The following is a 141,083-nucleotide window of genomic DNA, read 5'->3' as shown; positions in this document are numbered from 1 at the left end:
CACCTGAAGGTAACAGCAGCCATTGTGTGCTTTTCCTATGGTGCATCATGTGCCAGAGTGACTCTAAAGTATGAGGGGGCCATTAGCACTGCTCCAGCGACCAAATGTTTTTCCTTCCTCCTCTCCAAGCTGATTTGTCAGATTACTTTTGGATACTAGATGCAGGTCTAGTTAAGGTTGGGTAGTCCTCCGTGATATTCCATTGTCATCAGGGATGCTTGTTAGAGACATGGCTCATGCTACCTGACACCTGAATTATTCAAAGCTAGAGCTTGAGGTGTGGCCTGTGGTCTTTTAAGGTCAACATCATCACTAGTTCCCAGAGAAGAGCCAAGGAGAGGAAGATGGAAAGAGGCTGGCTCCGTGGGGAAGGATTCCTTCTCTGCCTCATTTTCTACCTGCTGCTTCAAGGTAAGATGGGACAAGAGCAAGAGCAAAGCAAATATATAACCTCTGGGAAACAGCGAAACCAGGCTAATTTTTATCAGTGACTGGGTGTTCATTAACTCATAACTGACAGTTTTGTAGCTCTTTCTAGGATCCTAACAGTTGGTTGACTCTTCTCTCAAGCTACTTCTCCACCCTCTTCCACCACGCTTCTTTTTCCCTATGTTTTTCTGTTTCCAAGCATAAAATCTATCCCCATGGCTTCTGAGCATCAATTGATGTTGAGAAGAAGAAAATTCTTTCTCAGTTCTCTTAAGCAAAAAAATGCAACAAGAAAAGATGCTAAGTGGAAGGAGGCAGATGAGAAGATCTGCCATGAAAGAGGGAAACTTTTTCAGTCCAGTTTCCAAGTTGAGAGTATTTTTTTGTTCATTATTGAGAATAAGCAATGAGGGATATGACAATATCAGAGGCAGATTAAAACAGACTCTACCAGAAGACGTTACCACATACATTTTCAGTTTCTGCTCCACAAAGTATGGTAAGAAAAGGGTTAGGAATGAGATGGGCATCGAGGAACTCTTTTTAAGATGGTCTCAGTGGTGATGACTCCTGAGTTTTAGAAAAGAACAATCATAGCACATAGCAGAGACATGGTATATACTCATTCAATTGAAAAATCGAGTTCCTTAAGGTCCCACATATTTCTCACTACCTACCTGATTATTTCTCTCATCATTAATTCATGACCATCTATGCCCTGTTCATATAGTGAGAAGGAGAACTGTGATTACAAAATTTGTCACTGACATTCAACCCAGTGGCTCAAGGACAGAGACAAACAATGGAAGGACACGAAATGAAGGGGGAGACATTTGTGATGAGATTGTTGAGAACGTAGCAGGACACTAAAAAATGGTGGTCAGGGCTGATTTTGCATACCCATTTGGACAAGTTTTGCATGGAGAGAGAGAAACAACAGAATTGAGGATGGAGCCCTGGCTCAGCTCACCTCATCAACTTCCACCATTTGCCTGCCAGCCCAGCCCATGCTCCCTGGCCCAGGAAGAAGGAATCCACACGGTTCTCCCATGCCCCCTGTTGTCTCTCTGTGCAGAAACACTCCCCAGGCCCTAGCCCCAGCACTCTTCTCACAGTCTCTGCTCTCTACAGGAACAGGAGACACTTTCACCATCAACTGCTCAGGCTTTGACCAGCACGGGGTGGATCCTGCCACCTTCCAAGCAGTGTTTGACAGAAAGGCCTTCCCTCCAGTCACCAACTTCAGCCTCCCCACTCATGTCAACATCTCCTTCACCCTGTATGCCATCTTGGAAGTAGTAAGTCCTGACCCAACTCTGTAACAGTCTAGTGGTGAGCAGCGGGTCCCCTGGCTGGATTTTGTAAAATTAAGAGCTCAGTCTGTGGGATAGGGAGGCATGACAGGAAATGCTATGATGGCATTGCTGCAGGTAAAATCTGTCCCTTTTTTTCGAATACTCCACAAGAAACATAATCCTGATGGACCCTCATACTGATGCTTTCACTTACACTTCCCATGTACCCTGGATTATATGACTTACATTTTTCAGTGCCTATGATTAAAAATCATAACTGCCACACAGAACTGCTTTGGAAATGAGTAAGAGGTGGGTGGTGGCATTGGAACTGACTTCATAAAGTTAATGATCCTGGATGAAAATTGTTTTTCCAGGATGCACAGCTTCAACTGATGACATCATTCCTGTGGCTGAATATGGTATGAGAGTCCCAGTCTCCCCTTTGCTATGATACTTCTCTTTTTCCACTCCAGGGTCCAATTTGGCAGATTCAAATGGATAAATCTGAGAATACCACAAATTAAACAAGTTCCAACAGAGCCAGACCAATAATGAAAATGCAAAACTTCCTGTTATTCTGCCATTTTAGGAGAGCAGAGATGGGGCATAGGTAGCTGGTGGCATAAACCAAGGTCATGGAAGCCAATATTTAAGTGGCTCCATCCCAGGGAATCCAAAGCCAAACTCCATGTCTCCCTTGAGAGCACTGAGGGAGAAGTGGAAGCAAGTAAAACTTCGTTAGTGACCTTGTGACAGTTGTCACCAGAGAAGGGATGGGAGAGTAAAGAAATGAGTGAAAAAAGGAATATAAAGTGCAGGAGACAGAGGAAGACTAAAACCAGTCCCCTGCCTGCTTTGTCCCACCCCATGGATTCCTCCAGATCTGGTACAACCCATTCATCAGGTGGAACCCAAAGGAATGCGGGGGCATCAGGAAACTCAGCATGGCAGCTGAGAACTTGTGGCTTCCAGATATCTTCATCGAGGAGTTGTGAGTATTGGGGCTGAAAAGAGCAAGGATACCATATGTCCAGGGAAGAGCAATGATGTAACCAGGAGGAGGGGCCACACAAAGACTCCACTAGAAAGGAGCAGCATCTGAAACCCCCAGAACATGGCGATAGGTGGAAGGGGGAGGTCAGACGAGTGGGGCTGGAGCACAGGAATGGGGCGACCTGAGAAAGAAGGTCAGGTCTGATGGGGAACCCACAGTATCCACCTCCCCATCCTTCTCACATACAGCATGGATGTGGATAAGACACCTACAGGTCTCATGGCTTATGTCAACAGTGATGGTCGCATCAAATACAACAAGCCAATGCGGGTGGTCAGCATCTGCAACCTGGACATCTTCTACTTCCCCTTTGATGAACAGAACTGCACGTTCACCTTCAGCTCTTTCATCTACACAGGTGAGGGAAGCTCAAATATAGTGGCCTTCTGAGAGGTAGAGAAAGGGATTTGAGAGAAGAAGACATAAAGCTGGGAACAGAGAGGGAATCCCACTGAAAGGGCTGTGGAAGCTAAGTGGCAAGGACTCCAACAGGCTGGGCAAAGGGGTTGGGAGTATTGGGTGAAGCTGAGTTGTCTGGGTCTCCTTTGCAGTGGAGAATATGGTCCTGGGCATGGATAAGGATGTGCAGGAGATTTTGAAAACATCACAGAACATCATTTGGAGCAAGGGGGAGTGGGTACTTCAGGGTATCCATCAAAGAATGAAGAAGACGGCTATGGGCACCAATGAGTATGACCAAATCATCTTCCATGTGAGCTCAGGGGCCCTGGGTGGGATCTCCTCCTAAGACACCTAGCTATGTCCTCCACTAGAAAGTAAGGGCTCCCACTAGAAAGTAAGCCCTGCAGGGGTAGGGATTGTTTTCCCTTTTTTCACTGATAAACTCCAGCACCTAGAACGGTACCTGGCACTCAGTAAATATTGATGAAATGAATCCTCCCTGAGGAAGAAACAAAGCTCCCATGGCAGTGATTTTTATGAGCACGAGCCTCCCACCACCCAGGGCTGCCAGAAATTTTTGGAGGGCAGCAAGTTTTATGTTTTTTTTTTAAAGAAATGGTGGAAAAGTTATGAAGCATTGACTTAGAGATATTATGATTCCAAATCCTGGTGACCCCAAAACATTTGCTCTATCTTGCTTTCCCTCCCGCTGGTATTAAATGTCCAACAACAAAGTCACTAGTGATTAGACCTTGATGAGGAAAGCAAGCAGAAATACAATGCACACGGTATCTAAGAATCTGGTCCCCCAGTCCTGCTAAGAGCACATTGGTAGGAATAAAAATTTCAGCAGAGAAAGTTGCCACTTTGGGCCAATTAAGAATGAGATACATTTCAGTGGTAAGCTGCATGGTGGACTCAAACCCTGGAAGGGCAGTGTGCTGATTAAGATGACTTTGCTGGAGAAGCAGGACAGTGAACGGGACTTGAGGTAACATTTCCTGACTAGAAAGCTTGGTCTGGGACAGCTCTCAACTCTCGTTCTTAACTGGCTTGGCAGCCTCCCAGCCTACTCCTCACTTGTCCCCCCGCCACCAGGTGGCCATCAGGCGCAGGCCCAGACTCTACGTCATCAACCTTCTGGTGCCCAGCAGTTTTCTGATGGCCATCGATGCCCTCAGCTTCTTCCTGCCGGCAGAAAGCGGGAACCGTGCCCCATTCAAGATGACCCTTCTGCTGGGCTACAACGTCTTCCTGCTCATGATGAATGACTTACTCCCGGCCAGTGGCACCCCACTCATCAGTATGTCACCTCCCTCCATCAGGAAAATAAAAGCAAGGTGGGGGTGTGATGGGGGAGGGACAAGTGAAACCAGGTCAAATTGAAAAGGGCCCTCTGGGGAAAGAGGAAACAAAAAGTCTTGGGAGGTGTCTCTGGCCCTCATACAGGCCTGCCTTCCCTCCAGGTGTCTACTTTGCCCTGTGTCTGTCGCTGATGGTGGTCAGCCTGCTGGAGACCATCTTCATCACCTACCTGCTGCACCTGGCCACCACCCAGCCCCCACCCATGCCTCACTGGCTCCATTCCCTGCTTCTGCGCTGCACCAGCCCAAGGAAGTGCTGCCCTGCTGGGCCCCAGAAGGGAAACACCGGCCTGGGCCTCAGCCCCGCCCACCTGCCTGGTGAGGGGACTCAGCATTGCCCATGCCTCCTCTTCCAGCATCTCCACTTCCCTGCTCCGGCCTCCTGTCCTGGCCCCCACAACTTCCCAGCTGACCTTGACAGCCTACAGTCAAGTCTCTGTCTCTCTGCAGGTGTGAAGGAGCCCGTGGAGTTGGTGGGGAAGGTGCCAGGTCCAAAAGAGGCAGAGTTAAATAGGTGCCCTGAGTCAACGAGGGCCCAGCAGGAAGACGAGGCTCAGAAGCAGCACTTGGTCAGCCTGTGGGTACAATTCAGCCGCGTGATGGACACCCTGCTCTTCCGCCTCTACCTGCTCTTCATGGCCACCTCCATCATCACTGTCATCGTCCTCTGGAACACCTAGGCAGATGTCCATTTGTGAGATCCAGGCAAGAGCTCCTCTTGCCTCCACAAACCTCCAGAGAGCCAGGCTCTCATGCCTCTCCAAATCCCACCTTACAACCTTAGCAATCACCTTGTTTTCAATCCAGTCCTTTTGTGCAGTTTCAAACCAAATCTGGATGGTTTCCTATGCCCGCCTGAATCAGATCCTTGAGCCTGCATGCCATCAGCTCCCCTCAGCCCTCCTGTGAGTCCTGCCTGCCTGGCTCCTCAGGATTCAGGTTCCTGGAATGCTTCCTTGATTGAATCTCCTCCAATAAACCCCTTTGCAAAAAGCACTCACTCCTCCCTGCATTATATGATAGTACTAAAAATCTTGGGGTTGAGAGTCTTCTTGCAGAAACTTCTCATTATCAAAGTAAGAAGGATTTTCTTGTTTTTTAAAAGTCTATCAGACAACATGTGAAAGTGCAAAGAGAAGAGAGATGGGGCCAAAATCTATTACCAGGAATTAAAATAGGGATTAACCTCCTAAATCCAGTTATCCTGGATTTAAGCTTCAGAAATTAATAATGTGCCAGAACCAGGCATCTCTTGTTTAAGAGTGAAGCCTTCTTGTCACAGCCTGACATATGACTCACTCATGATTAAGCACTTAGAGTGTTAACATAATCCCAAATTACTGCTAGCTGTCTGTGTTGCAGTTAGAGTTGATCTGCCCTTAATCATGCAAAGAAAAGAACATCAGGCCAAGGGAAGCACATTTGAAAATTGCATCTGCTTTACTTGGGACTGACACAAATGCCCCCATATAAACTGGAAAATCCCCCTTCCTTGCACTTGCCTTATCATTTTGAAAGTCTTTGTCTCTTGGCCCATTATTCCCATTAGCTATTTGGGGGAAGTGGAGGTCCCACTTCCACAAGAGCTGTGGCATGATTTGTTGGACACCCCAGGTTCAGAAAACCATAGATTTGAGAGCAACTTAATCACAAATTGAACACAATCCTTTATTTTTAGCAACCATTTCTTTTCCTTTCTTCAGTGTATTCTACTACTTTCTATCTGAAGCCTAAATTTCCCAGGTCGTAACAGGCTAGGAATAAAAAGAGAGTCACAATATTGTTTACTAAACTATATTTCCCTGGTTCCTTCCCTCTGCTGCTCTTCCTCAAATTCCTTTGACTTCCTCTTGTCATTGTAGACGCCCAAAGGGTGGCAAGGCTGCCAATGTCCACTAGAAGGGCTGTGGCTGGTGGTGGGGGCCTGAAGTCCTACCTGGCTATTTGCTGCAGGAGCTTCTGTGTCCTCAGAGCCCAGGCCACTGCATCTGTATCCTGCAGCACAGATGTTCTCAGCTGTATGCTGAGTCACCAGGCCCAGCTGTTACTTGCTCTTTCCTTGCAGTCTCCTTCTGCTGGACTTGGGCAGGAGTGCACGGGAATCTGGGAGTATTGAGGCGGAAATACCCTGCTAACTCGGCACTACTCCTTTCACCCAGGCTCCTGGTCCTCCAGCTAAACTTGTGTCCCTTAATTCTCCTTTTTTCCCCCTCTGCTTCCCTCCCCCCAGGAAAGTCTTTGGCTCTTCAGTTTCTAAACTCTTGTCAAGCACTCCCCTCACCATCACCAGTCCTCCAGACATGTCTGAGGTCTAGCATCTACACAGTCTAGGCTTAAATCAGGAGCCATGACCTTCACCTAAGTAAATTAGCCTATCTATTATATTATTATTTTGGACATATGTTATTGTTTTGGCAGTTCCTCAACTCACAGCTCTCTACAAAGTGGGCTTTGAGAAAGGACACAGTATAGTAGTAATGAAAGTAACCAAACATTTATTAAGTTATTAATGCGTGTCAGGCACTCCTCTAAGCGCTTTATATGAATAAGCATATTCAACCCTTACAGTAACCCTATGAAGTAAGAACTACAGATCCACAAATCCTTGGAGCCAAATGTGTTTGGGAATTTGGAATTTTTCCAATTTTAAAAAGGTAACAATCATACATGTACTGTATATGACTATCACCCCAAGTAGGGTACACAGTAGCACCCTCTAACACAATACACACGTCTGCAGTGGAATCTGTGAATATTCACACTCGGCAGCAAAAACGAAATTATTGAGTAGTCTCGCATCCGTTCAGGTCAGGTTGTGCCACCAAATAATTTGTGAAAAATCATTTGGCTTTCAAAGCTCTTTAGGTTTTAGAACTGTGGTTTTGTATTACTTTCCACATTTATATATTCAAATAAATGAGATGAAATAAATTAAGCACAGAGAGGTGCAGTGACAGCCACTGAGCTGTTTCCCAAGTTTCCAGAGCTAGTCAGCTGACTAAGCTGCAGTTTGAACCAAGGCAGCTGGCTCTGGACATGGGACTCAGCCTCTGCTGCACGGCCCTCCGGACTGAGGAGGAGAACCAGACAAGTTCTCCAAGAGTGCCATGTAGAAACACCAATTCCAGTTCAAGTCTTCATCCACTAACATTGCAGGAATTACAACAGGAAGAACAAGTCCCTGACCAGGGTCCCTAAGACAAACTTTCTTTTCCATTTTCCTTTACTGCCTCCCTCAGTCTTTTCTATTCCTCACCCCTTCCCTCCCACCTTCATCATATCATAACACCCAAGTTCACCCGCTGCACTTCCTCCACTGCTTTCTGGGGTATGTACTTCCCCAAATCTGATCTGGGCAATCACTCTTTCCTCTGTATTCTCTGTGGATTTAGCTTTTTTGCTGCTGATATCTGTTGCCAGATACTTTGGATGTTCTTCTCCTGTGCCCTATCCTGAAGAAGTCACCTCACCTGGAATCTCACCCTTGACTTTGCAGAGTAGCTCATTTACCCAGATTTTGATAAGTTCCAAAATTGTATAAGATCCGTTTGCATCATTTTGTTGCTTCTGCCCATCTTCATGGTACATATTTCTCATTTATTTTCTTCACATTTTTTCAATAGAGGTACCAGGGATTGAACCCAGGATCTCGTGCATGCTAAGCATGCGCTCTACCACTGAGCTAAATCTGCCCCCTCAAATTTTTTTCATTACATAGTTTTATGTTTTATTTGAATAGAATACATGCACTTTATCTTTTTTGACCTATGGATTAAGATGCTCTATCTCCTTTTAGTAAGAGAAGGCATGATATAATTATGGTGATTTTATTTTTTCCAAAAGCAAAATCTGAACCCGTGATCTTAACACACAATAGAGAATCATAGAGAACCTCTGAAATCAGAGAGCTCCCAGAAAATTAACAAATGTGATTGTTGTCTTTCTGTTCCATCTATAACAGAATCATATGACAAGCACACTTTGTGCTAATGACTTTCCCCTTGTTACGTGGCAAGCCCCTGAAAGGCTTTGGCTTTGCAAGGTAATTTATGACCTCGTTAGGAAAATCTGCTGACAGGCAACTGGTCCTGCCTGGGCCATCTTGCATTTGATGGTCTGTTTCTGCCAACAGCTCCTCACTTTGTCCATTCATCTGCAGTGCTACCCTGTGGTTCTTGCACACATTTTTGTTCACTTTCTTTTTCTCTAAACCATTATAAGCAGCATTTCTCCATGTTTTCTACATGATTTTGGGGGGGGTCCATATTAACCCAACATTAAAATGTATTATCTCATTACCATCTGTGCCTCTCTCTCCTCTTCCTGCAGACCCATACTAGGATGTGAAGCCACAGACTTCATTTCAAGCCTATCATTTTCCTCCTCTACAATTTATGATTCTCCCTTCAATAAACTGTATTTGGTCATTCACCAGCACTGGTTCTTCTATATAGCAGGGAAAAAATAGTATAATATAGAGACTTTGGGATCTGACAGCAGTGGGTTCTAATTTGACTCCATTACTTGCTAGCTGGGCAAACTTGTACAAGTGGCTTAACCTTACAAGTTTACATTTCTTCATTTGTGAAATGGAGCCAATAACACAGATTAAATACTTTTTAATATGCATTAAAAAACATTTATAGGTTTACAGAAACTAGAAAGTCCAATGTGACACACTAGACAGCATCTTTTTGTCATGCAGACTGACCCCCAGAGTGCAAAATCGATTTCTAGTGGGGAGGCACTAGACATGAAGAATTATAGACTTTCTAGCACAACCTCCATTTTTCAGATGAGAAAAATGAAGTGGAGAAAAGTGAAGTGGTAAGTATGGTGTCACACTTCCAGAGAGTCCAGGCCTGTGAAAGCGGCAGCCAGAGGTGAGTGGTTGTCCTAGGCTCTTTTCCCAGGTACCTCTGGGGAGTCCCAGGACCCTCCCTCTCTTCTGCTCCAGGCACCCTAGCCAGTGACCCACCCTGCAGTCTGGACGTTTTGGCTGCCTCCAGGCTCCTAGATTCTTAGCTCTGGCCAGTAGCCTCTGTATGTGATTGCCAATCATCAGGGCTGCAAAACAATGGCCCTCACTTACCCTCCCTCTTCCACCAGCTAATTCTGCCCTTGCCAGATTATAGCTATATTCCCAAATCTGATCCCTCAGGGTCCCAGATGAATGGGGCCACCAGAGGGCCATGCAGTGAGATCCCCCTTGGAATAAGCAACAGTGAAAAGTGTTGGCATCTGACTTGCAAAACTACAGCTCCTATTCCCCTGTTTGCCTTCAGATCCAAACATGGTCTAGGTCCAAGGGTTTCACTTGTGGAAACCTAGGAGCCTAATAATCTAGTTCACAAGACTTCCCAGCTATGGAGTAATGAAAAGAGCAAGAAAGAACAATGGAACCAGACTGGCCTGGGTTTGAATCTGGATTCTACAAATTTCCACCTGGGTGGACACTGACCAAGATTTTTTTACCTCTCTGCACCTCAGTTTTCTAATCTGTAAAATGGGAGTAATAGTGCTGCCCTTTCAAAGCAGTTGTAAGGATATGAATACTGTAAGTAAAGTACATAACAGAGCATAGAGCATGCGGCACGAACTTCATAAATGGTAGCTCTGGTTAGGCCATTCTAAGCCTAGCCTTCTTGCAAACTTAGAGGCAGCAATCAGAAATAAAAGGCTGGGCCCTGGCTCCAGCCCTCTGGATTCCACCTGCTGCAGACTGTTTTGTTTCTGCCAACCCCCAGCTCTACCAAACTGTACCCAAGGTGGAGGCCCACACCTCAGCAACACCAGGGGAACAACAGGTAACTTCTCTGATCTGGCCTCAGGACTCCCATGAGGATCTCAGTCACCTTTCTTACCTCTGCCAAAGGTGCCTGCGTCTCTCACCCCATCATAATGAACTGACAGGCCAGGTATTTCATTAACATTTTCTGAGCATCTTTTCATGCCTATTGGCCATCTGTATATCTTCTTTGGAAAAATGTCTATTTAGGATTTCTGCTCATTTTTAATCAGGTTGTTTGGTTTTTTTGATATTGAGTTGTATGAGCTGTTTATATATTTTGCACATTAAACTCTTATTGCTGATCATCAGAGAAATGCAAATCAAAACCACTATGAAACATCACCTTACATCTGTCTGAATGGCTGTCATCAAAAAGTCTACAAATAACAAGTATTGGTGAGGATGTGGAAAAAAGGGAACCCTAGTACACCAGTTGGTAAGAATGTAAATTGGTGCAGCCACTATGGAAGACAGTATGGAGATTTCTCAAAATATTAAGAATAGAACTACAATATGATCCAGCAATTCAACGCAAGAGTATATATCTGAAGAAAATGAAAACACAAATTTGAAATGATATATGCACCCCAATGTTCATAGCAGCATTATTTACAATAACCAAGATATGAAAAGCAACCTAAGTGTCCATCAACAAATGAATAAAGATGTGAGATATATCTATGTATGTATAGGAATACTATTATAATACTATATATAATATATATAGTGGAATAATACTCAGACACAAAAAAGAATGAAATTCTGCCATTTGCAACAACATGGATAGACCTAGAGGGTATGATATTTAGTGAAATAAGTCAGACAGAGAAAGACAAATACTGTATGTTATCATTTACATGTGGAATCTAGAAAATAAAACAAATGAATGAATATAACAAAACAGAAACAGACTCACAGATACAGAGAACAAACTAATGGTTACCAGTGGGTACAGGGAAGGAGGGAGGGGCAACACAAGGATAGGGGATTAAGAGGTACAAACTACTATGTGTAAAATAAATAAGCTATGAGGACATATATTATACAGCACAGGGAATACAGCCAATATTTTATATTTTAAATGGAGTATAATCTATCGAAACACTGAATTACTATGTTGTATACCTGAAGCTAATATTGTAAATCAACTACCTTTCAATTTTAAAAGCATTTATTGACTACTTATTCCTATATGCCACACACTGGAGAGGGCCAAAAAAAAAAAAAAAGATATGCTTCCTGCTCTCCATGAAGTTACAGAGCAGGAGGGGAGATACACATGTAAAGAGATGTTTCCAGTTTAAGGGTCACAACAGTATTCAGGCGTATGTGTGTGTGCGTGAGAGAGAGAGGAGAGGGAGAGATTGAGGAGGAAGGCTTCACTGAATGCTTAAGTTGCACTGAGTCCTTAAGAATTTATTAGTGGGACAAGAGAACAATAGCAGAAGGAAGGTGTATTTTAGGTCACAAGAATGTGGAGGCGTAAAATCACACATTGAGTGGGTGCTATTTAATAGGCAGTGTTTCTGTGTAGCCCAAGATCCACCTGCATGAGAATCAGCTGTGGATCCAGTTTAAAACATAAATTCCTGAGTACTATGCCTGCAATTCTGATCTGGGGTTGAGATTCTGATTTAGGGCCACAGTGGTGAGAGTAAGGCAATTAGGTAATTCTGATACATATTAAAGATAAGAACAACTCTTTTATAACATAAAATCCAAGACAAAAATGATGGAGAGCTAGATGGCCCTTCAGCCAGGGAGTCCTTTACATCATGCTAAGGAGAGAGATTTCATCCTACAGGCCAGTAGTTCTCTCAGTGTGATCCCAGGATGAGTAGCTAAAGCAGCACCTGAGAAACTTGTTGGAAATTCTGTCTCAGCAACCTTAACAAAGCTGCTATAGACAATAGGAGTGATTGAAATATTTTATATATAAGAAGGATATGGTCAGATCTGCATTTCAAATTACACCGGCTGCACAGTGGAGGATGATTTAGAAACGCAGACTAGGAGTGAGACCACTAAGGAGGTGACCAGGTGTGAAGCCTGAGGGCTTTGATGGTACCGCAGTTTCCAGAGATTCTTCACCTCGGCTCTCTACCCTCCCAGGAAGGCTTGCTCATGGTGCACGGGGCCATCCTCCAAAACAAGAGGCAGCTAGAGGATGATGAAAATGCTTTTCCAGGTTAGGATGCCCATGGCTTCACTGCAACTAACATTTAGGAAACCCCAGGGGAATGCAAAGGTGTCTAGAAACGCCCACACCCAAGCAGTGGTATCCTCCAATAGATCCAAGACTGCCCCCCAAACATGAAGGGCTCGGAAACCCAGCCGTGTCCTCAGCACTATCACCTCTGTCTCATGGCAGCTAAATGTACTGCTGAGTCCAATCAGGACTTAGGTCCCATTTTTCAGCCAACTTTGATAAAAACAAGATATACATCAACCACTTTCAGCAGGGCTTAAAGTTAACTCTCCTTTCCTCGATCTAAGGCCTGGGAGCCTGGTCTACCACTGGAACTCAAGCATCCCTTGAAAGTCCTTCACTCTTAGCCAGTCCAGGAGTCCAGTGCCCCGTGGGTGTGTCCATGTGGAGACAGACACAGCAGTACTTTGGCCCTGCATGACATGATGGCCCAATCCTTTGGCCAAGTTTCCAAAGAAGAGAACTGACTTACAGAGCTGGTGAGGCTGAAGGACTGCAGATATTTCAAACTTCAGACAGATGATATTGCAACCCTCTGTCCTGGAATTTCCCTCTCTGCGCCCCTAAGTCATCCCTGCCTTCCCTAGCAGTTTCTACTTTGGGCTGTCACGATCTTCCATCCTGAACAAAGTTTCTTTTGTATTCTAGGTCTGACTCTTCACCCTTTATGCAAGAAAAAAAATTTCCAAGTCTTTCTGGAAATGTAACTAAGATACTTAATATAACAATGCTCCAATTCATTCATTTGGTCCAATTGCGTTTTTTATAGAGATGTGACATAAGACATAATATTGACTCAGGCTACTAATACTGATGTTAGCTGAGATTTCTAGTTTGTGATAATGTATGACACTATTGACCACACAAAGGTTTTAAAAACAGATCTGCTATATTAATTTAATGGCTTCTATTATCATGTAATCAATGCATAGAGTAAAAAAATGTATGGAGAACATTAGTTTGGGGAAGAATGAATCAGGGAGGCAGAAAGATTGGACAGAGGAAATCCAGCTAGGGGCTACTGGAAAAAATATAAACAATAGATGATGAAGCTATGAATCAAGATTTATAATTTGATATTTGCAATTTGTACATAACCAAATCACTAAATATTGTCACTTTTCCAAATTTGCAGATTCCCTGGCCTTAGAGAAATAATAATTCTTATTTCCCCAGCCCACATGCTCTCATTAAGGCAAGTTATTTTGTTAGTGATCTAAGCACAGAGCTGCCAAACAGGATGCTTCTCCCTTAGTCTTGGCCTGACTTCCTCCCCTCCTGGAGCCCAGAAAGCACACCTGGACAGGGTCAGAGCAGGACACTACTGTGATCTCTCTGGCCACAGCCTCTCACCAGAGTGTGGTCACCTGTCATGAGCAGTATTCAAAACCAGGAACCAAGGTGTGGTCTGAGCTCCTTTAAGCTCCAGGATTTGGGGGTGAGTTGCAAGAGGAGTCCAGAAGAAGAGGATGGAAGGGGGGTGGCCCTCTAGGGGGGGATTTCTCCTCTGCCTCACTGTCAGCCTTCTGCTTCAAGGTAAGATGGGGAGAGAACGGGGAAGACCAGAGTGTGGTTCTGAAGGATGTCTAGGAACTTCCTTCTAGCACTTGAAGGACATTCAGAATTAACATGTTAAAGATTTCCTTCATAATGTCAGCGGCTTGGTTTCCTTTTGGTAACAGGTAGAAAGACATTACACTGCTCAGGACACACAGTGCTCCTCCATCCCAGCCTGCATATGGATCTACCAAGCTGTCCCATTTTACTGCCTAATTCTACCTTTTACTGACCTCCAATGCCCTTTTCACCATACCCTCATCCCACCCTCCCAGTCTCTTTTTCCTTTGATATGGTGTTATGAAAAGAGTAGCCACTCATCTTCTGATTAGATACATGACTTGAAATACACCCTGAAGGAAGAAGTAAAATATTAAGGAAGGTGGGAATCAATCTGAGGTAGGAGAGAGTGGATACTTTGCCTCCCTGAGGGAATATTTGTCCCCAGTCTGGGTACATACCTTAAACATTAAGAGAAGACATGGAGACACAGAGGAATAGGCAGAGGAAAAGATAACACAAAAATGGAAACAGGGCAAAGATTCCGCCCACATACTACCCAGATGGCTCCCTCACCGTGGCCGGGAAAAACAGCCACATAGGGCTTACTGTGTGATTGGCATATGGTACATGCTCAGTGATAGCGCCTAATGATCCCAGTGCTGAAATAAACCCTGAGATACCTGAGGTCACTACATCTGTGAAGGGCAAAATAAACACATAGCATCCATTGAGAATAGCTACTACGTTTCCTATGTTTACCTAGTAAGTGCAGTTGCAGTATCTCTATCTTCTTGATAAATCAGCTCTTGCCTTGGATAAACAGAAGTCCCAGAAAATGAGGAGGAGAAATCATTAAAGCAGATTTCTCAGTGACCTTGATCACAAGTTCCAGGACAGTGCTAAGCAGTGCTACTAGGTGGGTGGACCCAAGAAACTTTGATGGGTACACCATAGGCCTCTTTGAAGGGGCTGGCACTGCACCAAGGACAAGTTTGCATACAGATTTCAGCAGGTTTTGCATGAGGATGAACAATGTGAATGAGAATAGGGTACTGACTCAGCTCACCACATCAGCTTCCACCATTTGCCTCCCAGACCAGCCCATCCTCTCTGGCCCTGGCAGGAAGGGCTTTGGCCTTGGGGTGTCTTGGCCCAGGAAGGAGGGCTCACCTACCCTCACCCAGTGTGTCCTCTGTTTTTTCTCTCTGCAGAGAGGCTCCAGCCCTGGCAATAGGCCCTCTCTTATGAGGTCTCTGCTCTCTACAGGAACAGGAGACACTTTCACCATCAACTGCTCAGGCTTTGACCAGCATGGGGTGGATCCTGCCACCTTCCAAGCAGTGTTTGACAGAAAGGCTTTCCGTCCAGTCACCAACCTCAGCCTCCCGACTCAAGTCAACATCTCCTTCACCCTGTCTGCCATCCTGGAAGTGGTGAGACCTGGTTCCCACTTTCTATCCCTTCTAAAGGGGAATAAAGATCCTCTGCCCTGTTGACCCAACATTGTGCTGGTCCAGTGGTGAACAATAGGTATTCTGAATAGCGTTTGTATCAATTAGAGGGTTTCTTATGGGATGAGGAGACAGAAGAATGCTGCAGTGACATTTTTTAGGAAGGATTTATCCTTGAGTCCTGACCTTTCTGGAATGCTCCAGAAAGAAGTGGTCTATATGTCAATTAAAACCTGAATTGTCCCTAGATACAAGAGGAGACAAGGAAAGAAAAGACAGTCCAGCAACTAGAACTATGCATGGTTCAATAATAATAATATGTGGGGGGAGGGTATAGCTCAAGTGGTAGAGGGCATGCTTAGCATGCATGAGGTCCTGGGTTCAATCCCCATTACCTCCTCTAAGAATAAATAAATAAACCTAATTACTTCCCCCACCAAAAAAAAAAATGTGGTGGGCATGGGTCAAGTCTTTGCAATAATAATTCTGGACAGGAATTTCTTTACCAGGACATACACCGCCAGCTTCTGACATCATTCCTGTGGATTACTATGGTAAGGCAGACTCAACTCTCCCTTTCCCACTTCCAATTATAAGTTTAAATTTGAGGTGTGACTTGAAGGTTTTCCAGACCTCTACCCAATGTATAAATCTTTCTGGGACCAAATAACTCCATCTAAAACACAAATCTCCCTGGGCAGTTTAGGAAGGCAGAAATGGTGACCCAAAAAAATGGCCAAGTGGTTGTGGGCCAATGTAGTGGTATGTTCCTGATACAAGTGGCTTTTGGCTCTAGTTAAAGTCTGCCTAGAAAAAAGGAATTAAGGCATGCTTTGCCAATGACACCTGACTAATAAAGTAGGGGAGATAGACTGTGGTCATGAGGGACACCAAAAGGAGTAAGAGGATCAAAGTTTAAAGAAGAAAGTGAAAGGCAGGAGGGGCTCACTGGACAAGTTCCATCATCACTCACCTCTGCTTCCCACCACCCTGGCTGCAGACATGGGACAATCCTTTCATCAGCTGGAACCCAGAAGAGTGTGTTGGCAGCCATAAGGTCACCGTGTTAGCTGAGAACCTGTGGCTCCCAGACATCCTCATCATGGAATCGTGCGTACCTGGGCCAGGGAAAGCCAGCACCAAGCCCATCTCCTAGAACAGCTGAGGGTCAGTGCAGGGCACCAGGACACCAACAGATTCGGACAGGAATGCAGTCTCAATTAGTTGACTCCCACAAAACACTATGAGCAGAAGAGAAAAGATAGAGTGACATTAGAGAAAGAGCCCAAAAGGTGAGCACAGCAGGGGAAGACCTGGGAAGGGAGTCAAAAGCTGATCAAGGCACTCACTGCACCCACCTCTCCCTCCCTCTTATAAGCAGCATGGATGTGGATGGGGCACCTGCAGGTCTCATCGCATATGTCAGCAGCGGAGGTCAAATACAGTACGACAGGCCCGTGAAGGTGACAAGCATCTGTAACCTGGACATCTTCTACTTCCCTTTTGACCAACAGAACTGCACGCTCACCTTCAGGTCCTTCCTCTACACAGGTGAGCAAGACACCATGGTTTTGGTAGCCATTTAAGGTTCAGGGGAAGATATTTAAGTGATGTAGGAAGGTTTTAGATCAGTGTTTCTCGACTCTGGCTGTCCACTAAAGCATTTTAAAAAAATACCAGCAAGTATACATTATCCCAGAGATTCCAACTTAATTGTTCCAGATGGGGCTCAGGTACTATGAAGTTTCACTGTCTCCCCAGGTGATGTTAATGTGCAGACAGGGTTAAGAACTACTGCTTTAATTCTCCTTGATAAAGTTTTAAAAAATAAACAAAACCCACTGCTTTAGATCTTAGAGGGCCTTTGTACCAAATGAGGCCCACCTAACCCTGAGCTGCAGCAGCTCTGTTAACTTTTACCTCAAACCTTTTAACATTAATAGCTAACACACTTACACCAGGAATTAATGTAACTGAATGTCACCAGGTGTCCTGTGTTAGATTTGGATAAATTAATCATTATAATGGGCATGTATGTAATTATAAAAATATAGGGTTGTTCAAGATTCATTCCACTAAAACAACATCATAGAATTGGGGAACTGAGAAGAAACACAGGAATGACTCCAAAGGTTCTTGACCCATGTTTGAGTCATATCTAATTTTCCCATAACAAGTTTGACACCCCTTGTTTCCAACAACAAAACCACCCCAAGGCTGCAGCCCATACGTATATGAATTGCTGGTCCTGTGACTCACTCCTGAGAAAACCTGGATGCCCTGCCTTAAAAGAACAGAGAGGAGAATTGATGGAAGGAGCTCAGTGGGAGAGGAATCAAATCTTGTGGGCAGGAGACTGGAGGGCACTTCTGCACTGAGCTGCCCGGCCTCCCTTGCAGTGGACAGCATGCTCCTGGGCATGGCCCAGGAACTGTGGATGATAACAGACATGTCTCGTAACGTCATTCAGACCCAGGGGGAGTGGGAGCTCCTGGACATCAAAAAGGCTACCCCCAAGATGTTGATGGGCAGAAGTCTATATGACCAGATCACGTTCTATGTAAGTCCAGGGGCCCTGTTTGACTTCTGAGCCCAGTTTCTCTGTGATTCTCCTCTTGGTCTAAGGCACTTTGGGATATAAAAATAGTTCCAGGGGGTTAAGCACCTGCTCTTCACTCTACCCTCTACCCCAACTGCCCTGAAGAAGGATCCCCAGGGCCTCTGCCCAGCAGAGAGGAGGAACAGCTGGGCTGTCGTAAGAATGGAGCAGCCAGTTGCCCAATGATCCAAAGGGCCTTATTTGCCCCTAAAAGGCTACAATCATGTTCCCAGCAGGTAGGACACAAGGGAAATTTTGACAACAAAATTGGGGCACGTCTGTAGAGGGCACAGTTAAATGCATCTGTTACCCAAAGAGATCTTCCCATGGCCAACCTAACTGCACACCAGCAAGGGTTGGATCATCAAATACACAGCTGAGCCCTCTGGCACATTCTTGAGCCTATTTGCCACATTCTCCACACCTCTCCTCCCCACCAGGTGGCCATCAGGCGCAGGCCCAGACTCTACGTCATCAACCTTCTGTTGCCCAGTAGTTTTCTGATGGCCATTGACTCCCTCAGCTTCTTCCTGCCGGCAGAAAGCGAGAACCGTGCCCCATTCAAGATAACCCTTCTGCTGGGCTACAACGTCTTCCTGCTCATGATGAATGACTTACTCCCGGCCAGTGGCACCCCACTCATCAGTATGGCCCCTCCCACTTTCCAGGGAAGCAAAGGCAGAAGGAGACATGGTGGGAGGAGAGTAGCAGGAGAACCACTGCCTCTCCACTGAGGGAATGGGTCCTGAAGAAAGTTTGCATTTGGGGAAAGAAGCTTCAAAAAAAGTGTCCAGAGGAATCTGCCCTGGGTTATTTAAATTTGCTTTGCCCTCAGGTGTCTACTTTGCCCTGTGTCTGTCGCTGATGGTGGTCAGCCTGCTGGAGACCATCTTCATCACCTACCTGCTGCACCTGGCCACCACCCAGCCCCCACCCATGCCTCACTGGCTCCATTCCCTACTTCTGCGCTGCACCAGCCCAAGGAAGTGCTGCCCTGCTGGGCCCCAGAAGGGAAACACCGGCCTGGGCCTCAGCCCCGCCCACCTGCCTGGTGAGGGGACTCAGCATTGCCCATGCCTCCTCTTCCAGCATCTCCACTTCCCTGCTCCGGCCTCCTGCCCTGGCCCCCACAACTTCCCAGCTGAACTTGACAGCCCACAGCTGAGTCTGTCTCTCTGCAGGTGTGAAGGAGCCCGTGGAGTTGGTGGGGAAGGTGCCAGGTCCGAAAGAGGCAGAGTTAAATGGGTGCCCTGGGTCAACGAGGGCCCAGCAGGAAGACGAGGCTCAGAAGCAGCACTTGGTCAGCCTGTGGGTGCAGTTCAGCCGTGTGATGGACACCCTGCTCTTCCACCTCTACCTGCTCTTCATGGCCACCTCCATGACTACCGTCATCATCCTCTGGAACACCTAGACAGACATCCACATCCACCTCCTCCTATAAACCATAACTTGAAGTTTCTTGTGGTCTTAGAGCCAGCCAGACCCAGGCCCCTTTCCTAATCTTAGCCACTTATCCCCAGTGACTACCATGTCCCCTTCTATATTCCCAAACCACCAACAGCCCTACCGAGTAGGTTTAGAACAGCCTTAGACAACCCCCTGACTTCTCATATGCCACAGTCTCCAATCCCACACACTTTCAGTGTTCCTGTGCCACACCTAACTTCTGACCCCCTTACCAATGAAGGTCAGGGTCAGTGGAGTCTCTCCCTGATTTACTGACCCAATAAACAACTTTCCAGGAAGCACAGTCTCCTCAGTACATTTCTTATAGCTCCGCAAACACTGTGTGAGGAGTCCTCTTGCAGAAGCTTTGATACTTCACTCTAAATATGTGTAATCTGATCTGACTTTAAGACTCTCAGATACTTTCACAGTTTTAAAAGAATGAAAAGGTGAAGTCTCATTTGCAAGAAATGAGAGTACTATAAAATACTTACAGTTGAAAAATGTTCCTTTCATCAACCATTTCCATTTCACTTGGTGTCATTTTTCATTCAGTTTCTTCTGATTTCACAAAATCAGAGAGGACCTTCTGAATATACATACTTGGGGGAGGGCCAGGAAGAGGAGTTAAGGGCCTCAATTAAAGGATTCCAGTTAAATAGACATATAGCCACACAATGGAATGCTTTGTAGTCATTTAAAGAGAGAATGTAGTCTATGTCAAAACCATGGAAAGAGGTCCATAATATTTAAAGTGGAGAAAACAAGTTATAAAACTGTATATATACATAATTTCTGTTTGAAAAAGTAGAGTGCTAGCTGGTGGGGATGTAGTTTGGTGCAGCCATTATGGAAAACAGTATGGAGATTCCTCAAAAAACTAAAAATAGACTTACCATATGATCCAGCAATCCCACTTCTGGGTACGCATTCAAAGAGAACTCTAATTCAAAAAGATACATGCACCCCAATGTTCATAGTAGCACTATATAAAATAGCCAAGACATGGAAGCAACCTAAATGTCCATCTACAGATGACTGGATAAAGAAGCTGTGGTACATATATACAATGGAAGAGTACTCAGCCATAAAAAAGAATAAAATAATGCCCTTCACAGCAATATGGATGGACCGGGAGATTGTCATTCTAAGTGAACTAAGCCAGAAAAAGAAAGAAAAATACTGTAGGATATCACTTACATGCGGAATCTAAAAAAATGACTCAAATGAACTTAATTACAAAACAGAAACAGACTCATAGACATAGAGAACAAACTTACGGTTACAAAGGGGTAAAGGAGGTGAGAAGGGATAAATTGGGAGTTCGAGATTTGCAGATACCAACTACTATATATAAACTAGATAAATGAGAAATTTATATTGTATAGCACAGAGAGCTATTTTCAATATCTTGTGTAACTTATAATGAAAAAGAATATGAAAATGAATATATATGTGAATGTATGACTGAAACATTATACTGTACACCAGAAATTGTACAACACTGTAAAATGACTATACTTCAGTAAAAAAGAATGCAAGTTTAAAAAATGGAAAAAAAAGAGAGACAGAGAAATTGAAACGGGATGTGAAAGAATACCAAAGACAAATATCTGAACTATGTTTCAACTAGATGAACAGATTTCAGGGACTTATTTACATTTCTGTCTTCCCTAAGAGAACGTGCTTTTGTAAAGGTTAGGTACAATGTCTCATCCATTTTTACAACTCTGTATACGGTACTATGCCTAAACAGACTTGTTGAATGATTAAATATATGAATGAGTGTCAGCCAACCAAGAATCAGTATTTACTAGCTCTAGCTATAATCCGTTTATCCCATTCTGGTATATTTTATTTCATTTTTCCTTAACTTATGTGGGAAATTAGCAGCCTATTTTTACATGTCAACTTTCTTTGAGTTCTTAGAGACATTCCTCACACGCTGGTGAAGGCATTTCTGCTTGTGGATTCTCTTATGATTCCTTCTTTGCATTACTTGGAACATATTTCTCACTCAGAAACTTGACCTTGACTTTTGTCAATAATTTTAAATGAAGAGTGTGTACCACATCTTTCAGGAATTTCAAATTCCTTAAGATCACCTTTGTATCATTTCTTTTTCCTTTCCCCCCTCCACGTTTGTATTTCTCTGATGTCATCTTGCAATTTTTTTCTACCTCTTACGTATGTGACTTTAGGGTTTCTGTGCCAAGACCATTATAACTGACAAATATCCTTTGCAAAAGAACATCCTGTCCATATGTTAGGCTTGAGGTGAGCCCTGTGGTTTAAAACATGACCTGACAATGAAGCAGAGCATTTTAAGCTAGTTCCAGCCCACACATGTCAGTAGGAATGTTAGGGGTATTTTACCATGTCCTTCTCCCATTAAAAATTCTTTGTATTTATATCCCTATGATAACTTTATTTCATTTTCCTCCATTTTCTATTGCAAACCTCTTTAAGAATGTACAATGGAAACTGATGAACTCTTTGGCCTGGGATATACTCTCTTCAAATGCTGACTGTTTCTCACTTCCCAGGTCTCCACTTCTAACTTCCCACTCTCTCCCTCCGTATCTAGGAGTATCCTCACAACCTTCTCACAGCCCAGTGTTTCTTTTCTTAGTCTTAAACAATTCTGAGAAAAATTTCCTCCTACTTACTTATTTTTGGCAACCCATTTATCTGACCATTCTTGTTGCACATTTTTGTCTCCTCACTGTCTTTGATTCCTTCCACCTTCTGGAAACCAAGAATTCTACAGACAGAACCATATTTCATACTTACCTCCTCTACTCTTTCATCTCTCTGCTTCTCCCTCTGAAAACCAAGCTCACCATTTGCTCTTTCAACACCATTTTCTCTCACCTTCCTCTGTTATTACTCTTACACCTTTCTTTTACCAACATCTTGCACTGTTAGCTCTCCTTTATCTTCTTACTAGTTCTTCTGAAAGCCTCCCACCCATGTCTGATATTTATTACAATTAATTTCTTTCTTTTTAAAACATTTTTATTGAGTTATAGTCAGTTTACAATGTTGTGTCAATTTCCAGTGTACAATTAATTTCTATCATCATCCTTGATAAATTCAGAGGTGACACCCCTGACATTGATTATTCCACATACATAGCTGAATTGTAGGAATCTACACAAAGTAAGTAGCATTTTATAATTACACCCTGAGGATGGTCTATAACATGTGTGGCTACCTGTCTCAAGGAACCACCGAAAAGGTTTGGAGCTTCTTACTTAGCAAGCAGAAGGATTTATAAAGGCACAACTTAGCAGACAGAAGATAAACGCTACTAGGAAATTAACCATTCTTCAAGGTTCTTTCCTTTAAGGTAAATTCAATAATTCTGCCAAGTTACCCAAAGCCAAATTTTCCATGTCAAGTTCCCTCTTACTCTCTTACTGCCTGCTCCACAGTATTCTGACACTATCTTCACTAGACGCCAAAGGAGCAGTGGTTCTGTTTGCCTAGTTCCTACTTCTGACAGAAGTTACCCACCACATTTCTTGCCTATTTCCTTTTACTTTCTGAGGAAAGATCTGCTTAGATTCCTATTCTCAGGGATCTTGAGTTCAAGAACTACTTTCTTTACAATCTCCTCAGCCTTACACTTGGATTCCATCTTTAATGTATTATTTAAGCCAGTCTGAGACCTTTAGTCACCCAAAGTACTTTCTTATTTCCATATTCAATAATTCTTAAGCAATATCTTGAATCATTAACTCAACATTTTAACATATTAAGTGCAACACACAGCTGGCATGCCAAAACCTTATGCAATAAAAAAAGGTATTTCTTCCTTCATTCAATTTTTTAAATTAAACTTTGTATTGCAATATAATATACATACAAAAAAGAAGACAAATCTCATGTGTACCACTCAATAATTTTTTAAAATTGATCACACCTGTATAACCACCATCCAGGTGAAGAAATAGAACAACTCCTGGGAAAACACACTTCGGGGCCCCTCCCAATCATTCTCCCATTCATTCTATCCAAAGGTAATCACTAATCTGTTTCCTTTTTGATTTTCTGTCTGGATGATCTATCCATTGTTGAAAGTGGGGTATTAAAGGTCCTTACTATTGTTGTACTGCTGTCTCTTTCCTCAGATCTGTTAATATTTGCTTTATATATTAAGGTGCTCCAATGTTGGATACACAAATATTTACAACTGTTATATCATTTTGATGAATTGACTCCATTACTATTATATAATGACCTTCTTAGTCGCTTGTTACAGTGTTTGGCTTAAAGACTACTTTGTTTGATACAGCTACCTCTGTTTTCTTTTGGCTTCCATTTGCATCGAGTACCTTTTTCCATCCTTCACTTGCAGTCTATGTGTGTTCTTAAAGGTTACATAAGTCTGATAGGCAGCATATAGTTGGGTCTTGTTTTTCATTCATTCAACCAATCTATGTCTTTTGACTCTAGGATTTATCCCACTTACATTTAAAGTAATTATAGACAGGTATGAAATCACCATTGCCATTTTGTTAATTATTTCTGGTTGTTTTGTAGTTCCTCTCTTCATCTCTTGCCCTTTTTTTTGTGATTTGATGATTTTATGTAGTGGTATGTTTTTATTCCTTTCTATTTATCTTTTGTGTATCTGCTATAGGTTTTGCTTTGTGGTTACTGTGAGGTTTACATAAAACATCTTAGAGTTATAAGATGTTATACATACACACACACACACACACAATGGAATACTACTTAGCCATAAAAAGAATGAAATTTTGCCATTTGCAGCAACATGGATGAACTTAAGAGGGTATTATGCTAAGTGAAATAAGTCAGACAGGGAAAGACAAATACTGTGTGATATCACTTATATGTGGAATTTAAAAAATAAAACAAACTAGTGAATATAACAAAAAAAAAAAAAAAAAAAAACAGGCTTACAGATACAGAGAACAAACTAGTGGTTACCAGAGGGGAGAGAGGAGGGGGAAGGGGCAACATAGAGGTAGGGGATTAAGAGGTACAAACTATTACATATAAAATAAACTACAAGAATATATTGTACACAATGAATATAACTATAAATGGAGTATAACTTTAAAACCTGTGAATAACTATGTTGTATACCTATAACTTATATAATATTATACACCAACCAGACTTCAATTTTTAAAAATAGGGTTTAAAAAAGCTCTACACTTTGATACTCTCTCCCTCCACATTTTATGTTTTTCATGTCACATTTATATCTTTTTCATATTGTGTAGTCACTAACAAATTATTGTACGTATTTGTAATACTTATGCCTTTTAATCTTTATAATAATCAGTGATTTATCCATGACTATTATAATATTAGAGTATTCTAAATTTAACTGTATATTTACTTTTCCCAGTAAATTTTACACTTTCATATGTTTTCATGTTACTAATTAGCATCTTTTCATTCCACCCTATAGGAAAAGATATGTAAGGCAAATACTAATTAAACATAAGCTGGAATGCTTCTATCAATATCAGACTAAATTGTCATTAAGACAATAACAATTATTTAGAATAAAGAGAATCTCTACATAATGATAAAATATTTAATCACTTAGACGATATAAACATGATAAACTTGAATGCATCTCATAAAATGGCCTCAAAAATCTATAAAGTGAAGATGAAAATAATTACAAAGAGAAAGTGACAGTTCTATTATTGTAGTGGGAGATTCAACACATCTCAATGTGATAACACATTAGTGAAAAAATAATAGACTTTAACCATACAATTAAATTAGATTTAACAAGAATATATAGAACTCTACACTTGGAATATTTACAAAAATTAACTATGTATAGACTATAAAGTAAGTCTCAAAATTTGGTAGCAATCAGACTGTGTTCTCTGAAATTATTATTATTAACAAACACTTGCATGGTGCTGATTATGTACCAGCATTGTTCTAAGCATTTTCTAATTATCACTTCATTTAACCCTCATAACAACATGATAAGGTAAGAGTTATTACTATCATCCATCTTCTAGATCAAGAAACTGAGGCAAACAGGTTAAGTAACTTAAGTAACATACCCAAGATCATACAGCTTATAAATGGCGGACCTGGGATTTGCACTGAGGGAGTCCAGCTTTAAAGTTCATACGCTTAATCACTTTCTTGTGCTGCCTCTTAAGTCACAATTAAACTAGAAACAAATATCAAAAAATAATCCTCCTCCTCTTCTATTAGACTAAAAAGTATGCTTCTAAATAACTTATAGGTCAAAAATCAATAAATAATTGAGTTTTTAAAATTTATTAGAATTGAAACTAGTGCGTAACAAAACTTGAGGGAGATAAACATTCCAAAGGAAATGTACTGCTTTAAATAGATACTTAAGGAAAGAAGAAAGGATGCAATAATTCTAGGAAGTATAAAAGTAACATATAGCAACACATCAGTGGTTTCCTGGGGTCAGATGGGATGGGGAAGGGCAGGGGGGAGGGGTTACAAAGGGAAACAAAGAAAATTTGGAGGATGATGGATATGTTCATTATCCTGAACTTGTCAAAGTGGAGTCTTTCTTAAAATTTTTTTTGGAGGAGAGGTAATTAGGTTTTTACTTATTTATTTGTTCTAATGGAGGTACTGGGGATTGAACCCAGGAGCTCATGCATGCTAAGCATACATTCTACCACTGAGCTATACCTTCCCCCCAAAGTGGAGTCTTTAAACTGTTTATTTTATGCCAATTATACCTCAATAAAACAACTTTATAAATGTGTGCATAGGGGAAAAAACATAAATGTTACATATGAGTGTAAAGTGAAAAGTAAAAGTCCCCTCCTACCACCACTAATGTCTTTGAAGTCTTCCATAAGGGACTTCCCAAGCATATCCAAACTCCCATTCCTCCAAGGAGGTAATAACTGTTCTAAATTTTATATTTATTATTCTCTTACTTTTTGTTTTCACTTTACTGCCTATTACATATTTTAAACAATCTGTTGTTTAAATATATATATCCTAGAATATATATACAGGCTATATCATATCATACTGGATATATTTTGCACCTTGTTTTTATTATTCAATATTATGCTTTTGAGATTTAACCGTGTTGATAGGTAAGGTAAAGTTAATTCAACACTTTGCTGCATAATAGCATTCCATTATATAACTATGTGCACTAATACTGTAGCCACCAGCCACGTGTGGCTATTGAGCACTTTAGTTCATCTGAATTTTGATAGCCACATGTGACTAGTAGCTATGTATTTAACAGTGCTCTGCTAGAGTATATACCCAGGAGTAGAACTGCTGGTTCTTACAATGTGCACATATTCTATTTTAGGAAATCATAGCAAATTGCTTTCCAAAGTGTTTTTACTCCCACTCACAGTGTGTAGGAGTTTCTGTGGGTCTACAACTTCACCAACACTTCTAGTATCAAGCTTTTAAATTTTTGCCATCTATTGAGTCTTGTATCTATTGAAATTGTATCTTCTTGTGGTTTTAAGTTCATTTACTTTCCACAATTGTAAATGAGGTTGAGTATCTTCTTATTGTTTATTGATTGTGTTTCCTCTTCTATAAAATGCCAGTCCATGTCTTCAGCCTATTTTCCTAATGGATTGGAGTTTTTGTTATTGTTTTATTCATAGGTATGTTTTATATTCTTTCTATTATCATTTTATCAGTTATATGTGTTGCAAACATATTTTCCCAGTTTGTTACTTGACTTACCATATTTAGTGTCCTTTAATGAACAAAAGTTTAAAATTTTCAACATTGCTGAATTTATGCTTATGAGTTTAGGGTGTTAAGAAATCCTTGCTTGAAATTTGAAACTTCTAAAAATACAGAAAAACTGGATCATTCACACCTTGCTAGTGATAATGTAGAATGGTACTGCCACTCTGGAAAAGAGTATTGCAGTTTCCTTAAAAAAAAAACTGTACATGCAAATACCATATAACCCAGCAATTGCACTTCTGGGTGTTTATTTCAGAAGACTTGTGTTCACACAAAAACTGGAACGCAAATGTTTCTAGCAGCTCTATGCATAATAGACAAAAACTGAAAACAACTCTGTGAAGAAAAATATATTTGGTCTCTGCTCCCAGTTCCTGACACAGAGTTCCTAAAACCCTGGTAATTTCCTGAGTGACAGGGGTGTTAGGAACATCTTCTGTTCTAGTATTTAGTCTTTGATCCTGGTTCCTGACATAGACCTCCTAAACCCCTTGGGGTTCCCCGGATGATAGGAGCACTTTTTGTTCTCATGAGGTGACTCTCGGTGGACTCATGGACAGCTGCAGGATGGGTGCTGGTCACCAGAAAGACCAAGCCATGATTAGAAACTTGAGACTTCCAGCTCCAATCCCCAGCCTCTGCAGAGTGGAGAGGGGCTGGAGATTGAGTTGGTAAGTGATCATGCCTATGTAATGAAGCCTCCATAGGAAATCCCCGCACTATGGAGTTTGGAGAGCTTCTGGATTGGCAAACACAGCTACATGCTGGGGCTAGGAGGGTGGTGCATCCCAACTCCACAGAAGCTCTGGCACTCAGGACCTTTCCAGACCTCGCCCTGTATATCTTTTCATCTGGCTGTTTATCTGTATCCTTTATTATGCACTTTATAATAAACCAGTAAACAAAAGTATTTTCATGAGTTCTGTGAGCCACTAAAGCAAATTGTCAAACCTGAGGACGGGGTTGTGGGAACCGCCAATTCATAGTCAGTTGTTCAGAATTATGGGAAGCTTGGGTTTGTGACGTGTCTGAAGTAGGGAGCAGTCTTGTGGGGATGAGACTTTTACCTGTGGGGTCTGCACTAACCCTGGGTAGTTAATGTCAGAATTGCTTGATGTGAGGGGGGAAACCCCACATATTTGGTGTTTGAAGTCCTGTGGGTAAAATAGAGGAAATAAGTGTTTTCCCTTAAAACTTAGAAGTCCTTTACCAGTTAAACAGATAAACAAATGGTGGTACATCGACACCATGGAATACTACTCAGCAATGAAAAGGGGGTGGGTACTGATATGTGTAACAATCTGGATGGAGCTGCAGAGAATTTTGTTGAGTGAAAAAAGCCAATCCCAAAAGGTTATATCTGTATGACTTGATTTGTATAACATCCTTGAAATGACAAAAGTATAGAAATGGAGAACAAATGAATGGTTGCCAAGTGGTGGAGTGAATGGGGAAGGAGGTGGTTGTAGCTATAAAAGGGTGACATGAAAGATCCTGGTGTTAATGTTCTGTACCTTAAGTGTATCAATATCAAGTGATTGTGGTATCTCAATATAGCCCAGCTCAAAGGTTTTCAACAAAGTGAGTGTGAATCAGAACCATCTGGGGAGCTTTTAAATAAACACACAGCCCTCCACTGGAGTGGGATGGTGTGAGTGCAGGTATTTTAAAAAAGCTTATCAAATGATTTTGCTACTCACACACATTACTTGATGGTGCCAGGGTGCAGGTCCTTAGAGACATTAGATAAAGAAGGATAAGCAGGAGAGTCCTGTTTTAGGGGAAATGGCAAAATAAAGGATTAGATTGGGGGAAACTGGATAGAGGAAACCTTGTGAAGAAGCTATTCCCATAGTACAGATGAGGGATGATGCAGATCTGGATGGTGGTGCTAGCTGCAGGGACAGGATTCTGTTAGGTTTATGTCACAAAAAAGGAGCTTAACTTCTCAAGCAAGCATCTTAACCAGTACTGACAGTAATCCCTAATGTCCATAGCTGGGTAAAGGATATATTTTTAGGTCTGCAATAAAATAATTACATGGTCTTGCCTTGCAAAATTAGCAAGTGTCCCCACCACAAGAGAGAATACCCATCCCCTTCCCAGGGGTCCACTCCCTTTCTCTGAGGCACATTTAGTTCCAGAAGGACCTGATGAGACCCTTTATCAATGACCTCACCTGCCCCATCTCCCAAGTCCCGCATTTTCTCTGAAAGGTCCTTGTAACTCAGATTCAAAACCACTTATCTAGACAAGGCTGCTAAACAGATACTTCTCTCCTAGACTTGGCCCAACTTCCTCTCCTCCTGGAGACCAGAAAGCACACCTGGACAGAGTCAGAGCAGGACACTCTGCTGTGACCTCTCTGGCCACAGCCTCTCACCAAGGAGTGGTCACCTGTCATGAGCAGTATTCAAAACCAGGAACCAAGGTGTGGTCCAGACTCCTTTAAGCTCCAGGGTTTGGGGGCTCCAGGTGAGTCCCCAGAGAAGAGTCCAGAAGAAGAGGATGGAAGGGGGGTGGTCTGCCATCGGAGGGTGGGGGCAGATTCCTCGTCTGCCTCATTGTCAGCCCTATGCTTCAAGGTAAGATGGGGAGAGAACAGGGAAAGATAGGAATGCTTTTCTGGGAAAAATCTGAAAACCCTCTCATCCCCAGAACTAGAAAGCATCTAAAATAGCTGGGTTAAACACTTCCTTTCTATGTAGTATCTACGTTTTGTCTTCCTTTGGGGACAGATGAAAAACCCCTCTCACTGATCGATACACGCAGCCCCTTCTTATTTGCCTGCATAAGTATCAACCAACTTGTCTATTCTCCCATTTTACCACCTCTCTGATCCCATCCCTTTATGATGTTCAACTTTCCCTTTCTACCAAGATTAGTAACTATGAACAGGGTAGCTTGGGTCCTGTTGACAGTAACATAATTCCTTCCCCACCTTACTTGGGGAGATCTTGTAGAGGAGGGGATGTGGAGGGGAAAGGATGACATTTTCTTCCCCTGAGATATGTTTCTCCTTAGTTTGGAGGTGTGCCTTGTGCAGTAAGTGGTATGGGGGAACAGTAAAAGAGACACGGGAACGGGAGAGAACTTGCTGGGCTATGACTACAGGAATAGCCACAGAGGCATCTGGGCTTGGGGTGCAGGCGAGGTGGCCAGAAGGGCTTTTACGTTTCATCATCCAGCTCCATCAACCACATAGTGGATGATCAGTGAGGTCTTGTCAAGCTGAAGATGCTGGAAATGCCTCCCACAGATCTTGGAGGAAGTCATTGGATTGAAGAAGGTCACAGAGCACAGAACACTGTAAGTAGTCAAGAAACTCACACTGAATATTACATTCCTTAAGTCTCCACCCATATTACACCACACTCATGTTTACTTCTCTCCAAACTTTTCCTTTAGGAAATGAGAAAACATGAAAGTGGGAAGGGAATATTGAGAAACAAAATTTTAGGGGAATTTTGTTGGTGTCTGTGAGGTAGAATCATAAGCTAGAGAGAAAAAAGCATGGTCAGACAAAACCAAAACTTTAGAGTTAAGACTATGAAAGGCACAGGCCTCCCTAGAGAGGCTGTTTGCATACAGATATGGGTAGGCCTATATGGGAGCAAAAGCACAGGAAGAACGGTCTGAGCCCTGACTCAGCTCACCACATCGACTTCCACCATTTGCCTACCAGCCCAGCCCATCCTCCCCAGCCTTGGCAGGAAGAAAGTAGCCTTTGTTAGTCTTGGCACAGGAAGGAGGGGCTCACATGCTCACCCCATGCCTACATTTTGTTTCTCTGAAGAGAGATTCTCAGGCCCCAGCCCTGGCATTCCTCTCACTTAGAAAACACAAAAACCCTATTCCATCTCACAGGGTCTCTGCTCTCTGCAGGAAAGGCAAACACTTTCACCATCAATTGCTCAGCTTTGACCAGCATGGGGTAGACCCTGCTGTCTTCCAGGCTATATTTAACCAGAAAGACTTCTGTCCAGTCATCAACTATAGCATCTCCACTCACGTCAACATCTCCCTCACCCTGTCTGCCACCCTGGAAGTGGCGAGTTTGGACTCCTACATTCTTCCCATAGGCTGCTAACAGGAAGCAAGAACCCTGTCAGCCCAACATTGCACCTGTCCGGTGGTGAGCAGTGAGTTCCCTGAATGGATTCTATACAAGCTAGATGTTCACCTTTGGGGTGGAGGGACATGAAGGGGAATGCTGCAGTGACATTTCTGTAGGGACCATTTGTCCTTGAGTCTTGCTCTTATGGGAATAACCTATTAAAAAACAGATTCCCAGTGGGCTCCCCTGCTGTTTTTTCCCTCCATTCTCTATACAACCTGCATTTTTCTGACCTTTCTTTTGGGACTTGCAATTGAAAAGCTGAACTGTCACAGGGGACCACTTAGGAAACAAAGGTAAGGGGTAGACTAGGACCTAATTTCATGACAGTAATGATCCTGGATGGGTATTCTTTTTTGTCAGTATGCACAACTTCAGCTGCGGACGTCATTTCTGTGGTTAAAGTTGGTATGTAAGCTCAGCTTTCTTCTTCCCTCTTTCTCCTTGTCTGATTTTCTGGCTCTGTTTGCAAAAATCACATTTTGTTGAAATTGACAGGGCCCAAGAGAATACCAAATCCAACCAGAATGGGGCTAGTGCTGGTGACAAATTGCTTTCTGGAATGCCAATCAACTTTGAAAGACAGATGGATAAAACAGGAAGGAGGGCAATACAGTTGGAAGCCCCTAAATCAGCTTCAAGTCCCAAATGTATCTAGCACTTAGCTTAAGAGTTCCTTTGAGCAGGAAGTGAAAGGCCAATAAGATTTTGTTAGCCAGAGAAGAGGGACATTATCACCAGAAAGGGAAGAGGAATCAGAGTTTAAAAGGAAATGTGGTTTAATAAACAAACAAACAAACAAACAAACAAAGCACAATGCATAACAATGTGCACAGTATGATTCTATCTGTATAAATAAAAATGAATACTGGAATATCTGTTTTTTTCCTAGAATGATATACAAGAAACTGTTAGTATTGGGACTGAGTTGGGGGTATGAATTGAGTTGGAGTGAACTGAGGAGGCAGAAAATTACTTTTTATATTATACCTTTCTGGAATGGTTGAAGTTTTATCATACACCCATAGTACATACATTTAGAAAAAAAGTACATACATATGTATGTATTTTTAAGGGACTGGAAGGGCAGGAGATATTGACATAAACTAGCTCCAGGTTTCAGATATAACCATCCCTTTGGGCCCTGTGCTCTAGATCTGGAGTCACCCATCTATCAGCTGGGACCCAGAAGAATGTGGTGATATCAACAAACTCACTGTGACAGCTGAGAACCTGTGGCTCCCAGACATCTTCATTGTGGAATCATGGGTTTCAGGGCGGGGGAGAGCTGGGGGAAGACCCTTCTGCAAGGAGCAGGCCAGAGCAATGCAGGGCAAACCCAGGCACCTGGGCCACTGAAAACTTATTTCAGGGAGGAGCACAATTGCAGCTCATCAACTTATCCCCTAGAAATGAGAAAGCAGTAGGCAGAAGAGATGGTGGAGTGGCAACATGGGAAAGTACTGCCTTAACGGCAAAATTTAAACTGATGTGAAACCCAGAGCATCTGCCTCCCTTCCTTTCTGTTACTTACCATGGATGTGGATCAGACCCCGGATGGCCTCTCTACATATGTGACGATTGACGGTTGCATTGCATATAACAAACCAATGCGGGTGACAAGCATCTGCAGCCTGGACATCTTCTACTTTCCTTTTGACCAACAGAACTAAATGCTCACCTTCAGCTCTTTCCTCTACACAGGTGAGTTGCAGTGGGGGTTCTCACATGGGGTAAAAAATGAGGTCAACCAGTGGGACAACAAAAAAGCACACAGAAGTCTTTTTTTTAATGCATAAAAAAGGGACAGAGGAGTATTTGCTAAATGAGGGTGTGTGGATGGTGGGGTGGGAAGGAGTTGAACATAGGAGGGGACAAGACTTCCTGAGAAAGCCCAGAATTGAAAGGAGGCAATTGGGCAGCAAGGAAGTCATGTTAGTGGGCAATCTCTCTCAGAGTGGGTGCTGAACAGATGTGTGCCAAGTGAGTGTTTGTCTCCCCTGCAGTGGAAAACATGTTGCTGGGCATGGACAAGGAAGTGTGGGAGATAACGGACACCTCGCGTGACACTGGCCACACACAAGGGGAGTGGGAGCTCCTGTGCATCTACAAGGCCACCCCGAAGATGTCTGTGGGCTCCAGTTTTTTTGACCAGATCATGTTCTGTGTAAGGCCAGAGATTCTGGCATGGCTGTCCACCACCATACCTCTCTCATTAGACCCCTCTAAGTCCCAGAGCCTCCCACTTCTCGCCCTAAGACCAGAAAGCCCCTAGGCACCATTACCCTCACAGCCTTCCTCTCTCTCGAGTCCCCCAAAGCAGCCCTCCTCTCTGAATCTACCAGCTCTGGCCTAAGTTTTCTTTGCTGAGTATGGGGAGTCCTGTTAGCCATATGAAAGCTGCTCCTCATCCAGCCCCAGAAAGAGCCCTGTTTGGGTGAGGACATCAAGGAAGGAAGGGGTGGAATCATCCCCTTGGTCTCCCTTTATTCCTAGCCTCCCCTGGCTCAGTGCTCTCTCCTCCCCACAAGGTGGCCATAAGGCACAGGCCCACCCTCTACGCTATCAACTTTCTGGTGCCCAATAGTTTTCTGATGGCCATCGACACCCTCAGCTTCTTCCTGCCAGCAGAAACTGGGAACTGTGCCCCATTCAAGATGACACTTCTGCTGGGCTACAAAGTCTTCCTGTCCACGATGAGCAACTTACTCCCTGCCAGTGGCACCTCCCTCCTCAGTATGGTCCCCATCCCACTGTTGGAAAAAGGAAAAAAAGGAGGCAGGGTAGGCAGGTGAACTGGCTAGATTGGCAGAGGCAGCTGAGGCAAAGCGAGAAAGTGGTCACCTTAGAAAAGGCTCTCTGTGTAAGACAGAGGAAAGAGGGGCTTGGTGGTTCCTCTGGACCTAACTCACTCAGTGTACGCCTTCCTGCCACCCAAGTGTCTACTTTGCCCTGTGTCTGTCGCTAATGGTGGTCAGCCTGCTGGAGACCATCTTCATCACCTACCTGCTGCACCTGGCCACCACCCAGCCCCCACCCATGCCTCGCTGGCTCCATTCCCTGCTTCTGCGCTGCACCAGCCCAAGGAAGTGCTGCCCCATTGCTCTCTGGAAGGAAAATGTGAGCCCAGGCCTCACACCCACCCACCTGCCTGGTAAGGGAAGTCTGCACTGGCCACACTCCCTGCACTAGGCCCAACTTCCCAGTCCCTCACTTCTCTAATCCTGCCTCCTTCACACTTCATGGCTGAGTCTGTCTTCTTCACAGGACAGAAGGCGCCGGGGGAGCTAGGAGGGAAGGAGCTGGGATCCAGAGAGGCAGAGCCGAATGGGGGCTCAGTACTGACAAGGGCCCAACTAGCTGACTGGTGGATGCAGTTCAGCCGCGTGATGGACACCCTGCTCTTCCGCCTCTACCTGCTCTTCCCGGCCACCTTCATCACCACGGTCATCGTCCTCCAGAACACCTAGCAGCAGAGTTCTAACAGTGCAAGAACACTCGGTGTTCAGGTTTCCTCGGCTTCAGCTGATCATCCCAGACCCTGTTCCTCTGCTCCAGTCTGCGTACAATGGTCCCAAATGTGTCCACAATCCTTTCTCCAGCCCTCCTTGGGCTTAAACAGAACCACTGCTGCAGACTCTCAGAAATGACATTATATTTCCAGAAAACAATGAATTCAGAGTATTTATGTGATTACATTAGAAATATAATTTTTACTGGAAAAGGAAGGCTTTATAATAAAGACTACAGGGGGAAGGTATAGCTCAGTGGTGGAGTCTGTGCTTAGCATGATGAGGTCCTGGGTCCAATCCCCAGTACCTCCATTAAAATAAAATAAAAAAACTACCACCCCCAAAAAACTTAAAAATTAAGGCTATAAATATTCACTAAAAAAGTAACTCATGTTACTGGAGTAGGGATGAAATCTCTGTTTAAAAATAGGCTAAAATATTTATTATTTTAACAAATATTATTGAGCATTTGCTAGGCACTATTCTGAATTCTGAGGGTACAGCAGTGAACCAAACTGGCAAAAATCTCTATCCACAAGAGCTTACACTGAGGGTGGGTGGAGACAGTAAAGAAGATGGCAAGTGAAACAGAGAGTATGTGCTAAGCACCAAGGAGAAAAAGCAAATCAGGGAAGGCAGAACGGGAATATAGGGAGGGGGCTGCAAGTTTAGGAGGGTGGCTGGGCTGGCTCCTGTGCATTATGCCACAATAATGCCAGCTGGAGGCTGTTGTAACCCAGTCTTTCATGGGAGGCTCCGAGGTTATGTAACTTGTCCAAGGTCATGCAGTTCTTGCTATTTTTAGTTGTTTTTTTTGGCGGGGGATAGGCTTCAGGTATGCTTTTAATGAACGTTTATTGAGCCCAGGTGAGGTTATAAACAAATGTCCTTGGGTAACCCTACTAGAGACTTGCAGAATCGAGCACAAGGCCTGTCCTCAAAGAGCTTGCGGCACAGCTGAAGAAATAAAATACATATGGTAAATGATTTCAATTAAATGTAGAACATGTTTTTAAAATTTTGTTGTGTGCCATGAAAGAGAAACTGCTATAGAGGTGAGGAGAAAGGATTCTTCTAGCTGGAGCAATCCTGGCTGCATGTCAGAATTATCTGAGATTTTAAAAAAAATCCTAATGCCCAGGCTTCACCGCAGACCAATTAAATCAGAACTTTGGCATGTGCCCTGGCTTTGGTATGTCTGACTGCTCCCCATGTGATCATGTGCAGCCAGAGCCGGAACTACTGAACTAGGGGTTAGGAGAGCTTCATGTGGAGGAGGCAGTGAGCAGAATGTGTGAACAGATGGAGGGATGTGACTGGTCACAATATACCTCCGGGGTGACATTTAGGCAAAATCACAGCAAATGGGCCTCATGGGATCCAGGGGTTTGTGTGGCAGTGAATAGTGGGATCCAAGCAGAATCCCAACACGCTCATTCTCGTAGTACTCAGGCGGCTCAAGTGTCCAGAACAAACTCATAAAACCATCTGCCAGAAATAGCCCCCAGTAGAATGCAAAATGGTGCAGACACTTTGGCGCACAGTCTGGCAGCTCCTCAAAGTATTGAATACAGAATTACTATAGGACTTAGCCATTCCATTCCTAGATATACACCCAGGAGAAATGAAAACATATGTTCACACAAAAATGTGTACTCAAATGTTCATAGTGATGCTATTTATAACAGCCAAAAAGTGGAAGCAACCCAAGTGTCTATCAACTGATGAATGGATAAAAAATGTTATATATCCATACAGTGGAACATTACTTGGCCACAATACTTGGCCATAAAAAGAAATGAAGCACATGATACAGGCTACAACATAAATGAACCTTGAAAAAATGCTAAGTAAAAGAAAAACCAATCACAAGAGACCACATATTATATAATCCCATTTACATGAAATGTCCAGAATATGCTAATCTACAGAGGCAGAAGATAGATTAGTGGTTGCCTAGGACTTGGTGGGGTAAAGGGGCAGGTGAGTGAGGAATAAATGCTAATGGGTACAGGATTTCTTTGGGGATAATAAAAAATGTTCTAAAATTAGACTGTGGTGATGATTGCATATACAAAAAATCACGGATTTGTGTGCTTCAAATGGGTGAATTTTATGGCATATAAATTATATCTCAATAAAGGTGTTAAATGACAACAAAAAATAAATAACCTCACCACAAAATTCTCTCTGCCCACCACTTCCTGCTTATTCTCTCATTCCGCTGCTCCCTACTGCCATCTCCCCGTCTCTCTGACTCCTGGATCCCTATATTTAGCTTTCATGTGTGTCTGCCCCTGGCCCTCCTCCACCTTTGGATGACTCACTGGGGGCTCATGGACCTCAGCTCCCTGCTCACCTGTCAGCTCTACATGCTTCCTTGATGTTGACATCACTCACAACTTCAGTTCACACACAGCTTCCACCAATTCTAATCATGTAAAACCCTCACAGCCAGACCAGCTCAGGCTCCTTGATAAGAGACAGGGATTCAGACATTACACCTAAGACGAGTTCCCAGAGCTTTGGACTATTTCCCAAGGGGATGGAGGAGGTTGGGGGATGCAATGAAGAATAGCAGCCCTGCTTCATTTTCTGCAACTGAAGAACTAAATACAAGGCTGGGGTAGCTGATAATCCCCACTGGTCAGCTGGCAGTGCAACATGCCATTAGGCTTAAATGAGGGCTTCTGCTTCAATGGACCATCCAATCACCGGTCCCCAGAACAACAACATGGAATGAATGACTGAGAAAAGCACTTATCCATTATTTAGCCAATCATTACTAAGAGCTTACTTACATACTAAACATTCTTTCAAGTGCTGAGGATATGGCAATGAATAAGACAAGAGGAGACTGATTTTCTAAAGTAACAGACTAAGTAAAATGATTTCATATACTAGTAATTGTTCTAAAACAAAACAAAACAAAAAACCAAAACAAAAAAAAAAAAAAACAACCCAGGGTAATAGGACAGAGAATGACACAAAAATTAACAGGATGTTCCAGGAAGGCCTCTCTGAGAAAGTGACATTTGTGCCAGCTGAGAAATGAATGAGGAGATAATGATGAGATGTGTCCTGGGATATCATACTGATATATCATCAGGAGACATTAGGATGAAGCATGAGAGACAGCTCCGCATTTATGGAGGTAGATCAGGGTAGCCAGGACCTTTGGATGAGCAAAGTGAGAAATTGGAAGAAGAGTCCCATGTTGGTTATTTTGCTGCTAATGTGTAATGTTTAAGGATTGTGAAGCTAAGCATTTATAATCCACTAAAAGAATTTAGAACAGTATCTTGCAAAGAGTTTTGATCATAGAATTCGTCTTACTCACCCATGCATAATGCCTCACTCGAATAAGAACTGCTGATAATACAGAATTGAAAAGGAAGAAAATTAAAATTACAGCAAACATTGCTATAATTACATATGGATTGGCTTAGTATATACTACATAAGAAAATATGAGCTTACATGTGTCTTTTAAATTAGAAAACAATGCCCTATAAACTCTAAAATAGGCAATATTTTTATTACACTTGTCTTGATATTATACTAAAGTTATGTACCTAGCTTACACTCTCTGAAAGTTCATCACCAATATAATATCACTACACAAGCAGATTTGGGGGGAATTTGTATACATCCATTTTATAAGTGGATTTACAATAAGGTATACATTCCTGAACTACAAGGCAAAACTACTTTTTTTAAGCAAAGGTACTTTTGATGAAAATATGCATTGCAACACCCTGAAGGGGGAAATCAAACAATCCACAGGACACTGAATAGATAATGATGAAACAAAACTAGCACTTCATTATTAAAAAGCAATAATAACAACTCAACCACCTCAGGTCAACGCTGCTAACACATTGATGATGAAAAGCCCTGAGAACTGAGAGAATTCCAACAGTCCCCATGTCTGTCTGCAGGCAGGAGCTTTTTATCTTTCCCAGAGAATATAGGATCTTAGTAGAATGCCAAATTTGAATCCTGAGGACACTTGAGCAATACGTGAATTTTAGCTTACAAATGCCTCATTTTAGCAATCCTAAATTAGCAGGTCCTTAGTGATTTGTAAGGCAAGACCTGAAGGGAAGACCTGAAGAAAGGAATTGGATTCGAGTCCCTCACCACCCACTAGTGGGAATCCTACCAGACCCCTCTGAGTGACCCTAGGGTACATCAAAACAGCATAGTATGCACAGATACCTACATTGCCCATAACTTCCTGACTAGAATTTGGACACATTGTTAGATTTTTTTTTTCTGATTTGTAAAATTATTTATATGAAGAGCCTTATAAAATTTATAAATAAAAGTACATTCATAGATGCAGTGAATTGCCTTTATTAAAAGACATAGTTAAGAATAAGAAAACTATTATATTTATGTATGTGTATGACTGAACTATTATGCTGCATATCAGAAACTGACACAACATTGTAAACTGACTATACTTCAATTAAATTAATTAATTAGTTTTTAAAAAGACATAGTTACATAAAAAAAAATAAAAGTTGCAAAGAAAACAAAGAACAAGTATCAACTAACATGCACCTGTGATTTTCATCATTGACCTGGTGTTGAAGTTGATGAGTTTATGAACTATTATTCCATTGGTCCTTGTTGAGGACAAGAATTCTGCATGTTTGAGTATTGATGGGTCTAAAGTAAAACAGAGACATAGTGGCTTCTGCTGTTTTCAATAAAAGGTTGTTAGTTTAGGCCTTTCCTTGATTTGGACATAGAAAAATTATTTTCATAATAATAGCCATCATTCACTGAGTACAGCTGACCCTTGAACAACATGAGTTTGAACTGAGCAGGTCCAGTTATACAGATTTTGTTCAATAGTAAATTCTGCAGTACTACACAAACCAAGGTTGGTTGAATCTGGGGTTGGCTGAATCTGCCAATTCGGAACTGCAGACACAGAGGAACCATGGATATGGAGAGCCGATCTTAAGTTACAAGCAGATTTTCAACTGCACAGAGGGCGGCTGCCATTAGTTCCTGAGTTGTTCAAAGGTCAACTGTACTTTCTATATGTCAAGTCTATTACAGTCATATGTTATTTGATCCTCACAACAATTCTATGAGGTAGATACTAGCCTTATTCCCAGTTTACAGATAAGGATACCCAGGTAGAAAGAGAATAAGATCCTTCCCCAGGATCACATAGCAAGTAAGTAGTAGAACCACTCTGAACCCAATTTTGTCTAACTCTTAATCTTGTTTTAGCACATCCAAGTCATGGCCAAGGAATGCAGAAATTGTAATTCTTGACCATGAAAAACAAAGCATTAGACTCTGAATCCAGAAAGATGCCCACCAAAGGTCTTATCCTACTTCACTCTATTTGATAACTCTTAACGTCAGGGTGTCAGTCTTCACTGTGGCCACCATCAGCCAAAAGATTTTCCAAAGCTCTCATGATTTCCTTGTCTCTCACTGGAACCCTCAGAAACTGGCTTATTCACACACACACACACACAAATCGATATGTGTTTAACTGGTGAAATCCGAATAAGCTCTAGGGGTTGTTTAAAGACAATATCCAGAAAAAAGGCAAAATCATGACTCTCATACAAATATAAAAAGGAATACATATTAAAGAATTGATTGGGTAACGTCAGCAACATGGTGGAGTCAAAAACTCCCTTCATCTCTCCCCTTCAATCTACAGAGAGTACAATATCCACAATTCAACAAAGGTGCCTCTGCCTGACACACCGGGACACTGGAGAACTCCAAACATCTGCACATCTAAAGGTAGGTGGGCTGGAACACACAGAGGAGGCAGAACTGAGGGAACAGCAGGGTCAGTGCCTGCAGTTCTGGCCCTCCCACCATGGCAGTTGAGTTCGCAGCTCCAGAGAGCCTGGTAGAAGCAGGAGAAGTGACACAGGACTTTGGCAGCCCCAGCAACCACAGGTAAATGGGCAACAACAGTAGTGGGGCCTGAGACCCCAACCCTCCAGCCACTAAGGTGCCCATGACCCCTGCCCCTGCCCCTCCGTTTACAGTGGCAGAGCCCATGAACCTTAAAGCACCAGCAAGGCAGAGGCACCTACGTGATCCAGCCCCCCCCACCCAGCCACCTCCCTCCCTCCTCTCCCCTCTTACTGCAGTGGATATGGTGACTCAGGGGATCCCAGTGGCAAGGGAAGAGCCCACCATCTCAGTGCACCAGGAGGCAATGACAGTGGAATGGCAGAAGCAAGGCAACAATGACCCCAGAGGCACATGAAACTAAAACAAAGGCAAAGGGCCACATCTCTTACAGAGATGGAGGGTGGAAAGTGGTGACAAGTAAAACCAGAGGCAGCCCAGGTTGAGAAACCAAAACCGTGTGCTATAGCGCCACCTACTGGAAAATAAAAGAAGGGCCTCTAACCTGTCACTACTTCAAATGTGCAGGCAGAGGAATAGTTTATCCAGCATTATGAAGAATCATAGCCAACACCATACCACAAAAAGACAATGACAATTCTCCAGAAATCAAACTTAAAATCACAGTATACTTATCTAACTTACAGAGGATTCAAAATAACTGTCATGAGGAAACTCACCAAGGTATAAGTAAACTCAGAAAGATAGTTTAATAAGCTCAGAAATATAAGTAATGATCAGAAGGAATACTTTAACAAAGAGACTGAAACTCAAAAAAGAACCAAACAGAAATTCTGGGGCTAAAGAACTTAATAAACAAGATAAAGAATGCATAAGAAAGCTTTGACAATAGAGCAACCATATGGAAGAGAGAATTATTGAGATCAAAGATAGAAATCTAGAAATGAAACAAATGGAAGAGGAAAGAGAAATAAGATACTTTAAAAATGAGAACATTCTATAAGAGCTACCTGTCTCTTTTAGGAAGGGCAAATTAGGGAAATGAGTATTCCAGAAAGAGAAGACAGGGAAGAGGGAACAGAGTTTATTTAAAGAAATAATAACTGAAAACTTCCCAAACTTAGGGAAGGAACTGGATACACAAGTTCATGAAACTAAGAGAACACCTCCTTACCTCAATGCAAAAAGACCTTCTCCAAGACACATTATATTAAAATCAATGTCAAAAGTCAATGACAAAGGAAGGCAGCCAGGGAAAAAAAGAATGGTGACCTACAAAGGAACCCTCAGTAGTCTATCAGCATATTTCTCAGAAAAAAACTCTACAGGCCAGGAGGGAGTAGAATGACATTCCATTTTGTCGAGGGGAGAGGGGAGGAATTAGGTTTATTTAATTTTTTAAACGGAGGTACTAGAGATTGAACCCAGGACCTCATGCATTCTAAGAACACACTCTACCACTTGAGCTGTACCCTCCCCCTTAGAATGACATTCTCAAAATGCTGAAAGATTAAACTCACCTAAGAATACTCTATCCAGCAAAGTTGTCATTGAGATATGAAGAAGAAACTAAGTCTTTTCCAGACAAACAAAAGCTGAGGGAATTCATCAACACTAGACCTTCCTTACAAAAAAAAAGATGTTGAAAGGAGCTCTTCTACCATAAATAAAAAAAGCAAAAGAATATAGAAGTTTGAGCAAGGTGATAAATAGACAGAATTAGAAAACTGTAACTCTTTATCCAGAATAGGTTTTTAAACACTTTGTTACAGCATAAAGGTTAAAAGGGGGATAAAAGCATAAAAATAACTACAGCTATTTCAATTTGATAACAAACTAATAACATGAAAAGGGATAATTTGAGAGAACAAAAAAATAGAAGGGGAAGAGTAAAAAGATGGAAGCTGTATAGGCAAATGAAGATAAGATGCTATCAGCAGAAAATAACTATCTTATCTATGATACACTTTATACAAACCTCAAAGTAACCACAAAACATAAAAATGGAGTTAAGACACATTTTTTAAAAAGAGGAAATTGAGAGAAATATCGTAGAAAACCACCAAACCAAAATGGCAGAGATAAATACAAGGGAAAAGAAACAATGGAGATATAGAGCAACCAGAAAACAAAAGATTAAATGGCAGTAGTAAGTATTCACTTATCAATAATCACCCTAGATGTAAATGGATTGAATTCACCAATCATAAGACACATAGTGGCTGGATGGATTGAAAAACAAGATCCAACTATATACTGCCTCCAGGAGACTCATCTCGGCTCTAAAGACAAACATAGGCTAAAAGTGAAGGGATGGAAGATGATACTCCAAGCAAATAGCAGCCAAAAGAAAATGAGTGTAGCTGTACTCACATCAGACAAAATAGACTTCAAGCCAAAAAAGGTAACAAGAGACAATTATGGACAATATAAAATGATAAAGGGGATAATTCATCAAGAAGGCATAACAGCGATTAATATATATGCACATAACATAGGAACATCAAAATATATAAAACAATTATTAACACATAAAGGAAGAAATTGACAGCAACACAATAACAGTAAAGAACTTTTACCACCCCTCTTACATCAATGGATAAGTCATCCAGACAGAAAGTCAACAAGGAAATAATGGCCTTAAATGAAACATTAGAATATGTGGAGATTGAACAACATGCTGCTGAACAACTACTGAGTCAACAAAGAAATCAAAGGAGGAATCAAAAATTACCAGAAGACAAATGAAAATGAAAATTCAACACACCAAAAATCTATGAAATACAGCAAAAGCAGTACTAAGACGGATGTTTATTGCAATAAAAGTCTACCTCAAGAAGCAAGAAAACTCTCAAATATACAATTTAACCTTACACTTACAGGAACATGAAAAATAATAACAAATGAATCCCAAAGTTAGTAGCATGAAGAAAATAATAAAGATCAGAGCAGAAATAAATGAAATAGAGTTATAAAAGACAATAGAAAATATCAATGAAAGAGCTGATTCTTTGAAAAGATGAACAAAATTGACAAACCTTTTGCTAGACTCATTAAGAAAAAAAGAGAGAAGGCTCTGATAAATAAAATCAGAAACGAAAGAAAGGAAATAACAACAGGTACCACAGAAATACACAGGATTATAAGAATATTATGAACTTCTATATGCCAACAAATTGGACAACCTAGAAGAGATGGACAAATTCTTAGAATCATAAAAACTTCCAAGAGTGAATCATGAAGAAATAAAAAATATGAATAGACTGATTACAGGTACAGAGATTGAAACAGTAATCAAAAAGCTCTCAAAAAGCAAAAGACCAGGACCAGACAGCTCCACAGGTGAATTCTACCAAACATTAAAAAATTTAATACTTAGCCTTCCCAAACTCTTCCCCCCAAAAAAATTTTAAGAGGAAGGAATGCTTCCTAACTCCTTTTACAAGGTCAACATCACTGACACCAAAACCAGACAAAGAAAACACACAAAAAAAGAAAATTATAGGCCAATGCTGATGAATGTAGACACAAAAATCCTCAACAAAATATTAGTAAACCAAATAAAATATATTAAAAGGATCACACACCATGATCAAGTAGTATTTATTCCAGGGATGCAAGGATGGTTCAACATCTGCAAATTAATCAACGTGATACACTACATTAACAAAATGAAAGTAAAAACCATATTATCATCTCAATAAACACAGAAAAAGCATGTGACAAGATTAAACACCCATTTATGATAAAAACTCTCAATAAAGTGGGTATAGAAGGAATATACCCCAACATAATAAAGGCCAAATATGACAAATCCACAGCTGATATTATATTTAATGGTGAAAAATTGAAAGCTATCCTTCTAATATCAGGAACAAGAGTTGCCCACTCTTGCCACTCTTATTGAACACAGTATTGAAAGTCTTAGCCAGAGCAATTAGGCAAGAAAAAGAAATTAAAGGTATCAGAATTGGAAAGGAAAAAGTAAAACTGTCACTATTTGCAGATGAAATGATTATATATATATTAGAAAACCCTGAAGACTCCATCAAAAATTATTAGAAATTAAAAACAAATACAGCAAACTTGTAGGATACAAAACTAATATACAAAAACTTGCTGTATTTCTATACACTAATAATGAGCTAGTAGAAAGAAAAATGAAGAAAACAATTCCATTTACAGCTGCAACAAAAAGAATAAAATAACCTATGAATCATTTTAACCAAAGAGGTGAAAGACCTGTACACTGAAAACTGTAAGACATTGCTGAAAGAAATTAAAGAACACACAAAGAAATGGAGAGATATTCCATGCTCATGGATTGGAAGGATTAACATTGTCAAAATGTTCATATTACCTAAAGCAATCTAAAATCAGAAGGACATTTTTCACAGAAGTAGGACAAATAATTCTAAAATTTATATGGAACCACAAGAGACCCCAAATAGCCAAAGCAACTGTGAGAAAAAAGAACAAAGCTAGAGGTCTCACATTTCCTGATTTCAAACTATACTGCAAAGCCGTAGTAATCAAAACATCATGGAACTTACAGAAGAACAGATACATAGATCAATGGAACAGAATTGAGAGCCCAGAAATAGACCCCCAAAAATGTGAACAATTAATTTGCAACCAAGGAGCAAAAAATATACAATGGAGAAAGGCTAATCTCTTTAATAACTAGTGATGGGAAAACTGGACAGTCACATGCAAAAAAGTGAAACTAGACCACTATCTCACACTACACACAAAAATTAACCCAAAATAGATTAAAGACTTGAATATAAGACCTTAAACCATAAAACTCCTAGAAGAAAACTTAGGTAATAAGCTCTTTGACATCAGTCTTAGCAATGTCTTTCTAGATGTCTCCTCAGGCAAGGGAAACAAAAGCAAAAATAAACAAATTGAACTACACCAAACTAGAAAGATTCTGCACGGCAAAGAAAGCCATCAATAAAACAAAAAGACACCCTATTGAATGAGAAAAGATATTTGGATATCATATATCCAGTAAGGGGTTAATATCCAAAATATATAAAGAACTCATACAACTCAACACACAAAAACAAACAGCCCAGTTTAAAACTGGGCAGAGGAACTAAAAAGATTTTTTTCGAAGAGGACATACAGATGGCTAATAGGCACATGGAAAGATGTTTAGCATCACTAATTATTAGGGAAATACAAATCAAAACCACAATGAGATATCACCTCATGCCTACAAAATTGGCTATTATCAAAAAGACAAGAAATTAAAGTGTTGGAGAGGATGCGGAGAAGAGGAAAATCTTATACACTCTTGGTGGGAATGTAAATTGGTGCAGTCACTATGGAAGAGAGTATGGATAGTCCTCAAAAAATTAAGACTAGAACTACAATATGATCCAACTATCCCACTTTGGGGTATTTATTCAAGGACTATGAAAATACTAATTCGAAAAGATATATGCACATCTGTATTTATCATGGCACTATTTATAATAGCCAACATATGGAAGCAAACTAAGTGTCTATCAATAAATGAATGGCTAAAGAAAATGTGGTATTTATATATGATGGAATACTACTCAGCCATAAAAAGATGAAATCTTGCCATTTGTGACTATATGGAGAGACTTTGAGGGTATTATGCTTAGTGAAATAACTCAGACAAAAAAAAAGACAAATACTGGATGATTTCACTCATATCTGGAATATTAAAAACTAATAAACAAAAACTCAAAATAAATGAAGAAACCAAACCAAACAAAAACAAGCATGTAGACACAGAGAGTAGAGTAGTAGTTACCAGAAGGGAAAGAGTTGAGGGAGAGGGCAAAATGGGTAAAACAGATCAACTCTACAGTGACAGATGGAAACTAAACTTTTGGTGGTGAGCACACTGTAGAGTATATAGAAGTACAAATATCATGTACACATGAAACTTACACAATGTAATACATCAATCCCAATAAGAATTTAGAAAATAAATCTTTTAAAAAATTGATTGAACTCACACAATATGAGAGAACCAGGCAGATGTTATAACTGGTTCAAATTTACATGAAGAAAAGATACTGAATTGCAAATAAAGGCAATTTTTCCACAGGACAGAGAGAAGTCCACCAGAGCTCTATAGGATGAGACAGAGTTTGAATTTTGACAGTGTTGAACTTTACCTGGGCCCTGTGTTCCCAGAAAACAACAATGGTTAAGAAGCTTTCCCCCCCCCTGCAAATCTTTTGCTTTCAGAAACCCTCCACCACCACCTTTTTGTGTTCCAGGAAATGGCTGACTGCAATGAACCAGCCTTCCCCATGTGACTTAGCGAAGACTCACTATCCACTCTTTCTCACAACTCCTTTGTTTACCTGTGACAAGGCCAAACACAAACTTTTCCCCTTTTGCCTGAGCCCAGTCGACAAGGCCAGGCACAGAGCCTCCAACCACCAGCTCTTTGTCACATGAATGATTAACTGAGATTAGCACTGTTTATCCCCTGAAACTAGCTAGACACGGAAGTAAACGTTTCCTATTCAACTGACTAAGACGTCCCTTGATTAAAAAACAATCCCGGCTATAAATCATTCCACCTATTATTTGTCTACTTCTCCCTATAAAAAGTCTAAGGCGAAACCACCTTGCCGAGGTACTCTGATCCACAGATCTGGATGATCTTCCTATTACAGTAGCTGGAATAAAATCAATCTTCTTAATTGTTTGATTTTTGTCTTTGATAATATTCCTCAGTTACCTGTAATTTAAAAAGAGCTTCAGAATTATTTAAAGGCAATGAACAGGGCTAGAATCAGATAACTGGGAATAGTTACTCCAAACAATGCATAGTTTCTCACTGAAGCAGTTTTTTTTATAATCTCCTCCCTTTTGATCAAAAATAATCTCAAAGGAAAATTATTCTTGATCACAAAATAAGACTGGTCTCATAACATTTGCTTCACTATTTATTTACATTGGTGCAAAAAGAGTGGTAATTTGCCATTCAGGCCTTCTTAAGTGTGCTTTATGGTATGTTTTCAAAAAACTCAAACTTGACTCTTAAAAGCCACTTGAGGCTAGGTAGTTGCACCAAGAACTCACCACAGATTTCACCTGTGGTACCCATTGGGTGAATTCCTTTCTTCCCGAAGACCACAAGATACGCTAAGATTCCTGGGTCTGGCAGAAAATGGCCTTACCTACCTAGAAGCTGGGAATCCATCGTAGCAATCACTGCCACTGCAGACCCCTCTGGGCCTCACCCAGGGCCTCCATCTGGCCTTTGTCTATTTCTGGCTCCATGTGAGCTCTTCTCCCACCTTCCATGCAGGGCACAGAGAAATTTCTGGTGCCCTCCTAGGGACAGAGGGAGGTGCAAGAGCAGAAACCCAGGTGCTCTCTCTGCCTAACCATTCTGTATTCCAACAGCTTTCATGTGTCATTTTGGGGCCACAAGGAATGGCAGTCCCTTTCCAGGATCCCAGATGAGTCAAGCAGCCCCCTCTGCTTTTGTCTTCTCTCTCAGCCTATCAAGCCCCCTCCCAATACACACACACACACACACACACACACACACACACACACACACATTGAGATTTCAGCACAGAGAACCAAAGTGTGTGTGTGTCTGTGTATTGGGAGGGGGCTTCTCTCCCTTTTTCTCTTCTCTCCTTTATTCCATCAGGCCAGACGGAGCAGGGTTTAGTCCCTGTTCTACCGCAGCAGAGATTTTCCACAAGTCATGTTCTTCTGGGAGTAGTATTTGCCCTCCCCTAGGTCTATAATAGCGGAAGGAGTTACAGAGGGAATGACGTTTGGGACCACAGGAAGATACATACATTTGTATTGGGAAGGAACAGTGAGGACTGAAAATTTCATAAGTTTAATGTTTTCAGACATTTCTCCATTACACATAATTGTCTCGAAATAGTTGAAAGGCACAATGCAGAAAATAGAATTAACTAATTCTTTATTCTCTACTAGGCAAAAATTATACCAGTGGTATAAGTTACAAGAATGCAAATTTGGATTTAAGAAAACCTTCAAATAACCAGAGATTTTGTTCAAAGATAAAATAGGATAATCTAAGAAGTAATGAGCAGTGTCACTGGAAGTATTAATATTAAACAACACAAGGTTGGATGACCATTTGATCAAAGATATATAGGAAAAAACTACATTGGCTGAAAGATTATAATTGATAACCTCAAAGTTACCAAAAGACACAGATTCTCATTTTTTTTTTCCTAAAAAGAGATTTTTTTTCATACATCTGCAGACATCATTAGCAACCAGACTACGGACTGATATGTGTCTGAGCTGGCCATCTGTGATGAGAAAATAGTCATTTTGAGTTGCTGCCTAAGCATCTTACAGTATGACAACCCTCCTCACATCCACTCTGGACATTTAGATAAAGACCCAAGCTTAGGATTCTCACCTTGCTTTTACTCAGGCACCTCTTAAAATGACCACTCAGAGTTGAGCCTATGAAAAATTAGTGACTTCTGCTCCAACCATCTTATAAGTAATAGATGCTTGCTACCCTGCTCTTATCTCCTGCTCTGGTGACCTGGGAAAGAGGACTGCCCTTCCCCCAGCTCATCGAAACTCCTGTTCTGGGATTTGTAAGTAGTAAACCTTGTCACCTTACTTTCTTTGTGTGAGTGTATTGAAACCAGTACTTCAATCAAAATGGCCCCAGGGGCTTTCATTTCTCTAAAGTGGGAGCTTGGATGCAAAGGAAATGTGAGTGGTTTGGGCCTCCTTATTCAGCAGGTCATAATCTACATATTCTTAACACACCAGCTCTGGGTTTTCCAACATGCCATCCACTACTCCCCCAAACTGAGAATCTAAAATGCAGCCAAAGACTTGGGGCCAGAGGTGGGGAGAAAAAGTCATATGAAAGGAATTGAAACATCAAACTTGTTTCACATATTGGTGTGGAGTCTGAATTTACATTAATCATATGATGCAGGATTATTAAAAATTCACACACACACACACACACACACACACACACAGACACAAATGGCCTAGACCTGGCAAAACCCCAAAGGCCATGACAGAGGCAAATGAAAATTTTCTCTGTAGGGAAACTTCACAACCCAAGGCACATGAAACTCCCACTGAAATAATCTCGTAATGAAGATAAGTTTACAATCAAGCATTACAAATCACATGAGGAAACATACCACAATGAGACAAAGTTAGCAAAACAGTTAGCATATCAAGAACCAGATGTAATAAAACAACCTGAAATTGTAAAATAAATGTGTTCCATTAAAAGAAAATTAGAGATCTTTACTTGACGTGACTATTTTATTGGGCAAGAAACAAACTTTTTGTGAATAAGGAGACTTCCAAGCAAAAGTGGTTAGGAAGCTAAGCCCTCAGCAGTTACAACTAGGTTTACAAAGCATGAATAGGTAATGGTATTATTTTCCATTGTGATTGGTTGCTAGAAACTTACATTCTTTTTCACTGAATAAGCTTGCAGTGTTCATAGCTGATTAGCTAGGAAGCTGTAATGTCACACTGACATGAAGAAAGATTAACTTTTGTTTAAGATCAAAGTCACATTTCAGAGAAGTTAGGACAGTTTTGAATTTTGGTTACATGACTATGAGTGTTTGGTCTACAGGTATATTCAAACTGTGGCCTCTGTTTTGGTTTTTTTTTTAACAGTTCTAAATAAGGAAAGATTAAAGAAAGATTGAAAACCAAGATGAAAGAACAGAGCAGTAGAAAGAAAGACTCAAATGAAAGAAAGCTATCATCACTGAAATTAAAAATTCAGTAAACAAATTAGATGGTAGTTTAAACACCATTGACAAGAAAATTTGCTACCTAGAAGCTAGATCTGAGGAAATCACCAGAGACATAGGTAAAGCAGTAGGAAATAGGAGAGGTATGGTAGGCAAAATAATGGTCCCCCAAAGAGATCCACATCCTAATCTCTAGAACCTATGAATACGTTAGTCTAAATGGAAAAGGGGGAATTAAGACTGCAGATAGAACTAAAGTTGCTATCAACTGACCTTGAGATGAGGCGATTAGCCTGGATCATCTAGGTAGACCAGTGTAATCACAAGGGTTCTTATAAGTGAAAGAGGGGAGAGAAGAGCATTAAAATGAGATGGTCCAATGCTGCTGGTTCGAAAGACAGAGAAATGGAACCATGCACTGAGAATACCAGCAGCCTCAAAAACCTGGAAAAGACAAGGAAATGGATTTGCTTCTCGAGCCTCCAGAAGGAATGCAGACCTGTCAAAATATTGACTTTAGCCCATCTCAGACTTCTGGCCTATAGAACCATAAAATAATAAATTTGGGGAGGTTTAAGCCAGTAAGTCTGTGACTTATTACAACAGTAATAGGAAACTAATACAGGATGTTAAGAGGCATGTTACCATAGAAGGTAATGATCCCACGTATGTCTAGTAAGAGAAAGAACAGAGGAAATACAGTATTTTGTAATGACTGAGAATGGTCCAGAATTAAAGAGATGAATCTTCAGATTGAGAAATCACACCAAGATCCAAATATAATAAACATCAACTAATCCACAACCATAACACATTGCAGTGAAACATCTGAGAAAGTCTTACAAGCAAACCGCACCTCGAGCGTGGGCAAGAACAAGACAACCAGAACTCTCCTTTCAGGAAGGTCACAAATGTCAGTGGTCAGCCAATGCTGTCAGTATTCAAAGTCAGATTCTAGGTGTGGCCTGTGCTATTTTAATCTGGGGATTCTTGAGTCCTAGTTCATGCTCAGAGGAGAATTTAGACAAAGACGATGGAAGGAAGCTGGTTCCACAGGGAGAGATTCCCCTTTTTCCTTGTTCTCAGTCTTCTGCTTCCAGGTAAGAAAGGGCAACAACATGGAAAGAAGCCAGGACCCTCTCTTGCAGAACACCTAGGAACTGCTTTCAAATTTCCAACTCCTAGAGCTTATCTAAGATGGGCATAGTTATTTCATAACTATGTTGCTATAATGCCCAAATCGACTCTCCTTCTCTGAAAGATAGAAAATCCCCTCCCAGTGACGTGCCACATGAGAACACTTTTACTTTTTCTTTCATGAACCATCTACAACTGTCTTCTCTTCCATTTAGGCTCCATGTCCATTCATCTTTCTACACACAGGTATAACTTTATCTCTACAGCTATGAAACCCACCCCATTGCAGCGAAGTGCCCACTTTTAGCTATCACTTTCCCACTCACCTACTAGCTCCAAGGGCTCTAGGTTAGATAAGATGCCAGAGAACAGCAGGTGAGAGTAAAACTGGAATGTGCTTCTCTTCCAGGGAGTTAACATGGAATAGTGGGGGGGGGGGGATGGGATTTAAAGACAGAAAGATTTGGGTTTGAATCTTGGTTCCTCACTTTGCTAGTTGTGTAACCTTGGGCAACTTACTTGACTTCTCAGAGCTCATTTCCTCACCTGTAAAATAGGACCTGCCTGGGAGGGTTGTGAGGATTCACTGACAGAGACAACACAGTACGTGGCATTTGACAGGTGTCAATAAATGTCACCTCATCGCCTTAGGCTATCACGTGACTTCTGGATATGGCGAGGAGGTGAGGGGGTGGGATTTAAAATATAGTTTCTAACTCAGAGGGGCTTGGGAGGATTAAATGCAGAGAGGACTGAACCAGAGGTGGCTTTAGAGGCCAGCACCACTGGTCTAGGCTATACAAAACACTATAAATGCTCCTCTGTTCACTCACAGAGAGTGACTGACAAGTGAACATTCATTGCTGACAGAATGATTCAAGGATTTGCCTGAGAGTACTATGACTTTGTGCATGAAAAAGCCTTGATGTCCTTGGCACAGAGGTCATCAGCCATCTCTCTCCTTCCAGGCTGTTACTCCTCTAATGAATTTCCACCAGTAGAAAATTGGAATCTTTATTAGTCAGAAGAAAGGGGAAGGCAACACCTCAAAAGCTCAAACTAGAAAGCTGATATGGGGTTGAATGGTAAAATAGGGAGAGGGAAGGTTGAAGCAGCTAAAGTAAAGTAGTTGTGTTCTCTTTGGGACCTCAGGAATGTAATCCTATCTGATGGCTATCACTGCCCCAGGGCTCAGTTTGCATATAGATTTGGGCATGCTTTGCATGGAGAAAGAAACTTGAGAAAGGCAGCTGGAGCCCTAACTCAGCTTACCACATTAGCTTCTATCATTTGCTTTCTGGCCCAACCCACCCTCACTGGTCTTGGTGGGAAGCACCCAGCATGTGGATCTCAGTAATCCTCCTTCCCTATTCTCCACCTCATCACTGGTGGTGTGTGGGACAGCAGCATCAGACAAACATGGGCTCAGATTAAGTCCAGTTTCTGCCTTTTATTATCTACTCGATCTTGGGAATTTACTTTCTCTTATTGCACCTCAGTTAACTCATTTATTAGATGAGGATAAAAATTGTTTCCACCTGATAGGAGCTTGGGAGGCATAAATGAGATAATCCATTAAAAGGGCTTAGACTACACCTGGCACATTGTCAGTGTTCAATAAATGTTAGTTATCCTTCCTATCATGGGCTACCCCCAGGCTCCTGCCCTGGGACCCCTCTCATTTAGGGAACACAGGAGTTCTCTCCCAATTCTCATACATCCTGTGTCCTCTACAGGAAGAGGCAGTGCTTTCACCATCAACTGCTCAAGATTTGGCCAGCAAGGGGTGTACACCACTGTTCTGGATTCAGTGTTTGACAGGAAGGCCTTCCGTCCAGCCACCAACTTCAGCATCCCCACCCTAGTCAACATCTCCTTCACTATGTCTGCCGTCCTAGATGTGGTGAGTACTGACCCCTATAGCCCTCCTCAGTGTCCTTAATTTTTACCTGGACCCTAGTAAGGCAACCCCCAAAGCCCTTACCATACTACAGCTTCCTCCATCATTGCTATATGGCATTTGCCCCATGGGTATCTCAAAGAAGCTCTGTCCAGTTCAGCGGGATGAGGTATAATAGCGTAAGGAAGAGAATTTCTTTTCTTCTCACCCAGTGACTCTCTACCCTGGCTGTATACCAGTGTCCAGGCTCCACTTCTAGAGGTTCTAACTGACTGGAATCCATGCATCAGTATTTTTAAGTTCCTCAAGTGATTCTAAGATAAAGCCAGGGTTGAGAAGCACTACTCTAATTCAGTCCTGCATAAACTCTCCTGACCATGGCCTAACACATCCGTTCTGATCAAGATTTTGTCCTTGACCTATAATGTTGGTCTTGATCACCGCACCACTTCTATAAACCTCGAGGGCTGACAAACAAAACTGGGGAGTGGGCAGGATGGACAGACGTCTTACCAGCAACATGCTGGAAACAGGAAATTCTTTTGGCAGGATGAACAGTTACAGCTCTTGTCATCATTCCTGTGGCTGGAAATGGTAAGGCCAACACTATTTATTCTCTCCTTTCATTTACAGTCGAACGAATTTTAAACAAAGATATAACAATTATGACCCTTTATGTACTTAACTACATAGCTTTGAAACACATGAGGGAAAAATTTTAAAATCCACAATCATGGTGAAAGGCATCAATAAACCACTTTCAAAAATCAAGTAGAAGAAGAAGAAACATATAGTGATTTTTTAAAAACTTGATTTAATAAACATATCAAACTTTGTACCAGTGAACATGTGTAATCGTTTCTGAAACAAATGGAATATTCCCCCAAACTGACCATACTTTTGGCCACAAAGAAGAGCTCAACAAAGTCAAGAAAGCAAAAAGTACCTAGACCACAATCTCTGACTACAGTGCAAGAAAATAGAAACTAAATAAAGAAGATAGTCCCCACCCACCCCCAAATCCACATTCCTTAGAAATTTTAAATTAAACTTCTAAATATGTTGGACAAAAGAGAAAATAAAACAATTAAGTTGAAATTAGAATGATGAGCACTACATATAAAAATCTATGGAATGTAGCCAAAGAAAGATAATTTCTATCTTAAGTTTGTTAATTAGAAAATGAGAAGGGGAATAAAAGCAAATGAATTAAGCTTCCAACTTGAAAAGCCTGGTTGAAGGAAGGAAGAGGAGGGGAAGCACAGTAATGACCATTTAACCTTGCTCTCAAAGTGTGATTCCCAGATGGACAGCTGATTGCACCCCCTGGAAGCTTAGAAAAGCACTCTATCTTGGACCCCACCTAGCATGACCAACCATCCCAGCATGCCCAAGACTGAGGAATTCTCAGGCCATGGAACTTTGCTAAATCCAAGAAAGTTTCAGGCAAACCAGGATGGGTTAGCCACCCTACATCAGAATCTGCATTTCAATACAATCCCCGGGTGTTTTGAATGCAAAGTGAGGTTTGAGAAGTGCTGATCTAGTACAAATTTTTATTTAATGTGCCTCTGTTCTGCCTGTGGTTCTGTAAACTGCAGCTGCTGACACTGTAAGTGCCCAGAGGCTGGACAGGTCCTCTCCACCTCCCACCCTGACCCCGACACCACAGACTTGGAAAATCCTTGAAAGTAGTTTCCAGAAAACGTTACCAGCCTTGGAATGGAGAGCTTGGAAAGGACAGTGTGTGGCACCTGCCAAGGAGAGGAAGACCACTAAGTCTCTTGGCTTCAAAAAAACCAAGGGCTTGTTCAAGACGTCCTTGCAGTAGAGAGTGGTAAATGGAGTCTGGAAGACAGCTGAACCATGATAGAGACTAACACATAACCTACTTTTGTGGACAGCATTACAGTCCACAAAATCTTTTTACATGCCTTATTTCATTTGATACTCACTACTATCCTCCTTATTTCACACTAAAGAAATTCTAGCTCAGCCTCTCTGAATCTGATTCCTCCTAAAGAAAGGAGAGTATTTCCCTGATAACCAGTAATTTCCCACAAAAGTGGGAAAGCAGAGGGATCAAAGTTTATGAAGAAATGGACACAAGGAGCTTCAATTCTCTGTGTAATTCCTACTTCTTGAAAAAAACCAAAGTATATTTATCAGAATACTAACTCTACGAAGTTGGGTAGTAGACAGATGTTATATTATTTTATATACTTTTCTATGTACTTGAAATATTTTATAACCTCTCTTTTTTAAGAAAAATAAAAAGGCAGAGAAAAATAACCTCCATTCACATCAGACTCTCACCTCTCCTCCACGTGGGCTCTAGGTCTGGGACAACCCATTTATCAGATGGAACCCAGAGGAATGTGAGGGTATCACAAAGATCAGTGTGGCAACCAAGAACCTGTGGCTCCCAGACATTTTCATCACTGAGTTGTACGTATTAAGGACTGGGGGAGCTGGGGGTGGGGGCCATCTCCTGGCAACAGCAGAGTTCAAAATCTACCATTGGGGCCACTTTATAAGTGGTTTTATGTGGCTGAGAAACGAACAGACAGATAAGATGAAAAAACATTGCTCCTGCCTCCCACTTCATCTCTCTTACAGCATGGATGTGGATAAGACCCCAAAAGGCCTCAAGGCATACATAAATAATGAAGGTCGCATCAGGTACAAGAAACCCATGAAGGTGACCAGCATCTGTGAACTGGACATCTTCTACTTCCCCTTTGACCAGCAGAACTGCACCCTAACCTTCAGCTCATTTCTCTATACAGGTGAGTTGCAGTAGAGTCTCAGGGATGGGGGTGAATGAGAGCAACCAATAAAACAACAGAAAATAAAATGTAAAGAAACTATGAGTAAATGGTGGCCAAGGGCAGCAAAGACTAAGGCTCTATGGATGCTTAAATATTTTCCATAAAGGCAGAACCCAAGTCTATCTTGTGCATTTCTATCCCCAGCTCCTAGCAAAGCTCTCAGCATACAGTAGGCACCCAAAAATATTTGTTGAATGAAAGGATGGAAAAGGAGAGTGTAGTTGAGTCAACAAGAGACTGTATCCTTGGAAAATGACTGGTATTTCCCTTTCAGTGGAGAGCATGTTGCTGGGCATGGAGAAGGAAGTGTGGGAAATAGCAGACACGTCCCGGAACATCATTCAGACCCATGGAGAATGGGAGCTCCTGAGTATCAGCAAGGCCACTGCAAAGCTGTCCATGGGCACCAATCTGTATGATCAGATCATCTTCTATGTGAGCTCAGAGGCCCTTGCTTTCACCTTTCTTCCTTGCTTCTAGACTTGCCTACAATCGCCACCAAATGGTATCTCCCAAATTTCAGGGTTTCTCAGTCTTATCATGTCTGCCAAAGGCCAGAACCCTCTCTCCTTGCTGCCCAGCCACACACTCCTTCCTAAAACTCATGGCTTTGATCTAACTCTCCTTTGGCAGGTTCTACACCAAATTATGAAGCTGATTCTGCACAGCTCCAGATTCAGAGTGTATCAGACCAGTGAGGAAAGCAGAAACAGAAACAAAAACTACTATCCCAGGCAGCCTCCAAATCCCGAATTCACTTCCCTCTCTTTTCTCCCCACCAGGTGGCCATCAGGCGCAGTCCCAGACTCTATGTCATCAACCTTCTGGTACCCAGTGGCTTTCTGGTTGCCATTGATGCCCTCAGCTTCTTCCTGCCGGCAGAAAGCGAGAACCGTGCCCCATTCAAGATTACCCTTCTGCTGGGCTACAATGTCTTCCTGCTCATGATGAATGACTTACTCCCCATCAGTGGCACCCCCCTTATCAGTATGGCCCCTCCAGCCTTTAAGAAGAGGAGAGTGGGAAGGACTGACTGAACTAGTTCAGGGAAGGAAGATATACTGAGGAAAAGAGGCTTTGTGCATCCCAGGGTGGAATTGGAGGGAGGAAAGAAGTCCTGGGAGGTGTCTCTGGCCCTCATACAGGCCTGCCTTCCCTCCAGGTGTCTACTTTGCCCTGTGTCTGTCGCTGATGGTGGTCAGCCTGCTGGAGACCATCTTCATCACCTACCTGCTGCATCTGGCCACCACCCAGCCCCCACCCATGCCTCACTGGCTCCATTCCCTGCTTCTGTGCTGCACCAGCCCAAAGAAGTGCTGCCCTGCTGCGCCCCAGAAGGGAAACACCGGCCTGGGCCTGAGCCCCGCCCACCTGCCTGGTGAGGGGACTCAGCACTGCCCATACCTCTCTTCCAGCATCTCCACCTCTCTGCTCCCTCTTCATTTCCTGTCCCCCACAACTGCCCAGCTGACCTTGACAGCCTACAGTCAAGTCTCTGTCTCTCTGCAGGTGTGAAGGAGCCCGTGGAGTCAGTGGGGAAGGTGCCAGGTCTGAAAGAGGCAGAGTTAAATGGATGCCCTGGGTCAACGAGGGCCCAGCAGGAAGACAAGGCTCAGAAGCAGCACTTGGTCAGCCTGTGGGTGCAGTTCAGCCACGTGATGGACACCCTGCTCTTCCGCCTCTATCTGCTTTTCATGGCCACCTCCATCACCACCGTCATTGTCCTCTGGAACACCTAAACATGATGTGTGTCTGCTTCTGCACATCCAGCCCAAAGCTGCTTCTTGCCTCCAGGGGCCAGCCTTTACCCTTGAATACCTACGGTCATGGCCTCAAAGATTACCAAGTTTCCTGCTACATTCCAAGCATCTCAGTCCAGCCCCGCTGATCAGTCTCAAGCCAATTTGAGACATTTTCCTCTTGTTCCTGCATTCTGTTGGCTTCTCTTAGCCCTCCCGTGCAGTTCTAGGCCCCCCTTTTCTCTTCTGCAAGCAGTCCTACCTCCTCTGTCTGCTAACTTGTCCCAATAAATCATTTGCAGAGATCTCTGGCTCTCTTGTCATGTTGTGGGGTAGAAACTTAACAATCCAAGACTGATAGTTTCAAAATATCACCTGTGCGTCCTTCTGCTTGTGATAAAGCTTTGATGTCACCTTCAAGTCCAATGTGACAACTGTCCTGCCTGAGAAGTTTTAACTCTCTTAAGCATTTTTAAGACATTTATTACTAATATATCCTCTTATTTATCTTTTCCATTATCTTATACTAATTTCATCTTAATACTTTCCTAATTTATTTTATTTCATTTTATTCTTTTTCTTATTTTATAAGTTGCATACTCAAAATATTCTCAGGCTTTCTATAACTTCTACTCTGACACAGTTTGAGCTGCACCCTACAGGTTTTAGAATGAAGTAGTCTCCTCTTTATTACTTCCTAGACAGTTCATAATTTCAGTCTTTATGTCCCCTTTGTTATCTTTTCATTTTTAATTTCCATTTTCTTGGATTATCATCAGAGAGCATGGTCTTTATTTGGTTTTTTGTTTTGGTTTGGTTTGTTTGTTCTTAACGGAGGTACTGGGGATTGAACCCAGGACCTTGTGCATGCTAAGTATGCACTCTACCACTGAGCTATACCCACACCTCCACCAAGCATGGTATCTTTAAATCAAAAACTTTTTGAATTTACAAAGTTTCTCTCTGGCTGTTTACATGATTGATTCTGTAACTGTTCCAGAACATTAAAAAGTATACATTCTCTATTTATATGTACATCAATAAATAGAGCTTATTGATTAGATTATTCAAATTCTCCGTATCATAGCTTATTTTTGTCTACTTGATCTGTTAAAGCTTAAAGTATTTTAATCAGGTTCTCTGAGTAGTTGCAGTTTTTCTTTTATATATTTGACTGCTACCCTATATGATGCATAAAAGTGTATGGTTATTATCCTTATATAATGTCACTATTCTGTTCAGTGTGTTTTGAACTTGATTTCCATTTGTATGATAATAATGTTGCCACTCGCTTTGGCCTGGTATATTTTTGCATATTTATTTTATTAATTCTTGATTAATTCTGGAAAAGTATTACACATACAAGGTACAAATATTAAAAGGTACAATAGAGTAAAACATGTCTCTCTTCTATCTTTGTTTCCAGCCAGCTAGTTCCTCATTTTCTTGTGCATCTTTCAGGGTACTTATTTTCCATCTTTCCTTGTCACTTTGTTTTAGGTGTATTTTACATAAACAACATAAAGCTGAATTTTATTTAATTCAATATGTCCTTTTTTAATAGTTAATTGATTTATATTTCTTTTTTTAATTAAAAAAATGTTTTTGGTGGAGGAGGTAATTAGGTTTGTTTTATTTATTCTTAGAAGAGGTACTGGGGATTGAACCCAGGATCTCGTGCATGCCAAGCATGAGCTCTACCACTTGAGCTATACCCTCCCCACAATATGCTCCTTTTGATAGATGAATTCAGCTTTCTTTATATTTAGGAAAAAATACTCAGTTTTATTCCTTCCATACATTTTATGTTCACCATTTATATTACTTGGTGTTGTTTTCTCTATTTTCTGTTTCCTTACTTCTGCTTGCTTGGTCTAACTTTTGTTCATCTTTTTTTTCCTCCTATAAATTTGAAATCCTGTAATGCTTTTTAATTATGTTCATGATCATCTTCCTAACAGTTATATTTAGACCAATATATCTGATTAACATATCAAAACTAAATTATTATGCTGATCCCCCACCAAGATGTTTTATTTGCCCATTCCTCCCCTGACTCCAGCAAAGTAAAAATAAAAATTTTTTAAATTTACTTCCTTATTCTTCCTCTGCTTTTATCTCAACTTTTAGATTTTGCAAATACAGTTTAAAGTTTTTAGTACCAGGCTATTATTTTTTTTCTTATGGTATGACTCTATTTTCAAGGACCTTGGCTTTTTATTAATTTTCCACTTATACTATGGATTTAACTCTATATGTTGTAAGATTCATAGTTCCTCTCAGTTTTCTCTACTCTTTGTCCTCTTCTATCTAGAAAGTTTTGTTATGTTTTAATTGTCTCCTGATCAGTACACTTCTCAAGTATTTTCCTGAAGCAGTGCATCTGGTATATGCTCTGACTCTGTGTGTGGCTGAAATGTCTTTGTTTTGGCGGATAAGCTTTCTTGGCTAGGTACAGACGTCTAGAATCGGTCCTTCTCCTCCTCCTCAGTTGTCTATACCAAGCTTCCATGTCTTAGATGAGAAATCCAGGGCTACTCTGATACTTTCCCTCTTGAAAGGACCACCTGGATGCTCATAAGAATTTGTATTTATCCCTGAAATTCAGACATTTCACTAGGATATATCTAAATGTGTGTTTCCATTAATCCTGCCTATGTTTCAGTGACCTTTTTCAATATGAATATTCATATCTTTCTTCTGCTTGCAGGATTTTTTTTTCTAGAACTTAAGTAACACTCTCTCCCATCTATTCTTTTTCTGTTCTGGAATTTCTGCTATGCACAAGTTAAGTCTCATGGATCTGTCCTCCAAACTCTTTTTTATTCATGCCTTCATTTCTTTACACAATTTGGCTTTGTCTTATAACCAATCTTTCAGACAACGAATTCAGTTCTCAATAGTGATATTCTCTACTCTCAGTTCATCTCCTGAGTGCTTTAATTAAAAAATTTTTTTTTTTACTTTCATAAAGTCTTTTAAATGTTCTGATCACATGCCCTAAACATTATCTTCTCTTCTTTTTTATCTTTTCTAGTTCAGTTGGAGCTTCTGTCCTGAATATCCATCTTGGTCACTGAGATGGTTAATTGTATGTATCAGTTTGTTTAATCTGTGGTGCCCAGGTGTCTGGTCAAACACTAGTCTAGATGTGCTGTGAAGGTATTTTTTTAGATGTGATTAACATTTACAATCAGTAGACTTTGAAGAAAGTAAATTACCCTCCATGTGGGCGGGCCTCATTCAATCAGCTGAAGGAGGAGCAAAGACTGATGTTTCTGAACAAGAAATTCTGTTTCAAGAGTGCAACATTTTGTCAATTACACCTCAGTACAGCAGAATTAAAAAAAAAAAAAAAAAAGAGTACAACATATAAACCCTGACTGAGTTTCCAGTCCTTCTGGCCTGCCCTACAGATTTTGAGTTCAAGACTACAACATCAACTCTTACCTGAAGTACATGGAGGGCACTTCACAATTCCCAGGTCAGTCTAGGAGCAAGTAGCAATCCCCTTCCATCTGCAGGGACTGCAAATAATTAAACTCATCAGTGTACTTACTATACAGACACACACACACACACGCACGCACACACGTACGCACGCACGAACCAGGAGAGTCTTCCAACGACCACAGCAGCAAGCAATCAGAGGCAGCTCTTCCCCATGTTCACTGACTTCTACCTCTGGGACCCCCTTAGAGAACTATGAAATTCTGATCTTTATAATCGACCAAAGAGAGGCAAGCTTTCTCCTTCCTACTGGTCCATAGCACTCAGTTGAGACCCAGGGAGAAGAAACAAAGGCACAGATCTGACCATCTCCCTTCTTGCCACTGTCTCACCTATTATTTTGCCCACACACCCCTAGGATCTCAGGGGTTAGGTTTTTCCCTATGCCATATCATCATCCTTTCTGACTCCAGTTTCTTGACTAAATGGCAGAGATACCTTCTCCAGCCAATGAGAAAAACTCCTGATCTGACCAACTAGGCCTAGTCCTTGACATGCTAAGAGAGATATAAAGATATATGGAAAGTCCTTTCAGTCTCAAACTACCTATTATCTTGCTACATAACCACATTTTGAATATGAGCCATTAAATGCTGCCTCATTCAAAACTTGTTGTTTTTTCACAAACTGCAAATATACATAGAGAGAAGGAATCTATAAAAATAAAAGATTTAAGGAGCATAACTTCAATGTAATCATGATAAAATATCAAACAAACCTAAACTGATTTTAATAACTTGAAAAAACTTCCCATAGACCAAGAAAGCTTTGTTGGTGAATTCTGTCAAATATATAAAGAAACATTAATATCAATTCTACACAATCTCTTCCAGAAATTAGAAGTGAAGGGAATATTTCACAACTTATTCTATGAGGCCAGTGTTATTACCCAGATACTAAAGACAGACAAAGACATTATAAAAAAGTAAACTACAAATCAATATCCCTTACGAACATAGAAGCAAAAATCCTCAGCAAAATACTAACAAACTGAATCCAGCAACATATAAAGAGGACTATACACCATAAACAAGTGGAATTTATCCCAAAAATACAAAGTTGATTTAACATCAGAAAATCCATGAATACAACACTGTATTAATAGAACAAAGGGCAAAGCCCACATGATCATTTCAATAGGTGCAGACAAGGCATTCGACAAAAATTCAACACCTTCCACTATAAAAACCCTTGACAAACTAACAGTAGGAAGGAACTTCCTCAATCTGATAAAGGGCATCTATGAAAAACCTACAGCTTTCATCACACTAAATGGCAAAACACTGAATCATTTCCCCGTAATATTGGGAACAAGACAAAGATGTCCATTCTCTTCACTTCTATTCAACAATGGCCAGGGCAATTGGCAAGAAAAATAAATAACAGGCATCCAGATTGGAAAGGAAGAAGTAAAACTGTGTTTGCAGATGATAGAATCTTAAATAGAAAATCCCAAGTAATCCATTTAAAATCTATTAGAATAATAATGATTATTTCTTGAATATGTGTAAGCACATTTGACTGTCCTTTATGATTGGCTTACCACCTTCTATTGATTCTTATTTTGTGATTGGCTTTATTCCTTTGATAACGATGTAAGTTTAAAAAACTAAAGCTCTAAACTGTTCTTAGAAACAATGATCAGTACATATACGTAAACTAAAAAAAAAAAGTGTAGTATATTGTATATATGTATTTGCATGCAATATACTGTGTATGTGCAGTCAAATTGTAACAATTCTACCTAATAAAACAGAAAAAAAAAGAAAAAATCTATTAGAATAAATGAGTTTAGCAATATTGTAAGATACAAGATCAATATACAAAAATCATTGTATGTATATATGTTAGCAATAAACAACCTGAAAATAAAATTTAAATAAAAATAAAATTTAACTTAACCAAACAAGTGTAAGAATTGTACCTTGAAAACTATAAAATATTGTTGAAAAATTAAAGAGGATCTAAATAAATGAAAAGATATATTTTCAAGATTTGGAAAAACTTAATATTGTGAAGTCGGTAATATTTCCCAAATTGATCAACAGATTCAGCACAATCCATGTCAAAATCCTAGCTGTATTTTTTGCAGAAATTGAGAAGCTGATCATAAAATTTACATGGAAATGCAAGAGACTCAGAATAGCCAAAATAATTATGAAAGAGAAGAACACAGTTGGTGGACTCACACTTTCTGATTTCAAAACTTACTACACACTACAATAATTAAGATAATATGGTACTAATAGAAGGATAAACATGCAGCTCAGTGAAATAGAATTGAGAGTTCATAAATAAACCCTAACATTTATAACCAATTTTTACAAATGAACTGAGACAATTCAGTAGAGAAAAGAATCTTTTTTTTTTCAGCAAATGGTGATGGGACAACCAGATATCAACATTCAAAAAAATAACTTTGGATCGCTACTTCACACAATACACAAAAATTAACTCAAAGTAGATCATAGACCTAGATATAAGAGCTAAAACACTTAGAAGAAAATATAGGAGTAAAGCTTCATGATCTTGGGTTTCTTAGATATAACACAAAAAGCACAAGTGATAAAAGACAAGACAGATAAATTGGACTTCATAAAAATTAAAAACTTTTCTACTTTAACAGAGCCATCAAGAAAGTGGGGTGGGGGGACCTCTCCCTTGGCACTACCTACAGAAGTGGCAGTCATCTCCTACTTGGTAGCATGGCTGCCCTCAGACCCCTCATGAAGCCCAGGATCATCAAAAAGAGGACCAAGAGGTTCATCTGGCACCAGTCAGACTGATACATCAAAATTAAGTGGAACTGGCAGAAAGCCAGTGGCATTGACAATAGGGTGCACAGTAGATTCGAGGGCCAGATCTTGACACCCAACATCAGTTATGGGAGCAACAAGATAACAAGGCACATGCTTCCTGGCGGCTTCCAGAAGTTCCTGGTGCACAAGGTCAAGGATCTAGAAGTGCTGCTGATGTGCAACAAATCTTACTGTGTTGAGATTGCTCACAATGTCTCTCCAAAAACAGCAAAGCCATTGTTGAAAGAGCAGCCCAGCTGGCCATCAGAGTCACCAATTCCTAATGCCATGCTGCGCAGCAAAGAAAATGAATAGACAGCTCCTGTGCACATTGCATTTGTGTTAATAAAACCATGAAACTCAGCAAAAAAAAAAAAAAAAAGGAGGTGCAGAAGCCAACAGACTGGAATAAAATATTTGAAGGTCATATATCTGATAAAGGGCTTGTATCCAGAAAACACAAAGAACTCTTACAACTCAACAATAAGTAGATAAATAACCAATTTAAAAATGAGTAAAGAGCACTATATACAATAGCCAAGACATGGAAACAATCTAAATGTCCATCAACAGAGAACTGGATAAAGAAGTTACGGTATATTTATACAATGGAATACTACACCGCCATAAAAAATAAAATAATGTCATTTGCAGCAACATGGATGGACCTGGAGATCATCATCCAAAGTGAAGTAAGCCAGAAAGAGAAATGAAAAAACCCATATGACAGCACTTATATGTGGAATCTAAAAAAAGAAAAAGAAGACACTAATGAACTCATCTATAAAACAGAAACAAACTCACAGACATAGTAAGCAATCTTATGGTTACTAGGGGGAAAGAGGGTTGGAAGGGATACATTTGGGAGTTTGAGATTTGCAAATATTAACTACTACATATAAAAATAGATAAAAAGCAAATATATTCTGTATAACACAGGGAACTATATTCAATATCTTGTAATAACCTTTTATGAAAACAAATATATGTATGTATATGTATGACTGGGACATTATGCTGTACACCAGCGATTGACACATTATAATTGACTATACTTCAATAAATAAATATATATATATATATATTTGTGTGTGTGTGTGTGTGTGTATATATATATATAAAATAAGTAAAAAATTAAAAGGAGAAAAGAATTTGAATGGACATTTCACCAAAGAAGATACAATAACAGTGACCAATAAGCACATGAAAAGATGTTCAACATTTAGTCATTAGGAGAATGCAAATCAAAACCACAATGAGACACCACATCACACTCATGAGGAGGGCTCTGATCAAAAAGACAGATAATAACAAATGTGAGGACATGGAGAAATTGGCACCCTCATATGCTGCTGATGGGAAAGTAAAATGGTGTAGCCTTTTTGGAAAATAATTTGACAGTTCCTCAAAATGTTAAACATAGAGTCACCATATGACCCAACAATTCTACTCCAAGTTATATGCCCAAGATAAATGAAAACATATGTCCCCACAAGACTTTTACACAAATGTTCATAGCAGCATTATCCTTAATAACCAAGAAATGGAAAAAAAAACCTCCATTGATGATGAATAAGCAAAATGTGGTTTATACATATGATGGACTATACTTTGGTCATAAAAAAGAATGAAGTACTGATACGTGCCACAACATAGATGAACTTTGAAAACTTTCTGTAAATGAAAGACACAAAGGACTACACTGTATCATATCATTTTAATGAAATGTCCACAATAGGCACATTCATAGATAGAAAGTAGATTGGTAGCAGCCTAGAGCTAGTCGGGGGAGGAGATAGTGGTGGGCTGGGAGGAATGGGGAGTGCCTGATAATGGATACAAGCTTTCTTTATGGGATGATGAAAATGTATTAAAATTAGATTAGGGTAATAGTTGCACATCTTTGTAAATATACTAAAAACATTGAATTCTATACCTTAAATGAGTGAACTATATAGTTTGTAAATTACATGTTTAGGGAAATGGCAGGTGTCCACTCTCGAACTTCTAGAATTGTTTCTCGGTGCTGGCAGCCTTAGTGACCTCAAGCATGTTGAAGGGCACAGATGAAATAAGATTGTCTATAAATTGATCACTGGTGATGGATATCTAGGATTCATTATACTATTTTCTCAACTTTTGTACATGTTTAACTTTTTCATTATAAAAATTTTTTCCACTATTTGTTTCTTTCTCTTTGCCTCGTTTCTGTTACAAACCCTAATCTCTTCTCAAACAGATGCAGGCCTCAAACCAACCATGATGATGTCATATATTCAGAAAGATAAAGCAAAAAGCATATTACTGGCTCTCAAAATACTACCTAAAATTAAAATAGTATTATTGTCACAAAATTTAAGACAGTGATTCTCAATTTGGGGGTTATGGACCCAGGGAACCAACCCTTGGGGGAGTTGGTGTTTACACAAGTACTCCAAGTATTGTCTAAAGATGGAATAAACAACATTATATATATTAAGAGGTATGTATATATACACATATATACATATACATAACTATTTTAGAGGTGTGTTTTTAATTTCCAAATATATGGAGTTTTTGTAATTATCTTTCCTTTTTTGATTTCTAACTTAATTACACAGGGGGTGAGAAATTATGTTTTGTGTCAATGCATGTCAAACATTAATGTGCTAGTGAATCCCCTGGGGATCTTGTCAAAATGCAGATTCTGACTCAGGGTGACTGAAACAGGGCCTGAGCTTCCACATTTCCAACAGGCTTTCAAGGGCTACTGCTGCTGCTCTGTGGACCAAGCTATTCAAGGGGTCTATAGACACCAATTCCCTGTAATCTGTTGAGATTTGCTTTATATATAGTTAATGTTCACAAATATTCCACAGGCATTTGGAAGTAAGGCATATTACCTAATTATTGAGTGCAGTGTTCTACATAAATTCATTAGATCAACATGGTTAATTGTGATAGTCAAGTTTTCTGAATCCTGTTCATTTATCTGCTTGATCTACCAAATACTGAGAGAAATATAAATCTCTTACTCTGACAGTGGATTTGTCCATTTTTTTCTTATAGTTTTGTAAAGTTTTACTTCATGCATTTTAAAACTGTATTTTTAGGTGCACAGAATTGGAAATATTTTATCTTCTTGATGAATTAAAGTTCTATCATTATAAGATTCCCACTTCAATTTCTAGTACAACTTACCAACCGATTTATTTTGGACAACATTTGCCATCTTTTTACTTTCAACTTTTCTGAGTCTTATGTCTTAAATATTTCACTTGTAAACAGTATGCTACTCAATTTTATTTCTTGGTCCAGTTTTCATATGAATAATTAAAAAGGTCTTAGAATGTTTTAACTCTGATCACCTCCTTCCTGACTTACATGTACAAGTAATTTGCACTTTCTTTTTTGACACCCCCGCAAGTTTAGACATTAATATTATTTTATAGCAATATTTGTTTAGATTTACCCACAGATTTACAATTTTCTTTACTAGATCTTCCACCTTGCAGCTAAGACTTTTGTTCTGGAATTTTCTCCTTCTGCTTGAGAAATATTTTTTAACAGTACTGTTCAATCTGCTGTCCAAAATGGTGGGAACTTTCTGTATCTGCACTGTCCAATATGCTAGTCACTAGCCACACGTGACTGCTGAGCACTTGAAATGTGGCAAATGTGATTGCATAAATTAATTTTAAATTTTATATAATTTTTATTTTAATAGTTATATATGGCTATTGGCTGCCGCACTAGACAGTGTAACATTAGAAGTTCTTTAGTCAAGATTTTTTCATGATCAATTGTCTCCATTTTTGTTGATCTGAAACTGTATTTATTTCTTCTTCTTGAAAGATAATTTCTCTAACTAGACAATTCTAGGTTGACACACTTTTCCTACAATTTCTGCTCATCTGGACTCAAGACTGATGTTCAGACTGGCTTGCTTGACCATACCTTTTTTTTTTCTCTTGGCAATGCTATCTAGGAACCCTATTGGCTCTCCATCCAGCCTGAAAAGTCTGACAAATGGGAAGCAGGTTGCTGCCCAGCAAAGACCTCTAGGGGGTAGTGTTGCCTAACTCCATAAGCCACCCTCCAGTATTCATCAGCATCTAGCCAAAGTAGTGTTTTATGTATGCCAGTCGCTTTTTTTTTTTTCTTTTTTTCCACCCTTCTTCTAGTCCCCTAAGTTTTTAAGTGAAGGTTCTTTTGAGTAATCCCAACCTGTTTCAACTGAGCTATGGAAAAAGTTTAAAGGACTTTTTCCCTCAACTCTCAGCCTGGAAAACAAAGAGGATTGTCATACCTCTGGAGACTAAGTATCACCTCTGGAGGTGATAGCGAGGACTCCAGGGGGAGGAAGAAGAAACAGAGAACAGAGGAGAACTCAGAACTTTATTTCTTCCATCATTTTCTAGCAAGCTAGGACATGAACAGTAAAAACTTCAGCTATCCAATAGCATATTAAAAATCTTCAACTTTTAGAACAATAACTCCAGACCTAAAAGTGACTAAAAAAATAAAACACTCATGGTAGTGAATAATTGGCTCTGATCACTAAGCTGAGAAGCACAAAAGGCCCTATGATTTACGCTCAAAGTGCTCCAATCCATCAGTTTGATGCATACAAAACCAGAGCCCTGACTATTTAGCAATGCCTAGAAAAGGCCAGTTCTTGTACATGTATCAAGGGTGCCCTGAAGGGGACATATCACATCATTATTTTGACATCTTTACAGGTAGAACCTGTAGGAAAGGGAAAAAGTGCCATTTAAAAGTTAGTGGAAAACAGAGGGAAAGCCTTATGACACTGGATTTGGCAATGATTTCTTGGATACAGCACCAAAAGTACAGGCAACAAAAGAAACAATAGACAAATTGGACTTCATCAAAATTTAAAACATTGGTACATCAAAGGGTACTACCAAAAGAGTAAAAAACAACCTACAGAATTGGGGAAAATATTTGCAAACCATGTATCTGATAAGGGATTGATATTCAGAATATATGAAGAACTCCTACAATTCAACAACAACAACAAAACTAGTTTTAAAAAGGGCAAATGACTTGAATAGACATTTCTCAAAAGAAGATATACAAATAGTCAATAAGCACATGTAAAGATGTTCAACATTACTAGTCATCAGATAAATGCAAATGAAAACCACAAGAGATACCACTTCACACCTATTAAGATGGACATTATAAAATTTAAAAATTTTTAAAGAAAATAACATGTGTTGGTGAGGATATGGAGAGATTGGAACCCTTGTGCACTGTTGGTGGCAATGTAAAGTGAAGAATAGTGGTTCTTCAAAAAATTAAACCATGGGATCCAGCAATTCTATTTCTGGATATATAACCCCCAAAAAGTAAAAGCAGGGACTTAGATATTTATACACTCATATCCATAGCAGCATTATTCACAACAGCTAAAACATGGAAGCAACCCAAGTGTCAGCTAACAGAAGAATGGATAAGCAAAATGTGGTATATACATACAATGGAATATTATTCAGCCTTAAAAAGGAAGGAAATTCTGACATGCTACAACCTGGATGAAACTTGAGGATGTTATACTAAGTGAAATAAACTAGTCACAAAAGAACAAATATTATATGATTCTACTTAAATGAGGTACTTAGAGCAGTGAACATCATGTAGACAGTAGGATGGTGGTTGCCAGGCCAAGAGGAGAAGAGAATGGAAAGTTACTGTTTAATGGATACAGAGCTTCTGTTCTGCAACATGAGAAGAGTTCCATGGATGGATGGTGGTGATGGTAGCACAACAATGTGAAGGTACTTAAAACCACTGAACCATACACTTAAAATGATTAAGATGGTAGATTTTATGTTATGTGTATTTCACCACAATTAAAAAACAAAACAAAAAAACATAAGCCTCAGCTTAGAGGAGCCAGAAATTACTTTTACTTATTTGTCTAAAGTTGGTGAGACTCTCACTTACTGGCTAGCAGCAACCAGTCATTCATTCAGCAAATATTTTCTGAGCATGTGCCATATGCTAGGTACTCCTCTAGACACCTGGGATACAGCAGTGAATAAAACAGAAAGCCTAATTTTCACAGAGCTTACATTCTAAATTGATTGATATTCAAGACTCATTTCAAAACCTTAATGGAGATATATTAATTTGCAAAAAGAACCAGAACTGACTGTTAACCTAAGAAATACATGCAGTCTTTTAACACATAAAAATACGTCCAACTTCACTCAAACTAAAGAAATGCAAATTAAAACGACACTTTGTTCCCCTATAGATTGACAGAAGGTCCAAACTGTTGAAAACACTCTGTAAGGCGGTAGGGGAACACACACTCACACATTGCCACTGTCAGGGCAAAATGGCACATTTTCCATGCATAGCCATTAAGAAATATAACACCATGAACAATTAAGCATCAGCCAGCTTCCCAGTGCGTTCAACAACAGCATATCCCCTGCCATGGGAATTGAATTCAATTTGAACCTGTCACTCTCCTTTAAGAACAAATTCTAAGAAGAGGGGAGGGTGTAGCTCAGTGGTAGAGTGTGTGCTTAGCATGCATGAGGTCCTGGGTTCAATCCCCAGTGCCTCCATTAAAAATAAATAAATAAATAAACTCAATTACCTACCTCCCCAAAATGAAACAAACAAACAAAAATAAATGTAAAAAAAAAAGAGAACAAATTCTAAGAAATAAATGAAAATTTATAAAGACATCAATGGGAGGGTGCTTGTTGCAGCATATTTGAAATAGCAAAAACTGCAAAAAGAAATCTGAATGTTTATCAGTCAAGAAATAGTTGGATAAATAATGGTATGTTCTTACTACAGAATGTTATGGAATCATTGAAAATAGCTAGATTTATCAACATTCCACCATATATTGAATAAAAATTAAGTTGCAGACAAAAAATGCATCATCATAATAATAGCTAATACTTAAATTGCATTGACACTGCATCAGTGTTCTAAGAGTTTTTCATATAGTATCTCATTCGATCCTCACAACAACCCTATGAGGTAAGCAGTGTTATTATCCCATTTCAAATATGAGGATATCCAGGCATAGAGAGATTGAGTAACCTGCCCAAGATTAAATAGCTAGAGCCTAGAATGGAATCCAGGCACACTGGCTCTGGGGAACCAGCATATAATTATATAGTATCTTGTCTCTAAACACAATTCTGTGTTTGAGTATATGTGAATACAAATGCATAAATATATGTTTGAATACATAAATATGGTATATGTGAGTTTAGGCATATATCACTACACCTATATACATAAGGTTAGCAGGGAAATAGAAAGAATACCCAGTAAATGATTAATAATGGTTATACCTCTGGGTGCTAGGGTGGAATGAGAGAAGTAGGGGAAGGAATTTTTACTGTGTTATATAGTTTGTGTGCCTGTGAGGTTTTTGTGGTTTATTAATTTGTGGTTTCCAGAAACTTTTTTCCCAGTTTTTCTTCACTGTAGTAAAGTATACATAACATTAAATTTACTATTTTAACAATTTTTAAGTGCACAGTTCAATGGCCTTAAGTACCTTCACATTATTGTGCTACCATCACTACCATCCATCCACAGAACTCTTCATGTTGTGAAACTGAAACTCTACATCCATTAAACAATAACTCTCCATTTTCTCCTCCTTCCCACAGCCGTTGGCAACCATCATTCTGTTTACATGATTTTGACTACTCCAAATATCTCATGTAAATGGAATTCTATAGTACTTGTCTTCTTGTGACTGACTTATTTCACTTAGCATAATGTCCTCAAATTTCATCCATGTTGTAGCATATGTCAGAATTTCCTTGCTTTTTAAGGCTGAGTTATATTCCATTATGTATATATCATATTTTCCTTATCCATTCATCTGTTAATGGACACTGGAGTTGCTTACATGTTTTAACTATGGTGAATAATGCTGCTATGAACATGGGTGAATACCTATCTGTTTGGACCCCTGCTTTCACTTTTGGGGGGTTAATATTCAGATGCAGAATTGCTGGATCACATAGTAATTCTATATTTCATTTTTGAAGAACTACCATACTGTTTTTCACAGCACCTGTACCATTTTACATTCCCATCAACAGGGCACAAGGGTTCCCATTTCTTCATATCCTCACTAATGTTTATTTTCTGTTTTTTGTTTCTTGCTTTGTTTTGGGGTTTTTTGTTGTTATTGCTGTTTATTTTGATAGCAGCCATCGTAACGACTGTGAGGTGATATTTCGTTGTACTCTTGATCTGCACTTCCCTAAGCACCTTTCTTGTGCTTTTTGGTCATTTGTGTATCTTCTTTTGAGAAATGTCTATTCAAATCCTTTGCCTATTTTTGTTTCCTTGTTGCTGTTGTTGGTTTGAGTAAATTTTGAAACAAAACAAACAAAAATTAACAGCAGGTTTAGAAGGATTCTCCCTAAGACCCATCCATCAAAACCTTAGTGGATTTACCACTCACACTTTCCCAGCTGTCAGGAGTCATTTAAAATTTTTACAATTGGATCTACTTTCTATATCCTCATCACACTCCCAAGCCACCCCCTTTTGTGTGTGCTCGCTCAAATTACTAGTCTTGTTTACTCACCCCTCTTTTCTCTTTCTTCCTGTGGATTTGTAGGGCAGTCCAACATCATCTTCTACAATGTACATTCACTTAATTGAAAACTTTTACTGAGTTGCTGTCTTCTTTTCCTTCTCCAGTCTAAATTTTCGAAAATTCTTTAAAACTTGGTTTTCGCTCTGGTAGAGGGAAGAAATGACAGACTCCTCAGACCCGAGAGGAGGGCGCCTGAGTGCCACGGGTCAAGCTGCAACCGCCACGTGGAAACATCAAACCCCAGCCTTTTCAACTCCAAATCCCGACATGCAACGCGGCCATGGGTGGGAACAACTTTTGCAGAAACGTTGTGGGACCCAGCAAATGGTGGAATTCGGACTGTTCTCATGCAGAAGAGTGTAATGCCTTGCTGGAAAGTCCGCATGGTCGCTCACTTTCACAAACCTGGCTAACCCGCTGCAAGCTCTGTCTCTTTCCCCAGAAGGTGCTGTGCCTCTCAAGACTCAGCCCTTTGCTCTCCAAGTCCCTTCTGCCTGGAAAGCTTGCGGTTTACCTCCAGTCCTACTCAACTTTATAGTGTTCTTGGATCCACCCCTATTTCCACCCTGGATTAAGACACAAAGTAGAGCTTCAATAAATGCTGATAGGCCAAAAGGATAAACGAAGATATAAAATAGTATAAATTCTTATCCACACACAACTTGGCAGAAAGGTTGTGGAGCTATGACGTCATACAGATCGGGTTCCAATACCAGTTCTTCCACTTACTAGCTGGGTGAACTTCACCCCAGTGAGAGTTAAAGAAATGCCTATTGAACGAATGAATAAGACGTTCCAGCAGAGATGTGTGACTAATTAAAAGAGATAATGCTTGTATCGTTCCTGGCCACAATCAGCATTCAGCAGAATTACTACTCTCCTTGTTCCACGTTCTCTATTATCTAGACTGCGAGTGCCCTGAGGGAAAGGAATGTCTGACTCCCCAAGGTGCCGAGGTGAAGAGAATGAAGACGGAGGACCACAACGTTTAACGTGCTTGAGGCGGGGAAGATTATATATCCAGAAAGGATCTCGCCGCTTCGTAGAGACCACAAGTCTCTTTATCCCACAAGAGTCTGAGCTTGCTCACGTACAAATGACGGCTGGCTATACTTGCAGATGGAGTCTGCAATCCATAGGACGCCATCACCCAGGCGCCTCGACAGGCCATCAACCAGGCTGCTGGGTTAGCACGCCCAGCTCCTTCCTGCTCACACCTGAGGCGCTCAGGGGAGACGCATGCGCACTCCTCTCTCCTCGGCTCCACCCGCCCTCCCTTCGCTAGTCTTTCGCGTTTCGAGTGCTGGGCCTTTTTGTCCACTACCGCGTGCGGTGTCAGTTTCCGTGCGGAAGTGGTGGTCGTGAGAGAAGAAGATGGCGGCTACTGTGGTAGCGCCGCCTGTTGCGGTGGCCGCCCGCGCCAGCAAGCGCAGCGGCAGCGGACCGGGAGGCGGCGGCGGTGGGGCAGCCAGAGGGGCGGAGGAGGAACCACCGCCGCCCCTACAAGCAGTTCTGGTGGCGGACAGCTTCGACCGCCGCTTCTTCCCCATCTCCAAGGACCAGCCTCGGGTGAGCGCCGCGCGCGAGAGCTGCCAGAGGGCCCAGAGGTGGCGAGGCTTCAGCAAGTTATCCTTTCGATTGTCTAGTGAAGCGGGCTCTGGAAGCACTTGTGTGCACTCCGTTTCCCAGAAATCAGGTTTAACTGGTTGGGAGGAAGGCGGAGAGACCGTCTAAAGCCCCGATGACTGCCTGGCCCAGTGAGTGAGTGGCAGATTTGGGAACTCGTAGTGCTGTCCACCTCAGGTTAAGGATTCCTGCAGAGGGCGAATGTAGAAGCGGTGCCTGTGAGAAGCCTTCACACAGTGATTCAGTGCCCCAGGCGGAGGCTGCGCTGTTTTTCTGTAGAGGAAAGAGATCCTTAGGTAAAAGGGAATGTCATTTCCTATTGCCTCCAAAAGGGAGGTCATGTGCCTAAAAAAAGAGCAAACTGGTCTGATCCTATAGTAACAGCTGTTTTGGATCTTGAACAGTGTGCTTTTTTTCTTTCCAGGTTTTAATGACAGCTAGTGCCATCTGTCAAAAGGAGAACAGAACGGGTTTAGTGGCTGGTTGCCAATATCCACTGTATTGTCTAGACACTGGGGAATTGGACTGAGCTAGTCCTAGGGATTGCTGGGTCATTCAGCAGTCCCCAGTTCAAAAGAAAGGGATTTGTATTCGGTTCAGGAAAAATCCTCTTTGACTCCCTGCTCCCCAAAATAGTCTAATGGCTCTTTATTTTGGACAAGTGATTGGGATGACTCTTAGAAGGGGATCAAGGAAGGAAATTTTATAGGAAAAAAGGCTTTATGGTACTTAACTTTCTGAAGATTTGATTGATTTCTAGTGTTCTTTTTTTCTCAGGGGTAGTCTGCTGTACTTGTAGTAGCTCTGTGTCTGATGCTAAGCAAGTAGATTCCATGCTTACTATATCCAAACTGCAACAGATTAGACTCTGATGTTTAGAGCATGCCATGAACATTAAAGGTAGGAGCCTGGATTACTTTTAAATAGGAAAGATAAAGTAAAATTTGTGTGTGTGAAAACACTGAGAGACGAGTGAAAACTGTAACTGAAATGGGAGAAAGAATGGTACCCAGAGTACCCTCATGGACTCAAGACTTCAAACTGTTCTTCATCTCCTCCCCTCCAGGTCCTCTTGCCCCTGGCCAATGTGGCACTAATTGACTACACTCTGGAATTTCTGACTGCCACAGGTGTACAGGAAACCTTTGTCTTTTGTTGCTGGAAGGCTGCTCAAATCAAGGACCATTTGTTGTAAGGCTCTGCAACTTTTCTTTCCATGTTTTACCTTTTTTTTTTTTTTTTTCCAGTTTCCTTAGGATGGATGTAACTAAATAAAGGGAAATTGTGAGGGAGAAAAGTGTCCATTTGGATCCCATCATAAGATCTAAGGGCATTCTCTTCACTTAGGTGAGCAGCTGGCACTGTGACAAAGATTAAAGAAAAACATTTTGCTTTTTTCTGAATTTTACTTGCAAAGTTTGGTCCCACTGGGTTTTCCTTTTTATTTAGTGGCTCCAATATGCAAGTAACAAGAGTAACATCCTTATTTTTCCACTGAGCTTCTAAATATTGAGCTCTTCCTCATCTTTGTAGTCCCAGTGCCTAGCTTAGTACCAAGCAAATAGTAAACACTTAACAAATGTTTGGTGAAGTCATTTTGAAAAAGAATGACTCTCAGCGTTTATGGAAGTTTGGGAAATAGAGTCTAGGATATTAGCATGATCTTCATCAGACAGTTCCTAAATTTAGTATGAGCTTTGAAAGGAGAAGAGTAACATGAAAAGTGTATTCCCAAGATACTTTGTAACCCAAGTCTCAGCAGGATTTTTAGTTCAAATCCATGTTTGGGGTCAGGGTATGGAGAGGAAGTAACCATGTTTCTCTAACCCATAAAACAAGACTGAGAACAGACTATGCTGAAACCATTCATTACAGTTCATAAATCTCTTTGAAGTCAAGGACGCTGGCAGGAACCCAAAAAAAGCCAAAGCAAAGGAGTGCAAATGTGGGAGAAATAGGGAAGCTCTACATGATCTTTATGCTTGATTTACTCATCCCCCTCACCCCTCTTCCTTTAGGAAATCCAAGTGGTGCCGCCCTACATCCCTCAATGTAGTTCGAATAATTACATCAGAGCTATATAGATCACTGGGGGATGTTCTCCGTGACGTTGATGCCAAGGCCTTGGTGCGCTCTGACTTCCTTCTGGTGTATGGGGATGTCATCTCAAACATCAGTATTACCAGAGCCCTGGAAGAACACAGGTCAGGATGGGGAAATGGTAGAGACAAGGTTTGGGACCAGCAGAGCCCTAAGACTGCTTTATTGCAGCTCTCTCCCTCCTATCCTTTATAGGTTGAGGCGGAAGCTAGAAAAAAATGTATCTGTGATGACAATGATCTTCAAGGAGTCATCCCCTAGCCACCCAGCTCGTTGCCCCGAGGACAACGTGGTAGTGGCTGTAGATAGTGCCACAAACCGGGTTCTCCATTTCCAGAAGACTCAAGGCCTCCGACGTTTTTCTTTTCCCCTGGTATGCAGGTATCTGGGGTCCTTGAAGTGGGAAGGTGACAGTCTTCAGCAGGAAAGACAACTTAAAGTCCTTGTAACTTCTCCCCACAGAGCTTATTCCGGGGCAGTGGAGATGGAGTGGAGATTCGCTATGATTTACTGGATTGTCATATCAGCATCTGCTCTCCTCAGGTGAGCTCTTTAGGGCCAAGGCTGCACATCCAAAGAGTAGAACTCTGAGGGTGTATGATCACCCTCTTAGAAAGCCAGGGTGTATTTCTTCGCCCTCATACTCTTATCTGTTCTACAGCAAGTAGGTACAATCATCTTGACCCCAATATTTCATTAGCAGCCTTTTTGGGATTCTAGCCCATGTCCTGCTGTCATAGTGTCTGATAGGTCTCTGGGGGCCTTATCTTTGCTCCCAGAGAATAGCACTTAACCTTGGCCCCCTCTGACTTCCCCCAACAGGTGGCTCAACTCTTCACAGACAACTTCGACTACCAAACCCGAGATGACTTTGTGCGAGGCCTGTTAGTGAATGAGGAGGTAAGAAAAGGCTCCCAATTCCTCTTTAGAAGAGGGCTATGATTTTATCTCATGCTGGTAACTTTTGGTCCCCTTTTATTTTTTATTGACCCTTAGGAGGGAAAAAAAGAGCTGGAGGGGAGAGGGAAGTGGTACACAAAGTCTCAGGCCATTTGGCTCTGACATTGAGAGGCAGTGGGGAACTTAAGAAGGTTAGAAAAGCATTATACCTGGAGATGTTCTTCCTCTCCTGCTTACTTGTATGACATCCCTTTTCTCATCCCATTCAGATCTTAGGAAACCAGATCCACATGCACGTGACAACTAAGGAATATGGTGCCCGGGTCTCTAACCTACACATGTATGCTGCTGTCTGTGCTGATGTCATCCGCCGATGGGTCTACCCTCTCACCCCAGAGATGAACTTCACTGACAGTGCAGCCCAAAGCTGCACTCACTCTCGGCACAACATCTACCGGGGGCCTGAGGTCAGCCTGGGCCATGGCAGCATCTTGGAGGAAAATGTGCTCCTGGGCTCTGGCACTGTCATTGGCAGCAATTGCTCCATCACCAACAGTGTCATTGGCCCCGGCTGTCACATTGGTGAGCACAGGTTGGGAAGTCAAACTGGCAATCAGAGGAGCAGGAACCTGGGGGCCCCAGGTCTCCAGAAAAGGATACAGAGGGATGGTCCCTAAGAATAAGGAACTAGAGTACCTGCCTTAATAAAGGAGGAGACAGGGATGTAAAGACAGTGATACTTTAATTTGTGGCCTGTGAGCCTGTTATTGGATGACTCTTCACATTCCAGGGTACTCTGTATTTCACATTCAGAACTAAGTGGTTAATTAACATGCAATAATAACATCTATTTAGTGCATTGCAGTTTACAAGGGGCTTTTGCATGCATTATTTCATTTAATCCTCACAGAAGCCTTGTGAGGTAGGTATTATTTATCTACAGTTCATAGATAAGTAAAAAGGCTGAAAGAGGTTCTCAGCCAAGGTCATAGCTAATAAGAGACAGTGCTGGGACTTGAATCTGAGTATTATGATTGTAGTTCTAGTGTTCTTTTTACTCTTAGTAAGTCACTGTGGTTGTAACAATGTGATGCTTCTAATGGAACTACCTCTTTAAAAGAACAATAAGATTCTAATTCTAAAATGTACAAGAAAGGGTGGAATAATTTGGTTCTACTCTGAGACATGAATGTGATTCTAATTAGTTTCTTGAGTTCAAGGGGTCCCCAGAAATTTTGACGGTTCTCAGGTTAAGGTATGTAGTCTGTAATTGCTATAAACATGGTGGAGGGTAGTCAGGCTGAGCAGTGTTCTAGCCTCAGGCCTGAGCTTAAAGGAGGAGAAGGTGTTTCTGGTTAATTGAGCATGGAGTAGTAGAGCTCTGTGTAGTAGCGATGCTGGTGTCAGTCAGCCCCATCCTCCATGAATGGCCCTGGGCTGTAGTCAGAGCCCTGAGTGACCAGGAATCCTTCCTTTCTGTCCTGAGCCAGGTGATAATGTGGTACTGGACCGGGCGTTCCTGTGGCAGGGCGTTCGTGTGGCTGCTGCAGCACAGATCCATCAGTCTCTGCTCTGTGACAATGCTGAGGTCAAAGAAAATGTTATATTGAAGCCACGCTGTGTCCTCACTTCCCAGGTAAGACCTGCTCCACACTGCACACAGGCCCCAAGCTGAGCCAGAAAGGGCATTACATCCATCCAGTCCACTCTGAATTGAGAGTCCAAATCCAGTGGTTTCATTTGTCTTCTACTTCTACTAAACTCACTCTCGTTATCAGGTTGTACTTTTCCCCAGCACACTAATGGATCTGTGCCACCCACTCCTTTTGTCTCCTCCAGGTGGTAGTGGGCCCAAGTATCACGCTGCCTGAGGGCTCAGTGATCTCTCTGCACCCTCCAGATGCGGAGGACGATGAGGATGATGGTCAGTTCAGTGATGATTCTGGAACTGACCAAGAAAAGGAGAAAGTGAAGCTGAAAGGTGTGAGGCTCAGCAGGTGTGGGGCATCTGTGTGTCTCTCTGCCCCATAGAAAAAATGAGTGTTTCCTCCTAAGGGATTGGTGCTTCTGCTGGGCCTTTGCTAAAGATCAGTGCCTTTTCCAGGTTACAATCCAGCAGAAGTTGGAGTTGCAGGCCAGGGCTACCTCTGGAAAGCTGCGGACATGAACAAGGAGGAAGAGGAGGAACTACGGCAGAATCTGTGGGGTGAGCTAGCCCTGATTCCTGCCACTCCTGCCCTTCTAGGTCAAAATACCTTGAAGGAGATTGACCACTTCAGAATCAGACTACTGGTTAATTACTTTATTCATGAAGACAGAGCAGATACATTGCTCTCTGTCAATGGCTCTTTCCTTATTTTTCTTTTTTCTCACTCTTATGGATTCTCAGGACTCAAAATCAACATGGAAGAAGAGAGTGAAACTGAAAGTGAGCATAGTATGGATTCTGAGGAACTAGACAGCCGGGCAGGCTCCCCACAGATGGATGACATCAAAGGTGAGTGGCCAGGGGAGCAGTGTCTGGACAAGAGAGGAAGACATCCAGTTTGATTTCATATAAAGTCAGGACTGGATGACTTAAAGCATCACTGGCCCATGAACTTATTCTTGCTTTCATTTTAGTGTTCCAGAATGAAGTCCTGGGAACACTTCAGCGGGGCAAGGAGGAGAACATTTCCTGTGACAATCTAGTCCTAGAGATCAACTCTCTCAAGTAAGAGCACCCCTCCCTATTCTCTTCTCCTTGGGGTAATCCCAGGCAGGTAGAGTTTCTCTCCTGTTAACTTGCCCAAGTGGGAACCTTTCTTTCCCTCAACACCCCAACTGGACAAAACCAGTAGCATGTGGAGCAAGGAGAACGTTAGTTTCTAGCTCAGCGGACTTCCCCCTTCCAAAACCCTCCCCTTCCCTGTTCCATCTGACTTCATCTCCCCAGGTATCCTGCCAAAGTCATAGTCCTACAGTATGCTGAAAGGGCCAGTGAAGGCCCTAGTGTCACCCCAATCTCCCCACAGGTATGCCTACAACATAAGCCTAAAGGAGGTGATGCAGGTACTGAGCCACGTGATCCTGGAGTTCCCCCTGCAACAAATGGATTCCCCACTTGACCCAAATCGCTACTGTGCCCTGCTGATTCCTGTAAGCAAAGATTGGGGCTGGGTACAGGGGGTTGGGTGGAGACAGATACACATCCTTGCTGGACTTGACTTTAAAGGAAATCAGAAGTAGAGGGTCCTATTGTAGGATATATGTTACATGTGGTTCCTTTCTCCTTGCCTCTGGACACAGATTGGGTTCTAGAGCTGGTTTGGGTGGTCCAGGGGAGTCAAACTGGATTCAGTACTGAGTGACCTTTGAGACCCCAGCATTGAGACCATACTAGACCCCAAAGATATACCCAGAATAGACCTGGACTGTCATGGTTTCTGAGTGAAATGATTTGACCCAGGATGAGATAAACCTTTAGGATGGGAACAGATATTTTGAGGCAGCCTGCAGCATCTGAACCCCTTCACCCTCCCTGGGAAGTCTTCTCCTTTTCCCCAATCCTGACTGCCAACAACTTGCAAGTCCCTCTGACATAATTCCACAGAGCCTGTATCATCTGTATCATCTCTCTCTTGTCTTGAAAGACCCAGGTTATCAATATTGGTTTTCTTTGCTGTCCAGGTATAGGTGCATGCTCAGGAATACATTGCAGTTTTCCCCTTCCTTCCACAGCTGCTCAAGGCCTGGAGCCCTGTTTTTAGGAACTACGTGAAGCGTGCAGCTGATCATTTGGAAGCATTGGCAGCCATAGAGGACTTCTTCCTGGAGCACGAAGCTCTTATTACTTCCTCGGCCAAGGTGAATACCAGTTCGAGCCTCATAGTCCTGCATTTGCTTTGGAACAGACCTTGGTGACCTCCATGGAGACACAGAACAGGCTGACGTGAATCCGTGTGGAGTTTGGTTAACTGCATCATCCACCCCTAGTGTTGTGCTTATTGCTGGTATAGTACAGCTTGGAGCCAGGCTAGGAAGGCAGCTGTTTGGAGGTTGCCCTCAGAATGCGCAAAGCACTACCCAGCAATAGTTCCAGAAGTTAGACCTGTCCCAGTATCAGAGTGGTACTTATTCTTGTCCATTTTGGAGGAGGCTGCTCGGTGTGTAGAAGAGGGCTGAAGGCTTGGTAGAAAGAGGGGCTAAGATCTTGTCTCCTCTTCCTCTATTATCCATTCTATCTTGCTGGGCCCAGCAAGGCTCCTGAGATCTCTGCTGGCCTTTTGCAGGTACTGATGGCTTTTTACCAGCTGGAGATCCTGGCTGAGGAAACAATCCTGAGCTGGTTCAGCCAAAGGGACATAACTGACAAGGGCCGGCAGTTGCGCAAAAACCAGCAGGTGAGTCAAGCTGCCCTCCTCTCACTGCAGTGGTTGTCTGGTTCCCTGGCTCCTGGCCCTAGACTCCAGGGTGGCTGGTCCCTGGGACTCTGGTTGTTAGAGCTGTTTGTCTGCTGAGGAGAACAGGGGAGGGTTATGTGCCCCTCCCTCAGCTCTCCACTATGCTTCCTTACAGCTGCAGAGGTTCATCCAGTGGCTAAAAGAGGCAGAAGAAGAGTCATCTGAAGATGACTGAAGTTACACTGCTTGCTCCTGTGGGTGTGGTTGATTGCCCTCCTGGTTTCTGGGCCAGGGCAAGTGAGAGGCCAGTTGCAGAGGGATGAGTGCCACCATGAGCTGAGACTTAAAGGAGCAGAGGCTGGAACTACAGTATTCTTCCCACCGCCAGCAACCATGTGCCTGCCATCCATACTGGGGAGTTGGGATGAGGGAAGTTGGGCTGGGTAACAGCTCTGTCTAAGGAGGAGCTAGGCAGGCCCTGCAGTTAGAGGAAGGCCAGAGGAACAGCTCTGTGCTCTGGTTTCCCCACAGGAAACAGCGGAGAGCAGCTGGCCCTCTCTGATGCCTGTATTTGTTGATATTAAAAAACAGAGAGAGGTATACTTGGTTTCTCTCCAACTCTGACTGATCAGCCCTTGAAGTAGATGACCACAGACTTCTGAAACCTCTTTGACAAGGTAGCCTTTCCTTAACACCTGGTGGAGAGGAAGAAGAGGGGTGTTGTGGCCACTAGGTGGTACTGTGGTGCCTCGCTAATTGACCATCGCCAAGGTTCATGGTACTGGTAGGTTTTCTAGCCTTTCTGGACCAATTTGAAGTCCTGGAGTGGTGTGCCTGAACCTATTTACATAAGAGAGTCCTAGTCCAAACTCTCAGGAGGTGATAATGCTGAGCATATGTAAGGCCCATTAACACCTGCCAGTCTTTCACGTGCTTTGTCCAGTGCTTTGTCCAGTTGATCCGGTACTACTGTCAGGAAAGCTGGGCTACTTTTCATCTTAAAAACAAGGAAATTTGTTCAAGGTCTTATGACTCTTGGAGGGTAAAGCTAAGAACTTGAGCCTCACAATCCAGAATTTTTTTGCTTCAACATACAGTGAAGGGAAATTTTTTGCAGAGGCAAATACAACCCCAAGCCAGCAATGGTTATCCTAAGAACAGAGGAAGATCGTGCGAAATAAGCTTTCCCCTAATATTAAGAGTGTTTGCTGTATGACAGGCATTTTGCTAAATACTTTTCATGTGTTACTGTAATTAACCTTCACATCAGCCCTGTGAAGTAAGTCTTACCCCATTTTCAGGTGAGGAGCCTGAAGTTCACAGAGGTCCCGTAATTGGTAATTGATAGCAGCAAGGATTTGTTATTGGACTGTAGAGCTACGGTTTGTCATCTTCCTATATTGTCTCTTTTAACCTCAACCATGAGACATGCCCTTCTATCTTATCTTTTTGAGCTTGTTCTTACCTTCCTATAATAACCCTTACTGTGTTAACACTTCAACTGTGGCAGATGTCTCTGGTACAAGTGGCCCTTCTGGACATCACAGAGAAAACGGTTGCCTTTCTTCATTTCAGTTAGGTGGAAAGGAGTAAGCTGAGGAAGAGGACACTGAACTGTACTCAGGGGTGTGAAGGGGCATTACTCAGTATTTCTAAAGAGGAAAAAATGAGCTGGCCAAGATTTAGCTTAATTTACTTTTCTCATTCAGTAAATCTCAGTTTCTCCTTGTCAGTTGACCTACTGCCTAGAGAGCATATGAAGGTTATGGCATGGACCTAACAGGCACAGTTAAATACAAATAATTATAGAATACCTCTAATTTATACCTAATGAGTGGCAGAGATCAGAAGTGGCTTATAGAACTTTTTAGGAGGAAGATATTCCTTCTAGTTGGGGTGATTGGGGAAGGCTTACAGGAGTGTAACACTTGAGTGGCCTAAAAAAATAGAAAGGGTAGAAGGGAACATTAAAAGCAAAGCAAAGGGTGTCCTTTTAAATATGGCAGGTTAAACACATGGACTTTTTACTCCTTCCAAAACCCTGTTCGAATGCCAGCAAAGGAATTCTTCAAAAAAGGCATGTCACTCAATGATAAGGAAAACAATAAGTGACAATAATGAATGAGAAACATGAACATTTAGGGGGAAAAAATTAAGGGTGAATGTTGACTTAGCAGAGCAGAATGAGATGGGCTCTACCTGCTGAGGTGGTTATTAACAAGAAGCAAGCCAGTGTGCCCTTCTGAACCTGGAAAAGGCTCAATAGAAGTGCGTAAGGATTGGAGCTGCGAACCAGGGGTGGGATAGAGGGAAATCAGATGAAGGTCTGTATGAGAAAGAGCCCCCCAGGTACCCACTTTATCCAATCCAGCTGAGTTTAGTCTCTGGAGAAATGGTGGAGAGGAAATTCTCAAAGAAATACTTATGAAGGTTTCTAAACCAAAAAGTCATGAGTTTCTAGACTGACAGCTTGTTAGTGCCCAGCGTAGTGAGTAAAATAGCACCATGAAATTTCAGATCCTCAGGGAAGATGTAAACTATTAGGACCTCCAGACTAAATAGACATTGTGGGGATGGGAGTGAGAAACTAGATTGAAAAGGAAAGATGAAGTGAAAGTATATGAGTGGTAAAGCTCTGAATATCAGCACACACCAGCTGGTCCCCCTGGCAGAAACAAACTAATTGAAGAAAAAAGGCCTACAAATACTTAAGTTTTTGTTTCCTTTAAAAAAAAAAAAGCCCAACTTTCCCCCACTGATCACCCTACAGTGAAGACTATAGGTAATAAGCCTTGTACATGGACAGAGCTTCCTATCAGCTTTTTTTGGTATCTCACTCTTAAATATAAACAGACTGTTAAGGGCCACTAGACACTTGAAACTTCCAACATGAAAGGCAGGGACCAAAATGAACAGAAAATTAAAACCAAGGAAACTGACAAAGCAGGGAGCTTCTTGAAAACCTGGGGCGGAGGGTGGGCTCTAATTCTCAAAACTCAGGGAAGATACTGTGTCTGAATAAAATGCTATAAAAAGGAGGAGTTGGAGAACAAGAGCTCTTAGAAATTAAGTAAACATTTTTTTCCTACTGAGAACTAGAGGACTACAGAGCCAAATAGGAGGGAGACTGTATATCCATCCTTAGGTACTTACTGAATTTTGGATTGTGAGTATTTTACCTATACAATTGGTTAGGGGAGAGGTTGGAAATAATGTTAAGAAAATCTTGCAAAAAGGTGAAATGATTTTTAAAAAGGAAATGGATGATGAGGGGAAAAAAGGATCAATCCAGAAGGTCCAACATCTGACAGGAGTTGCAGAAAGAACAGGAAAAACAGTCATGATGTTATTAAATAAGTCAAGAAAATGTTGAATTTCCAGATGGGAAGGGCTCACCAAACACCTAGCACAGTAAATAAGCACAGTAAATGAGGCATATCACCAAGAAATTTCAGAACCTCCAGGGATAAAGATAACTTCCTAAAGACTTCCAATGAGTTTAAAATAAGTTGTGTACAAATGCTTAGAAAAAGTAAAGAGATAACACTGACCACTTGACAGCAACACTGGAAGTTAGAAGACAATGGAGTGATTCCTTCAAAATTCTGAAGGAAAATTACTTTCAACTCAGAATCATACTTTCATCTTTTCAAGTTCCCCCTCAGATTTTGATTTCCCATGCTTTCAAGGGACACTACCAGGGGATGTGCTTTACTAAAGCAAAGGAGTAAAGTATCCAGGAAACCGATCCAACACAGAGGAGAGGTAAAGGGAATTCTGAGAATGATGTAGAGAAGTCCCAGGATGACATCTGTTCACAGGCTGAGATAGTCAGCAGCACAGACCAGAACAATGGAATGGAAGGCTCCAGGATAGAAAACGGTTGGATTATCTAGTACATTGGACTGAATGAGTAAAACATGTACTGAGAAAACTTAGATTATGTGGAAAGTCTTAATGATAAGTACACTATATAAAAAACAAAAGCAAATGAAAAAGCAAGGCAGTGATGAATGCTGGAGAAAAAGTTGTAAAGGAAGCATTTATTCATAATCAAAATATCAATACTAAGTACTGTATTATTTTAACCAAAAAGCGTGATTTTGTAAATTTAATAGGTTAGGGGGAGATGGGAGAAAGATAAATCCATCAATCAAAATTGGAAATAAATAAACAATGTCCAGAATGCATAAATTAAGAAATAGGAGCTACAGGGTGGAAGGAAACATCCGTGGGGCCACGAGCTGGGTGCATTTAGTAACTCAACCCCACGTCCCTTGTGAAAGTCTGAGACTAGGGCCAAAAGCGGCCCCAACAGGGCCCTCCCTGAGCTTATGTAAGGTAAGTTCCCAGAGCAGGAACCTCTGGGGCTAGGGCAGAGGGGACAGGAGATGCCGTGTACCCGCCCTTGGGGAGGGTCCTAGCAGATGACCGCTTAACCTGTGCTTGGAACAGACTCGTGGCCTACGAAGTGAGTTCAATGGCAGAGTTGAGGTACCCTACATGGGGGCATTATAACGCAATTCAGACTACTTTCCCCCACCCCCTCCTCAGGGAAAAAAAATAGTATGAGCTAAAAAATACACACACACTGGAGTGGGGATGAAAATGCGATAGAGGACTACTGTTAAACATCTTTCTTAATGCTATTTGACTAAGCACACATAACAGTTTGATAAAAATTTAAAGGGATATGAGTGAAAATATACCAGGTGTGTGCAGAGGCTAGCAAATGGGTTGAATTGACTAAGTCTAAACTTAAGCCAGGATGTAATGATAAAAATGCTGTAAAGGTAGGTAGAGGTTAAATTATGGAGGGCTTTGAATATCATGCTATAGCTATTGGAAGGGCATTGGGAGATGTGGAGAGGGTTTTGATTGGAAGAGGTGTCTGAAAGAGGTCCTTAGTCTTCAAAAGCTAATTTGACAACAGTATACAAAACGGATTGGGAGGATCCCACACTTGTTACTGTGGCCTGAAAGGACCTATGCAATCTGGTCTCAGTTTACTTTCCAAGCCTCATCTCCCACTATCCCTGTAGTCACAATGGCCTTCTTTTTGTTCCTCAAATTGGGCAAGTTTATTCTTGTCTTGAGCCTTTATGCTTGGCTGTGCCCTCTGCCTGGAATGCTCTTTCCCTAGACCAGACCTTCTTATAGCTGCTTCCTTGTTAGTTCTAGGTCTTAGTTCAAATGGAAGAGGCCTTTTTTGAATACTATTCCTCTTTCCTATCACATCACTCCATTTTATCTTTTTCATAGCATTTGTCACTCTGAAGTTAGTTATTTACAAGCTCTGTGTTCCTCTTTCCAGATGCGTAAAGGTCCTGAGAGCAGCCTTACCTGTCTTGTTTTGCTGTATCTCTTGCAGTATACCTTGCACATAACAGGCACTCAATATTTATTAAACGAATTAAAAGCTGAGGGGTGAGGAGATTTGTCAGGAACCCATTATAACTAGTTCTGGTTTGAGACTTCATGTTCCAGTCACACATGTATCTTCATTCTTGTACTCATTCTGCATTCAATCCATTTATTGAACCACTACTTTGCACCTAAGTACTGAGGTTACGAGGACTCAGATCTCGATCTTGTTCTGTCCTCAGGGAGTTCAGTTTGGTAGACTCGATGACAGCAGTTAATGCTCCTCAACAGACCCTAAAAAGCCATGTAGAGGTCACTTTCCAACCGTCACTTTCCAACAGCGCTGCGTGGTCAGAACAGTGTCCTCCCCCTTTTCTGGGAGCAAAGCGACCCCTGCATTACAACCCTCCCCAGCGGCAGAGAAGCAGCCATCCCCCTTGGGTCTAGAGCAAGAACCTTGAAGAATTCGGGAACGCAGCCATCCTGGAGAGATCTGCCCTTCCATCTCTAAGGGCCTAGGCGACCGCCGCCACGGTCCCCGAGGGCCTGGGGCCGGAGCGCAGGACCGGAGCACCGCCAGGCCGGTGGGCGGAGTGTCCACGGGGTCCAGGCGAGGGCCAGGCCATCTGCCGCTAGGCCAGCGCAGCTCAGCGGCGGCCGGGGGCGGGGCCGCGCCGGGGAGGGGCGGGGCCGCTCCGGGGTCGGGGGAGGGGAGGGGAGGGGACCCGGCCGCAGCCTAGAGCCGGGAGGGCCGTGGCCACCGGAAGAGTCGCCGTCGCCAGTAGAGCCCGGAGAGTGGGGAGCGGAAGCGGTGGCCGCGACGGCGGCAGGCGGCGCTGGGACCCGGGAGCGGCCGAAGAACAAGGGAGCTGGCGCCGCGGCTGGCCGCGGAGCTGGGCTGAGCCGCTGGGCCGCGCCGAGCGCCGCCGCCGCTGCCGCCGCCGCCGCCCGAGAGGCCCGGCCCGGCCGCCCGAGCAGGCAGCGCGCGGGCCGCCGGGCCCGAGGCCGGAGCCATGGGCGAGACGAAGATCATCTACCACCTGGACGGGCAGGAGACGCCGTACCTGGTGAAGCTGCCCCTGCCCGCGGAGCGCGTCACCTTGGCGGACTTTAAGGGCGTTCTGCAGCGACCCAGCTATAAGTTCTTCTTCAAGTCTATGGACGACGATTTCGGGTGAGGATGGCCCCGCCTCGCCTCCGGGGGACCCCGGCCCCTCCGACTTATAGGGGCCCACTCAGCCGGTTCGGACTCCCCTTACTATACTGGTTTCTAGCCCTACGTTGGATTCTAGGGGCGACTCAGCCATTTGGCCCCTGTTGGTTTTTTCCGAGGCTATAGTTCCAGCCCCTCTAGGGACTCTCCTTTGCCTTCTTGTGAGGGACCTTGGCACCCTAGTTTAGGGGATGGTCCAACTCCCTAAGAGCAGCCAGTTCCAGTCCCTTCAGCCCGCTCACGTCCTCAGAGACCAGCTGCCCACACAGACACCCCCCCCCCCCCGCCTCCAGCCGACTCCCGAGCGCGGTCCCCAGCCCTCCTCCTGCCAACGGAGCCACCTTTCTAGCAGAGACTTGGGGTGTTTGGCACTCGGCCTTCACCTTCTCCATCTTTTCAGCTCCACAACTCAGAGCCATATTTGGAGTATCGTGCATCTAAGGGCTATGCTGTGGGTCTTTGAACTGATCGGCGGTGGGGGTGCTCAGGCCTGCAGGTCTGATGTTTATTTTGCTGTCTCCCCTCTCCCCTGCGGGGTGTTAAGGATGTTGTCAGGGAGCAGAGCGCCGCACCTCTTAAGAAGGAGTCCCCACTAGCCCAGGTGCTGATTTCATCACAGAATTGGGGCCTCTTTCCTCCAGATGGTGTCCAAGGGGGAGACCTTGGAAAGAGCCTCCGAGCCTGGATGGGAGGGCCAGGAAGGGTCTTTTAGTGTTCATCTTCCCCTCCCTGGCGGGGTCTTCTCCTCCACCCAGCTGCAGGGCTTTGGACAGGCGGAGTTTGGAAAAGTGACTTCCCCTTTAAGAGGGGATGGAATGTTGGAGCCGGAAGGTTCTGTAGCAGCTGGCCTGGGAGGGGGAGCCTAGCCAATCCCCTCACCACCCCCCAAATCCCAGGGGACTGGGGGAAGGGGGAGGCCCCCACACTAGCCTGCTCCACACTAACTGGGCACTGGGCCTGGAGGCCTGTGGGGAAGGCCTTCCCCAGGCCCTCCAGGCCTAAAGGCCGCCTCTCTAGCGGTAGCCTGAGGCCTACACTGCTCTTTGGAGCTGAGGCCCAGAGCTGAGTGAGGGGAGACATTCTACTCCCCAGTGTTCATCAGCCTGGCTTCTCACCAAGGACCGCGGCCCTCCCAGCTCTGGGAAGCTAGCACCTTCTCTCTCTTCTGCCTGGCATGTTTTGCTGTCAGCTTTCCCCCTGGAACTCAGGGTTTGATGAGCCATGAGATCGTATGTGTGAAAGTGCTTTGTACAGTGGGAAGTGCTATGCTGCTTCTAACCTATTCTTGTTTCTGTTGTTGTTCCCGCCTTGGGGTGGGGTACTCCTGGTGTTGTAATGATTGTCTGGCTACAGTCTACAGATGGACACCCCTGATTGGAAGCTTCTGAAGAGGGATCTATCTGCAAGGGGTGGGAGCAAGGAGGGCAGATGCCTTGGCCTGGTAAGAGAAGAAAGGAGTTAGAAGAGACCAAGATACTGCCTCGGGGTATGGAATAGTGTGCTGGGGCCAGGTGCCTTGAGGGACTAGGCTAGACTTGTGTCTCCACCCCGACCCATCCCAGAGCCCATGGGACCTAGCCCCCACCTTCTAAGCCTAGACCTCTGTGGGCTGCCTCCCACTCTCCCCAGGCTTGCTGTCAAACCAGGCCTAACTGCAGTCATAGAGGGCCCCTACTACATCCACTCACTGTTTACTTAGTACTGTTCTGTAAATCCACTGTCACTCCACGCACTCTTTCTTAGTTTGACCCAATCAATAATATGAAACCACAGGTCTGATTTTCTATTTATATTTCTTTCTAAAATAATGTTAAAAATAAATATTTAACTTTTGAATTAAACATTCATTCAGATACACCTGAAGCCATCTTGCATTCATTAGTGGTACTTGAACCACCCTTTGCAAAATATTAGAGTATGCCATTCTAGCAGGGTTGAGAAGAATGATAAAAATGAAGTGAAGGAGATTATGTTTTTATCCTCAGAGAAATTAATGAGCAGAAGACCTGGTAGGGCTATCTTGTCACAGAGGACTAATTGCTGAGGAATATATATATATATATTTCATTTATTTATCAGACTCTTTTTATGGTGCTTACTGTGTGCTGACACTGATCTAAATGATTTTCAAATCTTTTACTCATTCAATCCTCTTAATAACCCTATGGAATAGGTAGTAATATCCCCAGTTTCTGGATGAGGAAACTAGAGCACAGAAAACTTAAGTAACTTACCCAGAGTCACACAACTAAGAAGTAGCAGATCTTGATTCAACATTAGGAAGCTGGCTCCAAAATCTAAGGCCTTAATCACATAATTGTAGGGATTACTATCATCATCATTTAACAGATACATCCTCTCAAAGAGAAATGTTGAGCCTTGGCAAACTGTAAAGGTGATAGGGCTGCCAGTAGCCCCATGAGAGGTGAGTCAGGCAGAGGCCAGCGACCCTTGCTGACAGATGAGAAAGGGGGTCAGAGGAGAGAGGCTGCTGTCTCCTCAGGCTCTCCAAGCTCACCCTCTGGTGTATAAGGCCTGAGGACTCCTAACTCCCATCTGGTCTCCAGAAGTATTTGTCAAGCTCATGGTAGGCCCAAGCTTCTTACAGTATTTGGGAAATGGCGGAAGAGTAAACATTTTCAACACTGAGGAGATGATGGATGGAAGATCAAGGTACCACTGTTAAAGAGGCCTTGAGCTGTGGCAGGAACAATATGGGAAGTCGGGCCACTAACCCGACTTCCCATGTTGCTTCCCCGCTCCATATCACCACTGGCCTGCCTCTGGGCCTTCTACCTGGAGCAGTTCTCTTCCCTTGTCTTCCCCAGGTCCAAATTCTCCTTTGCTCTGGGTTGGACTTTTAAAGTTATGACACTTATTCCTATTTATCTTCATACGTACTCAGCTCCTAGCCATGACCTGACACTAATACTCAGCAGATGTCAGTCCAGTGAACACATCTGCTGCTGTTACAGCTCTGAGCACTTCCCACTTGCAGTATACTCACATGAACCATGCACTGGACAGTAATCTCCAAGGACAAGGCAGACTCCAGGTCTGATGCTTCTTGAGGTCCATGCAGTGGCAAACACAAAACTTAAAGCCCACTTAGCTCTCGACAAAAGCTTTTTAATTGAATAAACAATGAGTAATAAGCAGATTTATTTCATCCCTGCACTTAGAAACTTACACCTAGTTAGAGTACGGATCCTGCAAAAAAAAAAAAATTGACAAAGTTAGTAACTAGCTTTTATTGTATGCCTGGACCATGCCAGCCATTTACAAATCCCACTTTACCAAGCTGAGACAAAGAGTTAAGAAACTTCTCTAAAATAGGAGGGCTAATAAGTGGCAGAATTGGAATTTAAACCCAGATTTGTCTGATTCCACTTGGGGTGTGTGTGTTTGTGTGTGTGTGTGTGTGAGTGTATAAGTGCTGTGGAACCCTGAGCCATTCAGCTCCATGGTGGGAGGAGGAGGCCTGTCTGAGGTCCCCCAAGGCTGCCGAAGATCAGCTGATCATTGTGAGTCAGCAGAGCCTTGGCGACCTGTCGGTGACCCCCAGAAATAGGGGAAACATCTGTAGCATCGAGCTGTGTGGTGGGGCCTGCCGGGGGATTGGGTGGTGGGGAGTCAGCGGCAGTTTCCCACCACAGGGAGACCCTCTCCAAAGCAGGTCACAGTCCCTGCCATGTGGCCCACATACCCCCTTTTAATTTGAGCCTCAGTTCCCATGGGGGCTATAAGCTTGAGGTAGCCTGTGGTCAGACTGGCTGGTGGGTCTGAGTTATCTCTGTTTCCCTTCTTTCCAGCCTGTTCTGTCTCCAGGCTTTCTGCCATGGTGGGCCTGAATAGGATGATTTGAGCTGCTTTCGTGGGGTCGCTGGGGGGGCTGGAAACCAGAGGAGCCAGAGATGGATGAGAGGGAGGAGGACAGGCTTGGCCTTCGAATTTGGCTATGAGTCCAAGAATGCGAGCATCACAAGAAGGCAAGCACATTCCCAGCTCTGGGCAGGAGCAGCTCCAAGAACAAGGGAGGAACTGGCCTTCCCACCCTCCTTCCTTGCTGTCTTTCCTCTCTGCTCATAACTCCAGGCATGTGTCTTCCTCCTGCCCCTGATCACGGCTTTCCAGCTTTGTGCTCCTAGGGTGTTTGATGCAGTCTGAGGGGCCTCAAACTTTTCTATTCCCTCTCCTGGCCCCAAGCTATAGTTGTGGTCTGATATGTTGCCTCACTGCATGCCCTAGGCCAAACTCCATGCCTCAGACTACATCCTATCACCCCCATGCTCCACATTACTTCCTCCTGCACCCCCACCATCCACACAGACCCACATTGCCTCTGTCACTGTACAGAATAGAATGTGAAATACCGTGGAGAGAATATAGGGTTTGGAGTCAAACTAGCTTGGGGTTGAATTCCAGCTCTGACATCTAGCTCTGTGACCTTGGACAAGTGACAAAATGTTTTTCAGTTTCCTTATTCATAAAATCAGGATCATATTTGCCTATACAATGAGGCTGATGTGACGATTATGCATTCTAACTCTAGGGAGATAAGATAGTATAAATAGGTAAGAATACAGGCTTTGGAGTCAGGGTGACCAGGATTCAAATTCTAGCCTTTTCACTTATTAACAATGTGACTATAGGGGAATTTCTGAACCTACTGAGCCTTCAGTTTCCCCATCTGTATCTATTTCATTGCATTTCTGCGTGTATTAAATGAAATAATAGAAATAAAGTGCTTAACTTAACTTAGTTCGTGGCCATAATCTGTGCTCAATAAATGAGAGCAGTTGTTACTTAGTGTCATAATGGCAATGAAGGATGTTCAGTAAATGCCTTCTCCCCTTCTCTTTCCTAATTTCTTTAAATTTCTCATCCACACCTCCAAGAAGAATGTCAGGATTCCCAACTGAAAAGGGGAGGATAGTAATAAGGGTATGGTTTTTCCTACTTTAGGGACAGAGGGAAAGATAAAATCCAGCCTAGGAGAGCCACATTGGAGATGGATGCAGCTCTCTCAAGATTCTAGAGGGTAACTGCACTCATGGGGGACAGTGATTTGTCAGGTGTGATTTGCAATCACCTGATGACTGAGAGGCAGTTGACTGAGATGACTGATGCCCCAGGAAGGCAGTGGCTTGGGCAGGGCTAGTGTCTTCCTGGTGGTGACAAAGAGCCATCCCTGGGTCACCCCACCCCTGCTCCCATTTGAACAGGCTGGTGCTGGTGGTTTGGTTCCTAGTTTAGGGTGGAGGAACCCCTGAGAAGTTGGGGTTGTGAGGATGCCTCCATTTCCACCCCAGAAAGCTCACTCTGACATCCCCCTTTCCCTACAGAGTGGTGAAGGAGGAGATCTCGGATGACAACGCCAAGCTTCCCTGCTTCAATGGCCGGGTGGTGTCCTGGGTAAGGAGCCCCCCTCAGCCCTCCCTCCACCTGAGTTCCTGCAGTGGCCTGGATGGAGGAAAGGCATTGCTGAAACTGTGGTCTTTTGCTTCAGTATTTGAATCTTCCTTGAGTTTTCTAAATGAACTGTCTCTCACCCTAGAGTCTGTAGCCTTGGTGAAGAGAGGGGGAGGAGTTGTGGGAAATGGGGAAAGGGAAAGACAGAAACACATTGGAGACAAAAAGTCTCCTATGTCCTTTGAAGCACTTTGTCGTAGGTTCCCTTCTATTACCTGTTGACTTCTACCATGGACCTCTGACCCTTGTTCTCTGCCTCCATCCAACTTCCCCAGCCCATGCCTCATGGCCTCCCCATCAGCCCACCAGTGGGTCCGTTCTTCATCTTAGCTGACCTTGCACAGTCCTGTCTCTTCTCCCTCCATGTGCCCTGCTTCATTCTCCCCAAGTCTTCGTGTCCTGCTGGAAGCCTATCCCCTTTTCCCTGGGGCCCCTGCACTCTTCTACCCATGCATTTTGTCCCCATCAGCTGGTGTCGGCTGAGGGCTCGCACCCAGAGCCAGCTCCCTTCTGTGCTGACAACCCATCAGAACTGCCACCACCCATGGAGCGCACGGGAGGCATTGGGGACTCCCGGCCCCCATCCTTCCAGTGAGTGTGACATGGGGGTGGGGAGGGCCCATGGGAGAGGGCTGCGTCAGCTCAGCTCAGGGCTGGGGGAGGGAGCCCCCAGCCTGCCCCCTCCCCCACGAAGACATCTCTTCCCTGCAGCCCTCATGCTGGTGGGGGCAGCCAGGAGAACCTGGACAATGACACAGAGACCGACTCCCTGGTGTCTGCCCAGCGGGAGCGGCCACGCCGGAGGGATGGCCCCGAGCACAGTGCGTCTTCCCTGAACAGACACCTTCCCCACCAATTACCTCCCCAGAGCTTCCACTCAGCTACACACCCCTTTGCCCTACTCCCTGAGCTCTGGATATGCCTGGCCCCAGTGCAGCCCCTGGCCTGTCCCTCTCCTCCCTTCCCTCCTGCATGGGGCACTGTGAACCCAGCTGCCTCCATCCCCTGCAGCAACCCGGCTAAATGGAACTGCAAAGGGGGAGCGGCGGCGAGAGCCAGGGGGTTATGATAGCTCATCCACCCTTATGAGCAGCGAGTTGGAGACCACCAGCTTCTTTGATTCGGATGAGGATGACTCCACCAGCAGGTGGGGCTTTGGTTTCATGGGTACTGTGGGGCGTGACCCTGGAGGAGCTCTGAACCCTGAGGACGCTGGGCCCCTGGGTGGGATGTAGGCTTTGTGGTGAGGACCTGGGCCCTGTGGTGCCTCTTACGGGGCAGGGCTGGGCCAGCCTGGTGGGGAACGACTGTGGGCCCCACAGGTTCAGCAGCTCCACAGAGCAGAGCAGCGCCTCACGCCTGATGAGAAGACACAAGCGGCGGCGGCGGAAGCAGAAGGTTTCGAGGATTGAGCGGGTACGGGGCTGAGATGCTGGGGGGGGTGGGGAGACCAAGCCCTCCTGCCCAGGCAGGGCCAGGGTTTGTGCCTCCTTAGATCCCTCCCCTTGGGTCATGGTTTGGAACCTTAGAGGGGAGGTGGTGCTGAGGGCTCACCTCGATGAGGAGCTAGGTGGGAGCAGCAAGGTCCTGCCACCCTTGCCTGCTGCTCAGGGCCTCTGTTTCTTCCAGTCCTCGTCCTTCAGCAGCATCACGGACTCCACCATGTCACTCAACATCATCACAGTCACTCTCAACATGGGTGAGTCTGGTGAAACATCACTCTTGAGCACCTGCAACATGCCAGACACTGAGAGGCACAGGATATGTCCCCTGCCCTCAAGGAGCTGTCTTTCATAAGCATAAACTGGTATATAAACCAGTCATTTCAGTATCTCATGATCAGGGCTATGAGAGAGAAGCACAGAGAACTGTGGAAGCAGAGAATGACATCCAGGAAGGCTTCCTAGATGAAGTGATTCCTCCTCCCACGCCCATTTTTCAGCCATTGCATTCTTGTTGTCTGATTTCTGCCCTAGGTGCTCTTCTTTAGGAGATAGCTGGATATAGTGAAAAGAGTCCCAACTTTGGAATTTAAATCTGAGTTTTAATCTTGGCTCTGCCACTTCAATTCTCTGAACCTCAGTTGCCTGCTCTGTAAACTGGGCATGAGTCCCTACCTCACAGCCAATAAGGATTAAATGAAGGCATATTTGAGCATGCCAAATACAGTGCCTGATTTGGGTTTAATAACTGTTAATTTTTGTCCCTTTCTACACTTTTCTAATGAGGGGCTTGGAATTTGGGTAGGAACCTTGCTCCCCTCTCAAGGTCTTATTACTACCTGTAGAAAAGTATAACTTCTTGGGCATCTCCATTGTGGGCCAAAGCAACGAGCGTGGTGACGGAGGCATCTACATTGGCTCTATCATGAAGGGTGGGGCCGTGGCTGCTGATGGACGCATCGAGCCAGGAGATATGCTCCTACAGGTACCATTGCCCACCGTGGGTGGTGGTGTGGACAGGGATGGGGTCCATGCCCTCTGTACCCTGATTCTTAGTAGGGGAAGACCTCCTGGCCCACCAAGCTCAGCCTCCCTACCCACCTCCCCTACACCACTGCTCATCTCATCTCTGGTCCTCTTTCCCAGGTAAATGAGATCAACTTTGAGAACATGAGTAATGATGACGCGGTCCGGGTACTGCGGGAGATTGTGCACAAACCAGGGTATGGCTGGCATGGGGCACTGGGGAGGAGGGGGCAGGCATTCCTGGCTATTAGGCAAGGGGCTTGGTTTGGCCTCCACACATCCTGCCCTCACTAGAGACACCCTTGCTTTCAGGCCCATCACCTTGACTGTAGCCAAGTGCTGGGACCCAAGTCCACGTGGTTGCTTCACATTACCCAGGAGTAAGTGGATGGGGCACTTGCCCTAAAGCTGATGCTTGACATACATGAGCCCTGTCTCTCCTTCCTCTGTGTTACCCTGAACCCTCACACCTATCCTGTTGGGCCCAGCAGTGGGCAGGGTGGGCAGCCCCTGACTCCTCATCCTCCCTGCAGGTGAGCCCATCCGGCCCATTGACCCCGCAGCCTGGGTCTCCCATACTGCAGCCATGACCGGCACCTTCCCTGCCTACGGCATGAGCCCTTCCCTGAGCACCATCACCTCCACCAGCTCCTCCATCACCAGCTCCATCCCTGACACAGAGCGTGAGTGTCCAACCCTGTCCCCTGGGCCCAGAGACAGCGCCAGCTGGGAGGGACTGATGAAGGCCCACGTGGAGACTCTTGGTTGAGCGTCAGAGGGGCTGGAGAGGGGACTCAGTTCATTCCAGCTACCTCACTCTGCAGCTTCCCTCAGTGGACACCAACCCTCACTAAAAAGAGTTTGCTTATGAACGTGTACTGAGCACCCAGTGAGCCTGTTTCCCCTTGTAAAATGGGACTAATGATATGCACTTTACCAGGTTCCTGGGGGTTTAATGAGAGATGACAAGTAAAGCATCAATCACAGTGTGTGGCATAAAGTAAGCATTCAATAAATGACTGCCTTTTTATTATCATAGGACGCATTATACACTGTGCTAAGTACCTTCATTTACATTATTTAATTCTCTCTTCAGATGTCCTTGTAAAATTGATATTAAAGTTCCTATTTTTATAGAAGGGGAAACTGAGTGTCCAAGAAGTTGGTAATTTGTCCAACATTGGTCCCTATTATTAGGTGGTAGAGCTGGAATGTAAACTCCTGTGTACCTTACTCCATAGCCCCATTCTGCCTCCTACCCCCAGGCCTAGATGACTTCCACCTGTCCATCCACAGTGACATGGCCGCCATTGTAAAAGCCATGGCCTCCCCTGAATCCGGGCTGGAGGTCCGTGACCGCATGTGGCTCAAGATTACTATCCCCAACGCTTTCATCGGTGAGAGGATCCCATGGTGGGATGAAGGATGGGGTGGAGAGTGGTGGGGCAGGGCAGGCCAGAGGTCAAAGAACTCCCTTGGGCCACTCCTTTGAGCTGGAACCAGCCTCATAGTTTCTGTGAGGCCAGTTGAGCCCAAGTCATCTGGGCCTTCCAATAAAGTGGTGGCCTTGCTCTCAGGCTCAGATGTGGTGGACTGGCTGTACCACAACGTCGAAGGCTTCACTGACCGGCGAGAGGCCCGCAAGTATGCCAGCAACCTGCTGAAAGCCGGTTTCATCCGCCACACTGTCAACAAGATCACCTTCTCCGAGCAGTGCTACTACATCTTTGGCGACCTCTGTGGCAGTGCGTTCCTCTCCCACCTTGCCCTTTCTCCTGGCTGGGAGTGGGGAGGTACCTAGGGATGTGGCAGTGGACTCTAGGGAACCCAGATGGGGGGCAGCAGAGCTAGGGGAACCTCAAGACCTGAGAGTTCTGTGGTAGAAGCAGAGCCCAGTCCGGCCTCTTCACCTGGCGTGCCCCCCCTCCCCCCCCCGCCTTGGGGCTGGCATTTTTCTGAGTGCCTGCTCTGTGCCTGGCACCATGCTGATGGTTTCTAAAGCATCATCTCACTCTCTCACTGAATCCTCACGACGTCCCCCACAACCCTTGGGGAGATGGATTACTATGCTTATTTTCAGATGAGGAAACTGAGACTTGTAGAAGTAGTCCACCCCAGGTTTTGCACTAGAGGCAGAGGAGCTGGGCTTTGGATCTAGGACTTTCTGGCTCCAGAGCCGTTTTGTCTCCCACTGTCTGGGGCTGCCCTAGGTGTGTGATGCTGCAGAAACATTGTCTCAGCAAGGCCAGAGTTCCTAGCTTTGGCCCCTGTTCACCCTCCCAGCACCAAGTGGGTTCCACCAAGGCAGGACCTGGGGCTGGCCTGAGGCCCCAAGTCCACAGGGGTCTGAGGACCCCTGAGGGTGGGTTGAACCTTGGGATGAAGCTGGAGAAGCTGTCAAGGCCAGGTTGTAGAGGACTTTGTAAGCTGTACCAAGGAGTTTGGACTTGATCCTGAGAGAGTACAAAGCCAGTGAGGGTTAATTAAGTAGGAGAGGTCTGCAGAGAACCCCCTTCTCCCGAGCCTGTGGACAGCCCTTGGGAAGGTGAGTCCTCAAAACAGACAGGACAACAGTGCTCAGGAGCTGAAGCCCAGCCCCAACAGCCACCTCTGCATGAGGGAGCCTTCTCTCAGCCCAGTGGTAGAGTCCAAAAGCTAACTCTTAAAATGCTTCATATTAGGTTCTAGGGACTAGAAAGACTATTTCTGCAGAGCACAAGTCCCTGAGGGAAGGTGGGGTCCCTGGGCCTCAGCAGCTTTGGCATGGCCGCATACAGTAGTGATAGATACATAGGGTATGGAGTTAGACAGTTTTTAGTTCAAATTTTAGCTCCACCCTTACTGTGTGAATGTGAGGAAGTGACACAGCCTCTCAGTGCCTCATTATCTCTATCTGTAAGATGGAGGTATTAGTAAGAACCTGTCTCATAGAGAGCTGTTTTGAAGATGATATAAGATAATGTATATAAAGCTTTTAGCACCATTTTTGGCCCATAGGAAGGGCTCTAAAAAATGTTGCCCATTTATAATACATTTAGTTGATTCTAAGATGAACATTTTTTTTTCACATTTCAGTATCTCTGAAATTGGAGTGTATCTTATAATCAGTGGCTTCTTAGACTCAATCTAATGTAGTTATTATCATTATTAGCAGAAGTTGACCCTGGCCCCAAACCTTCAGGGGTACCTAAAGCTTCTCAGGATAGCTGTGACTTTTGCTCAAGAGACATTGTTCCATCCCAGGGGCCTTCTGGGTATTCTACCCTTGGACCAAGTCCACCAGAGGCCCAGCTCAGGGAGATGCTGACAGAACGGACCTTTTCCCTCTCACTGCCTGAGGTCTCCTCAGCTGGGAGTATGGCAGGCTCAAAGGGAGGAGCTGGGGACCTGGGTAGCCCCAGAAGCACACAGTCACTCCCCTTGGGACGACAGCCTGGCAGCTGTAACCAGCTCTTTGGGCATGAACCAAGGCAGGCCCCTGCTTCCCATATACCACCCCTCATGCTAGCTGCTGGCCTTGACAGGTTGATAGTTTGGCTGGTAGACTCCATAGGCTGCTGCAGTCCTCTCTCCTGGCCTCTTCTCCCCTGTAAGTTTGGGCCAGCTCCCTAAAGACCTTAGAACAAAGGGCTCAGTCTGTATCTGGCAGCTGGCTCCTAGAGCAATTACAGCTGTCTCAGAGCCTTGAGACCTGGTAAGATGGGGTGTGAGCAAGGGGTGTCCCGAGCAGTTCTTCCAGGTAGTTCCAGCACTGGTGGGAACCTATGCACAATTTATGGGGGGGAGCGAGAGTCATGAAAGAAGTAATGTTAATACAGTGACTCAAGTGCTGAGAAGAATCAGACCTGGCTGGGAATGGGGTGGAGAGCACAGAGAAGGCATCTAAGTTGTTCTGTTTCTGGACCCTTCCACCCCACTCCCACCCTCCCCAGCAGCACCATAAAATTGATCTGGGCCAAGGGCCTTCTGTTTGGGGAGGCTCTGAAAAGCTGTATGTTTATTCTGACTTTTAATGGTTTTTTTTTTTTTTAGTCCCAAGTGAGTAGGGAGGGCAAAATTTCACCTAAATTTCCCTAAACTGCTCCCTAGTCCTTAGTAATGATATCTAGAAAGTTAAGGAGAGAGAAAATAAGCACCTCTTCACTTCTGCTCTGGCTGTAGTTTGGGATGGTCATTTAACCTATCTGGACTTCACTTTCCTCATCTGGAAAAAATGTGACTAATACTTTCGTCATAGAGTTGTGGTAACGTTTGCATAAGATGCATTGCAGGTATGCAGTACCTGGTGTCTGTCTGGTATTTCAGCCTCCCACATTCCCTCCCTCCCTTTTACCCTCTAAGTGAACAGAGGAGAAAATTGCCAAATGCAAGTTTTGACCCTTCTTCCAGTCCACTGAGGAAGGAGGAGAAACTGCCAAAAGCTTGGTAGTGGGCCTCCAGGGAACTGGAATTTGGCCCTGAGCATCTGAAATGGTGACTCAGGGCCTTCCTGGGGATGATTTTCTTTGGGGCTGGCTCTTCAGGGACTCCCTCCCGCCACCTACCAGAGGTGGCGGGAGGGAGTCTGATGGAGTGAGAGGTCTCTGGCCTGGCCTCCTCCCGTTCCTGCAAGACACTGTCACTGCTGTCGCTGTCTTCCCAAACGCTCTCAACCACCTTAGGCTGAGGACATCTCTGCTGACCCAGCTTGTTCGCCCTCTCCTCCCCTCTACAGACATGGCCAACCTCTCCCTCCACGATCATGATGGCTCCAGCGGTGCCTCTGATCAGGACACACTGGCCCCTCTGCCGCATCCGGGGGCCGCCCCTTGGCCCATGGCTTTCCCTTACCAGTACCCGCCTCCCCCGCACCCCTACAACCCACACCCAGGTTTCCCGGAGCTGGGGTACAGCTATGGCGGGGGCAGCGCCAGCAGTCAGCACAGTGAAGGTAAGGCAGCGGGGGCCGTGGAGGGGGCCACAGGCGAGACCCATGCTTCTCTGCAAGCTCTTGAGTGTCCCCCACCCCATCCCTGCCTGTCCCCTACAGGCAGCCGAAGCAGTGGCTCCAACCGCAGCGGCAGCGACCGGCGGAAGGAGAAGGACGCGAAGGCCGGGGACTCGAAGTCCGGCGGCAGTGGCAGCGAGTCGGACCACACGACCCGCAGCAGTCTGCGGGGGCCGCGGGAGCGGGCACCCAGCGAGCGCTCGGGTCCTGCCGCCAGCGAGCACAGCCACCGCAGCCACCACTCGCTGGCCAGCAGCCTGCGCAGCCATCATACGCATCCGAGCTATGGCCCCCCTGGAGTGCCCCCTCTCTACGGCCCCCCCATGCTGATGATGCCCCCACCGCCCGCGGCCATGGGGCCCCCGGGAGCCCCTCCTGGCCGCGACCTGGCCTCCGTGCCCCCTGAACTGACCGCCAGCAGACAGTCCTTCCGCATGGCCATGGGAAACCCCAGTGAGTTCTTTGTGGATGTGATGTGAGCAGGGCCCCTCCCCCACTTCCATCCCACCCCGCCCTGGGCCGGCTGCGTCCCTCTCTCCGTCCGTCTTTTTTACTTTGGTACCTGAAAGGGAAATAAACGGAACTAAATCCAGGCGCGCTAACTGCTCGCTGGGTGCAGCCAGGGAGGGGTGCACTCACTGATCCCCACTGCAGCCCCTAACCTGCCACCGGCCCCAGCTTGTCCCTCTGCCCACTAACCGCTGCGCAGGACTTCCTAGGATCCTTCATGTCCCAGCGACCCGACTTGCTGGTGCTGATCCTTACTCTTCTCCCTTCTATCTCCCTCTCCCTACAACATATACATACTTAAGGAATTGACCCCATCAGTGCCCTTGAGTGCCTGCAGACCCCTAAACCCCGCTTTCCCCTCCTCCCCTCACCCTCAGTTCCTTTTCACCATTCATTCCAGGTGCATCATCTGCATCATCCCTCTATTAACCCCATCGCCTCAGGCATGTGTGCCATCTCTTGACTTTTCCCCTTTCATACTGACACACAAAAGACTTGCTTCATCTGCCCCTACTCCTAACTGTCCCTGGCTTGCTGCCTCAGTCTTGACCCCTAGAGGTGTAGTCTCCTCCAGTAACCATCCACATTAACCTTGCCTGTGTTCGGCCTTAGCAGAAGCCGAGGGGACCCCCTTCAGTTGCCTGAGCTGCTAGTGGATTCCAGAGAACCTCTCTACTCTATGCCCATACCTCTCCCTCCCCTCCCATGCCTGCTTTGTGTGCTGGTTCCTTCAGACCCCTAACCTACTAACCAGCAGGCTCATCTCACTTCTGAGCCTGAAACATTTCTTTTCTTTCTTTTTTCCTCCCCCAATTTTTCCTGGGCCTGGAGCAGCCAAGAATTTCGGGCTGTTCGACTTTCTCTGAGCCCCCCACTCTGCGAGGGGAGGCCCAGCCTCCGAGGAGACCAGGAGCCCTGCTTCAGCAGCCCCTCAGAACTTCCCAAGGATATTCAGCCCCCACACCCCACAATCAACACATGTTGAGTCACTAGGCTTCTGGGGAGTGCTCCAGCCTCTGACCCATGTGTGAAAGACTCTCTTCCCCTTCCCCCCAGAGAGCTAACACACAGACTCTCTGTCTTCTACACACACACTACACACACACCTATGCAAGTTCACTTAAGTCTAAGGGCTGGTCCCTGACCAGAGGGCTGGACCCTCTCTCCCAGTCGTCTCCCAGGAGGTTGTGGGGCTGGTCCCCTGACTTCTCTCACTTTCCTCATAGCCCTCAAACCTTCCACACATGTCTTCCTATCTGGATAAAGCCCATAAGCTGGGTCTCAGGTTGGGCTTAGCACAGGATTTCCCCAGGCAACTGTTCTCATCCTGCCCCCCACCCCACACACCTTTCCCCATTTTCACAATCACCATGATAACCCAGAGTGAGGTTGGGCAGGGGGACTTCTGGGACTTCCAGACAGAATGCCAAGTTTTGTTTTTTATCTTATTCTCTCCTTTAAGCAGATCATGACTTTCTCTATAAGCCTCTTCTGTAAATTCTGGCTCACCTAGATTTCCATACTTTTAGGACTGGAGTGTCAAGAGTAAGATGAAGTCTTAAGCTTCAGGCTTTGGGGCAAAGCAGGATAGGGGCATTTTGGCATTCATTGATTTAACAAATATTCCCTGGGGTTTTTGGTGCATGAGGTCTGTGTTAGAAGTGTAACTCAATCTTGCTTACCTTCTGGGAGTTCTAGGTTTGCTCCCAACCCAGACCATGGTTTCCTCTAGCCACCACTTTAGGGCTGCCTCCTGTACTTCTCTTCCTCCTCTGATTCTGCCGTATCTGACTGCTCTTGAGGATTCCTCCACTATTGCTCATGCCTTCAGGGTCCCTGTATTCTATCTTTGGTCCACTTCTCTTTCCTCTCTCTTTACTCCCAAAATGGTGTCACCCACACTGATGTCTTCAACTGCCACTGATATATGCTGTGATTCCCAAATATATATCTCCAGCCCTAACTTCCCTCTATCTTTAGATCTGTATTTTTACCCACTGGACATCTCCATAGACATGTCCATATGGACTCAACTCATTTCCCCGACCAGGTATGTTCCTCCTGCATTCCAATTCTGGTTACCTTCGCACTCTGCATAGGCTCACCAACTAGAAACATTCATGGGCTTAAATTCCTTCCCATATCTTACTAGTCAGTATATCATATACATTCCACTCCAACAGTCTTTCTTAAGTTTGGCCCTTCCTCTCCCCTCTGCCTCTACTCTAGTTCACAGGAGCATGGGATTTGGAGTCAGGTTGTTATGGGTTTGAATCCCAGCTATACTTTTGGTTGCGTGATAGGAGAGTTATTTAACCTCTCTGAGCCTCAGTTTCCTCATATGTCAAAATGACGATAATAATACCTACCTCACAGGGTTGTTGTGAGGATTAAAATTAGATATTGTACGAAAAGTGCCTAGCACAGTGCCTGGCACACAGTAGAATAGGTGCTCAATAAATGGTAGCTATTATTATTATTATTACCATCATCATTATTATTGTTTACTCTAAATTAATAGGGGTTTAGGGTGTGTATTGAGGACAAAGCTTTTGGAAAGGTGGGAGTGAAACCTTGAGTGCTGCTTCAAGGATTAGAAGTGCCTGCATTCAATCACTTAATAGCTTAAGGATGTAACCACAATTTGAGGGAAGCCAGATCTTCATCCTGCCATATTCTGGCTTCTAGCAGGAGGGTGCTAGGGACAGTAAGGTTTGCAAGTAGATTTGCCCTTTCTTCCCCTCTTCTTCCATGGTGGGCTCAGCCCTGCCTAGAGAAGGCAGCAGGGTACTCTCCCTACAGAAAGGGAAGAGGCAACAGATTTTCTTTAGGTCCTGCAAGAGCCAGGCAGGCCTTTCATGTACCAGAGTTGGCTCTGTCTCCTCAGCTTGGATGTGAAGTTTAACTCTGTCATCAGAGAAGGACTTCAAATCCCATGTCCAGTTAAATTCAACTTCCCAACAGTTTTCTAAGCAACATATATGCCTGTCACTAGAAGGTGCACAGGTCCTGGCCTTGAGGAGCTCATATTCACATAGGTATACTGAGTTAAAACAGACATATTCTTGAAAAGCTTTAGCTAGTTTCTTCTAAATATTTGCTTCCTCACTCCCTGCCCCCTACCTTAGGTCTTGATCTCTAGAAAAACTTTCATGTCTGGAACAAATATATAATGCAAAAACTTGGGAGACTCAGAGGTGGTGTTACAAAGCAGAAAATTCAGCACAAACACTTCCACTGCCAAGTCGTACTTGTGTGTAAAGTGAGGACAACCAGTCCTCGGACTCCGAAGCCCTACAACAATCCAAAGCTTAACAGATGGGCTTCAACAAATGGCACTAATCCTCTGAGGCTCTCAGAAACACTGAAAGAGGAACAGGAGGGATTTCAGAGACTACAATTCCCAGAATGCTCAATCGGTAAGATGAAATGAGTGGAACAGCATATTCTGGGTTGTACATTTCGGGAAGGGCTGGATAAAGCCACTCCTACCACCCCACGAGGCACTACTACCTATTCCTTCGAAAGTTCTCAAAGGCCGTCGGTAGTTGTAGTTTTGCTAAATCTAGGCAGCTTAAAAGTGTAAACGAGAAAGCCGAAGGGCCTGACGGGATTTGTAGTCCGCTCGGGAGGCGGACGCGCACGCGCAGCCCAGGCTGGGGCGGAGCCGCGGCACTGCAGTGAAAGCCGAGGCAGCGGGCAGGCGAGCAGGGGGCGGGCGGACATCTTGGGATCCGGAGAGTGGCCGGGCGGGCCGAGCAGAGGGCCGCGGACACCAGGTGAGCTCGGGATCTGGCCTTACAGGGTGAGGGAGGACGGCCTGCCCTGCTGCCCAGCTTTGCCCTCCCCTGCACTGCTCTACGCGAAAAGCTGCCCACACCCAGGAGTGGCCTCAGCATTCAGATCCGGGAGGGAGCTGACGGCGGGGCGGGGGCGCCCGGGGCGCGGTTGCAGGACGGGCGGGGAGCAGTGCCCTCCGCCTGACCCGCCCGGAGCCTCCCATGAGAGAAAGACCTACTGGAATCCTCCTAGAGCAGGGACGCCGCGCGGCTCCCCACTACCTGGGATCGTGACAACCCCCTACCCCTCGGCGCCTCCTCCTCTCGGGACAAGGACAATTCCTCCATCCCCTAGGACAGTGACACCCCCATGTGCCGCCTTCTTGGACTGTCACAAGCTCCCCACCCTGAGGCACCCCCTTGCAGTTGAGTAACACCCCGAGGCTCTTCCTCAGACGGTGACAGTCCCCGCACCCTTTGGAACCATCTTTTCCCACGATGATGTCTTCCCTTCCCACGATGATGTCTTCCCTTCCCAGGGCGAGAAGCCCACCACCTCTTCATGCCTCTACACCCGAACCCCAAAGCAGCCTCCGTCTCCCCAGCTTGCCCTTATTCACCACTGTCAATCTCTCCCTGCCATTTTTCCTCTTCAAAGCCTTGACCTTTTCCATATTGGAAATTCTTTCCTCCAGGCTCCCCCACCAGCCTTGTTACTGCTGTGGGCTCATCTGAGTATACTGCCTGGGTGTTGCTGCCAGTCTATCGCTTAACTAAATATTTCATTCCTGTCCTGGGCCCCACCTCTGCTTCTCTGGTGCCTGAGCTGCCTGCGCTGCCTGCGACTTGATACCTGTGAACTTGGTTCTTTACCTCCATTTTGCTCTTCCTCTCCCAGTCTCTTTGGGACTGAGGAATGGGATGTGTCCACTACTTTGAAAGACCTCTCACTCAGTCTGGGAGACCTTGACAGCCACGGTAATAGCTTTTATTTTCTAGTTTAGAAAAGTCTGCTAAACTGCTCTCTGAAATTAACACCAGGGCTAATCCAGGGAATCTAGAACTAAATTAACCCTTTTCCTCCTTACAAACAGTCTAAATTAGTTTGACCCAAATAATTTGGATAATTCAGGCATTTTGCCTCTTACTTATAAGCACTCAGATCAGAAGTGAATTATATTGTGGGTCTGGAGTTACAGAATTTCAGCTGGAAGGATCTCTTAACTTTATGAACCTGCACACCTCCCTGCCCACCCCCCCAAAAAGCCTATATTTTTATTTAACTTAGGAGCTTAGAGGGAGCTTTCCTTTTCAAAAGGTGGTCAAAAATAACAGATAAGTAGCCTGGGTCATTGAAGTGACTGTCAGGGCTGGGGCCTTTCTACTTGATTCTTTTGCCTGTTTATCTGACTGCCTGGGAGAAGTTGGAGCCACACTCATGCGTCCATGTCAAGGCCTAAGGCCCTTCTCTCCTCCTCACACCCTGCACACCCTTTTCCTGGAATGTTTAGACTTCTGTGAATTAGAGAGCCGGAGGTTCAAGCTCTGCAGTCTTCTCAGAAGGGTAGTGGAGCCTGAGAGACTGGGTGCTTCTAAAGCTTTGCCTGGGGGCCCCAGGCCTGAACCAACTGGAGTAATTCCTACCGCCATTCCTGCAGCCACAGGCAGGCCTTCATAGTGACTCACCAGCTAGAGCCTGAGTGAGAGTCTGCACAGGAAGGGGCCTTGCTGAGCTCAGCATTGTGAAAGGGGGAGGGGGCTATTCTGGGCTCAGCCCCAGAAAAGGGAGGGTCAAAATGGCCTTAGAATCCTCGGCCTAAGTCCCTCTCCCTTTCTCCCTTCCAGCGTGGGATAAACAGGAACTGGAGACTGGCTAAGGGGAGGGGCATGCCTGGGAAGGCTGCAGGGTCTACTTGCTGGAGGGTTGAATCAGGAAACAAGCCCAGCCAGAGTGACCTGCACAGCCCCACAGGGGACGTTGGCTGGGGTTCTGAAGCGTTCCCTTACCCTGCCCCCATCTGTCCTAGGTCTGTTCTCGGAGCGATGGGCCGCGGAGACTGAGCTGCCGCCATGATTGGAGGCTTATTCATCTATAATCACAAGGGGGAGGTGCTCATCTCCCGGGTCTACCGAGATGACATCGGGTGAGTCCCCTGGCTGTGCCCCCACCCCCATCCTTCCTATCCAGCATGCAGGACCAGATCTCTTTCCACCAGAGGCTGATTTGGACTGCCAACCCCTCGCTGCATCCTGGAAGCTCAGCTAGTCCATCCTAGTTCCCATTAGGTCTGGGGTACTGGCCGCTCAGTGGGACCTGTGAAATGGCAGGACCCCCACAGTCTTTGGAACTCCTACCCTTCCTGCCTCCTGTTTCCCTTAGTGACAGACCTGGTTGCTGGAGATGAGCACTTTTGCCTGGGCAGGTTGATTCCTTCTTTGAGGAGAAGGGAGATCTGTCTCAGGTGAGTGGAGTTAGTGGTCAAGCTGGAGGTACTAATCCACCTAAGTCTTGCTCTCAAAAGCCTTGCTCATGGTGAGAGCCTTCCATGGACTCTTGAAAGCCTCTCCCGGCTGCCAAACCCTCTCCCATTCCCTTTTTCAGGAGGAGTGGGGCCGCTGACTCAGCTGTTTTCAGTTCCTCTGAGGCACTCTCCGGGTCAGTGAGGGAAGGGCAGGGAAGCCATGCTCCCCTTTCTGGCCTATCAGAGTAGACCTGGAACAGCTCCTTGTCCTGTGTCCCTCAGACCTTTCTTAACAAGAAGCCTTACTTCTCATTCTGCCCCACCCTGCATGCCACTGTTCTTCCCTGAAGGAGGGGACTTGTCCTGGCCTCAGCAGCTATAATGAGATTAGGCTCCTTTGGTTCATGCTGCCCTGTTTTTTTTTCTTGGATTGCTTAGGATAGACAGAGAATGGGCCTGCTGCAGTGGCTCCTGGCTCACTGGCTAACGGGCTAGCCTGGACTTTGCAGCTGTTTGTCCATTGGCTGGTGGTGGGGCATGAGCTACAGTTGTGGCAACGGCTGGCTTGCATGAATCTGGCTGGCTTGCATGAACCTGGCTGGCTACACCCATCCACACACCCCTCCTGTCCTGGATGGGCCTGGTTAAGCCAAGGCCAGAGCATATACGTCTTGCATGTTTTGCTGTGCTCTCCACCCGTTGCCTGTGGCCCATCTGCTTCCACCTCCTGGTGTGTGCTGCCCCCCACCCCCAGTGTGTTGTGTGTCTAATCCTCTCTCTCGTTGCTGTCACTCTCCTCTTCTTGCTGGCGTCATTCTCTCATCCCATCTCATTGGCTGCCATAGCAATAGGTAAGCGGCCTGTCAAGTTGCCGCCCAGGCACAGGTGGGTGGGGGGCCCTGCCCCCCATCATTGTTTTCTTCATTCTTTTTTCATTCCCTGAACTTGCCTTGGAATTGGATCCTGGACAAGACTGGGTGGCCCAGCTCCCTGGTCCCTCAGTGCTTTTCCCTCAGTAGATTAGAGCCTTCTCTGGAGTCATGCTGGCATTGTCTAACTTTTGGGGGAGCTGGCCTTCTCCGCTGGTGGGATCACTTGTGGGAAGACTGGAGAAGTAGTGTCTCTTTCTCATCTGGGCCTGGAGCTTACAGAGACGGTATAGAGATGGCAGTTGGGAAATGGGCCAGGCCTGGGAGTCAGGAATGTACCTCCCTCAACTTGATGGACCTCACTTTATTAAGGTTACATCTGCCCTTCTGTCATTGCCACTTGACTTCCTGTCCCTTCTGGCCTTCAGACATCAGCCTAGCTCTGGCCCTCCTCCCATGCCCCCACTCAAGAATCGCAGGGAGCCACTCCAGCAGTTTAGGCATTGGCTTTAGAGTGTGTGTCAAACTTCAGCAGAAAGGGGTGGGTGGCTATTTGTAGCTGTGGTTGAGCCCCACGGAGTGAGTTGTGCCTGGGTACTTAGCAGCCTTTGTGTACCCTTTTCTCTCAGGAGGAATGCAGTGGACGCCTTTCGGGTCAATGTTATCCACGCCCGGCAGCAGGTGCGCAGCCCTGTCACCAACATCGCTCGCACCAGTTTCTTCCATGTTAAGCGGTCCAACATCTGGCTGGCAGCTGTCACCAAGCAGAATGTCAATGCTGCCATGGTCTTCGAATTCCTCTATAAGATGTGTGACGTAATGGCTGCCTACTTTGGCAAGATCAGCGAAGAGAACATCAAGAACAACTTTGTGCTCATATATGAGCTGCTGGATGGTGAGGCTGGCAGGGCAGTGGGTCTAGGGTGGGGATGAATCTGATAGGGCCTGGCCTGGAGGTGGGAGCAGGTCTGAGGCTCCAGTGCCCTCTGAACTTTGTTTCCTGATTGTCTGGTCTTTTGAGCCCCAAGGACACTCCAAATCCGGATGTAAATGCTGCTCTGAAATGAATACAGAAATAGGCTAGCAAGTGGAGGTGGGGGAAGACCAGAATGTCTTTCAAGGGGCTGGGAACCTGATTCTGGGATTTGGTGGCTGGGCCTCCTGCAGTTAAGCACATTTCATCCTCTTACTTTTATGGTTTGGACCTTGGTACACTGTCCTCCCAGCTTTCCATGTCAGAAGCTGCCTCAGAGCCTGGAGGACAGTGAGATACCACAGGGCCCTTGGGATGCATTGTTATCTCTGTTCCTCTGTAGGGTATGATTTAAGTGAGCAGAGCCCTTCCACTTTCCCAACATCTCTCTGTCTTCTAGGGGCTCGGCGCTTCTTGACCTCTTACTCACTGGCCATGTGACTCTTCTACTGATTTTCTCTATTTGAAAAAAATATGACATTTTAATTGTTTTCTTATGAAAGAAAATCCTAGAGTGAATGTCTCAGAGCTAGAAAATTTTGCTGCAGATGATGCTACAATTTCTTCTGGAGCTATGCTGGCCAGAAATGTCCAGGCCAGGGGAGAGATTGGAATAAAGGAGCCTTGAACTTTTTCTAGGGGCTAATGGCTCCCTTCCTTTTGCAGAGATCCTAGACTTTGGCTACCCACAGAACTCAGAGACAGGCGCGCTGAAAACCTTCATCACCCAGCAGGGCATCAAGAGCCAGGTACTTGAATTGTCCAGGCCATAGTCAGGGTGGAGCCCAATCTCCCTTCATCCCAGCTGGCCCACAAGCCTTGTTTGAGCTGACTCATGAGCCTGTCCCTGACAGGAAGTGCTGGCCTGAGCCTTCTGCCATGAGTGCAGGCTTATTTTGCTCTGTGTGGCCCTCTCCCACCCCTGGAGCTTGCCAACTCAGCATCTCTGTTACTGGGAATATAGCTCAAGCAGTTTCCTTCTGCACTTGGCAGGGGGAGGGGGGCGTGGGCTGCTCTGGAGGCCTGGTATTTCTCAGGAGGAGAGTACTTGGGCCCTCTTCCAGGATACAGGCCTCATAGCCTTCTCCTTCTTTTCTGCCTGCCTCTTCCCGTCTGCGCTCCTCTGCTGCTTCCCGTGGGCACCATATTGGCCCTGTGTTCTCCAGCATCAGGTAAGCTGTTCCCTTAGCTTCCGCCCTTGCAGCTTTGCTCAGTTTTCTCCAGGCCCTGCCCAGTGGGACTTGTGTGGGAAGATGGGTCACAGGTGGGGACTTGAAGTGGGGGATGAGAATGGAGTGGGGATAGAGACAAGAAGATTGAAGGAGAGAGGAGTGAGGCCTTGCTGTTTGTCTCTGTGCCCCATGTAGACAAAAGAAGAGCAGTCCCAGATCACCAGCCAGGTGACCGGGCAGATTGGCTGGCGGCGGGAGGGTATCAAGTATCGCCGGAACGAACTCTTCCTGGATGTGCTGGAGAGTGTGAACCTCCTCATGTCCCCACAGGGTGAGGGCCCTCTCATGATGAAGCTGAAGGGGGGCCAGGGCAGTTCTTGGTCCTGACTCAGCCATTCCTGTCTATCTGTCCATCACCAGGGCAGGTGCTGAGCGCCCATGTGTCAGGCCGGGTGGTGATGAAGAGCTACCTGAGTGGCATGCCCGAGTGCAAATTTGGGATGAATGACAAGATTGTCATTGAGAAGCAGGGCAAAGGCACAGCTGATGAAACAAGCAAGAGGTGCTTGAGGCAGGGGGAACTGGTGGGAGAGGGTGGACCTTGGAGGGCTGAACAGAGCCTGGTGAATCACAAGTTCCTTCTGGACTTCATTACTGCAGTAATGCAAACTCCCTCTTCCCAAGGGTGTGCTTGGCTGGTTGCTCTCAAAATCTATGTTTAAGAGAGAGGAGGGGATTGTCCTCATCCTACTCAGAGAGTAAGCCCCTTTGTTTGGTCTTTAGGACCAAGGCTTTTCTGAACATATTGGTGGCCTCTGCCCAGTGTGCCTGAAATCTCTTGGCTCCAAGCAGCAGAGCTCTCAAGAGATGATGAGCTTGCAAAGCTCCCACTCATTCATAACTCTGGGGCAAGGACCCCCAAGTCAGAAAGCTGCATTCTGGCACCTTTGCATAGACTACAGTGCAAGCCTCGTCTAGGCTCTGGCAGCCTTTGGGGGTAGGGAAGTCTCCCAGCCCGACTCTCTCCTGCCACTCTCCTGTACCAATGAGGTGCTCATTTGCCCCTGCTTGCAGCGGGAAGCAATCCATTGCCATTGATGACTGCACCTTCCACCAGTGTGTGCGACTCAGCAAGTTTGACTCTGAACGCAGCATCAGCTTCATCCCACCAGATGGAGAATTTGAGCTCATGAGGTGCCATTGGGGTGTGAGGAGCAGGGGATGCTGTTGGCAGAGAGTGGGGAGAGGGAGAAGGACAGGCTCTGCTGTCCTAAAGGTTTCACATCCCTAAAGGTATCGCACCACCAAGGACATCATCCTTCCTTTCCGAGTGATCCCACTAGTGCGGGAAGTGGGACGCACCAAGCTGGAGGTCAAGGTGGTCATTAAGTCCAACTTCAAGCCCTCACTACTGGCTCAGAAGATTGAGGTGAGGATAAGGGACTTGGGGAGGAGGAAGCACTTGTCTCCAGGAATAAAGGCAGCTGATGTCAGGTCTTGACAGAGCTCCCTGACAGGTCTGTCACTTCTAGGTGAGGATCCCAACCCCACTGAACACCAGCGGGGTGCAGGTGATCTGCATGAAGGGGAAGGCCAAGTACAAGGCCAGCGAGAATGCCATCGTGTGGAAGTGAGTCTCCCCCATGAGGCCACAGCAGGGCTCAAGATGCCTTGGTGTACCCTTCTTAAGTTTCACATTTACTCCTCTGTGTGTATATGTGGAGGAGGGTGGGGGTGAAGGGTGTGTTGTGAGGGTTCTCCAAGAGCCTCTGCTTGTGTTGTCATCCCTTACACCTGCGTGTGAGTGTGCACATGCTGGCACGAGGGTGCATGCATGCATTTATCAAGATTCTTTAACATTTCTCCATTTGCCCTTGTAATATCTCTGTAGACAGCGAGCAAGGGATAGAATGGCCATGTATCTAAGCAGGGACCACAACCCACAGTGCTGAAGGAATAACAGACCCAACGTTTCATAGCAAGAGTTATCAGAGTCCTCACCACATTTCCTTGTCCTGGCTCCTTGGTTCTCTTCCCTGCGCCTCCCCTACCAAGGAGCAACCCACCTTGAAGTTCTTCCAAGCTACCAGAGGCATTTGCTGCCCATTGTCCTTGTGTTCCCAGGATCAAGCGCATGGCAGGCATGAAGGAATCACAGATCAGTGCTGAGATTGAGCTTCTGCCCACCAACGACAAGAAGAAATGGGCTCGACCCCCCATTTCCATGAACTTTGAGGTATGGCATAGAAGGGGCGTAGAGTCACAGCAGGGTGTGCTAGGAAAGCCTTTAGAGAACATTCAAATCAACCTCTGCATCTTATCACCTTGCAGATGAGGAAACTGAGGCCTAGAGAAGTGACTTCAGTTCGCAGATCCATTTCTACCCCACTCAGGCCTCCTACAAGAAATTGCTATTCACACTGACAAAAATCTTTGACTTCTTTTGGCTTGTCATAAAACAGTTGTTGAGAAAAATTTAGATTGCTTGCATGCCAGATGAGACACAAACCTTACTTACAGACAGGAAAATGGGCTGACTTTGCTTTGTGCATGTTAGACATGTAATTTTCTCCACCTTACTGTTTAAGTCCATAATACTGAGTACGATAAGTATGTTCTAAGGCAGGTCTTTGGTTGCTGCCACCTGCTGATTGAAGGAATTGATTCAAGTTTTCACATGCAGGGCCTGACTGCAAGCCCAAGTGATTGCTAGTTACTTTTGGATATGCTTTCTTTAGTAACCTCTCAGAGGACCTCTCACTACCCCAACTCCCCCCCAGCTTTTTTCAGGGCCCCAGTCATTCAAACGTGAGAGATGAGGTAGGGCAGCAGGGCTTTGGAACTTTCCTGAGTGGCTGTGAGAGGAAGGCCACATTCCTAACTGGAGCTATCCCTTACTCAGGTGCCATTCGCGCCTTCTGGCCTCAAGGTGCGCTACTTGAAGGTGTTTGAACCGAAGCTGAACTACAGCGACCATGATGTCATCAAATGGGTGCGCTACATTGGCCGCAGCGGCATTTATGAGACCCGCTGCTAGCTGCCATTAGGCCTCCCCACCTACCCTCTTCCACAGGTCTGGGTGCCCTTGGCCACCACACGTCAATGTCTCTTCCCTCTTGCTTTGCTGCCTTCCCTTTGCACCAGCCCCTGAGTCTAGGTCTGGACCAACCACATTGTGAGCGGGACTGGTGGAGCAGTCCCTGGGCTCCCTGGGCTCCCTGGGCAGGGCGGTTTCTGAGGCTCCTGTCCCTCCATCCATCTGCCTGCCCTGGCCCAATACCAGGCTCTGAGTTCTGTGACCAAAGCCATTTGGGCTCCTCTCCTCCCCTCCCCTGTGGCCACATCTCTCTGGAGTGGGAGGGTTGGCTGCCCCTCACCTCGGAGCTCCCCCAAAGGCCAGTAATGGATCCCCAGCCCTCAGTTCCTACTCTGCTTTGGGATAGTGTGAGCTTCGTTTTGTACACGTGTGACTTCGTCCAGTTATAAACCCAATAAACTCTGTAGAATGGAGTTGCTGGCTAAGTGTCAATGTGGGGGCTGTGTGGGTTGGAGATCTGGTGGGACTGCTCCTCCCTTGTCTCACACCACCTGCCTTGAGTAGAATTTTCTATTCTAAACTTGCTTCCTTTGTCTCATCTCTATTATTAGGTCCCTTGGGGCCACCCAGGCCCTTATCCTGGCAGGTGTTAGCCCCAGATCTCCTGTCTCCTCTGAGAAAATAGCCTCAAGGGCAAGCAGCCCCACCTAGCCCCAGTCCCCTGAGGGAAGAGATTCTTTCCCAAAAATAATCCTCAGCTTTAGGCAGGTATTTTTCCAATTAACATAGATTAAGCAAGGTTTACCTTTGGTCTTTCCAGCCATCCTTAGAAACTCGCCTCTTAATTCCATCCTCTTCCCAGTTACTCGGGCTTCCCGACTTCAGTGTGTGGGTTGTAAAAGCAAAGATTTGACACCCCCCCCCCCAGGCCTCTTAGAAAATTCCTCCCTTTTATACCTCCCCCTCTGTAAAGAATTGTGTGGTGAGTGGACCCCTGAGGGGAGTGTTCCATATTCTGCTTAGGTGCCTCTTTTCCCTTGCTTGATCTCAGCCTCTTTAAACCTAAAAAATCTATTAGAGAAAATTTAAAACATAAGCAGGTAGAAAGTATATAATGAACCCCCATGTCCTATCATGGTTGTTCAACAGCTTCAGTTATATCAACTCATGGTCAGTTCCTTAATACTACATCCAATCTGTGTTCATGCTTAATCCAAGTGTCTTATACAATTTTTCACAACTTAACATCTGGATCCAAATAAGGTCCATTATAGTTAGTGAATTCTTCTTAAATCTTAAAAACCACAGGTTCTCCCTCAGCTCTTGTAGAGTTGTTGAAGAAACCAGATTCTTCTGTTGTTTCCTGGTCAGAATTTCTCTTTCCCTCTGTTTCCTATAAAATGGTTATTAGAGTGAGAGGCTTAATAGCTTTTGAAACGTCGTTTCAAATATCAGGATTGATTCTTCACAATGACAGAAGGATGAATGGATAATGATGTGATTTTTTGGTGACAATTTTAAAGCCTGGCTGGAAGAATATTCACGTTAATGTGAAACAGTAGCATCATTTTGGGAAAATTCTAACTTCTACTTGGGGAAGTCAGTGAATAAGGCAATAGCCTTTTAGTCACTGAGATTTAGGGTGTGAAGTCTTCGGGTGTAAGCCGGGAATAAATACTAAAGAATTTACACAGACCTTGTCGATCTGGTTTTCTTGCCCTGTGGCGGTCAGTGAGGTCGCGCCCCGGGATGGTGGAGGGACCAAAGGGCGTAATTCACTTAGGTTCGCTGAGCTGTCAAGTATGAAAAGATAGAGTGCAGGTCGCGGGCGAGGTGGCCACCCGACCGAAATAGCAGCCCGCCGGCCCTAAGAAACCGGAACAAGACCCATGGCCGCACAGAACTGCACCAGGGGCTTCCGAGAGCTCAGGGACGAGCGTGAGTCAGCAAAGCCCTAGGCGGGCTCCAAAATGGATTCGGCTGGGCGCGCACCGGCTGACGTGCCTCAAAGGAGCATACAGAATCTTAGCGAGGCTAGTGTATTTTATCAACCGCCCTTCTCGGAAGGTTTCCACACGGCGGGCCGTCACTGTCTCGCGCCCTGATAAACCGCGAGCTCCCCTGCACCCCACCCTCGCCGCCTTCAGGATAGCCACCTCCCAGAAGGCAGCGAGAACCGCACATGTGGCTAATTTTCCAGTGGAAAGGCTTGCGCAAGCGCAGAGAGTGCGGCCCGGCGAAGACGCTGAGCGGCGCTAGCGTGCGGTTCCTCCAACTCGGTTCACCCTGCCCACCGGGCTCTGCGCGCTCCGCGCCTTTCTTACGTCACTACTACGCATGCGCTTTGGAAGGAAGAGCGAGCTTTCGGGGACCAGGGGGCGGGCCTTGCCCGAGGTCTCACGGCGACTGCGCCGACGGGAGCCGGACTGGAACATGGCGACTTGTGCTGAAATCCTGCGGAGCGAGTTCCCCGAAATTGATGTACAGGTCTTCGACTACGTTACTGGTGAGCCGAACCGAATCAACGCGCTGGGGATGCCAAAGTGGAAGTCGAGAGGGAAGGACTAAGGGAGGGCAGTGCTGGGGACCGCTGCTAGGCCTCTCCTCTGCGTGACCTCTTGTCCCGAGGGCTGGTTATGTTTGGGGCCCCTCTTGGGGCCGCGGTTCGGAGACTAAAACTGCTTGTATGTCCACCCTACCCGGTATCTTCCTCGTCTTGCCATGCCTGGCCTAGGCGTCTTGCATAGCGGCAGCGCCGACTTCGAGTCTGTGGATGACCTGGTGGAAGCTGTGGGGGAATTGTTGCAAGAGGTGTCCGGAGACAGCAAAGATGACGCGGCCATCAGGGCCGTGTGCCAGCGCATGTACAACACTCTACGCCTGTACGTGTCAGGGCAGGGGGATTCGTGGGGGCGATGCGAGGGCGGACGGTCAGGAGACAAGGCGTGAGGGGAAGATCTGATGACCATAGAGCTTTTCCTTCAACTCCTAACTCTTTGCTTTCTATCCCTACTCTCAAGGACTGAGCCACAGAGCCAGAGAAACAGCCAGATGCTACTAGACGCCCCCATCCAGTTGTCAAAGATAACAGAGAACTACGGTGAGAGAGAGCTGCCCTCTGTCATTTCCTCAGCCTGCACCCGTTAGCCACCTGCCCCCTGGAGCTCAGGACTCTTGGTACTTCTTTCCCACAGGACATGATTATAGGAGCTAGTTGATGTTTTTACTGAGGGTAAATGAGTCCATTAATAAAGAGATTAGGATTGGAGAGTTCTCCAAGCTCTTGGGTATGGTAGGAAGCATATGGGCCTTGGAGCTGAACAGACTTCGGTTCTATCCCCAATTTTGTGACTTACTAATCAGCTACATGATCTTGTAAAAGTTGCTTATCTGCTTCAGCCTTTGTATCCTTAATCTGTGAGTTGGGTTTTTGTTTTGTTTTGAAGTGTTGGGAGGATGATAACCTATCTACAGGATTTGTAGGGCTTTCCTTTAAATGTGTCTCAGTCTGGTTTCATATTAGCCACTCAGAGTGTTAGTTTCCCTTCCCTCAGGGAGAAGGTGACTGCTTTTCTTATCGCTTACAGACTATGGCACCAAACTTCCAGGACTGCTAAAGAGAGAACAGTCCTCGGTGAGGAGGGGGAGGAGAAAGAAAGGGAGGGGGCTGTGTCTATGGTGAGGGTGGGAGTTGACTGTCTCTAAATACCGGAGTATCTTTCTGGGGAATTTCTAATTGTCTTTCCCTGAGTCTCTGAGCCAACACCCTAGGGTGAAATGGTTATGTTTGGATCTTTAGACAGTGGATGCAAAGAAGCTAGAGAAGGCTGAGGCTCGACTGAAAGCAAAGCAGGAGAAGCGCACAGAGAAGGACACACTCAAGACCAGCAACCCTCTGTGAGTTTAGTGAGAAGGGCTGAGAAGAGAGCAGAGAGGTCTCTACTGGGATGGAAGGGTGGTTGGGAGTGCTAAAGCCATTCATTTCTCCCTTTAAAAGAGTCTTGGAAGAGGCATCAGCCAGCCAGGCAGGCAGCAGAAAGGAGAGTCGATTGGAATCATCTGGCAAGAACAAATCCTACGATGTTCGAATTGAGAACTTTGATGTGTCTTTTGGCGATAGGTGAGGGAGTGGCAATGGGGTGGAGTAATGTTTTTCTTTTTCCAAATAAAGGAGAATTTGGAGAGATGGAATGGGACTAAGAATAGATTTCTGTTGTTAAACTTGCTGTGCACATATCTCTAGATCATCCTTTGTCTTTTTCCTACTACCCCTGCAGGGTACTGCTGGCTGGAGCAGATGTGAACCTGGCATGGGGCCGCCGCTATGGGCTGGTGGGTCGGAATGGGCTGGGAAAGACAACGCTGCTGAAGATGCTGGCCACCCGGAGCCTGCGGGTTCCAGCCCACATTTCCCTCCTGCATGTAGAGCAGGAGGTTGCTGGAGATGACACCCCTGCCCTACAGAGTGTGCTGGAGAGTGACACCGTGCGAGAAGATCTCCTACGGCAGGAGCGGGAGCTCAGTGCCCAGGTTGCTGCCGGCAGGTGAGGGCTCCGGGCGAGGGAATGACCAGCTGCAGCTGTGCTTCACAGAGTGACTGCCATGCTGGCACAATTCACAGTTCGTATGCCCAGCCTATTAAGCAGCGCATCTTAGAACTTGGTGCTGTGGGGCTGTAAATCCCTTGTTCCTGCCACAGTACCCGTTGTGCTCACTGCTATGAGCAAGTCCTTCCTCTACTCTGTTCCTGTCCTGGCAACAGGGCAGCCAGTGGCCTACTTTCCAGCCATCCTGGGGTACAGGATAAACTTGTAGACTGCCCCCACTCAGGCTGATTGCTGTCCCCTCATTCTAGGGCTGAGGGCTCAGAAGCTGCACAGCTCGCAGAAATCTATGCCAAACTGGAAGAGATTGAAGCTGACAAAGCCCCTGCCAGGTATTTAAAATCCCCCTTCCTTCCTTTAGATTTCCTCTCTCCCTTCTGTTACCTGTTCCAACCAGGTTCCTCAATTTCTTCATTCCTAGGGCATCAGTCATTCTTGCTGGGCTTGGCTTTACCCCTAAAATGCAGCAGCAGCCCACCCGGTGAGTGGCTCTTACCATTCTTGACTCTGAACACTGTTGGTTCTGCCCCCCCTGTTCTCATGAACACTTGCCCTGATGTGGTTCTGTCTCTCTTAGGGAGTTTTCAGGTGGCTGGAGGATGAGACTGGCCCTGGCCCGGGCTCTGTTTGCTAGGTGAGTCTTCTGGGACTGTGTATGGCTACTGTGAAGGATGGACTTGGCTCCTGGGAGGTGGCAACAAGTGGCTAACCCAGAACCTCAGGCTGTGCATTCTTCTTTTCCATAGGCCAGATCTGCTGTTGTTAGATGGTGAGTTCTAAATGGGGGCACCCTGACTTTGGGGTGCAGGGTGCAGAAGGGTGGCATCATCCAAATTTCTAGTTCTCTAGTCCTTCAATCCCAATGTGTCCTCACCACTTTTCCAGAACCCACAAACATGCTGGATGTAAGGGCCATCCTGTGGCTGGAGAACTACCTGCAGGTGAGTGTCTCCAGGTGCTGGAGTAGGTCTGGGGAAGGCCTGCTTCCGAGGCTGCTAGGGTTTGGGAGCTGACTGCCCTCCCAAACTGGGCCTGCCATCCTGTGACACCCCCCCCCCCAGACATGGCCCTCTACCATCCTGGTTGTCTCCCATGACCGCAACTTCCTGAATGCCATAGCCACAGACATTATCCACCTGCATAGCCAGCGGCTAGATGGTTACCGTGGAGACTTTGAGACCTTCATCAAGAGCAAGCAGGAGCGGCTGCTCAATCAGCAGCGTGAATATGAGGCCCAGCAGCAGTATCGCCAGCATATCCAGGTGTGGGAAAAGGCAGGGCTAGGGGCCCACCCCTTTCCATGGGTGTTAGAGTTGTGGGGTGAGGGAGCCTGACTATGCCTGAACTCATCCACTTGTAGGTCTTCATTGACCGGTTTCGCTACAACGCAAACAGAGCCTCTCAAGTGCAGAGTAAGCTCAAGATGCTGGAGAAGCTGTGAGTACCGTGTCCTTGACAAGGCCCTAACTCCTCTTCTTTTAATTTCTTCCCTCATTTTGCAGGCCACTCCTTGCCCTGCCATTCTAGGTCTCCCCTTTCTAGAAACCAACCTTAGCTTCATCCCCTGCAGGAAAGCAGAGTATTCTATACTGCTCTTGGAGAGTTAATCTTGCCCCTAGGCCTAGGCAACCACCAGACTTCTTTCTGTCTCTATATATTTGCTTATTCTAGGTATTTCATATAATGGAATCATAAATGTGTCTGGTTTCTTTTGCTTAGCACCATGTTTTTGAGGTTCATCCATGTTGTAGCATGAATTAGTACTTCATTCCTCTAATGACCAGATAATATTCCATTGTATGGATATTCCACATTTGTTTATCGATTCATCAGTTGGTGGACATTTGGATTGTTTCCCCTTTTTGGCTCTTTTGAATAATGTTGTGAACATTTGTGTATAAGTTTTTGTATGGACATACGTTTTCTATTCTCTTGGGTACATACCTCGGAGTGAAATTGCTAGGTTACATGGTAATTCTACGTTTAAATTTTTGAGGAACTTCAAACTTTTTTAAAGCAGCTGCACTGTTTTACATTCCTACCAGCAATGTATGAGAATTCCAGTTTATCCATCGCCTGCACACACACACACACGTGCACGCGCGCACACACATATATATACACCGTATCTTTACGCATTCATCTGATGTGGACACTTAGGTTGCTTCCATGTCTTAGCTATTGTAAATAAGGCTGCTGTGAACATTGGGGTGCTTGTATCCTTTTTTGTTTGTTCGGGTTTTTTGGGGGTGCTTGTATCCTTTTGAATTAGTGTCTTCAGTTTTCAGCTATATACCCAGGAGAGCATCGGAGGCTTATTAATCTTTTATTTACTTATTTATTTTTAATGGAAGTACTGGATTGAACCCAGGATCTTGTGCATGCTAAACATGCACTCCACCACTGAGCTATATCCCTCCCCCTGGAGGTTTAATCTTGAAACATTTCTAGATGTGCTAGTGGTAGGGGAACATAAAATCATAAAGCATAGGATTTTGTGACCTTGAAACACATATCAGAGTATATTAATTGAGAGGACAAAAAACTACAAAAAGGATAATCCTATTTTTGTAGCATATATATTACTTGTGTGACAAGAACAGTTACTTTTTAAAGTCATATATCTAGTCTTCCCCTCTCTCCTCAGACCGGAGCTGAAACCCGTGGACAAGGAGTTGGAGGTAGTGATGAAGTGAGTGCTGGGCCAGAGGGGCAGGTGGGGAAGCTCTTGTTTCTGGCCACCCTCATGCTCCCCATCCCCACCTGCAGGTTCCCTGATGGGTTTGAGAAATTCTCACCACCAATTCTGCAACTAGATGAGGTGGATTTCTACTATGATCCTAAGCACGTCATCTTCAGCCGTCTCTCCATCTCTGCTGATCTTGAATCCCGCATCTGTGTGGTATGGTTGCTGTTTCTCTGTTCCATGAGCTGGGACTGGACTCTCCCACCCCAATACATGATGTGGATTGGCCCAGATTCTGGGGCTACAAAGGGAGGAGGTCCCAAGGAGCAGGAGTCAGTGCCCGGGCCAAGGACTTTGCTGTGTTTATACTAGCCCCCTCCTGCAGCCTCACAGGGCTGCTCTGCAGCATAGATGAAGAGCCTGCCATGTGGTATTTTGTGAATACTCAGAACAGTACTTTGTCTTATTGGTCTCAGCTCTGGAACCATGGAATGTAGAGGGGAGAATATGGGCTTCAGGGTCAGACTTCAGATTCTAACTATTTCCTAGCTTGGTTACTTCCTCATCCTTAAAATGGAGATAATGTCTACCTCACTTGGTTATTGGAAGAGTTAATTCCTCTGTACTTAGTGGATACTTGGATATTGACACCCTTTACATCTTTACTACTTCCTTCATTTTTCTCTACAGTTCCTTAAAAATTTTTTTTTAGTTGTTGGAGTTACTGGGACTACCGGGATTCATTCTCATCTCCTTCCCTTCTGTATCCTGCACACATATGCTGTCTACCTTCTTGTGTTTCTTCTTACAGGTTGGGGAGAATGGAGCTGGGAAGTCTACCATGCTGAAGCTGCTTCTGGGGGACCTAGCTCCTGTTCGGGGGATCAGACATGCTCACAGGTGGGGCCCACACCTCCATTCTCCAACCAATCATATGCTGTAACTGCACTCCTTTATGGTCATTGCCTTCTCTCCCCTCTCTCCGCCTTCACTTCTGCCTGCAGGAATCTGAAGATTGGCTATTTCAGCCAGCACCACGTGGAGCAGCTGGACCTGAATGTCAGTGCTGTGGAACTGCTGGCACGCAAGTTCCCTGGTGCGTTATGGATTTGAGTTGAGGAAAGGGGGCCCGGCCTGAATGCCTACAGTTAGGCCTACCTTTGGTTGCTCAACAGTCCACCAAGTCTAGGCGTAGGGCATTGGGTTGGGACTGAGGGGAAGGTGAAGGGAGTGAGTTTGGGCCAAGAACCCACATGGTGGGGTGGGGCCTGTTCCAGGACGGCCTGAGGAGGAGTACCGTCACCAGCTGGGCCGGTATGGCATCTCTGGAGAACTGGCTGTGCGCCCTGTTGCCAGCTTGTCTGGGGGCCAGAAGAGCCGAGTGGCCTTTGCTCAGATGACCATGCCCTGGTGAGGCGTCATTTTCTAGAGCTTTGCCCTCCCCTTTCCCGCTCTTACCTGATAGAAATGATTGTCTTGCCTTCATATCGGAGTTTATTTTCTCCCAACACTCTTAACTGCCAACCTTCCTGGGTTCTGCCTTCCAGCCCCAACTTCTACATTCTGGATGAACCCACAAACCACCTGGATATGGAGACAATTGAAGCTCTGGGCCGTGCTCTCAACAATTTCAGGGTGAGTGTGCCTTCACATTGCCCACTCTTCCCCAGGCCTCAGCACCCCTTTGGGCTCCTCTGAGTGCACCCTGGTCTTCTGTCTTTCAGGGTGGTGTGATTCTGGTATCCCATGACGAGCGCTTCATCCGGATGGTGTGCCGGGAGTTGTGGGTGTGCGAAGGAGGTGGAGTCACCCGGGTCGAGGGGGGATTTGATCAGTACCGCGCCCTTCTCCAGGAACAGTTCCGCCATGAGGGCTTCCTCTAGGGCCACCAGGCTGAGGACTGTGCCCAGGACATGGACTGGTCTCTCAGACCCCTGGGACATCACATAGGCAACCATCTCTGGGCCATAGACTTCCCCCAACTTTGGGGACAGCCTTATTCCCAGACTCTCCTTTTGACTGGAGCATCCTCTGTGCAACCCAGGGAGCCCTATCTAAGGGTTTTTGAGGACTGGTCTTCCAAGGGAAAAGGAGTAGGGGGTGCCCTCTGGGATTTTAGATCCTTGCCACTGCCCCAGCTGCAACTGGGTCCTGAGTGGCTGCTGTGTAAATTAAATCTCCGTGCATCTTCCTTGCCTCAACTGTGCTGCTCCCTGACAGGGCTTCAGTGTTTGCCCACTGTTAAGGAGTGTGGACTCCCTGATTTGGCATTTTCCTGTGACACTTTGTCAGTCATACTGAGGAGGCCATAGCAGCATCAGCCTTGCCCCTGGGCAGAGATGTCATTAAAGCCACAGGGGCTTGGCCTTATAGTGGTTGGAGCTGGTGAAATAAAGGGCAGTGTATTACATCACTGCAGTGCTGTTCTCCCCGGCCCAGGCTCACTCTGTTTCTCTGGTGTGGACCCTTCAAGGCTAAAGAGAAACTGAGAAACAGTGTTTGTCTCCATTTTGCTTGGGTGGTTTCATGTTCTTTATTTTTACTTTAACCATGTGGGAGGAGCCTGGAAAGTAGGGACTTGAGAATGAGGTCTAAGGTGAAGAAAGAGAACACTTTTGTTTCAAACTAAACAATATTTAAAAGCAGAGGAGCTGTTTAACAGAAGTAGTAAGATTTATAAATATTATTTTTTGGATACTCGGCTGCTGTATGTAATTGTTGTATAGAAGACACTAAAGTAGAGAGGTTGTTTTTCTCTTAATGGCATTGGAGAAACCAGCATCAACAGAAGGAACTTGTTGGCTTCATGGAGAACTGTCATCGCAGAACTCAAGCAAGGAGTCTTAACAGGGCACTGTGGTACTATGGATACAGCTGGGGAGGACATAACCTGTGTTGGGGGTAAAGCAGAATAATGCTGGGAAGGCTCTGGACTGATGGACTCTGAAGCCAGCAGCAGGGTCATTAATCTTCCTGCCTCCTCAGCCTCCCTCAGGAGTCCAGAGGAGGCATTCTTACAGGCACATCTGTGGCCACGTGCACCCTCACAGCTCTGAGAGCCTTTTCTCAGCCCTGCCACTCTCTTCCAACCTCAGATAGTCGAAGCCACCTGGTGTAGGGTGTGGGCCTGCCTGTTTGCCACATTCTCAGGCCCTCTCACCCTTCACCAGCTTGTGGTCCCTATATGAGTTCTCCCAATCTTTAGGGTCCCTGGAAGTGCAGCTGAAGGGTTCTGTGACATAGAATCTGCTTCTTTGGAGGTGACTTTGTGTATGAAGAGCCCTGGAGTTGGATCTGCGATCAAATGCCAGCTCTATTACTGGTAGTGAAAGGGGTCACCAACATTAGCTGGGTAACCACAACAAATTGACCTTTCTGAACACCTCCTCGGCATAATACATAAGCACTCAAAGCGATTCTTGTGTGACCACTCTGTGATTTGGAGAACATCGTTTGGAAAAAGTAAATTTTCTCTTGAGTGACTCCAGTGGTAGGCCAGTTTGGCTGAAAGGAAGGAAGAACTTTCTTAATAGTTCAGGTTACCTTCTGAGAGTGACGTCCTGGCCTCTGGGACTGTCCAGCCCTGCTGCCCACTAGAGAAGGGCTCTTCAGGTAGGAGGCCACACTAGATGGCTTCCAGTTTTATGATTTCATTCAATAAGGGCCTGTACATGTGACAATACAGGCCTATGCTGCCACCCTGTAAAAGTTGGGATGAATGAATTGCAGCAGCTAAGAAAGACCCTATAATAAGTGTGTAAGGTGAGCTTTGGGGGGTTAGAGAAGGAGAACTGGCAGAAGATGGTTGTCTTGAGGGGTAGAAATGGCAGTGTCAGCCAGCTCCATTCCAGAAAGCACAGGGTGAAGAGCAGAGAGGAATCTGACATGACTAGGGAGAGCCTGTCCAGCCCCAACCATTGGAAAGCTGGTCCTTCCAGCTGCTGAGCTGGAGCTACCTTGCCAAAGTCAGGCCTTAAAGCCAGTCAGGAGCTGGCCAGGTTGAAAGGCCTCATTGTGTGAACTCATTGAAATCCTGGCCTCCCTGCTTCTGCTGGCCTTACCACACTCCCCAATGCCTTTTCAGGCAACCTGGCTGGTCCTCTGGGGGGCAGAGTGCAGGCGTGCAGTGAGATCATGGGTCTTACCAATAACAATCTACAGGGTGCTCAGAGATGCCAGTCAATTGTTTATTTCAGTGTGAAATTAACTGTCTTGAAATTCGTTGGACATAAACTAACATTAGCTAAGTTCTCCCTGGTTTCCAGGCAAATTTTAGCTGAGAAGAAGAGAAGGTGCTGTTTACCCTCATTGACCATGGCCTGGCCTAGTTTGTCATTTAGAACACTATATCCTACGAAGAGCCACTCCCCAGGCCAGGTCTGGTCCACCCAAAGATGCAAACCAAACAGCCTCAGAGCCCCGTTGCTCTGTACCAGCCCAAGCATGCAGCCTAGATGGCGGAATCTGTGGGAAATCATAGCAGGTTAACAGTTGGTCCAAAATCTGGCTAAACCTGGAGTGACAGACTCCTCTCAGTGTCACCCCCCTCCAAGTGGGCTTCACTGCACTTTGTGTGTCCCTCACTGTAAGCTGCTTGCCATTATTAAGGTTGTAGTTCCCACTTGGCCTTGATACCCTTGAAAGCCAGACCCTGGCTTGCTCATCTTTGTATCCTTTGCCCATGTTGCAGGTTGGGTTCTCTGGGAAGTAGCTTGAAGAGATCATCAGCATGCAGGCTATTTATTATGGGGTGCTCCTGGGACCAACATCAGGGCCTAGCAGTTGAGAGAAGGGAAAGTTGAGCAGCAGTGCAGGCCCAACAAAAGCCTCAGGCAGCCCCACCTTCTGAGGCTGGCAGAGTTGTTCTTAGTTGAGGCAATGGGTCAGGCCTTTTTTCTGCTGAGATGATCAGTCTTTGGATGCTGGCTGCCACCAGAAGGAGCTGTGACCTTGGGAGAGGAAGTTTTCTTCAGTTGGGGCAGTTAGCCCTAATGGGCTGACCGCTGAGGACCTGCTGCTGCCGTCTGCACTCTCAACGGCTCAGGCAGCAAGTCCATTCCTGAGAGGTCATCACAGCAGCCACTACCGTGCCTAGCACAGAAAGAGGTGCTCGGTAAAAGAGCTTGAGAAGTGAATATTTGGGGGGAATTATTTGAGAAAAAGTAGAGAGTAACATTGGAGGAGAGTGCAGAGGCCAGGAAACAAGGGGGCCATGACCAAAATCCAGCTCTGAGGACATGGGGTCAGAACGGCGGAGGTGGAGGTGAGACTTTGGAGGATGGGGTGCAGGCTCAGCAAGGGCATGTGAGCTCTGCCTAAAGGAGGGAGGACCCCTTTTTCTGGGCCAAAGTCTTGAAAGCTTTGGGACATAAGACAGATTAAAGGGGCCAGTTTTCATTTGTTTTTAAACGTCGCCTTGTTTTCTTTCAAGACAATGTTAAGGGAATAATGACAGTTGATAGTTATTGGGCTCTTGTTACGTAGCAGGCACTGTAGAAAATGCTTCACCTGCACCACGTCAATCCTCACAACCCTACGAACTGGCCCGGTTACTATCCCCACTTTATAGACAAGTAAATGGAGTTGGCATGGAGGGATTTAGGACAGTCTGGCTCTAGAGCACAGCTCTGGTCACACTGTCTACTGCTCAGCCCCTAGTGCCATGTGCTGAATAGTGAGGGTTGGTTAATCCCATCACTTAAAACTCATCTATTACATGGGATGGAGGGTGGGAGGTGAAGGATTTGAACAAGCTTCTCTCAGGAGAGCAAGCTGATGAGTAGAAGTACCTGGCACAGTGGCTGGCACATACTAGATGCTCAGTGAATAGCTGTTCATTAAACAATTAAAAACGTGGTACAGTGGAAGAGTCACGCACTGGGATTAGCCCAGTTCTGCCACTGGACTGTGTTTTAGGCAAATCAACCTCTCCTGAGTAAATTATCCTTATGCATAAAATGGGCATGACATAAATTTGTCTTGCCCCCTTCTTGGTTAGCAGGAGGGATTAAATGAGACAAGGTCCTGTGTAAACTGACTACATTTTTTTGTAAACTGTGAAGTGCCATGGATCCAAGGGTGTCATTTCATGGAAGGAGTGGTGGGAGAGCAGCTGGGAGCCTACTCTGGAGACAGACTGGCACCTGCACACACACACACACTCCAGGCCATCATCAAGATGATGGCCCGAGGAGTGCACCCCACAGCCCTCATCTGCTGGGCTGGGTATCTGCAAGCACAAATGCAGGAAAACAGCATGAGACTCTGCCTGGCACCTGCTGAGTTGCATGGGGTGAGGCAGAAATCACCATGCAATTTAAGCCCATTCTAATAACATGTATAGATTGTGCCCTGTCAGTAATTCTAGGTTTCCCTTTTCTTTATGTTAAATAAACGGGTGGTTTGGAAGTGATTTCTGCTGTACTGTATGTGGAGAGAACTTTGAAACCCTAAATTAGAATAAATATTTGTCAACCCATGCTACTGCATTCTTAACACTGAGGAATGCTTTCACAAATGTTCTTTTTTGGTCTTCTCAATAATCTTGTGATATGTGGCTCCTGCTGAGTTATTCCCATTTAGTAAAACAGAAGCTTGAAGCTGAAAGATGTTAAGTGTCTTGCTTAGGTTCAGATAGCTCTGTGCATGCAGATATGGGGCAAGAACCAAGGTGTCTGGGTCCCCAGCCTTCTTACTTCTTTCCATTTAGACTGTTCTCAACTTTGTTCCATAGCTGTTCATACAATGGGTGACTCCTGTCACACATACGGGTGAGCATACCCAGGGTCATGTGCCCTCCCGTCCTTTTAAGAAAGTATGTTGAACCCAGAATGAGGGGGACTGACTATAACCTGTTTTAAACTTTTAAATTAGGGAGCTAGCTCTGGAATCAGAACTGTATTTGAGTCTGGATTCTATTATCTAATAGCTGTGTGATCTCAGCAAATTAAGCCTCTCAGTGCCTCGGTTTCCTTATCTGTAAAATGTGAAGAATAATCATCGTTATAGACCAATGGTAAGGTAATGGTGAATATTAAATCAGATAATACAAGCAAAACTCTTATGGTTCCTAGTAGTTCCATAATTGTTAGCCATTATGATTATTAGTATTTGTTGTGCCCTTCACTGCTTTACTGATTTTTAGTGAGACATTGCTTACAATGCCTTGCGGCTGAAAGTTTAGTCCTGGTGCCTCAACTAAATAGACAGGTACCCACACCTCCTCTTTTGTTCCTAGGGCCTAGAAGGGACCCCTTCTTGGATTCTTTTCCCACTGCAGCGATATTTTCTTTGAATTCTTCTATACACAGACATACTTATCTCCTCTAGTTCTTTATGAATATTTTATACTGAGTCTGTTCCATCATTCAATACTTTGTTCCTAGCTAGTGACTCTCCATCAGTGTAGGAGTCTAGGTTTTTCTTGACTGCTAGAGGCCTTTGAGCATAGTCATACTGAACCTTCTCACCACCACAGATTTCTTATTCTTCCTCCCGCATGAACTCTGCAGTAAGAACATAGGTATGGCATGCCCAGAACTTGGAAGTAGAGTTGTCTTATTGTAAAACTAATAAGAACCAGCAAACAGTGGCGAGATGTAGAAGTCATTCAAGAGGTTGTGGTTTGCTGGTGAATGTGTGTCTCAGGGTTGGTACATTTAAGACCCAGCAGAGTTCTTTAAAGGGTACCTTTAGCTAGAGAAGAACACAAGTTACTGGAAGAGCACACTAAATGTGGTTCAAATCAAGAAGGCCAGAATCCTGCAATGCAGGGGGGAGGGTGTGAGAGACCAAGCATTGGTCATTGGGTCCCCAGACCAGCCTGAGAGATGGCTGACTCTGTCTTGTGACTTGTCCCTTTAGAAGGTCTTGCCCTTCAGCAGCACTGAGTGCCTTAGTCCATCAGAGCTTGACACCACTGGCCCCTCAGTTCCATCCACTAACTCCCTGACTCCATTCCACCCCATCTGGTTTCTTTGGCTTGTGACTTGGTTTGTGTGGCCTTTCTCACCCAAAAAGAATGTACTGACCAGTAAAGATGGATTTTCAGGCCCCCTGTTGGCTATATTTCTAGTGATAAATTAATAAACTGACATCTGGTTTATACATCAGTCTCTTCTAAGTTTCAGCAGTGTAAGACAGAATCCCTTGGCTTGATCCAAGAATAATAATTTACTGGGTACTATGTTCCAAGCATTATTCTAAGCACTGTACATGAATTAACTCATTTAATCCTCATGACAATCTGATGAGGTATGAAAAGTCCTTATTTTACAAACGAGAAAATGGAGACCCATAAATCTTTTAAAAAAGACAAAACTAAACTAAACTTGCTTAGGTCTGCCCAGCTTATGAGTTTCTGAGGTCAGGTTGGGCCCAAAGCTCCAGCTTGCCCACTGAAGCACAGAGAGACACCCGGCCATGCTGATGTTCGAAATCTAAGCTGTTGAGGAGCTATGCTGGGGTGACTTAAGCAGACACGGGGCCCTTGGGGGCCATGTCTGAGCAGCCTGCCAGCCCACCCAGTGCATACCACCGTGTTTTGAAAGACTTTATCTATGAAACAAATATAAGTTGTTAAATAATGATTTTACCACTAAAATTTAATCAAAGACATAATGTGGTACTAATCAGTTTTGGGTTTCCCCCACCCCATATCCTCCCATATACTTTTTTTTTGAAATGGTAAAAATTATCATTTTATTAAATATTAGTCCTTTAGTATACACCACTTTTTAAAAATTGAAGTATAGTCAATTTACAATGTTGTGTTAATTTCTGACATACAGCATAGTGACTCATTTACACAATAAATAAATACATATTCCTTTTCATATTATTTTTCGTTATAGGCCATTACAAGGCATTGAATATAGTTCCATGTGCTATACAGCAGGACCTTGTTGTTTATCTGTTTTATATGTAGTAGTTAGTATCTACAAATCCCAAACACCCAATTGATCTCTCCCCCACCTCTTTTCCCCCCTGGCAACTATAAGTTTGTTTTCTATGTCTGTGAGTCTGTTTCTGTTTTGAAAATAAGTTCATTTGAGTCTTTTTTTTAGGGTCTACATGTAAGTAGTATCATATGGTGTTTTTCTTTCTCTGCCTGACTTACTTCACTTAGTATGACAGTCTCCAAGTCCATCCATGTTGCTACAAATGGCATTATTTTACTCTTTTTATGGCCTAGTAGTATTCCATTATATGTATATATACCACAACTTCTTTATCCAGTCACCTGTCAATGGACATTTAGGTTGCTTCCATGTCTTGGCTATTGTAAATAGTGCTGCTAGGAACATTGAGGTGCATATATCTCTTTGAATTAGAGTTTCCTCCGGATATATGCCCAGGAGTGGGATTGCTGGATCTTAGAGTAAGTCTATTTTCAGTTCTTTAAGGAATCTCCATACTGTTTTCCATAATGGCTGCACAAAACTACATTCCCACCAATAGTGTAGCAGGGTTCCTTTTTCTCCACACCCTCTCCAGCATTTAGTATTTGTAGACTTTTTGATGATGGCCATTCTGACCAGTATGAGGTGATTATCTCATTGTAGCTTTGATTTGTATTTCTCAAATGATAGTGATGTTGAGCATCTTTTTATGTGCCTGTTGGCCATCTGAATGTCTTCTTTGGAGAAATGTCTATTCTCTGTTTAGATCTTTTGCCCATTTTTTAATTGGGTTGTTTGGTTTGTTTGTTTGATATTGAGCTGTGTGAGCTACTTGTATGTTCTAGAAATCCATCCCTTGTTGATCACATCATTTGCAAATATTTTCTCCCATTCTGTAGGTTGTCTTTTTGTTTTGTTTATGATTTCCTTTGCTGTGCAAAAGCTTTTAAGTTTTTTTAATTAGTTCCCATTTGTTTTTTTTTTTTTATTTCCATTACTCTAGGAGATGAATCAAAAAAAATATTGCTGCAGTTTATGTCAAAGAGTGTTCTGACTATGTTTTCCTTTAGGAGTTTTATAGTATCCAGTCTTACATTTAGGTCTTATATCCACTTTGAGTTTATTTTTTTGTATATGGTGTTAGAGTATATTCTAATTTCATTCTTTTACATATAGCTGTCCAATTTTACATGTAGCTGACAGAAGAGACTGTCATTTCTCCATCATATATTCTTGCCTCCTTTTTCATAGATGAATTGTCTGTAAGTGTGTGTTTATTTCTGGACTTTCTATCCTGTTCCATTAGTCTGTGTGTCTGTTTTTATGCCAGTACCATGCTGTTTTGACTACTATAGCCTTGTAGTGTAGTCTGAAGTCAGGGAGCCTGTTGATCTTGAATTTTTTACTGATGCTGTATATTCACTTTTATTTTACAGTATATATTTTAAACTATTATGGAAAATTGCAAACATGTACAAGAGTAGAGAAATAGAATAATGAACCCCTCCCTATGTGTACATTACCTAGCTTCAACAATTATCCTTCATGGTTCAGGTTAATCATATTTCATCTACACCCTCATAATTTGTCTGCACTGTGAATCCTGCTCCTCTCTTCCTGCAACTCACCACTCCCCGTCTCCACCCCAGGATAGTACTTATTAGTGTCAGTACTCCCATCAGGAGGAATGTAATGTTTGGCTACTATTTTGTGATAGTTTTAGTATTTATGACAGGGTAAGTTTCAGTTTTTGGTTTCCCTTCATTTTCTTTGCAGTTTATAGAAGGTTTTCTTATAGAATTAGTAGTGCAAAATGTCAAGCTACTCATACAGACATTTTTCAGTGATTGTGATTATGCTATGTAAATCAACACATCACATCATAGAGATGCATTTCCTTGCAAGAAGTAAAATTCTTAACTTTTTAAAAGACTATTTTTTAGAGCAGTTTTCGGTTCACAGCAAAATTGAGAAGGTACACAGATTTCCCATATACTCCTGCCCCTACACATATGTAGTCTCCCCAATTGTCAGTATCCTCCACTAGAGGGGGGCTTACAATTGATGAATGTATATTGACACATAATTACCACCCAAAGTCCATAGTTTACATTAGGGTTCACTCGTGGTGGTGTACATTCTATGGGTATGGACAAATGTATGATGGCATGTAACCACCATTATAGACAGCAACACACAGAGTAGTTTCATTGCCCTAACAGTGCTCTTGAATTTTTAAAAATTAAAGTCTTCTTCTTTCCTTCCTGAACAATTCAGTCCTGAAGTCTTTAGATGGGGTAGAGCAAAGTAGTTGTCCATAATAGGGTGGGGGCTACCTCAGTAACCCAGAGCAGGATGTCAGGACCTGAACAGGGCGAAGGGAGCATCTGTGTATGAAGGTTGCGCAGTGTAAGGTGTCAGAGCCTGAGTGAAGTGAGGACATCCACGCATGTGTATGGCTTGCTGCAGGTATCAGAGACCCAACAGGATGATGATGATGTACCTGCAGCAACGGGGATGGAAGTGCAGCCTGGTGTGGAGATTCAGAGCCCAAGCAGGGCAAGAAGGGCACTCTTGAGGAGGGGACCGACCACCAGGACAGGGTACTGGGCAAGGTTGGGGTAAGGATGGTATTCACTGAAGGGGCAGGGGGACAGCAACCCAACACAGAGTGCTGTAGACAGAGTAGAATGAGAAAGGCATCTGAATGCAGAAGGGCAGTGGCAACAGGGAGGTTAATCATAAAAATAAACATATTGAAGAGAAAAGGAGAGCCAGGTTTCTCATAGTTGGAGGAGGAAATTACAAACATAGAAAAGGAGAAAATGAATAAACCTTGTGATGCTGGATTAAAACTGGAGATATTGGTGTGAACGTTAGGTTTTCAATGCAAAGAGATAGGTAATAGAAATAAGTACAGATTTAAGTGTGTATGTAGCTCTGTCTCAGTTTTGACTATTGAGAGGGCCTTGGAAAATTGACACTTCCACTCTAGTAGCAATAAACACACCCAGTACCCAAATCCTGACTTCTAAACACCATTCTTCACTATAAGGTACCAGGGTTCTGTAGGGAAAGAGCTGATTCTAGGGCTGAGGGAGAAAAGATACAAGATGAGCCTAGAAATCTTGTCCTAGAAAGCAAAGGAGTACTGAAAAGTCAGCTTGAAGTGCTCCCACTGGACAAATTAGGGACAGTTTGAGAATCAATATAAATAATGATGGTAAGATATTATAACCCCTAAATAAAATAGGGAACCATGAGTCCATACATGAATAAGTGAAAAGTTTGATGAGGAATGAGATACTTACATATTTTCAAAATACTTCCACAAAAAACATTTATTCATTATAAAAGGAAAAGGAATGACTTTGCAGTAGAGAAGCCTAGCAGACACCACCTTAATCAAGTAATAAAATAAAACATCATCAGTAATGTAAAATCAAAATCTTGTGCCACCCAATAGAATGCAACCAGAAGAACACAGCATCATTTCTGTGATTTTCCTGCCAAAGATATGTAACATGAATTTAGTCATAAGGAAGCATGAGACAAACCCAAATTTAGGGACATTCTACAGAATAAATATTCTGTACTCTTTCAAATGTCAAGGTCATGAAATTTAAGAAAAGACTGAGGAACTGTTCCAAAGTGAAGAAGAGACTCCAGGGAGAAAAAAACTACAAGATGATCTGAAATGGATTTTTTTATTATTATTAATATAAAGGGCATTACTGGGACTTCAGGTGAAGCTGGAATGGAGTTTCAGGATTAGACGGCAGAGATGTATCAGTGTTAATTTCCTAAAAAAAATATTTCCTGATTTTGATCCTGATTTTGGCAGTTGTACTGTGGTCATCTAGGAGAATGTCCTTGTTTGTAGCAAATACAGATTAAATCAAGGGTGATGGGACATAAATTGGCTTCTTGTAAATGGTTCATGGCGGGGAGTTCTTTGTTCTGTACTTCAGATTTTCTGTATGCTTGAGATTGTTTCAAATTTAATACAAATTTTTAACGTAAAAATAACACATGAGTGTTGTAACAAGTTGAAGAATGCAGTGATTCATTCAAATAGTTAATATCCCCTCTCCCTCCTAATTCTAGTTCCCTTTTCCCTAAAGAGGTAACTATTGTTACTAGTTCCATACCTAGCTTTCCGAACTTTATCTTTACGCATATGAACATGTAAACCTAGAAATTTATAGGTAGGGAAACAACTTCTTTCACTGTAGCAGCCATTAACTCTCTCCTTAGTGTCTCACTAAACAGAAATCCTTATTTTTGTAACATTTTATTTTAGAATAATTTCAGGCTTGGAGAAATGTTGCAGAATATTACAAAGAATTGTGCTTTTTCCTTCAGCCAGATTCCTAAATGTTAACGTTTTGCTAAATTTGTTTTATCCTCCTCTGTGTATATTTGTGTGTGTGTATATATTTTTTCCTAAACTGTTTAACAGTAAGTTGTAGACATAATGTTCCTTTATTTCTAAGTACCCAATATGTTGTTTTCTAAAAACAAGGACTTTATTTACATAGCCACAGTGTAATTATCAAAGTCAGAAAATAAACACTGATACAGTAATATTATCTAATCTAGTTTATCCTCATTTTGCCAATTGTACCAGCAATTTCCCTTATATAAATAGAAAAAATATATATTTGATCCAGGATCACACATTGCATTTAGCTCTCCAGTCTCTTTAGCCTCCTTTCATCTGGAGCAATTCTTCAGTCCGTCTTTTTATCTTTTATGACCTTAACATTTTGTTAGAGTACAGGACATTCATTTTGAGAATGTCCCTCAATTTGGGTTAGTCTGGTGTTTCCTCATGATTAGATTCAGGCTGTGCATTTTTGGCAGGCATATCACAGAAGTGAGGCTGTGCCTTCTCAGTACATCTTATCAGGAGGCATGTGATGTCAATTTGTCCCATTACTGGTGATGTTAACTTTGATTACTTGGTTAAGGTGGTGTCTGCCAGGTTTCTATGCTCTAAATTGCTATTTTCCCCTGTGTAATTAATGAGTATCTTGTGGAGAAGAAATACTTAATTTTTATGTAATCAAAATAATCAGTGTTTTGCAACAATGGTTTGTTTTTTGAAATGTTCAAGTCCTTCCCCACCACTCCTAAGTAAACACAGATTTTCTACATTATTTTTCTGTTAACTGTATAGTTTTGTTTTTCTTACTTAGGTTGAATCCTCTAGAATTTACTTGTATGTATTGTTGTATAGGAACATGGTTTTCACCTTTCTTCATATAATGAACCAGTTTTTCCAATATTATCTACCAAACAATCTATCCTTTCTTTAGTGATGGTGGTGCCACATTTATTGCATATTATGTTCTCTTTTATATCATATCACACAGGTGGGTCAGGTTCTTTATTGGTCTATTTGTTCTCGCAACAGTACTACACTGTTCTGATTACTGTAGTCTTATAGTATGTCTTGTTATCTGGTTGGGTAAGCCCCACTCTTTCTTTTTCTTTTTATATATTGACTTTGCTCATTTTGAAACTTTATTTCTCTGTATATATACTGGAGTAAGTTTATTACATTCCGTAAAATCCTTATGGATTTTAATTGGGATTGCATTAAATGTATAGATTAACTGGGGAACAATTAATATTGTTTTTTTTTTTAACTAACAAGACAATGGAATATCTTTCTAGTTATTTGGATCATTTTCTGTGTCTTTTGAGCTTTAAAGTTTTCTTCATAGAGGTCTCATATAGTGTTGGTTAAGTAAATTCCTAGATACTTTATAGTTTTTTCACCATTGTGAAAGCGTCTTTTTTATTGCATTTTCTACTTGGCTACAGGTGGTGTAGACATGTCCGATTGATTTTTGTAGATTGATCTATCTGGCTGCATTGCTGAATTCTCTCACTAGCTACAACAGCTTGTTGATTCTGTTGGTATTTTGAGGTAATAATTAAATCACATACAAATAGTTATGGGTTTATGTATACGAACACATATTTATAACTATTTCTATATGTAGCCATCTGGATCTATAGTAAGCTAACCACGTTCATAATGATGTCTCCAACTCTAATTTAGTACCACATGGATGACTGTAGCTTTCTCCCCTTGCTAGCCTGCAACCACCCACTCCAACAGTCAAAAACCTGACTCCCACCATCCACCATTAATTCACTTAATTTTTCATAACCGGTATACATGTATAGTTGTTTCCAAATTGTTAATGCATGTCCCACTGGGAAACAACGTTATCAACCAGAGTATGGTGCTTATGTACAGTTCCTTTACCTTTAGTCTTACAGACTCTACTTATTTCCAAAGTAACAGGTAAGCACCACTCCCCCTACTTCCTTCCTTCAGTGAGGTTGTTTCATACATTTGTAATATAGTTGGTTTCTTTTGTCACATTCTTTATTCCATCCTGGGATCTCCCAGCCTCCTAAATGATTTTTTGAAGTTTACATATGTTTACATATGTTCACTCTTTGTACTGTAAAATTCTATGGGTTTTGAAAAATGTATAGTATTTAATAGTAATATACCACTACAGTATTATACAACATAGCTTCACTGCCCCCCAAATCTTCTGTATTTAACCTATTCCATCCTCACTGCACCCTCCCCCACAACAAACCCTGATAACCACTAATCTGTTTACTATCCCTATAGTTTTGCCTGTAAATGCAGTCCTACACTCTGCAGCCTTTTCAGACTTTCACTTAGTAATATGCATTTAAAATTTGTCTCTGTCTTTGTGTATGAGCTTGATAGCTCATTCCTTTTTATTGTTGAGTAGTATTTCATTGTATGGATGTATCACAGTTTGTTTATCCATTCACCTATTGAAGGACATCTTGGTTGTTTTCAGTTTCTGGCAATTATGAATAAAGGTACTAGAAACACTTCTGTGTTGATTTTTACGTGGATATTAGTTTTCAGATAAGTTGGGTCAAGTACCTAAAAGCATGATTGCTGGATTGTGGGGTAAAACTACAATGGGGAAAAGACAGTCTCTGTCTTTTCTCTTGGGAAAGCTGGACAGCTACATGTAAATCAGTGAAATTACAACATTCCCTCACACCATATACAAAAATAAATTCAAAATGGCTTAGGGGAGAGGGTATAGCTCAAGTGGTAGAGTACATGCTTAACATGCACAAGGTCCTGGGTTCAATTCCAAGTACCGCTATTAAAAATAAATAAATAAACCTAATTACCATTCCCTCCCTCAAAAAAGACAGTCTCATAATCAAAATGGTTTAAATACCTAAATGTAAAACATAACACCATAAAACTCCTAGAAGAGAACACAGGCAAAACATTCTTTGACATAAGCTGTAGTAATATTTTCTTAGAAAATAGAAAGAAATTCTTTCTTTCTCTCCCAAGGCAAAAGAAATATATGCAAAAATAAATAAATGAGATCTAATCAATTTTAAAAGCTTTTGCACAGCAAAGGAAACCATTAACAGAATGAAAAGACAACCTACAGAATGGGGGGAAATATTTCCAAATGGTATGACTGATGAGGGGTTAATACCCAAAATATATAAAGAGCTTATACAACTTAATACAAAAAACAAACTACTCAAAAAATGGCAAAAGACCTAAATAGACATTTTTTCAAAGAAGACATACAGATGGCCGATAGGCACACGAAAAAATGTTCAACATCGCTAATTATTAGAGAAATGCAAATCAAAACCATAATGAGGTATTATTTCACACCTGTCAGAATGGCTATCATCAAAAAGTATACAAATTTTTAAAAGTATACAAACAGTAAATGCTCAGGAGGGTGTGGAGAAAAGGAAATCCTCCTATATTGTTGGTGGGAATATAAATTGGTGCAGCCACTATGAAAAACAGTATGAAAATTTCTCAAAAAATTAGAACTACCCTACAATTCAGCAATTCTACTCCTAATTAACTGAAAAAAAACAAAGACACTAATTCAAAAAGATACATGCACCACAAGGTTCATAGCAGCATTATTGACAATTGCCAACACATGGAAACTTAAGTGTTCATCAGCAAATGAATGGATAAAGAAGCTGTGTATATGTGTGTGTATGTGTGTATATATACAATATATATGTAATGGTATAATATATATTATAATAATATATATATAATGGTATATATATAATGGAATATTACTCAGCCATGAAAATGAAATATTGCCATTTGCAGCAACATGGATGGACTTAGAGATTATCATACTAAGTGAAGTAAGTCAGACAGAGAAATCATATGATATCACTTGCTTGTGGAATCTAAAAAAATGGCCCTGATGTGAGCAGTGTTCTCCTGATTTGGGAAGCAGGTTCAAACCTTCCTCCTGGGCCAGATAAGAGGAAAAGCAACCTATAGGTTAGGCTGGTGATGGCCAAGGTGAGCAGATATCCTGGACAGGAAACTTGGTGGCCCAGCAGCCTGCTCTACACAGAAATTAGAAAATAGGGTCAATTTCACTAACAGAGCCAGTGAGTTTTCTCACATCATCACTGTGAGTCAGCCAACATTTATTGTGCACCTACTGTGTGCCAGGGCCTGTGGTGGAAATGAGTCACCTCTAGAGGCTCTCAGCAGCTCACAAGGAAAATGTAGGCTATAGATTCAACCACCCCTCCTGCCCTGTTCCCTGCCTGGGCCCCACCAGCTCCTACCTCTGTCCCCCTGACTTGGTACTAGGTCTCCCTGTCCTTCCTCCACGTGTTCCTTTTTTTTTTTTTGAGGTCAGCCAAGATCAATGGGAATTTTCAAAAGGAGGTATATTGTGGGAGGGTATAGCTCAGTGATAGAGTGCATGCCTAACATGCACGAGGTCCTGGGTTCAATCCCCATTACCTCCATTAAAATAAATAAATAAATCTAATTACCTCCCCCCAAAATAAAAAGTGAAAAATAAAATTTAAAAAAAGGAGATATATTAAGAGATTTAGGGAATCTAAGTGGATGTTAATTAAACTTATTGCGGTAATCATTTTGCAATATATACATTTATTAAATCATCATGTTGTACACCTAAAACTAATACATCGTTATATGTCAATTATATCTCAACTTTTAATTAAAGAAAGATTTAGCCAAAATCGAAGAGAACTAAACCAGGAAATAAATATCAAGAAAATCGTATTGTCTATGGTAGTAGTTTAAAAACAAGGGTCCAAGGGTTCTGAGGCCAGACCATCTGAGTTCAACATCCTGGTTCTACCACTTTACTAGCTTATCATGAGCAAGATACTTACCTTGTCTTGGCTTCGGTTTTCTCACCTGTAAGATAATAATACTGCTTGTCTCTCAGGCTGTTTTAATCATAAAAGGATAATCCATGCTTAGTACAATGCCTGGCCTATAGTAAGTGCTTGACAAATATTAACAAAGAGAAAAAAACAAATGCACACCTACTTAATCCTTTCCTTACTCCCTCTGGCTCTTTCATTTTTTGATGAGCTGATCCTTCTGCTTGAAGCACCTTCCTTATGACTGCATAACTCCTATTTAGAACTCTGCTTAAATGGCACTCCCACAACCCCCACTGCCAGGTTAGAAGCCTCTCCTAAAAGCTCTCAGTTAAAAGCTTTTATATTACCCATGACACCCCTGTAATGCAGCCCTCATCTTTGTCTACTGTAGCCATGTGTTTGCCTTCTTCAGCAGAGTGTGAGCCTTTCAAGACTGTAGCTCTATATCACCTACCCTCTCCCCTTAGCCTGGCACATAGCAGAGCACCCAGGCTCCAGGCCATTCCTAGCCCTTCCTAGAATCTCCTCCATCTACTGAAACCTGGTTCTGGGACCCTCTGGGGCTGTGCAGTCCCTTCCTGTTCTCAGCTGCCTGCCATGCTGCAGCCCCATCACGAGTTCCTCCGAGCTGGGCCTCAGAGCCCCTCCACAGAACCTCCTCCTCCCCAGTGCCACGCAGCCTGCTTGGCCCTGCCCCATCCTTCGGGATGCTTCACACCTCTGGCTGAGCTGCTGACCTATCTGTCCAGCCACTTGCCTCAGCTGAGACAGCCTTCTCAGCAGGATCTCAGGACTCGTCCAAAGCTTGGCTTCTACCAATGTGTTGTCTAGTCATTGACAAACAACCATTTTCCTGGGACACTGTTTTACATCAAGGTCTCCTCAGGACCCAATACAGGGACCTCTTTGTTCATTTCCATGTGTTTGAGTCCCCTTAATGACTGCCCCCTGAAGCTTTGTGTTTTCCCTGAGGGCCACATGTAACTCTTGGTTCATTTGTGGAAGAGACAGAGCACAAAACACCCATGGAGAGGTGGTCACTGCCTGGACTTCCATGTAGCCCTCAGAGCCAGGGCTGGTCCTGTCTCAAGAACTGGAGCACCTGGAGGGTCCATCCACTCACTCACCATCTACTGTTTCTCCCCCAAACCTGTTAGAGGAACACTTAGTCTGAATGAAGCTGGGGGAGGGTTCAGCAAAGAAGGGAGGAGAGGGGTCAATGGAACCATGGCTCAGA

General features: G+C 44.1%; 7 protein-coding genes and 1 pseudogene across 14 annotated transcripts; all 8 read left to right on the top strand.

Moving 5' to 3' along the window:
- The first annotated feature begins 80 nt into the window (after positions 1-80).
- Positions 81-5,227, top strand: LOC102509173 (5-hydroxytryptamine receptor 3D). Its single transcript, XM_014557989.2, is given in 10 exon segments — positions 81-405; positions 2,097-2,154; positions 2,632-2,718; positions 2,970-3,005; positions 3,007-3,143; positions 3,346-3,408; positions 3,411-3,493; positions 4,282-4,468; positions 4,590-4,865; positions 4,998-5,227. Coding segments are annotated over 10 exon segments (1,218 nt in total). The 5' UTR covers positions 81-344.
- An 8,789-nt stretch (positions 5,228-14,016) lies between these two features.
- Positions 14,017-19,700, top strand: HTR3C (5-hydroxytryptamine receptor 3C). 2 transcript variants are annotated; one of them, XM_006183257.2, is made up of 9 exons: positions 14,017-14,083; positions 15,374-15,540; positions 16,068-16,112; positions 16,559-16,668; positions 16,940-17,109; positions 17,958-18,118; positions 18,598-18,802; positions 18,993-19,208; positions 19,339-19,700. In XM_006183257.2, the coding sequence occupies exons 1-9, from the start codon at positions 14,017-14,019 to the stop codon at positions 19,566-19,568; spliced, it is 1,371 nt and encodes a 456-aa protein (XP_006183319.1). In that variant the 3' UTR covers positions 19,569-19,700. The 2 variants fall into 2 exon arrangements, with proteins under 2 accessions (XP_006183319.1, XP_032339180.1); XM_032483289.1 differs by lacking the exons at positions 14,017-14,083; positions 16,068-16,112 and having other exon boundaries at positions 15,311-15,540.
- Positions 19,701-29,842: 10,142 nt separating this feature from the next.
- On the top strand, positions 29,843-34,973 carry LOC102506641 (annotated as a pseudogene).
- Positions 34,974-51,612: 16,639 nt separating this feature from the next.
- On the top strand, positions 51,613-58,502 carry LOC102505885 (5-hydroxytryptamine receptor 3E). Of its 2 annotated transcripts, XM_006183255.2 has the most exons (9): positions 51,613-51,679; positions 53,453-53,619; positions 54,166-54,210; positions 55,955-56,064; positions 56,236-56,405; positions 56,722-56,882; positions 57,230-57,434; positions 57,610-57,825; positions 57,957-58,502. In XM_006183255.2, exons 1-9 carry the CDS (start codon positions 51,613-51,615, stop codon positions 58,184-58,186), a joined length of 1,371 nt encoding a protein of 456 aa, XP_006183317.2. In that variant the 3' UTR covers positions 58,187-58,502. The 2 variants fall into 2 exon arrangements, with proteins under 2 accessions (XP_006183317.2, XP_006183318.2); XM_006183256.2 differs by lacking the exon at positions 54,166-54,210.
- Positions 58,503-74,426: 15,924 nt separating this feature from the next.
- Positions 74,427-82,709, top strand: EIF2B5 (eukaryotic translation initiation factor 2B subunit epsilon). The gene is made up of 16 exons (XM_006183252.3): positions 74,427-74,668; positions 75,792-75,916; positions 76,744-76,929; positions 77,021-77,198; positions 77,288-77,368; positions 77,648-77,725; positions 77,995-78,307; positions 79,216-79,361; positions 79,565-79,706; positions 79,830-79,931; positions 80,115-80,222; positions 80,348-80,438; positions 80,740-80,863; positions 81,446-81,571; positions 81,997-82,107; positions 82,283-82,709. The coding sequence occupies exons 1-16, from the start codon at positions 74,474-74,476 to the stop codon at positions 82,340-82,342; spliced, it is 2,166 nt and encodes a 721-aa protein (XP_006183314.2). The 5' UTR covers positions 74,427-74,473; the 3' UTR covers positions 82,343-82,709.
- A 5,561-nt stretch (positions 82,710-88,270) lies between these two features.
- On the top strand, positions 88,271-104,526 carry DVL3 (dishevelled segment polarity protein 3). Of its 3 annotated transcripts, none has more exons than XM_032483233.1 (16): positions 88,271-88,645; positions 94,030-94,099; positions 94,626-94,747; positions 94,868-94,977; positions 95,168-95,303; positions 95,479-95,572; positions 95,786-95,855; positions 96,444-96,583; positions 96,745-96,821; positions 96,937-97,004; positions 97,158-97,307; positions 97,890-98,021; positions 98,202-98,369; positions 101,339-101,554; positions 101,654-102,064; positions 102,956-104,526. In XM_032483233.1, exons 1-16 carry the CDS (start codon positions 88,485-88,487, stop codon positions 102,985-102,987), a joined length of 2,157 nt encoding a protein of 718 aa, XP_032339124.1. In that variant the 5' UTR covers positions 88,271-88,484; the 3' UTR covers positions 102,988-104,526. The 3 variants fall into 3 exon arrangements, with proteins under 3 accessions (XP_032339124.1, XP_032339133.1, XP_032339141.1); XM_032483250.1 differs by lacking the exon at positions 88,271-88,645 and adding an exon at positions 93,685-93,725; XM_032483242.1 differs by lacking the exon at positions 102,956-104,526 and having other exon boundaries at positions 101,654-102,204.
- Positions 104,527-105,737: 1,211 nt separating this feature from the next.
- Positions 105,738-114,886, top strand: AP2M1 (adaptor related protein complex 2 subunit mu 1). 2 transcript variants are annotated; one of them, XM_006183249.3, is made up of 12 exons: positions 105,738-105,900; positions 107,928-108,044; positions 109,861-110,126; positions 110,871-110,953; positions 111,371-111,376; positions 111,572-111,707; positions 111,797-111,938; positions 112,451-112,570; positions 112,670-112,805; positions 112,909-113,006; positions 113,501-113,612; positions 114,279-114,886. In XM_006183249.3, the coding sequence occupies exons 2-12, from the start codon at positions 107,971-107,973 to the stop codon at positions 114,411-114,413; spliced, it is 1,308 nt and encodes a 435-aa protein (XP_006183311.1). In that variant the 5' UTR covers positions 105,738-105,900; positions 107,928-107,970; the 3' UTR covers positions 114,414-114,886. The 2 variants fall into 2 exon arrangements, with proteins under 2 accessions (XP_006183311.1, XP_006183312.1); XM_006183250.3 differs by lacking the exon at positions 111,371-111,376 and having other exon boundaries at positions 105,749-105,900.
- Positions 114,887-116,759: 1,873 nt separating this feature from the next.
- ABCF3 (ATP binding cassette subfamily F member 3) lies at positions 116,760-128,181 on the top strand. 3 transcript variants are annotated; one of them, XM_006183247.2, is made up of 21 exons: positions 116,760-116,919; positions 117,148-117,295; positions 117,434-117,513; positions 118,001-118,047; positions 118,213-118,310; positions 118,411-118,533; positions 118,691-118,957; positions 119,269-119,349; positions 119,439-119,498; positions 119,595-119,651; positions 119,764-119,786; positions 119,903-119,958; positions 120,079-120,279; positions 120,378-120,454; positions 121,665-121,709; positions 121,787-121,919; positions 122,515-122,603; positions 122,708-122,799; positions 122,981-123,113; positions 123,251-123,338; positions 123,428-128,181. In XM_006183247.2, exons 1-21 carry the CDS (start codon positions 116,847-116,849, stop codon positions 123,584-123,586), a joined length of 2,130 nt encoding a protein of 709 aa, XP_006183309.2. In that variant the 5' UTR covers positions 116,760-116,846; the 3' UTR covers positions 123,587-128,181. The 3 variants fall into 3 exon arrangements, with proteins under 3 accessions (XP_006183309.2, XP_032339076.1, XP_032339087.1); XM_032483185.1 differs by lacking the exons at positions 116,760-116,919; positions 118,001-118,047 and having other exon boundaries at positions 117,256-117,295; positions 123,428-123,891; XM_032483196.1 differs by lacking the exons at positions 116,760-116,919; positions 117,148-117,295; positions 118,001-118,047; positions 118,213-118,310; positions 118,411-118,533 and having other exon boundaries at positions 117,446-117,513; positions 123,428-123,891.
- Positions 128,182-141,083: the final 12,902 nt, after the last annotated feature.

This window comes from Camelus ferus, chromosome 1 (assembly GCF_009834535.1).
Source record: "Camelus ferus isolate YT-003-E chromosome 1, BCGSAC_Cfer_1.0, whole genome shotgun sequence".
In the NCBI taxonomy this organism is placed as follows: domain Eukaryota; kingdom Metazoa; phylum Chordata; class Mammalia; order Artiodactyla; family Camelidae; genus Camelus; species Camelus ferus.
Note: the sequence above shows the minus strand (reverse complement) of the source record. Positions and strands in the feature narration are given on the sequence as shown.

What these genes read in the sequence shown, in the direction of transcription:
- HTR3C (XM_006183257.2), top strand. Translation starts at nt 14,017, where the DNA reads ATGGAAGGGGGGTGGCCCTCTAGGGGGGGATTTCTCCTCTGCCTCACT. An exon ending in GACATCCTCATCATGGAATC is followed by an intron (nt 16,669 to 16,939) that starts GTGCGTACCTGG and finishes TCTTATAAGCAG; the next exon opens with CATGGATGTGGATGGGGCAC. An exon ending in CAGTGGCACCCCACTCATCA is followed by an intron (nt 18,803 to 18,992) that starts GTATGGCCCCTC and finishes CTTTGCCCTCAG; the next exon opens with GTGTCTACTTTGCCCTGTGT.
- LOC102505885 (XM_006183255.2), top strand. Translation starts at nt 51,613, where the DNA reads ATGGAAGGAAGCTGGTTCCACAGGGAGAGATTCCCCTTTTTCCTTGTT. An exon ending in TGTCTGCCGTCCTAGATGTG is followed by an intron (nt 53,620 to 54,165) that starts GTGAGTACTGAC and finishes TTCTTTTGGCAG; the next exon opens with GATGAACAGTTACAGCTCTT. An exon ending in GACATTTTCATCACTGAGTT is followed by an intron (nt 56,065 to 56,235) that starts GTACGTATTAAG and finishes TCTCTCTTACAG; the next exon opens with CATGGATGTGGATAAGACCC.
- EIF2B5 (XM_006183252.3), top strand. Translation starts at nt 74,474, where the DNA reads ATGGCGGCTACTGTGGTAGCGCCGCCTGTTGCGGTGGCCGCCCGCGCC. An exon ending in TCAGCATCTGCTCTCCTCAG is followed by an intron (nt 77,369 to 77,647) that starts GTGAGCTCTTTA and finishes TTCCCCCAACAG; the next exon opens with GTGGCTCAACTCTTCACAGA. An exon ending in AGTTGCGCAAAAACCAGCAG is followed by an intron (nt 82,108 to 82,282) that starts GTGAGTCAAGCT and finishes GCTTCCTTACAG; the next exon opens with CTGCAGAGGTTCATCCAGTG.
- DVL3 (XM_032483233.1), top strand. Translation starts at nt 88,485, where the DNA reads ATGGGCGAGACGAAGATCATCTACCACCTGGACGGGCAGGAGACGCCG. An exon ending in GAGGATGACTCCACCAGCAG is followed by an intron (nt 95,304 to 95,478) that starts GTGGGGCTTTGG and finishes TGGGCCCCACAG; the next exon opens with GTTCAGCAGCTCCACAGAGC. An exon ending in CTTTGGCGACCTCTGTGGCA is followed by an intron (nt 98,370 to 101,338) that starts GTGCGTTCCTCT and finishes TCCCCTCTACAG; the next exon opens with ACATGGCCAACCTCTCCCTC.
- AP2M1 (XM_006183249.3), top strand. Translation starts at nt 107,971, where the DNA reads ATGATTGGAGGCTTATTCATCTATAATCACAAGGGGGAGGTGCTCATC. An exon ending in CCTCCTCATGTCCCCACAGG is followed by an intron (nt 111,708 to 111,796) that starts GTGAGGGCCCTC and finishes GTCCATCACCAG; the next exon opens with GGCAGGTGCTGAGCGCCCAT. An exon ending in CCATTTCCATGAACTTTGAG is followed by an intron (nt 113,613 to 114,278) that starts GTATGGCATAGA and finishes TCCCTTACTCAG; the next exon opens with GTGCCATTCGCGCCTTCTGG.
- ABCF3 (XM_006183247.2), top strand. Translation starts at nt 116,847, where the DNA reads ATGGCGACTTGTGCTGAAATCCTGCGGAGCGAGTTCCCCGAAATTGAT. An exon ending in AAAGATAACAGAGAACTACG is followed by an intron (nt 117,514 to 118,000) that starts GTGAGAGAGAGC and finishes TATCGCTTACAG; the next exon opens with ACTATGGCACCAAACTTCCA. An exon ending in AGTATCGCCAGCATATCCAG is followed by an intron (nt 120,280 to 120,377) that starts GTGTGGGAAAAG and finishes ATCCACTTGTAG; the next exon opens with GTCTTCATTGACCGGTTTCG.